Below are 121,896 nucleotides of genomic sequence, written 5' to 3'. Positions count from 1 at the left end.
AACTCAGAATAAGAGAAAATCCTGTCACAGGGGATTTGAATATTTGTATGCAAAAACAAAACTGCAAATATTTGTTGCAGGTTGAAGAAAATACAAAGAAAAATTCTATGTAACAAGCAACAAAACTAAATATTTTATTGATAAATATAACAAAAACAAAAGCAAGTCATAATGAATAACAATACTGTTAAACTTAAACAATGGGAAACTTTTAAGGCTTTCTTTATTGTAAATAAAAATTGTTTCTTTCTGAAGTTGAGTGAATTACTATAAAAGAGAAACTGAAAGGATAATATATGATTTGCAAAACTAAACTCAAAGGGTGAAAAATTACAGCATTGCAACAAAAATTTGAACTGCTCCAGAATAAAAACTAATTAGTTAAAGAAAGCCACTCTCTCTATGGATGATCAATCAACCACTGGATTACAGAAGTACAAAAATATAATTCATACAAGTAATAATTGTAAAACAGCTTCACTCCTAGGATAATGTTAGATACCAACATCCAATGATGCAACAGATAACATCCTTCATCAATTCATGCTATAGAACAAGATCCATGTCTATATTAGCTCAAATTTTCCTAAATCTGCATTACAACTCCCACAAATGCTTGCAACTTTCGTCACTAGTACATGGCTTCCTTTTACAAGAAATTGTACCAATCCAATATCAAAATATATCACATTAAACTTGAAAAAGCATTGCATTTCAAAACTTTCAATGCATTTCATTGCATTGGAATGTGAAAAACTGTTTTATATCAAAAATATATATTGATGCAATATCCATATGTAAGTATATATTCTAAGAAACCTATTAGGTCTTCATGTTTATTCACATAATTTATTTATTTTTTATTATGTTAATGTTTAATATTGTTGTCCAGTTATTAGATTTCTGTCTGTGGTGCATATGTTGTCTACTACTCAGATCATTGAACTATGAACAATTTTATAATAGCATGTATATTTTTCTGAATTAATATGTACTATTTACTTTTTAATAGTCACTGAAAATGTTTATTTATAAGGCATAAAATACAGGTAACAACAATGTTTTTATTAACACAATATCTATACAACATTAAGCATTCAGTGCAACAAAAGCAAGTACAACAATAAGGAAGCACAGATTCCTTTAAAACCAGGTTTAATTTAACTATCACTGCAGAACATTCAGAGTACTGTTGAAAAATAATGGTACAAAGATAGTAATAAGTGTCAACTATTTAATACCTTGTTATGTATTAAAGTTATAAATTTAACTTTAGAAATCAGATATTTTATTCAATAGTATTTTCATAATTACCACACCAAAAATACAATTATATTTTAGCTGTTTGCTTTCCATTACAAGAAACTGGCAGAAAGAGTTATTGTATCTGTTATTACGCTTTCTGGTAAGTATTTTTCTATAATGTCAACTGCAGTTGGTGTCCCTTTATATTATTAAACTTCCTGTAAAAGAAATTATTATAACAGGGGTAACTTAACACAATAAAATGAATCTAAAAAATGTTTAACAGATTCTAAAATGTATATATAAGAACATATAATGAATTTATCAACAGCTATAGTTTCATTCCTTAATAAGCAACAAAAATACCCATGAAATGTATTGTACTACACCAGAGTAATGTCAAGATGATATTCTAGACTATGCATTTTAATATGGTTAAAGGTACAGATTTAAATACACATTTAAGTTGCAAATTAGTCTTTCTTCCACTGGAATAAATTATTCTCATTCTTAAAACACTTTCTATTTCAAGTGTAATGGAAAAAATATTGCAATGAGACTTGCCAACATAAAAATATCTGTGTCAAATATAATAAAACAAAGCAGTGACTGAGTTTATTAAATAATGTAAAGCAATAAAAAGTAACTTAAATAATTTCACTGTTACAATTCAAAACGAATTTCGTATTTCAAAATAGTACTGGTGCATGCATTTAATTAGTTAATACTAAAAATATAAGATGAACTATACTACATATGAATATTAAGATCCTTTAGAGGAAACCCTGCTCTATTGCACTCAAACACATGCATTTTCATACAAGTTAATGTATCATAAATACATTTCATAACAACATAAAACATGTTTAAGACAAAAATAAGTGTTTAAGAATCATAATTTTAGTTATATGGCAAAACATTTCAAATATAATATCTTCACAGTTACAAAAAAAAGTAATATTGTAATAAAGTAATAGGTAATATTGTGCATTGTGTCTTCTTAAGCAAAGACAGGTTTTGCCATTATTCTTTAATAAACTTTGTCTTATCTATTTAAAAAATCTTTTGTGAGTTAACTATTAAATCCAGCAATGAACCAAGTATGAGAAAGACAGCTCCAAAACTTCAATCTCTTTTTTACTCAAGAGATTCTTTCTTTCACAAGTAAGAAATAGTTTAATTCTTCTGACCTAGATATGTGTATTTATAACACCAAAGCTTCCTGTCAGTACTAAGCAGTCTATACTTTAATTATGAAACCAAACAAGCAGAAGAATCTAGAACCCATTCTTTCAACTTGAATTAAGTAACATTATACTAGTGCATTCTACACAATAAAGAAATCTAAATATGAGAAAGATATTTTATTCTACACTCAGTTTACAAACCATTTGAAAAACATCTAAACATTCAAACATACTTAAGTAACCCAATATTTCAAAAGTTAGAATGCACATACTAAGCAGTTGTACAAATTCTTAGATGGGGTATGTCCAGCATGAGCCCCATCTGTACAACAGTCCACAATATCTACAACACTGCATAGCACACACTCATGATCTATCAACAATACAATAGAAACAAGAAAATTAATTACAATGCATTCTATTTATAATCACAGTACAGTTACAGATGGGACTACAAAACTTCATACTGTAGTACTGCTGTTAACTTTTAATACACTCACATATTAAGATTGAAAAAATATTTTTTCTTCAGTTAGTAATAATAGTACAGCAAGTAACAATAATTTTAAACACAGGAAACACAAATCTAGCTCTAGTGAAGATATTTTAAAACATGTTACTTAAATAAATTAAAAAAAATTCAATATTTCACCAACAAAAGGGATATTCCTTCTGTACTATTTATACTACTTTAATTTTCAGATGCTTTCTTAAAGCATATAAAACTCTCCATGGTAGCACACACCATCTTCAAATTAACGTATACCAAACAACTTAAAGACTAGCCTAAAAGAGTAAAATTTGGAAGAAATTTTAGAAGTTTGTGTTTGTACCAGTACATACAATACTGATTCTACTTCCTTCCTTCTACGTGAAACAGTTACTTGTTGCGAAGAAAAAAAACCAAAACAAAACACTACGTTCTGAGACAAAATCATAAATATAGCATCAAGGTTGTTAAGGAAGAGCCCAAATCTACAAGAATAAAAGTTTTTCATTCCAAAAGTCTCAAAATTCAAATTCTTTCCAGACAACTGATAAAGGAAAAGTTCACAATAACCAAGCATACAAAAATATTTGTAGAATCACAAGTTGAATTTTAAAGTTTAGAATATTTAAAGATCCAAATAACTGAAAAAGATATTGGTAATTCTACTTTGCTACCTTAAAAATTCCATTTAAGACTGAGACCAGTAGGATCATTTAATAAACCTGAATTTTTAGAAGTATGAACTAGCATAGTTTCTGTGACACATCTATTCCAATGATAAAAATATGTCTGTAAAATGTCAAGGTTAAAAAGACCTGGAATCATCATACCCATATTTAATATATAAAACTGACCTCACTGTTCCATGCGTAAAATCCATTTTAGCAACTTTCAATCTAATTCAGCTGAAGACCTTCCAAATACACGAGATGGTGAGTGTCTGAAATACTATAAACTCTTAATCAGACTTTAAAAGGACAACACTAGAATGCAGATATTTGTGTGGATGATAAAATAAATACATAAATACTTATTACCAGTTCAAAAATAACAACGAGTGTACAGACTACAAGATTTAATAGAGTGATAAGGGTCTTGGACCAAACCAAAAAGAATATGCTTTTCTAAAAGTAAAGGAACTATCAACAGCATCAGGTTTCACTTGTGACACATACTTATTTACCAAACATTCTGTACAGGGCACTTCTCTGTACAAACAATCTCAAATATACACAATCTGTGTACATATTTTACAATAACTATGTACAGTGCTTTTATCTATTAAGTAGGACACCAGTGTGAACTTTTGTTGTGACTGACTCCCACCATAGAAATGCAATTCTTTTCTATGTGGCCAAGATACTACTTTTGAAAACTACTTTATTATATTCCGTATACAAATGTATAAAAAAATTACTCACCTCTTAAAGAGTTGAGAAGCTACAGATATGACTGTAAAATGTGTTTTAAGTCATTCAATTAACTGAAAAATTATACTGTTATAAATGCTTAATTTTGTTAAATGATAGAAATCCATAGCCACAGTATGTTCAAAATAAACACATTCTCTAAATCCTCATGTTCTTAACATGAAAATACCAAATTAATACCTTTTACCATTACAAAATTTCTTTTAACAGAAGCACTAACTCTGTTGCAGAAAGACCATAATAATATTTTTACTTGGTTTTACACAACTTGTTCTCATCACCTTCTTCCAAGTCTACACTTCCTGATGGTCTCCTATGTTATATCAAAAGGGATGTCTAGAATTTTTTTTTTTTTTTTCAGTAGGGAAGAACGTATTTCATGATAAGCAGTGTTACTTTACACTCTTATCACAAATGACTTGCAACATATAGCATCATTTTTCACATTTACCTCAAGTGACTTGTAACATGAAACAATTCATCACACTCTCCAGAAATGACTTGGATATCGCTGCTTTTCAGCTCTTAAAGCATGGATGATTGAATCCTAAAAAGAAATTTTAACAGTCTATAACTAATAAAATATATATATATATATAAATATGAGCACAAAATGTAAAGAATGATTTTTAGACTAAGCTTTTGAAAAGATGTAAAACCACAATATAAACAAAATACAAGATAAATATTTAAGTTCATCCTGTTCAGAAAGAGAACGAATTGAAAGGTGTAAAAGACCACTGTAAAAAAGAGGGTCAGGCAGTGACGATACATTTGGCTGAAACAATGCTGAATATAAAAGTGAGCAAGTCACATAATAAATGCAGCTGGTATAGTGATAATGGAATAGTGTGAATCAGAACTATACTTGGGCACTGTTCAGGATCAGATAGGTTACACAACACCAGAAATCGATTATTCTTGGAAAAGATGTGTAACAACCATTTCCAAAGCAAAATATTCATGAGCTCAGATCATAAAGGCATGTTCACAATGACATTTCTAAATTATCTAGACAAAAATGAGAAAGAGTCCTGCAACAAGTCATACCTCAGATATGGTAGTCAGTGTGCAACATCTTGTAACAAGTCAGAATTCATAAACACAAAAGTCAGTGGTAGAAGCTGTTTAATTGTTTAAACAACAGTGAGTAATCAAAACATATCTTCATCTGAAAGAAAAAATAAATCACACAATTACATGTATACAAGTTGTTTTCATGACATAAATCTGCATGAAAGGTACAAAGTAGTGACAAAATTGTAGTACATCATGAAACTCAATGAAGCATTTTCTACAGGTCAACAGAGGGATGTCCAAAAGTGATGTGAGAAGTTCTTTTTCATTTTTCTACTAGTCAATATGGCACAAAGCATACTGCAATACTTTTCTGACAAAATCCATGATTACCTCTGGATACCACACCTGAGGTCAGTTAGCAGAAAGTGGATACAAACAAGAGGATGAATTCTGTTTATTACAACACCAATATTGTAAATTTTGTGTACCAAGAAAAACAGAGTGTGGGTTCACCAAGATGTGGTATGCAGTCATAACTAACATTTAACTATTACTTATCCAAAGTAGCAGGATTGGTTGGTTGGTTCAGTGTTTTATGGCACAAAGCAGCTTGGCTATTTGTGCCAAACATCTAGTAAAACGTTAAAAGTAAATTTAGTAAAATTCATAAAAGAAAATTAAGATAAAACAAAACAATGTTTAAAAAAAACAACACATAAATAGCATAAAACCCGTTTACATCTAGTCTACAACGTTAAGAGAAAAACTACAGTAATTCAACTTGTAAAGGACTTTCTGAAGCATAACTATAATTATCATAACTCACTAGGAAGACTAACAGGTAAGTACAAAACCCACCGTCAGTCACCTGAAGTTGGCCTTTCCAGTCCTGGTTCCAAGTTATTTGATGTTATGACCACTTTCAAAAAGTTGAACTGGAAAAACTGTGATTTTTAAAAGAGCCACATTAAAAAGGTGTAATGGCATTTAAAAAAACTAAAAACATTACCAAGGTGGACAGTGTCACCATCACCAATAACACTGTCTAACATTATGGACAAACCATGGGATAGAACATGTTTAAAATAGTGCCATCGTTGAGTAATAATGACAACAAGAAAGTAAAATGTAACTTATTGTGACCTGAGTGTTACACAAACTAAACACTAGAGCATCAGTTCCAAATAAAAGAAAATGATGAGTTAAAAAACTTGACCAATGCATAGTCTAGTTAGAACAGCTTTCTCTTTCTGATCTTTATGGAAGCAAGACAGCCAAAGTCCAATATGGGGTTTTATTTGGAAAAGCTTGTTTTCGCATTGCTCACTCCAAGTCGACTGCCAGCTGGCACGGAGCTGAGCCTTGAATACAGGACCATAGTCCATGTATGGATAGGCAGATCGTCTACTCTGAAAAAAAAAAAAAGTATAGCCCACCTAGGAATGTAAATACAACCCCAGGAAAGATCCTTTGGTAAGGAATGAAGTTTTGAAGCATACAGTAAAGACAATTGCAAATGGCAGAGATGCAAAGAAGGTTCATGAGCCTCTAAGTATAAGCTCTGAACTAGGGAAGAGTGGAAAAACCCCATTGGAGAGCCACAGTCCTTGATGACGAATGGGATCCAGCATCTTTAAAGCCAAGGTTCTGGCAAAGCCATAGACCAGTGATCCATAGTCAAGTTTCGGTTAAATAAGAGCACAATATATCTTTAGCATAGAACATCAATCCACTCCCCAAGACGTGAAGGAGAGGAAACGGAGGATGTTCAGTACTCTTTTATATTTGACTGGTAGCTGCTGGATCTGTGGTATAAAGGTCAGCTTACAGTCAAAGATAAGCCCCAAGAACTTTGTCTCTGGAACCACAGGCAGCACAACTTCACTGATGAATACCCTGTTGGAGGCAAAAGTGCATGCAAATGGTTTTAAAGAGAGAGAAAAGTTAAAGCCATTTGCTGTGGTCCACTTCAGTAAACAACTGAGGGCAGTCTGTAGCTGCCACTCAACATACATGACAACTAACATGAGATGGAAAAGTCGTCAACAGAGAGCCCATTTGCAACAGTGAAAGGGAATTGTTCAGTGATGGCATTAATTTTTATACCAAAAAGTATAACACTCAGAACACAGCTCTGAGGGACTCCAAGTTCCTGCAGAAAAGAAAAGTGTCGAAACCAAAAATAAACTTGGAATATCTTGTCCATTAAAAAGTTAATAAAAATGGGCAAATGGCCAAGTAACTCATATATACAATACCTCCATGTTGTATCCTAAGCCTTCTCAATGTCGAAGAATATTGATACAAGATGTTGTCATTTGAGAAAGGCTTCTCTGATTGACGTTTCAAGTCAAATCAGGTGGTCCATGGTGGAATGCTGTTATTGAAACCCACACTGGGTGGGCGAGAGGAGGTTGTTTGATTCGAGGAACCAAACAAGTCGAGCATTAACCAACCTTTCTAAGGTCTTACAGAGACAGCTCGTCAAAGCAATTGGATGGTAGTTTGAAGGAATCTTGGGATCTTTCCCAGGCTTAGAGAAAGGTAGGATAATAGCCTGGTGCCAGGCAACAAGAAAAACATTCTTCTGCCAGATCCAGTTAAAGACAATCAGAAGAATAGCAAGAAAAACAGGAGACAGATGGCGCAGCATGTCATAGTGTACATCATCAGGTCTGACCGATGTACTGCCAGACCAATGAAGAGCCAGTGTAAAGGGACAATTATAATCATAGAGACAATCACCTCAAAAGGAAAGAGGTGATTGCTCTGCCTGAGGTTTGATGGCTAAGAAGGTAAAGGAAGAAGCAGAAGTGCTAGATACCCAGCAAAATCTTTCACCTAGAATATTGGCTATGCTCCAGGTATCAGCTACTTCCTGGCCATAAGAGAGCAAGATTGAGAAGGGGACAAAATTATATTTCCCACTGACCTTTCAAATTGTGCCCCATATGACTTTGGAACTGCTGGTTAAAGATATACTGGCTGTGAACTTAATCCAAGATTCCTTCTGGCTTTGACGTTATCCACACAGCATGTGCAGGCCCTCTGGAAAGTGATGCGGTTTGAGAGTGTGGGACATCTATGGAAAGTATCCCATGCCTGTTTTTGAACCTTCAGTGCCATGTGGTAGGCAGGATTCCACCATGGATGAGGATATAGTGGAAAGCGTGTCGATGTTTTAGGAAAACACTGAGCAATTGCTTGTATAATACAGTCAGTTACTGTTGCCACTGTTACTGATATTGATGGCAGGATCAAGTTCTGTGAGAGCGGTGAAAGAGTGCCAGTTTGCCTGATCCAGCTTCCACCGGGGCATGCGGGTCAGGTGGCATCGGCCCTGTCCAATCTCTCTCAAAATTATAGGAAAATGATCACTGCCTCATGGATTACTGTCAACCCTCCATGAAAAATGGGAGAATAATGAAGGTTAGCATGTTGAGAGATCATTAGCAGTAAAGGACTGACTAGGTGCATGAAAATAAGTCTAAGAACTAGTATTGAAAAGAGAAAGGTTGTGATCAGAGAGCACATGCTCTACAGAGCAACCCCTCCTATCAATATCAGCACTACCCCAGAGGGGATGATGTCCATTAAAGTTCCCCAGGATGAAAAAAGGAGATGGCAACTGTTCAATGAGAGCATCAAGATATGATTGATGACATATCTCTCCAGGTGACAGGTAGAGAGAACAAACAGTAATGGTATGACCCAAGAAAACACGGATAACTACGGCTTCCAAGGGTGTGTAGAGTGGCAAAGACAGAGTGGGCTCATGCTGATTAACCAACAGTGCCACCCTTCAATGCACTCGTCCATCACACAGCTTGTCATTTCTGTACAAAGAAAACTGCCGAAAGGTGACTGTATCGCCAGGTTTCAGAAATGTTTCCTGTATGGAAAAACATACAGGATGGTAGGAAGCAAGCAGTGTTTTGATGTCATCCAAATTAGAGCGTAAACCTCGACAGTTACATTGTATCAGGATGGCCATTTTTATTTACATTAGGAGAATTGGGTGGAGAACCCTTCTGTTTATGACAACGTCTTTTTCCTTATTGTCCTTATTCGAGGAAAAACTATCGACCTCGATGGATCTTGCCCTGGGTCGATTGGGCAGGTCTGACTGAGGACATGGACAAATGAAAGGAAAGGGTTTGGAATGTATGGCCATATTCTGCAATTAAGATAATCTGCCCTGATGGTGGCAGGCAGACGAGAGAATTAGGACATTGGTCAGCATCATAATTCTATCTTTGCGCGTGGATACACGCCTCACTGCAGAAACTCCTTGAATGGAGAAACCAGTGAGAACCTCTGACTCTGGGATGTTCTTCAAATCCCTCTCAACAATAACTTCTCATGATGAATTCAAAGTAACATGAGGTGTAACCTCAATAGATATATCCCCAATTGCCTTTGAATGCAAGGAGTTCACTGTGTTGAGATGTGGATGTTTCCACCAATATGTCACCAGACTGAAGCTTCTTTACTGACTTTGGAGAGCCAGCAAGTCCTTCTAGTCCCTTCTGAATGAAAAATGGAGACATTTGCCCTAAAGGTTTGTCTGAAAGTGAATGCAATATAAGAAAATGAGGTACAACAGGTGATACGGATGGTGACGATTGCTGCTCAAAATCTTCAAGACGTGGTAGTAGACTGTTTTTTCATGATTTTATTAAGATTTTTAATTGGAGTATCCATAATAAAGAAACAGAAATTTCGGTGCCCACTGACTCCACCCACCATGAAGCCCTATGAGGGGATGCACTACAATATCAAACAAGGACACTGCAGCAACACCAGGGTTTCGTGAGCACTATACCCAAACACCAGCATCAGATACAATGCCCACAAAACCTGTTGAGAACATCCGACACTGGTACTGAGTGAACCAGCTGATTGACCCAAGGGAGGCCACCCCTAGGCCACCCATCTACAAAAATTCAAGGTCAAAGTGGTGTGTTAGGATTGGACCCATCAACCACCAGGATCCTCTCCTCCCCTTCACGGGTTGCCACGCATGGCCAACATTTTCAAGGCCGAGGTCCTGGCAGAGCCATAGACTAGACACACATGGTCCAGTTTTGATCAAGTAAAGACACAATAGATTTTTAGCAAGAAACATTGATCTGCCCTCTAAAAGGTAGATAAGAGGACACAGAAGATGTTCTGGGCACTATCCTGTACAGAGTTCAGGATCAGGGTGAATATTCAAGACACAGCCCTGAGGGATTCCAAGTTCCTGTGGGAAAGAATGGGAAAGTTTCAAACCCACATGGACCTGGAACTGCCAGTTCAATAAAAAAAAGTTTAATAAAAAGTAGTAAATTGCCATGCAACCCATATAAGCGGAGGTCTCGTAAGATGCCATATGTCCTTGTTGTATCATTAGCTTTCTCAAGGTCGAAAATAGAGAAATAAGATGTTACTTGAAAAAGGCTTCCCCAATAGATGTTTCAAGTCAAATCAGGTGGTCTATGGTGGAGCACTGTCTTCAGAACCCACACTGAGTGGGTAAGAGGACGTTGTTTGATTAAAAGAACCAAATAAGATGAGCATTAACTATCCTCTCTAAGATCTTACAAGGGCAGCTTGTCAAAGCAATTGGGTGGTAGTTGAAAAGAAATCTTTAGATCCTTCCAGGTTTAGGAAAGAGGAATACAACAGCATGGCACCAAGCATTGGGAAAAATATTCTCTTGCCAGATCCAGTTAAAAACAACCAGAAGAATAACAGGTCCGACTGAAGAGCAAGTTTAAGTTCTATCAGTGTAAGGGGGTGATTCCAGTCATAGAAACAAGCAGCCCAAAAGGAAAGAGGTGATCATTCTGCCCATGTATTGATTACTAAGAAGGTGGGGGATGAAGCAGAAGTGCTAGATGTATGAGAAATATTTTTGCCAAGAGTAGTGGCAATGCTCTGGGCAATAGCAACTTCCTGGCCATCAGAGAACAAGACTGAAAAAGAAGTAGAAGTATACTAGCCACTAACCATTCTAATTTTATCCTATATGACTTTGGAACTAGTGATAGAAGAGACCCTAGAGGTATAGTAAATCCAAGATTTCTTCTAGCTTTCACATCTGACCTGCTGAGCATGTGCATGGGCTCACTGAAATGCAATGCAGTTTAAAAATGGAATACCTACGAAAGGTATCCCAAGCCCTTTTTTGAGCTTTTCTTGTCATGTGGCAGGCAGAATTCCATCAAGGATGGGGATACTGTGGGAAACATGTTGAGGTTTTAGGAATACATTGAGCAGCTGCTGCCACACAGTCATCTATCAATGGCTTACACATTTTGGTAGGATCAAGTTCTGAGAGCAGTGAAAGAAGGCCAGTTAACTTGGTACAGCTTCCATCAAAGCATGTGGGTTGGATGGCATTGACCACAGCCAGTCTCTCCCAGAATGACAGGAAAATGATCACTACCCCTTGGATTACTGTCGACCCTCCAAGGAAAGTGAAAAGTGAAGAGGAGCAGATAGAAAGATCTATAGCAGTAAAAACAGTGCATGAAAATAAGTATAAGAACCAGTATTGAAAAGAGATAGGTTGTGATACAAGAACATATGCTCTATAGCACAACCCATCCTATCAACACTAGAACCACCCCAGAGGATATTATGACCATTAAAATCCCCTAATAGTAAAAAGGGGGATAGTAGCTGCTCAATGAGGGCATCAAGGTCTGACTGACTGATTATAGATTTCTTCAGGAGACAGGTAGAAAGAACAAATAGTGATGGTATGACCCAAAAAAACACAAGGGTGTATCAAGTGACATAAAACATAGACACGGTGGACACAAGCTGATCAACCAGCAATGCCGCCACCCCACCATGCACTCATTTATCACACAACCTGTCATTTCTGTACAAGAAAAATTGCTGAAGGATGACTGTATCAGCATGGTTTCAGAAATATTTTGTGTAAGGAAAGAGACACAAAGTGATAAGAATCAATCAAATCCTGAATGACATCTATATCTGACCAAAAATCTCGACAGTTGTATTGAAAAAGAGTGGCCATTTTTATTTATGTGGAGAAGAATGTGGCAGGGAAACCTGTTTGTGACTACGTTTTTTCTTTATTGGACGAAGATTTATCAACCTCTATGGATCCTGCCCTGGGTCAAGTAGGCAGGTCTCTGTCTGTGGACAAAGATTCCAATAACTTAGGGTGTAAATGAATGATCAATTTACTTCTTGTGGCTGCACAAGAGGATGGGCCTGAGAAAACACTTGAACCTGAATGAAATGTAACTGGGCAGTCAATGGAAAGAGTGGTAGAGATGGAGATGGAAGTAGACATAGATGAGTCAACTTATTTATGGAAGGCACAAGATCTTAAGATGTTTTGCAAATGACTCCGTTGCAGGCACGGAGAGATCTGTCTGCGTTCCCACTGGCAGTGAAATGGAGTGCAGCAGCATATGTCCAAGAGGGAGTTGGGGACAATAATTTCTGAGCCTCTGGGTAGGTGATACTATTAACAGTCTTCAAGCAATGTACCTCTTCCTCTTCTACCCATTTAGGGCAAGAAATAGAGTAAGAGGGTTGCGGGCCACTACGATTAACATAGTATGGTTCCACGTTGCACTCATAAGTGTCATGATCTTTACCACCACAACAAGCACATATCAATGAACCTTAACATGAAAACATCTGGAAACATCTGACAGGGTTAGAAACATAAGGCTACATTTTGCAGTTCAGATAACCTCCTTTGACTGTGGTAGGAGAATGTGGTTATGTAAATGTTAATATCAGAACATTGTCAGGGTCCATTGTTCCATCCTTATTTATGAATGAAGATTCAGCACACCGCAGTAGCACCTTGGCTGGAGAAACCATTGAGGATCTCCAACTCAGGAATGTTCTTTAAATCCCTTTCAACTATAACTCCTCTGCAAGAATTCAAAATTGGATGGAGAGTAACCTCAATGGGTATATCCCCAATGGCCTTTGATTTCAAGAAGAGTTTGGTATGTTGTGTTGAAGATGTTACCATCAAAATGTCTTCAGAGTGCAACTTCTTCACTCACTTTGGGGAGCCAGCAAGTCCCTCTAATCCCTTCTGTATTAAAAATGGAGACATCTGCCCCAAGAATGTCTTAGGTAAGAAATGGATAATCAGAAATTGAGGTGTAGAATCTGGTTGTAATATTGACTGTACGACAGGGTTGTCCATGCACAGTCATTTCCCAAGCATCTGTTTTTTTTCAATTTTTTTCATTTTTATTTACTTTGTGAGAAAGAGAAGTATCCATAGTAAAGAGGCCATTGAGCCATTGAGTCAGTGCCCATTGACCCTTACAAGGGGATGCACTACAGTGCCAAAGACACTGCAGCAAAACCAGTGTTTTGTGAGCACTACACCCAAACACCAGCATCAGATACAATGTCTGCAACACCTGTTGAGAACATCCAACACTGGTACTTGGTTGACCCTAGCCCAAGTGGACCAGCCGACTGACCCAATGGAAGTCACCCCAAGGCTACCCATCTACAGGAATTCAAGGCCAAAGTGGTGTGTTAGGGTTGGACCCCTCAACTACCAAAATCCTCTTCTCCTCTTCATGGGTTGCCACACAGAGCAAACATGTAGGTGGATATTTAGATCTTAGAGGAGGTAAACTAAAGGAACAGAACCTTCTCTGGAAGTCCCCTAACCTTTTACAGGAATCCACACTGAGAGGAAAGTAGCAAGAAAATGAAGCAAATATTGTTGTTAATATTGCATATGAATACATACCAGTTATGTCACCAGACACAAAAGCCAAGTATTCCTGTGTGATTAAACTGTCAATACACATGCAAAACAAAACATCTTCATATTTCAATAAATTAATTATATAAAATATATAGGGATGAATGATATACTTTGGACACAATAACCTTATGATGGAGTCATTTTTAATGAATGCTATAATGCATGGCAACTAGCAATATGCATAGCCATTAGATACAACATGACCAGAATTTGCAACATAGACTAACTCTGTGATAAGGCTCTCCAAAAATAATTTTAATTACATATACATTCAATCCTCTGCACTTCATGTAAATGTATCAAGTGCTTTAAGCCCAAGTTAAACATCCACAGACAAGAAACAAATAACAGATAAACAAAATGTGTTCTATTTTCATATGTTAATGTGTTCCAAAATTATATGCCAAATAGTGTGCATAACTTGTATACTTTATCAAATTGCTGGTGAGCTACTTTTTATTTCTAGTATAATAAATTTCACACATTGTTTCAGAATTACCTCATTTTGTCATAAAATCACACATATTTGAACTTCCTCGCTGCAAAGATGCTTAAATTAACTCTTTCAGCATGGGGTTAGTGTATATAACGAAATACGAGACTGCTTTGTACTCATTTAGTCTTTTCAGATTTAATACTTCTAACTTTACATATAATGTGTATATCTTCACATTTGGCAGGATTTCATTTAATATTACAAGTTTTTAACATATACAAAAATCTTACTTTTAATGAAGTATCTCTTATAAAATAAAGATTTGATCACAAATATATTGAGCATTTATTCTGAATAGTCCATGTGAAAAGTAATTTTCATATTAAAATTAAAAACACTTTACCTTACCTCAAAAATCTCAAACTTCCTTTGTGTAATCCCTGAAGACCTCCTAAATACATTTTAAATGTTTTTTTCAGTAAAACTTGACAGCTTATATATTATTTTCTGTAATCTTTCTCCAAATAGAAATTGTGAATCTTATCAACCTTGTAACCACCAAAAAAAAAGAAAAGAAAAAATCTAAATTATTCCTTTTTCCTTTTATAATGACTTCATATTGTTATATAAAACATTTATTTATACTAACTAGCTCTACGTTTGTAACACCATACATCTATTTATAATTAAATTTTATTGTTTTATTGCCCTTTGAACATGACAAACTACTTACTGTCTGTGCACTTATAAATTGCAAATCACTTGGAGCATGTGCAGCTCACATTACACTATCAAATTACATTATGTACTGCTTGCATACATGCCTCGTTAATCCTTTTATTATATTTATTTTAGTTAATCTAATCTTAACTAACCTGAAAATATCCTTCTATTTACATTTTAGTTGCTTTTATAGTTATATATAAAGAATTAACACAAAAACAAGAAATAAAATATTTATCAAATTTTCTCTTCTCTTGCTTTTGGTTGTTGAAAAGTGTTATCCCTCAATTTTTATATTACTCATAGTATTACAATTAATTTTTTATTTAATTAAATAATGCTCCAAACAATATAAACTAATAACATGCAAAACAAAGATAAATCCCCTTATCTCTCAAACATTTTCTGGCTTCCTACTTCTAAAACAACAGTTGTGACAAAGTCATCCAACCTAGATGTTAACTTTCTCATGGGAACACTCTTCATACTTAGAATGAAACTGACATTTTACCATTCAGAACATAATGTTACATAACACATCACTTGATAGATAGAAAACTTGAATTTCTATTGGTTATAGGTAATATATAACCAAGCGTAAGAGTGAACTACTAATAAATTATGAAGGCAAAGATGTTACAAGTGGTTGTGGCAGGGAGTGATCTGATTTCTATTTGATAGCTCTGTAACCACACAAAGTTGAAGACTATAATAAATGTGGTTTACTTGAGCAATGACAATTTTATAGAGAGTAATTTACGTTTAATTTTGTACTTTTTCAAGGGGTAGTGGGTAAAATAGGAATAATGACATGTTAACAAAACATGTGTCATGTCACACTAAGAGAAATTGAGGATTTTTTCAAATATTGCTTTGTATAATGAAGAATTTAAAACATACTATTAAGATATGGATTACTACCTAAGATTTTATGCTGTTCTATTTTATATAACATAATCAAAAAATAAAACTTTGAATGTATGATACTAAAACTTTGCATCATGCACATTAAAAAACATCAGGGTGAATGGAGTTAAAGACATACTCTTGGAATTTAGTAAAGGTTCTAGCAAACAAAAATAAACAAATACTAAATTATATAATAAGTCTTAGCATGACATACTTTTAGAAACGCTAGTAAGCACCCCATGAAATAAGGTTATTTAACTAAATGATTTCAAAATTATAATACTGCCCTTTGTAGGCCTGAAACAATAAAACACACAAAGTGACCCTTAAAACAACTGAACTAGTATGAAAAATACACTCTTAAGTAATAAAGCCTAAATCTAATACTTGAATGATAGTTAATAAATTTTCACCACAAAATATTTATTGCCAAGTTAAAAATCATAGCCTATTGTTATATGACTCACTATATAATAATAAATTCATCACAAAATGATTTTTTCTTGTCATACATCTTATCTCAATGCTAATAGCAATTCATTTTTTTAGGTACACTTGTTCATCACAAAAACTATGGGTTTAATTCCTCCAAAAATAACAAGTTTAATTTCACAGTGATTATAATATTTCTAAAAACTGTAATTCAACCATCAAAATTACACAAATTTACAATTATGACATCAGTTATAAATCTTACTACAATACAGCAAATCTAATTAAATGGTTAAAAAGAATTTATGTAATGTTTAAAATAACTTAACATAAATTAACCTTTGCCATATTTTACAATCTTATAAAACTAAGATAAATTAAATACATTCTAATCAAAAAGTAATATCTTGAAAGAATAATATATCAATACAATAAGCATAAAAAGACTGAAAGCAATTTCTTTGTAAATTCAAGACCATAAAGGAAAAAAATTTCTTTTATAAGATTCCTATTGGTATATTTCATACCTTGTTAGATAACCTTGAGTCAAGCTCTTCCATTTGTTCGTCAAGACTTTTCTTCGAATCAGCAGAGTCGCTCGAAGTTGGCAAACCACTGTTTGCTGAAGACGTAGTCAAACATTCGCTAGACTTAACTTTCGTAACAGAAGAAGCACCTGAAAATAATAATTAACTTTTTTTATATATTTAACTGACTGTTTACAGATAAAAACTTATTCAAAGCTTTATACTCAAGGGCAAAGTTACTGATGTCATACAAGTATGAAACATTAACAATGAAAGTAAAGATAGTTGAGGTATTGAACAAAAGGTAAACAAGTCCCAGAATCATGGTAAATAAACATGGTCTCATGTCACAAATGTTATAAAATGATGTGGTATATCATTAATGGTATCTTTTCACGTAAACTACTCATTTCTAGCAAACCACACTTGAAAGAAAATGTTTATTAAAGAAATGAAATAAGTAACAGAAACTAGAAAGTAAGATGAAGTGTATAAACTTAATACAGTCAAAATGTTTTGGATAATATATGAACACTTTTGTTTGAAATGCTTCTCTGCAAAATTACAACTTTAATTTTGGTTTTTACTTAAAGTTGAAAAATCTAAGGTGTTAAAATAACATCTACAAAAACTATTCTTGCCGAGTTCATCTTTGCTCCCTGTTCGACGGTGAAGAATGCAAGAGGAAGAAGAGACTTTGCCCAACGATGAACCAACAGTTGTTGTTGTATGTGATGTGTTCGTAGATAGCCCAACAGTGCTGGCTGCACGGGTATGACAGGAAGGTCGACCAAGAACTGCATTTTGAAATACTTCATCTTTCTCTTGGGAGTGATGTTGAAGAACTTTAATCATGGCATCTCGCTCAGCTAGTTTTGACTCAAGGTCTTTAATTCTGAAACAAATTTATTATTATAAAGCTCAATCTTTATCTAATTTTTGCAGTATTACATCTAGATTTATACTCTAAGGGATATTTTTACTTAATAAAATATTTAACAATTTTTTTTTATATTAAATGTATTAATTAAAATATAGGGTATTTGGTATGTTCAATTTGAATAGGCTAAAGAGCCAGGTTAGAGAATCCTAAGTGTCCTAAGATACATATAACTATCATTATTAATAATAGAAATAGCACAGGTAAAATCCCAAAACAAATTCTCCAAACATCATGATGGATATCCCAGCATGTTCTTTGTAAGACTGACAATGAATGAGTAAAGATGGTGAAGATGTTGCCAATGGCCATACTGCAAATCAGCAGCAAGTGTAATTTTGAGAGAAGTAACATAAACATTAAGATAAAGGAGATGTAGCTACTTGAAAACTGCTGTAAAAATTGCCTAACTGTGTGTGTGTACATGCGTATTTCAATGTAACACCAAACCAAAAACAAAACGAGGAGCAAAGTAGAAGTGCTGATTATAGACTACACCAAGTTCACACTGGCAACACAGTTTATTTGATAGCAACGAGGAGAACTGAATCATACTGAAAGTACAACATTTGCAGTGAGGGATCAAGTTGGTGACTTACAAAAAAAACACTAAAAGCACACAGACTGTTGATAAGACAGATTCTGATCCATAATATAATTCCCTCAGAAATATGATTCATAAGCCAGGGATTTATCTTCCAGAAAAACAGCAACCCCAAGCACAGAGAACATGGGGTTAAATATCTTGATGGAATATAGAAATGACTTACATACAAAATACTATTACATTGTACAGCTTTTTAAATTTCCTTCCACATTTTTAATGACATTGTTTTGTACCATGAATAACTTCACCATCCATTTCACATTAATCACTGTTTGTGAACTGTGTATGTGTGCTGCTTGTGTATTTCCATAATTATTTCCATTTCTGTATCAATGAAAAATAAAAACCATCTACAGAATTTGTATATATGAAACCTGTTACAATTATATTCAAAATTAACCAGGCTTTATTCTACATTTCAAATGGAATACAAGTAAACTCTGAGTGAAATTAATTCAATATTTCCAACTATTACTATTTACCTTCCCTCCAACTCTGCAGTTTTCCTATGTGCAGCATACAACTCATCCATCTGCTTAAGTTTTTCTGTCCTGACTAGAGCAATCAGCTTCTCACTCTCTTGAGAGGTCCTCTCAAGGGCTGCTATTTTAGCATCTCTTTGGGTAAGAAAAGCAAAAATAGTAAATAAAATGAAATATTGTTAGAAAAAATAAATATAAATAATAGCACATTATGTAATGTTAATGAAATGTATACCACACATCTGAAGAATTGCACAAAATATATATACAATCTGATTATTTTCAGCCAACTATCTTGCTCATATACATTTCTCAAGAATCATTTTACCATTCCAACAACCTTCATGCAAAGCCTGTAGGTCTTGTTTTCTACTATATATATATATATATATGTTTCTTCTTACCTGAGCATTATGACATTTTCTGTTTAAGTACAATTATCAATTACCAGTTCCCTTACAGTATACTATCACATGATATTAAAATAAACCACCAATGATATTAATTCAAAGTTATTGAGATTCACAAAAACATGTTAAAAACTATAGGAAAAAGTCACAATTATCTTCAAATGTACACCATTTTATTATATCACTTTAACACAGTACCAGTATTCCTTAAGGTATAAAGCAAAAAATAAACAAATGAATTTCAGATACAGCATTTTTGCACAACTATGTGAATATCTAAAATTTACACTTGGAAAACAAACTCAATTTTCAGGATCTTAAACTATTTAACATTATTTATAATTAGCAGAAGCAGAAAATAAATCAAAAAGCAATAAAAATGTATCTCGTAGCTAGCATGAAATACTTAGCTACAAACTATTATAACTCATCTGAAAAACTTTCATGTAACCAAACAGACAAGGTAACAATGATTTTTACTTAATATACACGTTATGTATTGTATTTCAGATGCATAATACACAGTAAACAGTATGCAGACCAATTAAGAAGAACTTAAGCTCAACCTGTATTCTCATACATCAATACAATCTAATACAACTGCACTTTGCAATAAAGAATAGTTAACATTAATATTTTGTAAATTTAAAGTTCTTAACTTCATAAGAAAATATTTTAAAAATATTCAAGCTTTTTCAGTATGACAACTGACATTTGTGTCTCAGGTCTCAGTCTTTCCTATTTTCTCATTTATTTACCTCTCTTCTGAAAAATATGGAATTTAAGGTCACTTATTATGGTTCTTCATGATGAGAAACCCACTTGAAAACAAAAAATACAAGAAAACATTTATTCTTACCTACCAAAGACCGATTCATGCACACCACAACTATATGGTACCCTCAAACTTCACAAACCCTATCGTTCACTACAACCCATAATGTTTACCTATTAATCATTTAACTACAACATAGCACAGGCATTTTCTAAATATACAACATCAACCGGGTCCTTTTTCTAAGACTTCTTAAACTTTAAATATATTCTTAATCAACTAAATCATACAGCCTTAATGGACAGTTGTGATGTACTCTCCCTCTTAACATAAGTACCCACAACTGAAGCCTGCAAGATAGCCTTAGAACTTTATATCCAAGACCCCAACCCATTGATACAGAACACCCAGTAACCAATTAGCAATGCTTCCAGAATTCACTACCACCAAAACTAACTTTATGTTCAATAAACAAAACTACCTACAAATAAATAGCCTAAGTATGGGGAACCCTGTGTCACCAGTTCTAGTCACATTTTTATGACACCAATTGAATCTCAAGTGATCAATTCAGCCTTACATTCAGTATAGTGGTACAGGTATGCTGATGAGACAATTGCTGGATTCACATCTACAAAACACACATCTAGTTTTTCAGTCACATTATCTCAATAGAACCCAACATTAAGTTCATCTGTGAACAAGAAAAAAACTAACCAAATAGTATTTCTTAACCTCAAAATCATTAGAACTGATACACAATTCAAAACAGAAATCCACAGAAAAATCACCCAAACTGGATTATACATTCCCTGGGACTCAGCACATGAAACTAAACAAAAACTCAACATACTAAGAAACCAAATAAACACAGCCATAAAACTATGCTCACCATATAAAATTAACGATGACATCAACAAAATAAAGCAACACTTCATCAACATCAACAAATTTCCTCAAAAAACCATGGGAAAAAATTAAATGTACACACCTAAACCAACAACAAACAATAAATCCCAAGATACATTAAACTACAAAACCTTATATTGCTGCATATGTTCCCGACATCAGCAAAAAAATAACCAACAGTTGGAAAAAACTTGGCAAAAAAAATAATCAACAGTTGGTAAAAACTTAAAACAAAACAAAACATTTTAGTAAATGCCAAATTTATTAAAAAACCAGGTACAAACTAAAGTCCATACTATGTAAAAACTACACTGACAAACAATGCCAACATAATTTATAAAATACAATGCAACAACTGCCATGAAGAAACAAGCAGAAAATAGGAAACTAGATTCAAAGAGCACAAAAAAACACTTTCACACATTTTTGGACACTATAAATCAAGTAAACACAACATTACCATAGAAAACTCACAAATACTAAGTACGGAAACAAATATGAACAAACACAAGATCAAAGAAGTCCTACTTATACAGCAACTGAAACCAAAATTAGACCAACATAAAGGAACACCTTTATACCTATACTAATTAATAACCTAACATCCAATTGCAATGCCCCCTACAATCCTGTACCCTTTTATACTTTCATTCCAAATACATGTCCAGCAACAGTCAGTTCCAAACTCTTTGCTAACCTGAAGATGACCTAGGAAGGTCAAAATGTTATTTGCTCATCATTAAAGGTGTTAATACCCATACCAGCCACACTGAAATACACTCATTATGGTAGATATTGCTAAAGCAAAGCATAATTTTTAGTCTTCAATATTATTTGTTTGCAGAGTAATAAAGTAGAAAATCAGACCAACTTGCCATGCACACCTCTCACATCCACTTTTTCACAAATTTCCAATTAATAAATACTATAGTATTTATACTCACTAGAATGCCACCTCAATACATCAAATGATATATTATGTTATAGTGCTTTCTGTATAAAGTACTGTCTATTTCAGCTCTAGATTGAAAACTTCTCTTGCATTACAAACATGTAAAACTTAGCTAAATTTTTAAAGATTCCCATTATATAGCATAAAAGCCAAATAAACTGTGATAGTTACAGGACATTGTTTAGTGTGTACTGTTATTTTGTGTGCTTAGATGCATTACTTAATTAAATTAAAATTATTTAATACAGTAATACCATTAATATAAAAAAGTAGGCTTAACTTTTATTGACAGTAAATGGCTAAAAACCAGGAGGACATAAGTAAGCACCATGTTTCTTGTTTTTCATATATTCTTTATTACAAAAGTAATTAAAATGTAAAAATTAGAAATTGATTAGGGTAGATAATATTAGATGAGGTAAAATAATGAAAATTTCTTTATGAGGTATGCTTGCTAACAGCTTGTGCTCACGTAATTCACATAAACATGGGTCAAACAACAATAAAATTCAAGTATACAGATGTAAACTCTAACAACCTTTATAGACAACAACTCTAACAAGCTATTTAGGATAAACCATTGTAGTTTCATGTTAAAGTATGCAGTTACTATACAAATAAAAGGGGGTAAGTTAGATTATGTTTGTACTTTTTTACAGTTGTTACAAGGTTGATCAAATTGACCAAATGTGAATAAAATTAAGGTGGAGAAGAAACTGACAGAATTTAGATTTAGTGAGAAAAAGCGACATTTGTTTGGGATTTTTTTTAGAGATTACACAAATGAAATTTCACAAATTTTAGGATAGCAAATGTATTTTTAATCTTAACATACAAACAAACTTTTGCTAAAACAATTAAAAATGTTATAATGTGGAAACTGAAGATTACTTTGGGGACACAAGGTTGATTTAATCTTAAGCCTGATATGACAGAGCTAATAGTTTATTTGATAAGTATATGAAGAATTAACATAAACTGAAATATGTTTTGGTAATTTCAGTGTCAAATTGTTATACTGTTGCACAGAAAAACATAATTATGATTCACTTTTAAATTATTATTTTATTTGAAATGATTATACTTTTATTTCTATAATTGCAAATAATTAGCAAACAATTTTATTAAGGCAAGCTAATGTCAATCTGAATATAAGAAATAAAGACCTTTAATTATTACATAAACTCCATTTTGTCTGAATAAAATATTCATAAGTACATAATGAAAAAACTTACTTTGGTAATGAAGCTGCATCTACAGCAATTTGTCGCATTGTAGATTCTTCTAGATATCGCTGTTGCCACTGAAAAAAAAAATCTTAAACTATTCTACAACTATATGAATTAAGATTTGAATTAGATATTCTGAAAAAAATATTAAATTGTATTTTTTTTGTGAACTAAAACTTCAGAAGGTTTAGTATGATATTCTTCAAAAAGAAAAATGTGTTAATTGCATTTCAACTTAAAAATTTTGGGTTCACTCAGACATTACATTTTGCTATAAAATTGTATTAACCTAAATAAATACATTCACTACTTTTCAATGCTCAAACACAATGAAATTTAATGTTTAGAACTTTCAAAACATAAGAGACATTATTAACATGCATAATTATTTTATAAATTATTTTAAATTACTGTTTCATACAAACCTCATTAACTTCCGATTCCAGCTTTATGATCTTTTCTTCGTACTCTGTAACAGTTTTTTTCAGATCCTCTAATTCAACATTACTTCCATTTGACTGAGGTGCTGTTTTTCCATCCTTTTATGTAAAATAAATTTTCAAAATCTTCCTTTCAGAAAAACTTTCTTACTACAAATAAATGTAAATCTTAATAAAACTATAAAAAAGACAAAATTTTACAAACAATATAGTAGAAAACTTTTAAGACTGTATCTTTTCTCTTATTCTAAATGTTAAAGTTAACAAAGGAATATTAGTGTAAAGATGAAATCTAGGATTTAGTGAAGACAAAAATAACAAATGCATGTACTGTTTTGGTAAATAAAAGAATTTACATAAAAAAATAACTAGTAAATCAACTGAATAATTAGCTTTTTTAAACATGATCAGATACTATTATTTTTCTAGCCAAAAATCCTGATTTACCCATCAGGCAGTGACAGTGAGATAACATTTATGCCCCTTTGGCTAAAAAGTAATCAAAACCATGTTATTTTACACGTTTTGTAAATAGACCAGATATTTTGTGAAACACTGTCATTTGTTTTGAAACAAATTTCAGGTCAACAAGTTGTGTTTGGAACCATTTTCTCTAGTACTTTCTGAAACACTATACTGCTAATGGGGATTCTGGTCTTGAATACAACTTTTACAGAGATTCTAGTGACAAAAGTTCTAATATTTTCAATCAGCTGATCAGAGGAAGGCATCACCCCAACTAGGATCTAGTGGTAGAGATCCCAAAAGTAAGCCAGAACTGGAGCTGATCCACCTCCTAGATCTACATCTACTACTGGAGCTAGATATAATGAATGGCCTGAAGTAAATCTATAAGATAGGTCAACAACAAGTAATGACTGAGTTTTTTGCCAAAGAACAGGTGTCCCACTGAGATTAATGACAACCCAAAGCTACTTGACTGTTTCAGAACTCTAAGTAATGTTCTCATCACTTATCAAGTCGCAGAGAAAAGGCCACATATGTGAACTGAATTCATTTTATCATTACTCAAGTTTCTTGCACTGATTACAGCAGGCACTGACAAATGATTTAGTATTCAAGGAAACTTTGCCAACCAACACTCTCTCTACATACACCCTTTTATCACCAAATGTTCAGCAGCAAGAGGTTTGAGGCTATTTACTCAATGTTTCACATGAGTACATCTGATGCTGAAGATAAAAACAAATTAAGAAAACTAACACTTTATAAGGTATGGTAATAATTATTAGAATATCATGAAAATAATTCTGGCAAAATGAAAGAGCATACAATTAGATTTAAAGAATTAACCACAGTGATATGTCATATTATACAAATAACTAAAATAACTGATAACTGACTAACAGCATGTCATAAAAGTTTTTATATATATATATATATACACACACACACACAACTGAATCAAAAATCCTGAATTCAGCTCCTACATATTTATATATTGAAAACCTCACATTTCAAAAATTCCAAAACTAACATTAGCAATTGCAATACAAACAGTTACCTAAAACAAAATTACAATACAAAAATATAACCTTATGTTTAAGACTTGCAATTTGTTCTTCCAACTGTTCTCTGACTTTTTTCTCCATCTGCAGTCGACGGTCACTTGCAACCTGCAAGTTGGCTAAGGCTTTCTGCAGCTGTGCTGCTCTTTCCACATATACTTGCTTTTTGCGACACTAATATTACAAAAGTTTATTAACATTTTAGTTATGCTACAGCTTTGTAACTGTTGTAGAATATACACTGATAAAAATCTACTTTCAGAATAAGTTTCTAAACAACAAGATTTTAGGGAATTATGTTTCTCAGTATTATAATTTAAAAATTAGTTCACTTTATAATAAAATTACTTTTCTTTTATCTGAAAAGAAGTAAATACAATTTTTGTTTATTTCTTTTAAGAAAGTACCACAGCTAAAGCTATAATATAAAGACTAAAAGAGTTTATGTTAAAGTTAACAGTAAAACACAATGAAAAGGCTTTTCAGATGCTCACAGTAACTAAAAGGTACAAGTATATGTAATAATTATGTGTTTGATTAAACAAAAAAAGTAACTGCTAATTTAATAAATAGCATCAAATAAAAACTGTTAATACTTTGAGGTCCACTACTTTAACATGATAAACCATAGGTGTTTGAACATCTTAATCACATAATACTTGTCTCCGTAAAAATGCACATTCAATAAAAATTAAGATGATTCTCTTCTCATACATATCATTTCACACTTAATTTCATGTCTAGCAAAAAAGTCAGAAAATAGCATCTCATTTTCATAGTAAACATTCTAAACATTGGTATATGGATTAGAGAAAAAAAAATACAGCTGTTGGCTTCTTAAAACTTTAGCATAAGATATTGTAGAATAATATTAATAAGTTGGTACTAAACCAATTTCAAAGCTAAAAATATTTGAAAATAAATAGTGAAATACAGTAATTGATATTTTACAGAAAGACTCAAAACCATAAACATTTAAGCTAATAACTTTTGTGGCTGTGATCTCCAAAATTTGGGGATACATGTCGATAAAAATATCAAGTTATTATACTATTGTATATTAATATATGGTCAGATTTTCCCTTAACATTGTGTTTTGACAAATTAGTATCAAAATAACCAAAGTGTTTTTTATGGTAATTATTACCAAGTCTAAAAATTTAAAAATAAAAACAACGCTTTTTCTTTTTAATAAAATTAAAGAATAACTCATAGAATACCAACCTCCTCTTCCAATTTCATAACATTAGCTTGGGCATTTGTTAAAGCATTATCTAAGATGTCTATATGGTTCCTTTGTTCTTGTAAAGTTGCTCTTTGGGCCTGGAGTTCAATTTCTTGTCTTTCTTTCTCAGCCATCAACTCTTTGTCTAAAACATCAAAATTTGGAAAAAATCATTTTGCACAAGAGATTCAAGCTCTACAAAGTTTATCCTTCTCTACTCAATACTTCATTTGAAAATAAATGTATGCAACACAAGCTAATTTTACATATCACCAATGCTATACGTTGTACAGCTAAGTAGGCTAAAATTAACTATTAAATTTACAAATAACTAAATGCTTACTTCTTTACACATATATAAACCTGAGAAAGTTTACTCCTAAAATTCACAAAAAAACAAAGGTTCCCAAATAATAAACACTTAAAAAATTGGAGAATAAATTTTTTTTATTCTGTAAGAAAAAATTAAATGTAATTTTTTAAAAAAGTTCACGTGAGCATGTTCTAATAAATATTTTATAATTTTCAAATAAAAGCTTGAATTTTTATATAAGATAAAAATAAAACTTATACAATACAGTAAATAAAACTGTCTTTCAAGTAATTAAGAAATCTTCACATGCACTCTTTCAGATTTGAAGAAACTTCAACTATTTCTAGCACAAAGTCAATTGTGTTGTTTTTCAAGTAGACTTAAATGTGATACAGTTATTCTTTTTTAACAAAGTTATATTTTTTAAAGAAATTCACTGCTTGTCACATTGTTACTTTCTACAAAAATTTCTTTCAAATGTATCTATAGGGTTAATAATTCTTTTAATTTATTGTGTGTCATTACAAAATTTCAGTCTTTCAGTTAACCTTATAAGTTTTTTACATACAAAAATATTCTTAAATGAAGTATTTTTAACAAAGTAAAATAAAGATTTGTCCATAAATATGTTGAATATTTGTTTTGAATACTTCATGTGCTAAGTAATTTTCCTGTTAAAATTAAAAATACTTTTCCTTATCTCAAAAATCTCAAATTTCCTTTGTGTAATATCCCTTAAACATCCCATATACATTTAAAACGTTTTTTTTCAATAAAACTTTATATTTTATCTGTTATATCCTTTGCTATTTCAAAACAGGATGAGTCAATTTGATTGATTAGTGAAAAACATCAAACAAAATATAAAAGTTAAATTATTTCTTTCTTTCTAGGATTATTTCAATTTGTAACATGAAACTGCATTTGTTCATACAAAGTAGCTTTATCTCATATCAGTCTACATCTATATACAATGAAAATTTTTTTTATTTCCCTTTGAACTACATCTAACAACTAATTGTGTTGTCATAAGTTGTCAATCACTCATGCTACACTATCGATTTATACATTACCCACGAGCTACAGTAAGCATGTCACAATAATGCATGTATATATAATAATAAATAAAGAATAAATATGAAAACTAGATATAAAATACTTGCCCAAACTTTTTCTTGCTGTCAAATGTTGGTGAAACTTGATCCTGTTTTTAATACTAATTGTAATAATGAGCTAAAAATTTTTAATTAAATACTGCATCAAATAACATAGGCAAAATAACATGCAAAAAGCAAACAATTTCCTCTAACAATCACAATTTTTGTGATTTTCTAACTATGTGACAAAATCCTCTATAAAATCTTCCAAACCAGCCATTTTTTGGATTGCTGTAGGAACTGACTTATTTATTCACAAAACAATTCAATACATCATTTGTTATAAGAAAATCATGTGTAAAAAAAGACTATTAACAAATCCTGATAGACAGGATGTTACAGGTGAGTGTGGTATGAATGGTCTGATTTTCTATTCAATAATTCTGTAACCAAACATAACTGAAGGCAATAAAAATTATGGTTTGTCCGAGCAACATCGATTTTATAGTGAGTAATTTACAACTGATTTTGTACTTTCTGAAGGGGTGTTCGATAGAGAAAGGGGATGCCTAAAGAAAATGTGCCATATGTGTCACACAAGGGGAAATTCAGGTTTTCTTTTTTTAATACTGCCTTGTAGAATTAAGAACTCAAAACTTCTATACTATTTAAATATGGATTATTAACAAAGATTTTATGCTATACAAATTGGTATAATAACAAACAAAAAGTAGTTTAATGAAATTTTGAATGTAAAACACTAAACTTTTGTGTCATGCACAATAAAGGATACACGGGGTAAGAGTGTTAAATGGTAGTAGTACTGTAAAAATAAAGTATAAAGTGGTCATGTGGTTGGTCAAATCAGGGTCAGTTATTGTTACATAAGGTCAGTTGGGTAACCTGAAATAAAGCATTAATTTTTTAGGCCTTAAGAAAGTTTATTTCTAAAAATCTATCAACAGGTGTTTTGAATAATATTCATCCAAGAAATAAATTAATAACTGTATATCTAAACTGAAACAAAAATGTTTGAAAACAACATTTAGTGTATATATTTTTTGCTACAAACTTTCAACTTATCTTATAGATGGCCTTTTGTTTATCACACACACATACTAAGTCTCACCTATTTTATTGGGATATTGACAATTCTGAGTAATAGCAGTATACCAAGCCTGTTCAAAAAAAATATGTAGGAAATTTATTTTTGATGTGAATATTGTTTTTAATGTCACTACACCATGATAAGAATAATCCACTGCAAACAATTATTGTTCACTTAAAATCTGCATGTTCTTTTAAACAAAATCCAAAAAATGTTTGATACCATTGTCTCGAAGCAATATTTCTAGTACTTACAAAGAATTCTCGACTAAACCATAACCAAAACTACTTTGGAATGAGCAAGTATGTAATTTTACACCAAATGTTACATTTACTATCAATATGATGATCAGTTATTTAAAACCATAATCAACTGAAAAAAGTAAATGAAAAAACAAGTCATATGCAAAAGATTTTACATGTTATTTGGCCCTGTTCAATTAATTAATACCTAAAAATACAAACTTCATAACTTAGGTTTTGAAGTACAGTTTTCTACATTTGAGTATATTATTTTACAAATTCTATAAATTCAAAAGAGCATGTTACTAACTAGAAACCAGAACATGTCAGATTCTGACCTACAACGTAGCCAAAAAAAAATATATATATATATTTTGTACCTTAGAATGTGGGTAAAATGAAAACCAAACATCTATCATAATAGCTAAGGATGCAAATTGGTTTAAACAGGATATCTTAAGTAAAAACTTCAAACTACAAATCATTTAATTTCAGTTTTTATGTTTTGGCTTTTTCTTACACATGACTTTTTGACTTTTCTATAACATTATTTTTATATTTATATATTTTTAGTAGACATTCAATTGCTTCTTGGGCAATCACAAGACTGAAAATTATGTGGAACTGGTGGAGGCTGAAGTGAAGAACTATGGCAAAATGGGCTGCAGGATGTCCCTGAAAGTCCATATCCTTGAAACTCATCTTGATAATTTCAAGGAGAACATGGAAGCATACTCAGAGAAGCAAGGCGAGTGATTCCACCAAAATATACTGGACATTGAATGCCGCTACCAAGGAGCATATAACAAAAACATGATGGGAGCTTGTATTTGGGGCTGATATGTCAAAGTGATTTACGTTACAGTCTCAAATCTTGAAAAACTACTCACTTCTAAACATTTTTGTATAACTTTAGCATAAACACATGTAAATCTTGATTCATATGTTGTTTTATTCAGATCTTATGTAAATGAAAAGTGCAAATTTGCTGTTTTTACATAGGAAATAGATTAATTTCTAAATTTCATTATCCAGGTCACAAAAGCAAAGTTTGAAGGGAATAACGGCAATTTTATGTACTTTTACAACATAAGCAATTAAGAAATAACACATACTATCCAGGAACAAAATCTGTGTTACAAAGCGTAATTTAATGAAAACTTTAAACCCCATAGGAGGAGTTAGTGGGCATAGAGATGTTTCACTCTCCTGTTGGTAGAGGAGTTTTGCTGCCTTATCATCATTGGCAGATACAAATTTACATTAAATTATTTAGGAGTTTTCACAAGGCTAGTGGCATGCAAATCTCTTTGGCAGAACATGTTAAAGAGCTGAGAAAGATGGCTGAAGTGTGTGAGAGGTGAATACTTCTTTATGAAATATGCAATTTTTCAGTGCTTAGGTTTCATGTTCCCTATTGCTATTCGAAAGAGTAAAGTACTCAATACATCAAAAGTTTAAGTGGGGTACTTCCATCCAATATTATAACATACGGTAGGCCAATTTATTTGGAGTAACTTATAACTAACTTTCCAATAACAGTTACTGCAGGCCACAATCAAGTAAACAAAGACGTAAGAAAGTACATCTATCACATTTCCTTTTTAAGCAACACAACACAATATCTTAAAACTCAACTGTCTAATAAATAATCATACATTAAAATAAGTTATTTCTGAATAAAACAAATGAAATATACAATTACTCACTCTGACCAAGAAGTTGGGCTACAATCATATCTTTCCTTCCAAGTTCCTTCTGTAATTCTGAGTCATCAAGTTCTGTCAGCTATAAAACCAAAAAAAATTTAAAACTTTTATCTTGAATATCTACAAAAACTTACAGAAACCTTTTAAAGGGTTATATATTTCAAAAGCATCTTACTCTACACAAAAAATAATTAAAGAACAGTGCACAACAGGTAACAGTAGTTTAACTGTTTCTAAATAAAAACAAAATTATGTGAAAACTAAAGATCTGAATGAAATAAACATATGTTTAGAAACAAATCATAACTGGGTTAATAAAATAAACACTTACTGGTCTTTTTGCTAACTGAGATGTGGCAGCTTCTAATTGCTCTGAAGAAAAATTGGGATAAAAGCAAATAAAACTTCAAACATACAAAAATTTAAGGAAGGAAAAATTTTAAAATATGATACACTAATAAACATTGAATGAACAAACTATTATCAAACAAAATGAAGTAACAACTATAAAAAATGAGATCTGTAAAATACGAAATTTACATAACAGAAATTAAGTATTGAACAAGAGAGCTACTTAATACAATATGAGCACACAAACACTTCACAAGTAACATTCCAATATTCTATGTCTGTTCAAAACATAAGTATAAATTAATAACCATTTATCTCTACATTATCTTCACATTTCACATGTTGTGTTTAAGTCTATTTTGAACAAATATACACTTAACAAGTATTTACTTTTACTTTTTCCAGCACTGGAGTTGTGTTATATGAACAAAAGTTATTAATAAACATAAATGTGTAGTATATATTAAATGAATGCATGCTTTTGTTTTTCTATAATTTTTGTTATTTTCTTTTTTTAAAAAAGTTGTGTGTTACTGAGAGAAAAACATATGAAAATAAGTTTCCTTAACCTATGCTGATATATATGTAATGTTGCTGCTGAGGAGTTCTTACCCACTAGTTGTAGGCAAGAAATTTCTGTAAGTACTATATCTATTATACTGATGCAGAGACATAACACTGTGTCACTACTTATTCTTATGAATGCAATTTCAAGATTATTATAATAAAGCAGTGATGAAAATAGCAATTAAAATTCTTGGCTTCTCATGAGTCCCAGTCAACAGGCTAGAAATCCAGAAGCATCATGTGCTATGACACATTTTAGGCAATTTTGGGGCACTAAATATTTGTTATTTACTCTGGCTTGATCAGTGGATAGTGGATTTTTGTGAATTTAAATTATCTTCTAATTACAAAAATGACACCAGTTTTAAACAAAATTATCATTACATTAAATGTATAAAACAAGTATTTATAACTATAATAATCAGCTCTGCTTAAGTTAGTCACTTCACATTAAACTGAAGCAATACTAGGGCAAATTACTGAACAATACTTTACAAACTAATCTTTTAAATAACAAATATGGATTATATATATATATTTTTAGAGGAAATTAATAGTGACAGAGTTTACTAAACATATTCAAAAGGAAGGGCTGCATTAAAAACAGCAAATTCAAACCTGTGACTAATTATATTACTTTGTTATAACTAAAAACAAGTTGAAATAAAAATAAGAAAAAATAAATAATGCTGCACTAATTGAAAGGATCCCATGGTACAATCTATAATGTGGGATATAAAATGTACCCTAGGTTTTGGAGGTGACTGTGGAAGTAGGATTTGTACTGCAGTGGGAACACACCATCTATTAGTCTTAACACAAAATTTCCAGTCCCACATAACAAATTAAAATAAAGGAATAAAAATTAATAAAATACAAATAGAAATTAGGAGAGCAAGATGTGGGTGCTCAAACCCACAATGTACCATATCTATATCACCCTTCAATGCCTGCAGACAGTTGTGGGAAGGTGACTGCTCTCCAAAGTAAAGAAAAAATTAATTGAAAAATAAAAATAAGAAAAATAAAATACTTCCAATTCGGGATAGTTAACATTCCAGCTCTCATTATGGTGGAAAGGCACTAATTTGTAGCCCAGTAAATGAATTATACTGGTATGAAGGGTCCCATCCACTTGTTTCAATAAACTAGTATAGCTACCAACCACCACCCATTAATTAAGTCTACTGTAATTATTATGTTCTAAACAAGCCTTTATATGCAGCAAAGTATACATCTGCATAAAGTAGTGCCAAGTTATTAAATCACCTTATCATAGCTAAAAATAATTATTAGAAATGTTTAGTAAAAAATTTCTTTATATTTACTTAATACATTCTTATATTTGTTACAGAATAGTTTAATAATTTTATTTAAAGTTTTTATATTAGTATTTTAACACTATTGATAAAATATTGCAATGTATTATAAATTTTACAATATATCAACAATTACAAAGTTATAATGCTTATAACAGAAAAGTATGGTAAATGACTATTAAAAGAAGGCAAACTATTTTCTTTTATCAAAAATCTTTACATTGATATTCTTATCAATTATTTTAATTTCTATGTCTGTTGGATAAATATTGTTAAGAGCATTATTTATTTCAAGATTGTTTATACTAATTAAATCTTTATATCTGTAAGTTAAGATAAAAATATCTGGATTTATGTAGTTTTCAATAAATATTTTCTCATAATAATAAAGATATAAATTAGCTATACAAGTAGAATAGTTATCTCCCATTGGAACTCCTATTACTTGTTTAAAAACCTGGTTATTGAAACGTGATTACTGTAAATACAGAAACTAAATACATCTTTTATGCCTTTGAAGCAACATTTTCTGTCTTCCAGTTCTATAAAAGGATAACAGAACTGTTCTATTAATGAATTTAAAACAAAGATTAAATCTTTTCATGAAATTGCAGTGTACAATGTGGTGAAATAAAATGTCTGAAATATCTAGTTTCTACACCACATGATTTTACTCTCCTATGTATATAATACAGAAAATAATTCATGTATGTGTGACATTTAACACATTGTTTATTTGTTAGATATCCTTAAATTCTGAAAAAATATTTTCAGACTTTTGTTGAGTGCTTGTTCACCCAAACATTCATTAGATCATGTCTATCTTAGCTCTAATTTAGGCTCAATTTAAATGACTTCCCACTAAAAATAATTTGATTAAAGCAAAATATCTATTTGGTGTAAGTCTAAGGAAATAGGTGAAAACTACACACAGTTAAAGATGGTTAAAGACATAGAAATCTTGAAATGAGCAAACTAGAACTAGTATTTCATCTCTGGCCCTACATTTTTCTCACCAAATTTAAATGACTTGGGTGGGTGGCCAATATGAAACAGAAATGACAGAACTCTGCCAAGTGGCAGCCAATTATCATCCTTGATACAATATAAAGTTAAAAGACACTCAAGAAATTTAAATAAAAAATGTCTATGTACCAAAATCAGATTAACAAGTACTTCTCTTCAATGTATGTTGATGCACATGATATTTCTGATATATTCTCACTCACTTGTTATAAGTAGTTGCTTACAAACAAGCAATAGAAATTTTGTAGAAATGCAATATCTATTTTCCTGTAACAAAGGCTTTAACTTTTTCATCAGGCTTGTACAGGGTGTTTGGAAAGTTACTGTGCAGTTTTGTAATCATATTTTATTCAGTCTATTTCAAGCCTGCAACTGATAGCGATGTTTAGAAAGAAAATAAGAAGGATTCAGGCCTGTATTGATGCCAACGGAGGTCACTTTCAACATTGTTTATAATTGTCATTCATATTTAATATTTACCTCCTGTATTCTATATTGAAACATGTCTGTTAATAAACATATAAGTGCACAGTGACTTTCCGAACATCCTGTTGTATAAAAGTGGTCAAAAAATAAAGTTAAAATTACAAAAAACACTTAAAAATTTAGATAGAAGTAGGCAAGAAGTTTCTTTAATAGACTGTTTGAAATATCACTATTTGAACTGTGCCACTATATACATAACAAAATTTCTCCTAGCAGAAATTAAGAGAATATAAATGTAACAATTACATATATATTTAATAAGAAAGATACAATATTTCTTGTTCATATACTTAGATAAAAAAATTTACCTTTTATTTCTTTATTATTCTCTCGCTGACGTCGAATTTCCATTTCCAGTCGAGTTCTAATTGCACGTTCTAATTTCTCTCTCTTTTCAGATGAACGCACTAGCTCTTCATGAGATTGATGGACTTTCTGAATCTCCAGTTCAAACTACATAAAAAATAATCATATATTAACCATGTAAACAGAGTGGTTAACTTTCAATTTATACAAATATTCCAAAGTACCTATGTGTCTGCAGTTTTAAATTCAATTAAAGTTTGTTCACCATTTTTATACTGAGACAAAAGACTTTGCTGAAAAGCATTTTAGGAGTTAAGCAACTGGACTGTTTCTAATTTAACTCAGATCATGTTTATGAATACATTAGAATATATCTTTTATTGAAATAATATATATGTTTAGTTTCAGTAACAAATTTCAAATTAGGCATCAATGAATTAAGAGTGCTAGATACTATATGGAATAAAAGATAGTAAGATTACTAAAGTTCTTTAACCACAAAAATAACTGCTATTTTTATATGTATCTGTGAGACAAACAAATGGATTGGGACTTATGGTATTTAAATTCTTACATGAAGTAAAAGTACTTCGGCACAACTAATAATTATTTGTAAGCTTCTTTACTTTTGACTAATCACAAAATCTCTCATTAAAGACATTCACAGTCAGTGAAGTTTATTGGTAAGATAATCCTAATAATAATAACCCCTTTATACAGAAATACCGTAACTGCACTAACTAACACCCCCAAAAATAATTGTTCCTACTTTTTGCAGTTTGGAGACCTTCTTATAATACATGTCCAATTCACTTTTTAATGCATCATTTTCATGAGAGAGTAAGTCAATCAACTGAGCTGCCTGAAGAGGGAACTGTTCTGAATCAACTTCCACTGCAACTCGGCCTCTTGTTCTAGGTCTGTTTGGGAAAAATTTGTTATGCTGGAGAACTTGTATGTTATAATAAGATACAAAGGTCAATATTATTAAATGTAAATGATTTGTGCATTTAAACTTGTATATACAGTACTGAATTTTCAAATATCAAAGAGAATGGATAATAAGTTTTTGCTCATATAAATTCTAAGTAACAAGTATTTTGGGAACAAATTTTTATCATTCTGCTAAGATCACAGGTTTTGGCTATTAACAACTTAATATCAGTATACTTCTTTAAAATAAAGTGGTTTAAATCAGTTCTTTATTAAATAACCCAAAACATTATTTGAATAAAATTACAACTTTACATTGTGACAATTACTAATCACACTTTTATACATTCTTCTGTCATCATTTCCATAATAACAACACGATTATAATTCACATTACAAAATCCTAAACACTAAGATTAAAAGTTAATCTTATTATTTACATAATTCAAATTATATTTTTTTCCAATATCTCATTCACAAGATTTCATAATATTTATAAACTGCTTATAATTCTTTAATTAGATATTCTCACATATAAATGCATTTAAGTCAGTGCTAATATCCACTGGTTCCCTAACAAGAGAATAATTACAATTAAAGTTTTATTTGATCAGCAATGAATAATTTTGAAAATTTAGCAAGCTACATTTGGAGCAATGTTTCAATACTACTGCCACATCATTGCTGGTTGGTTGATTTCGTGTTTTATGGCACAAAGCAGCTTCACTATCTGTGCCAAACATCAAGTAAAAAACATTAAAATTAAAGTAAATTTAGCACAATTCATGAAAGGAAATTAAGGTAAACCAAAACAAAGCTTAAAAAGAACATCAATAGCATTATAACCAATGTTTACATCCAGTCTACAGCAGTAAGAGAAAAACTACAGTAATACAAGTTTTAAAGGACTTTCTGTAACATAATTGTAATTATCATAAATCACCAGGAAGACTAACAGGTAAGTTAAAAAACCACTGTCACTCCCCTGACATTGGCCTTTCCAGTCCTGGTTCTAAGTTATGACATTATGGCCATTTTCAGAAAGTAAAGTAGTAAAAGTTTCAAAATGCAGCAAAATTTTAATTATAACTCACCACAATGACTGACAAGTAGTTCAAACGGGTAATTCAAACAGCAGCGTTAGTCACCTGAAGTTGGCCTTTCAGTTCTGGTTTCAAGTTATTTGATGTTACAGCCATTTTCTAATATCAAATCGAACTAGATGGACTTTGATTCTTAAAAGGGAATCAAATTAAAAAATGTCTAATGTATAAATTAAAAAACTTAAATAGCATTAAAAAGATTAATGGCCTTTAAAAAACTAAAAACATTTCCAAGGTGGACAGTGTCACATCACCAATAACACTGTCTAACATTATGGATAAACCTTGGGACAGAACATATTTAAATTTGTGCTATCATTGAGAGCCATAACGATGGCAAGACAGTAAAATGTGGCTTATGGTGGCATGAGTGTTACACAGACAACACACTGGTGCATCAGTCCCAGATAAAAGAAAATGACGAGTTAAAAAACTGTAACCAATGTTTAGTCTAGTTAGAACAACTTCCTATTTCCAATCCTTATTGAAACAAATGGCCTAAGTCCAATATAGGGTTTTATTTGAAAAGCTTTTTCTCATGTTGCTCACTTCAAGTCAACTGCCAACTGGCATAGAGCCAAGCCTCGAATACAGGACCATAGTCCATGTATGGAACAGGCGCAGCAGTGATAGTGCTAAAGGAGAGAGATTAAGCTGCCATGTCGGTAAACTCGTTCCCGAGAATACCAACATGGCCCAGTATCCAGAGAAACTGGATAGAAGCAGATGTTTAAGAGAAATGGGCCAGTCAGTTTTGAATATCGGCAAGAACAGGGTGTGAACTAATGTGAAACAATTCCAGGGCCAGTAGAAAACTGAGTCAGTACAAATAGTGCAGTTTGAGTACTGCTTAGCTTCTATGTGATCCAGGGCAAAAGAAATGGTGTACAGTTCAGTAGTAAACACAGAAGCTATAGAGGAGATTCTGCATGCAACCACCGAACCACAACAAATCACGGCAGAGCCCACACAGTCACTTGATTTCGAACCATCTGTATACATAGGAATGGAAGGATGGATCGAAAGATGTTCAGCAAATAACATACAGTATTTCCAATCAGGACTATCTACTTTTCTCAGATGATTTAAAGATAGGTCACATTTGGAGACTGTAAGAAGCCATGGTGGGATAGGCTTACCAGTGGGTACAGCAATGTTATCCAACAACAGACCCAATTCATTCAATTGCACCTGGATACGGGGGCCAAAAGGAGCAATGGCAGATTGTTTGTTCTGAAAAAGTATGGCCCACCTAGGAAAGAAAACACAACCCTAGGCAGGATCCTTTGGTAAGGAACAAAGTTTTGAAGCATACAGTAAAGACAGATGCAAACAGTAGAAATTTAAAGAAGGTTCATGAGACTTTAAGTATAAGCTCTGAACCAGGGAAGTGTGGAAACACCCCAGTGGAGAGCTGAAGTCCTTGATGATGAATTGGATCCACCATCTTTAAAACTGAGGTTCTGGCAGAGCCATAGACCAGTGATCCACAGTCAAACACCAGCATCAGATACAATGTCCACAACACCTGTTGAAAACATCCAACACTGGTACTTTGTTGACCCTAGCCCAAGTGGACCAGCTGACTGACCCATGGAGGGCCACCCCAAGGCCACCCATCTTCAGGAATTAGAGGCCAAAGTGATGTCTTAGGGTTGGATCCCTCAACCATCAGGATCCTCTCCTCCCCTTCATGGGACACCATGCATGGAAAGCACGTGAGTAGATGTTTAGATCCTAGAGGAGATAAACTGAACCAACAGAACATTTCCTGGGAGGTTCCCCCCTCACCATGTACAGGAATCTACACCGAGGGGACATATCATTGTAGAATGTGAAAGAAAGCTAGAAAGTGAGGAATTACAAAAGATATAGAAATGTGTTAAATTAAAAATGATGTAAGAGTTATGAAAGCAGCTAGAAAAGATGGACATAGTGGAAGTATTGTTTATTGGTAGCATGCATCAGCAGAACAAAAGCATCCACAGTTTACCAATTTCAGTTATTTGTCTACAGAGTTTAATTTTTGAATAAGTTTTCTTACTATGAAAGTCTTCCTTTAATTTACAGATTTACAAAATTGTAGCTTAATTCCAAGTAAAATACAGAATTCCAGTATTTAATGACCCAAACTTATGGCATTATATTTCACAAGTATGCTTTAGTTTTTGTTTCCTGACTTCAGTTTGTAGGTGTATGTTTCATTACCATATAATTCCCTACAAGATCATTTGAATTTTTTTAAATAAGATCCTTCATTGTTTTGATGTCAATGAAAGTATACATAAAGTTGGCATTAGAAAAAAAGTATAAGTTGAGTTTGAAACAATTACTTAATGTCTCTTCTGATATTAGGAATGTAGGAAAGTTTAAAAGTGGAAGTGGAGCAGTTACTGCATTTTCCTGATTTTGGCATGGTCGCTACAACTTGTACACATTAAAAGAAGAAATCAGAAGTTGCTGGGTTAGCAAGATCTTGGTATGTTTTCCCCATTTTAAAACATGGGAAGAAATTGTTTCTGCTCATTTACATCTGTATTGTTTGTCAAATAAAGTTGGAAAGGTATAGATTACAACACTGCTAGATGTAACTGATATTTTATGTTAAAGCAATCTTTGTCTTTGGATGCTAAGCTGTAAAATATACTGTGTATGACACCCAATCTAATCAGGAATTCTTAAAACACTTTAATGTGCTTACACTTGTCAGAGCATGATTTTAACAGTTGTCTGAGATAACTAAAAATATTCCTCAGATAACAACTTAAGGCCTGTATTGTTCAACAGACAACTAGCAATCTGAAATAAGCCACAATTTAAACAGCATCACAATCTAATGTTCACATGTAGAAGATTGCAAGGTAGGTCTTGGGCCAAAACTCTTGAGAAACTTTTCAGACACACTTCACTGTATGCAAATGACAACTTTTAAAACCATGCCTAAATGGGTTAAAATTGCAAAAATTTATCAGAGCTCTGTTGGAGAACTTAACCCTTATTTAATCAACTGCTGATCACCCTTTCTATAATACCCTCCATTGAATTTGAGGTGTGCTGAAAGTTTGTGAGCTTTGACTTACAAGAGACTTTGTAAACAAATTCTTCATCCTTATTATCTTTTTACCATGCTATATTCTCAACTTCATCACACTGGCATGTTTTTTTTTAGTAACAACAATATCCACTGAGAAAAAAATGAGACTGCTCCAAATAACAAAATGACAGTAAGATTACAGACAGGGTCGAATGTTATGATAACTGGACTTTTTTCTTTTCTAAGCACATAAGAATTAGAAAAAGCAATGATAAATGTTGAAAAAAATATAAAATTTTTATATTCATCCTACAACTGATCTGATTTAATGATGGAATGAAATGCTTTAAAATATGAACTTGAACAATATGAGAAATAGCACTGAAAACATAAATATAGACAATCCTTCATAAAATAATTCTTTCTTGGAATTTCAAGACTACTGAACAATGTATGTTATGTATTTGTTTAACAACTATTAGGAAGTATGTAAATTTGATAAACTATATTTCATTTCAGTGTGATGTTTTTGGTTCCTATTCTTATGCATAAAGGATAGCTGTGATAAATCCAACAATCTTTTGCATGGCAAGTAATCATGAAGTGTCTATTTAGGTTTAAAATTAAACATTTTTATTGTTTAATAAAAATTACCTTTATTAATGTAATAGTTTTGGTTAAATATTGTTATAAACATGTCTTATTTACATTTATCATTGCTTATGAGAAAGAAATCAAATTCATCTTTACTATTCATGATAAAAAGAAAGACAACTACATACCTTTCATTAACTGATGGTATCTTAACTCCAGGGTCTTCTAACTTACTTCCCATTTCTAAGCGGCTTAAGTCGGGATGAGATCGAGATATTGACATTCTGGCACCTGGCTTTTCACTAATTGCTCCACCTCTCATGGGAAGTAGACCAATAGGGGATATCTTACAAAAGTCAGAATCATTAATTTCTTGCATAGTCACCATATTCCATTTGGGATAATGTGGAGGTGGAGGAAAATTATATGAATCATTCGGTACCTGTTGATAATGCACTTCTTTAGCCAAATGTTTTAAAACTTCTGATTGATCTAGATAATGTTTGGGAATTTCAGTCAGATCTTGAACAGGGAGTTCATAGCACGAGTGACCTCCCTGAGGTGATGAGTAGGTATAAGTATGTGTAGTTGTCGCAGCTGAAGAAGATGCTTGAAAAATGCCAGGAGAAAACTGATGAAGCTGTTTTGGAGACCCTGGTAACTGGGTATTACTAACATGTGAAGGATAAAATATATGATGAGATGAGATTTTGGGAGAACAAGGAACATTGTTTTCACTGGTCTTTAGAATTGGAGAAACATCAGCACGGTTCATATTTTCCTTTAACTGGTGATTTGTTTGTAAAGCCTCACTTTGATTTACAGCTGCAAAGTGAGCAGATCCTTCAATCCACAGATTCTGTTTTGCAGTACAACTGACACTGTTATTACCCCAGTTGGATTTAGCATAAAATGGAGATGTGTATCCATCAATAGAACTATTATTTCTTATGACAAGTGTGTTGGACAAGGCAGCATCCATATCATCAGTTAGAGTCTCTTCTCCTTGTGGTTCTTGTCGAACACCACTGCGAAGAACATTCTTCTCTTCAGCTGTAAGATTTTCGTTAGAAGTTGACACGTCAGTCTCGCTTCCAGAAAAACTCTGTCCAAAGCCTAATAACAAAATAAAAATTACAGTTGTAAACAAACATGGCAAGTGTGTCACAATAGCTTGTCTCATTTTTATAAGATGATACATTTTGTAACACTCGTACATCCTGTAGCACATTTAACAATCAAATGATTAAAACACTCAAAGTTTTCAAGTACGTAATTTAAACACTTTATTCTGAGACTAGCAATCATCTTAAAACAGGCACTCTACTTGTTTCTATGTCCAATTGTATCATCTTCAAGAGTGTAAAATCAAAATCTGTGATGCTAATAGGAAGGAGTATACACACACATCTGACTACTTAATTTACATATTGAACTTAAATTAATGATTATACCATTTGCATTTTTGTTGACTTCCCAACCCTTTATCCTTATTTAAGATATGATATATTTTTAGCATGTTTCATTATATCTATATTTTTTCTGATATTTCCAGTCATTGTACCATTTGGTTGAGCCAAAATAATTTTTCCTACTGAATGACACAATCTATACATATGACTTGTATATCCAGCTAGTACAAAATTTTTTACTTTTACTTTTTTAACATTTAAGTTGATTTAATCTACATTATAAACCTTTCAGTTTCACCAATGTGTATACAGCCACATTCACATTCAATTTTGTAAGTACTCATTATATTAACATCTTCAGTTTTATTTAATATTTGACTAAATTTATTCAAAGGTCTATAAAATAAAATTTTTGTTTTAGATTTTAGTTTTCAAAAATTTTGCATAAGGAACTTTGAACTTATGAAAGAAATAACATTTATTTCTTTACCTGTTTTATCAAATGTTAATTTTAGCTTATTTTTAAATTAGGTACTTAAAAAATAATTATATGAGTGCTTTATTTATGTTTACTCCGATACCTTGAGTTTGAACACTAACATCAAACAATCATTTTTAAAGCAATTTGTTCAATTATTCATGTGACAAACATGTCTGAACATTTTCATATGCAGACAAAATTTTAGCCTGAAAACTAAAGACAACTAAATGATATTACTGCACACCATAGGCTCTTTTCATAATGTTATACAATAGTTACATACATACCTGTCTGGCAAAGAATCCTTTTAGTACTATTTATATAAGGAACAACTGAACTGTTCACTGCTTTCATATTTCTTGTCTTCAAGACAAGGATGATGAAATTTTTACATGCACATTCCTGGAAGTGAAAAATACAGAATATATAAAACTATTGTTTTTGAATAAAATATTGTAGGTTACTATGTCTGTTCTTAATCAACAGGTTCAAAAGTGCAAATTACCTGTGTCTATACTATAGGCTACTTGTCATTATAATGTAGTTATTTTTTGTTTTCATATTATATTTTATGGCTAAATTTATGTTTAAAGATTGAAGGTTTCCAGGATGCAAATAAATCTTCAAAAATTTATGTTATGCTTCAAAAACTCAGATTACCTTGGTCCAACTAGCAATCTGTAGCCAATATCTTGTCCCTAGACATATTTTACACAAATTGTTTGAGAAATACTTTTACAGAATACAATTTGAAAAACATAGTTTTTAATGAATGTTTAAATTTTTCTGCAATTCATAATAAAATAAACATATTTAAACAGCTCTTATACTTAAGAGAACAGCAGAAAATTAATTACCTAATTAATTTTGTTGGCAAGGAAATCACTTTCAGACTAATAAAGCTTCCATGTAGCTTGGAGGGGTAACAAAACTTTCTTACATGTTTAATGAAATAACAACTGCACATTTTTACAAAGTTTTGTTATCATTGAATACCTGAGCATAAGTTTTTTGAAATATATATATATATATATATAATCTGCTACTTTATTAGATTTGCAATAAACTCTAAGTAGGCTGCTCAAACCATCTCTAAAGATTATTATTAAATGACTTATCTGGTGCTGCTTTGTCAGTTTAGATTGTTTAATCAATAACTATATTTAAAATTTGCAAACTCAGAAAGTTGAAATAGCAAAATTAATTCAAATCAATATTTGTTCGACAGGCATTACAGGTGAAGATTAATTGAAAAATAACAGTACATTTAAGCCTTTTTGTAAGACCATGACAACAACTTGTCCCTTAAGTTGTTTGACATCAAGACAGAAGGCTGAAAATCAGGTTGTGTGTCAACTGTACCATAGAATTAAAGATAAAAATTGTTATTGATAGTTTTGTCACACCTTACAACTTTTTATACCCTTTGCTTCACAGAATAAAAAAATCATGGCTAAGATATTTTAACAGGCATAATTTTCTAATTTTGGTAAATTTGTAAGTGTAGATATTGAGAATTTATTAGCTGCTTTAAGTTATGCTGGGCATAATCACTGTTGAACAATTTCATTATCTTTAAGTATGATCTAAAATCATTGATAAAGAACACCTTGAGAAGAGGTACTCTTTTTTCACTGCGCTTCTATCTTAGAGAATGAACTGAATTAGACTTGCTACTGTTGTGATTCTCTTTCCTATGCCAACAAGGATGTTGGTTCCCAGTGGCCAGTTTTAGTATTGTATATGACTTACTGACTGATGATCCTCATCCTACCCCCTCATTGATATTTATTCCTCACAGCATGAGCTTGGGATGTAATTGACTTGTCATGTACAGTCTGTCATGCCCAAACCACTCTACAACTGGAAGTATATCCTTTTACTCTCACCCACACTTATGTAATATGGGATTGAGATTCATGTATACTGTGATACAGATCACTATCCATAGTTCTCTCACTATTGAATGTACTATTCCCTATTTCTGCCCATATCTGCAACACATTTTTCATACTGGGCAAAGTACAGAAGTAATGCAGTCTTCCACATACAATATTCAACTCCAAATATCTCTTTGGAAACGTCATTTGGATACCTTCATAGGATGCTTATCTTTTGACTTAACATTATCCTTCTATATGTTCAATGTGTAATTATAGCTATTTATGTTAGTGGAAGTAATGTATTGCATTGGAAGTTATAATTTTCCTATACTGAAAATGTACTTCCAACAAGTACCTACCTCCATTCACACTTACCACCCTTTCCCACCACTGAAAACCAGTGCTTTCATTTTCTGCCTAAATTCAAAGTGACAGCATCAATAATAAAAGTTAAATATAGTTAAATAAATGCCAAATAGTATTCATAAAAATTACCTTCATTCAGGTTTACACAAAAATCACTAAAAATGATCTTGCCATTATGTACCTTTCATAATAGATACATCAGATCATACTACAGCACTACTGGAAGCACTGAACTCCAGTGAAGCCAACATTTGTATTTATTTAAATTTAGCATTGTTAGCTTCTTCATTCACAAATCTAACAAAAATAAAATGTTCTAACATGCATTGTGTCAAACAAATCTTTATCATTAACATAGCCTGAACTATTTTACCTAAAAAGTTTTTCATCCAATTGCAACTTCTCATAGTTCATTATACTTAACATGCTCATAATAAATTCTTAAAGAAACTGATCTGAATTCAATCACTGTATAAAGCATCATGTCTAATATTTCATACATACTGTAGTAAATACTGAACTTCAGCTTTACTGATTAAGTTGCTGTTTAATATTAATATGACTGATAAAAACACAGATATGTATTCCTACTTTATTGCTGAAGAAATTTGCTTGTGATTTGCATTAAAGAATCAAAGTGTTGCTCAAGCTTTAACAAAAATCAAGTAATCAAAATTACTGTATCTGTTTATTATAACAATCAAGTTAATAAAAACTATGATTATAGTAATTGTCACAAAAATTACCAACTAACTGTTATTAGAATTTGTTAAATTTGTTATTGTTACTCAAATAGTTGGAATAATAAAAAATAATAACAAAAGTACTGCAACCAAACTTGCTGACCCAATCTTTGTGAAGAAAATCTACTAAAGCTATAAAGTGCTGTCATTTTCAACCTGCTGACTATAGGAAATCCAGCTCTCCAGCTGCATACACCCCAAACTTTCATGCTTTTTGTTATTGAAATACTGACTTGTTCAACCGTCTGACAGTACCTGCCACCAACCTTTATTTTTTTTTTTTTGATAATGTTGTCAAACTGCCGACTAGAGTTTCAGTTTTAGTTTTTGCTTGCAAGTACCATGATTTAAGGAACATTGTACTAATTAAGTAATTGAATCTAATCAATTACTGGAGTTGTTGATTAACTGATTAATAAATACCACTAACTACCCTGCTCTACCACAATCATGTAACTGTAAAAGGATATCACTCATTATTTGTTTCAACTGAGTATATACTAAGATGAAGACAACTTAGAAATCACTGAATATAACCATGAAAAATGGTGGATGATACTGTAAGCAGATTATAACTGATCTGGACTTCCAATGATAATATTGAATAAATTCCTGAATATAATATTACAGACAAAGTTGCACTGTCTTTGTTGATAGAATTTAGGAAAGAGGCACAAAATGAATATATGTTATGCAATATATAACTGTCACGTGTGACAAATAATGTCCAAGACTTATTTTATCAAACCTCATAACCCCACTTCAGGCATTTCCAACTGGTACTTAACTACTATTGCATAAAAAAGTTATTATTCAGTGCTGCCCCTATATTCAAAAATACATTCTGAGCATGCCCATACATCTGGAATTGAGCAATTCCAATATGTTTCACATCTACACCATCATGCAACATCCCTTCTTCAATAAGAATGCAGCATACTCTCTTGACACACGTGACTCCCTCTACTCTATTCTACTAAGCCATCACTTATTTAGACAGAAAATGGAAGCACTATTCCTTGCTTGGAGCGGGGGTGGAAAGTATGAACATAGGTAAGTACCTATTAGAAATACATTTTCAGCATAGGAAAATTATAACTTCCAATACAGTACATTACCTCTTTCCACATAAACAGCTAGAACCTAACACTTGACAGGTAGAGGAACTGGAACAAGGGAAAGAAAGAAGCATTTTTCAAAAGTATCCAAAGAACACTTCCAATGAGATCTTTGGAGTTAGAATATAATATATAAGAAACTGCACCACTTCTCCACCAGGTATACTCTTTCTCCAGTGTGGAAAAACTGTTACAGATATAGGCAGAAATAGAGAGCATCACATTCAACAGAAAGAGAATTATGATTGGATAGTGACTCTAAACCACATCAGAGATGAATATCAATCCCACAGTACATAAATGTGAATGAAAGTAGAAGGATGTACCTCTTTATGTAGTGGTTAGAGCAAACGAACCACACACCAAAGTCATCATAAACCTGGAACCTGACATCAGTTAGTCAACTATAATCCAAAACTTAGCCATCAAGAACTAACATCTATGTAGGAGTAGGAAAGAGGGTCCTACTGCCAATAAGTCAACTATAATCTAAAACCTAGGTCACAGGGAACCAACATCCATGCGGATGTAAAAAAACAGAATCACACTAACAACAATGGTATCCAAGTACCATTCTAGTGGCAGTAGAAAATACTGTCATACTGTCTTCGCCCCACGTTTATGAGACCAAAAGGAATACCATATCCTCTGGTCTATAAATGGTACACGTGATAGCAAAGTGAGAAATAATGATTTGATTTAATTGAACAAACGAGGTTACATGCATCAAGATAATATGTCATTCTCTTATTGGTGTAGGGATGTTCCATGATTATTTGAATGAGATACATTGGAATCAGCCAATTCCAGGTGGGTGGGACTGTTAAGGCTTGTAGTATTGGTGTTCTGTACCAATAATTTTAAGTCACACATAAAGATGAAATTGTTCAATAGTTACGTTTTCCAATATAACATAAAGCAGATAATAAATTCTAAATATTTTGCACTTACAGAATCTTCCAAAATCAGAAAATAATGTCTATTATTGCAAAAAAAAATTCTTAGCCATAATTTGTTTTAAGCAAAGGGTATAAAAGTTATAAGAAGGTGTGTGATAAGCTGTCAATAACAACTATTACCTTTATTTTTATGGTAAAGTTACCATATAATCTGATAATATGTAATAAAGTTTTCTTTGTTGCCCATGCAAGCCAGCTCTACATTTTATTGGTTTAAATTGGTTAACTCATTGACAAAATTACTTAGGTAATTCATTTTCTGCTTTTTAAGTATAAAAACTGCTTAAATGCTTATTTCAATATGAACTGGAGAAAAATGTTCAATAATAATGAAAAATGAATTTTTCAATTAGTATCGTGTAAACATATTTCTTAAAAAATTGCCTTTATTTCACAGTAAAGTATCTTTCAGAACCCCCTTCATACCTTGTACTGAATTGAAGTGTCCTTTATTATGGTTAAAAAAATCTGACCAACCTATTCCAAGAATTTTAATAGCATTTATCTGTGTTAGGTGTTCAATATTCAGTATATTATATACAGTTATATACAGAAAGATTTACCCTGTTTTAAGGGCTTTCTATACATTAAAGGAAACCTTATTATATTCTTTTAATAACAGGTAAGGCAGATTTAGTTTATAATTTCACTAGAATTGGTACTAGAAGGTTGTTATATATCACATATTTTCTGTGGATGTGCTCAACTGGAATCCAATTCTATTTTTTTTTCCTTTTTGTTATGCACCAAAAGTACAGAAACATTATCTAATGAAAAAAAATGTACTCAAGTTCCCTGGTCTTTTTCAAATTTGGTACACTAACAGAACTTTACAAACTAACAATTACATATCATATTTGGTCTAAATATAAAGCACATGTGTAAAGTTATTTCACAAAAACACTCAATTCTAACCAAAATTTATCACATCTACACAAAGATTCACGAGCTATAGGTCTGATGCTTTTACTACAGCTTCACCCAAGAGTAGACAACTTTCAGTTTTTGTCATTCTGATTAAAGATTACCGATTTAGAGCAGCAAAACTCTAGTGAAAGCACATGCACATACATAACTTAAAAATATTGGTTAAGTCAAGCAAACTAAATTAGTAGTTTCTAACTCAAGTTTTCAAAATAATAATATGGATGGACAATTAATATTTATTACTTTTAAGCACGAATTAATTAAAGTTTATAACATTTTCCTAATGAAACAGTGTTTAGCATCACATAATTCTTACGGCTGCTCTAAGTGCATGTTGGTGAGAATAAACTGGTAATCTAGTTTCCATGGCGCTATTATAAACGAACTTATTAACTGTTTTTGAAATGAAAAACTACCATATATTTTATAGAGAATCTAGCTGGTTTCGTAAAGTATAGGGGCGTTCAAATAAAAGCTCTCTATGTTAAACCTGATGTTGTTTACTATTGAGTGTCAACAGTATTGCTACTAGCACAAGTAAACAATCGTAGTAACTGCTACTACAATTTGTATTTAATATTCAGTAAGCAAGTAACTAGGCCTAATGATAAAACTAAAGCCTAGGTGCATTGTTATACACTTATATATTTTAATTACAGCAAAAGAAACAATACTACAAATGAATAAAATATATCGATAAATTACACAGACTAACTCACTTTTCCTCACAATATCACGACACAAATTCTTTAAGAGGATCTCTCACAATTAAATTTATTAAGAGCAAAGATTTCAAAGGTGCTTTTCGGTCACAAAAGTCGTATGAATGAAAAAAATGTTAGGAATTTTCGCTTAATGTACTGACGTCAAAAGCTATCTTTGCGCCCTCTCTAAAAGAAAATGTATCAGATTTCACTTATACAAGAAACACGTTTAAGGCGAGTGTTTTAAGTAAACGCACACATATTATGATCACTCTTTTTTTTTTGTTTAGGCTATCATACATGGAATATGATAGATAGATTTAAATACTGAATATGTATAAAAATTATATCGATAACTAACTGACATTCCATAAGTAAGTGTAGTGTGCTAATAAATTAAATTAAATTGAAATAAACTAATTACGAACATCGTGTTTGTAAAGAATTATTTCCAAACAATTTTAAATTGGGATGTCATCACTCAAATTCTGACAATTCAGACTTTTACTATAATGAGAAAATAGTTTAATATTCAATAAGATGCTCATTTGCAAGGAGTGTATTAGGGCATAGTGCCGTTTAAGGGAGATTACTTTTGCCACCTCTATCTCCACGTGATCGCCTTTGCGTAAATGCGACCATGCTCATTTTTACAATTTATATTTTATAGCGCATCAAGACTAATAACTATATAGAATAGAAAAAACAAAGTATTTTTAAAACTCAAAATGTTTATTTGGATGATTACATTCGATATGTTTACCATTTTCTACGGTTTAAAAAACGATTAACACTAAAGATATGGATGTAATATAAATGTTTAACCAAAATTATCACATATTTCAAGCTATTCACATATCTAATGAGTAGTAAATAAAGACTCATAATACAAAAATATTATAGATTAACACACAAACACAATTTGCATTGTAATCAATATATGTTATAAACTAAATTTGTCTATATTACGGAACATAAATATATTTTATAAGTGTATTTTTGAATAATTTTAATAGAGATTTTTGTACAATGTTAAAGTTTCTGATTGACTTCAAGTTAGGCCAGGCATGGCCAACCGTGATAAAGCGTTCGACTCGTAATCCGAGGGTCGCGTGTTCGAATCCCGGTCGCACCAAACATGCTCGCCCTTTCAGCCGTGGGGGCGTTATAATGTGACGGTCAATCCCACTATTCGTTGGTAAAAGAGTAGCCCAAGAGTTGGCAGTGAGTGGTGATGACTAGCTGCCTTCCCTCTAGTCTTACACTGCTAAATTAGGGACGGCTAGCGCATATAGCCCTCGAGTAGCTTTGCGCGAAATTCAAAACAAACAAATAGACTTTAAGTATGAAAAGATGTGGGTTTTTATATCAATAAATGCAGACAGAAACTTTGGAGAAGGACAGTAATTCAGAACATTACCTATCAATTAATTAAGTTATTTTAGCAGTATCTTTCATCTTTCTTGTGTCTCTTGATTGTCTAAACGGTCATTTTATACTCATTTTCTGTTATCAGCTGTCTGGCTTTGAGTATGTCTCTAAATGCTTTTACATTCACTACAAGTAAAATTCAAAGAAAAGCCTATTTTTTACACTTGGTTGTTAATTCTCTAATCTGATCTTAGGAAGTTACTGATTTATTGTCACGTAAGAATGCAGAAATATTGAAATGTAACTTCGACTGTATTGGATTACATAAGCAAAACAGATAGAAAGACGTCCTGGAAAAGTAACCAGAATTTTAGATTGTATTAAAGTGTAGTCAAAATAAAACTTTAAAATTCACCTTTTTTTTTTCGTTGATTCTTGTAAGTACTTTAGTACATTTAAGTACTTTAGTTACATTACAGAAAGATGACTTATAAAGGAAGAGATTTGTGTTGTTGATTCATGATTGTGCTATACAAGTAATTTTTGTCATTACATGTTGTTTGTTCATTCATCGTTGATTTGTTTCAATGAAATTCTGTTATTAATAAACATTTTCATCTCTTTTTTTACTTTGTAAGATATTCTTAATTACATTTCTGTTATACTAACTACATAACTATTTTCTAATTTTTGATAAATCACTTAACTGTTGGTTTCAAGTTTTCAGTTTAGGATACCACAGTTATTATAAAGAATTTTTATGTCTACAATCAGGATTTGAAACAGTTAAGGGATCTTTAAGGGATAATGATCTTGTCCCCAAAACAAAGAGTTAAACCAGATCTTGGTTTCTTGAATTGTTTTCTAGTTTAGCTGATCTCGTGTGATTAGTAGGTGATTGAGAATAGCCATTATAATACTGGAATTGGCTGTTTTGAGATTTCAAAGCAAAATCTGTGCAAAAGAGGTTAATCATCATCCAGCATCTCTGATGCTCGTTGCTGGATGAACTCACTAGTGAAAATGAGAGTAAAGTTGTGAGTAAATACAATCAGCTAACCGTCGAAAGACCAGCAAGCGAAGTAGAAGCACGCTGATGAGGCAAGAAACTAATTGATGTCTCAAGACTTAGCAAAACTACCCAGCAACGTATCGCTCCGTCTCTTAAGATAAGAAAAATCACACTCTATCAAATGATGGAATCTCGAAGTACTGAGAAAAGCCAATTCTTTTAATTATATTTATATCACAACTGCAAGAGGAACGAACCACACTCTCTAATTTCATAGCTATAGAAGAAACACTTTAACCATACTCATAGAAAAAGATGTGTTCTGCAAACGTTAATTACTACAGAAATGCTTGTGCAACCCAACATAAATTAATGGGCTTCAGCTATCTTTGTTATTGTGTTGCATTTAAAGTTTGACAGTGTTGTACGTAGTTTATAAAAGTAAAAGCATTTTCTCTTTCGTGTATAAATACGTTTTAAATGCACTGTTTAGCATGTAAAAGTAAACAGTTATTCATTATTAGCAAAACATATGTACGTGTGAAAATTGTTGAGTATTTTTGGTGAACAATAATTGTTCACATTACTAAATAAAGGTGTGTGTCTTTATAGCAAAGCCTTATCGAGCTATCTGCTTATGTGTGTGCTTATATGCTTATAGAATCCCTGGTTTTAGCGTTGTAAATCCGTAGGCTTACCGCTGTACCAGCGGAAGACACTAAATAAAGGAGATAGAAAACACTCAGTGTGTTAACATACTAAAATTTTAATTGTCAAGGAGGGTTATAGTAAATGTTTCTATTCATTCTTTTTAGCGTGTGTTTTATGTGTGTTTTTCTTTTAGCAAAGCCACAAAGGCTATCTGCTCAGCCCACCGAGGGGAATCGAACCCCTGATTTTAGCGTTGTAAATCCGGAGACATACCGCTGTACTAGCGGGGTGCTCTTTTTAGCATCTTCTCTATTACAAATCTTGTTTATTATAACAACGAGGCAGTTTTTGACATCTGTATTCCTACTGTTGATGTGGTTTGATCAGTAGTCGAGAAATTTACTAGTAATTGACAATTTCTTGTAAATTCCCATAGTATATTATTTGTGCACCCTTGTGACTATCATAACTGGGAATGGGAACTGATTATCTTCTTATATCGGTTTCTTTAATTGCATTGTTAGATGTTATCTGATTAGGTGGTTTGTTAATTCTGAAACCTTGTTTGTAATGTGGTTCATATTTAACGTAAGTGTGTGTTTTTAATATGCCTGAGACAAATGCTGAGTTTTGAATAGTTCTTATGAGGATTCTACGTAGATGATGCTGAGTACGTGTATTTGTGATCTAGTCCTTGGCTAAGATTTCCTTTTATTGATAGTATTTTTCTTCGTATTAAAAGTAAGTTGTGTTGATACAAAAAATTGTGAACTCCATTATTGTGGAGACTCCAATTATTTTCAAGCTGTTAAGAAATTCTTTGTATTGTTGCATTTTATGGTACACTAGTAAATAGATTAAATAAGTTGAAATGGAGCATTGTTCCTGTGAGGTTGTTATAGCTGCTTGATTGTTTGTGTTTGAATTTCGTGTAAAGTTACATGAAGGCTATCTGCGCTAGCCGTTTTTAATGCAGTAGTGTAAGACTACTAGAACGAAGGCAACTAGTCGTCACCATCCACCGCCAACACTTGGGCTACTCTTTTATCAACGAATAGTTGGATTGACCGTCACATTTATAAATCCTCCACGACTGAAAAGGCGAGCATGTTTGGTGTAACGGGGATTCGATCCCGCGACCTATAGATTGCGATTCAAGCGACCTAACCACCTGGCTATGCCGGGCCTAATTGTTTGAACCATCTCTATAAAGTAGGATGAGTTCTCAATATGTAACGATATTTTACTGGTTTATGATGACAACAAGACATCTAAATAAGAGATAATCTGGATATGTGCAGTTAATTATTTAATGGAGAAGGTAGCCTTATCTGTGGATCTTAGAGAGATCATGATGGGTAATGTATGGTTATGTCGGGCTGTTAACTATTTAACTTTTTTTCCCATGTTCCTTTAGATGTTGTTTCCTGTTATTATTTAACTAACCTTTTCCACATATTTACTGTTTGACTGTGGTTTTGCTCTTTTTGACGATCATGAGGATAGTTTAAATGTTGCAGTGAATTTTTTATAACTTTTTAAAATGCTGTTTGGTTCTGATTTTTTCTGGTTGGCCGAAAGTTGCATCTTCTGTGGCTGTATCTATGTCTAATATGGGTACACCTTATCATTTACTTAACACAATTACTTGCTTGGTTATTAATTATTGTTTACGTAAGTTTGTTATTGTGCGTTTGGATGCCTCTGAAGAATTAGAAGGCTTTTCTTTTGGAGAACAGATAGTAAGTAAGATACAAATTTACTGTTAATTATACTTAAATGATATAGGAGCATGAGCTATTAAACACAGCATCAATCGATAACTGATTACAGCAACCTTACTTTAAATACAAAAATTTACTTGAGAATTTCATCTGTTCTTTTATATATTTATTTGAAATTATATTATTTTTACAAGTGTATTTCCACTTTCATGTTTCCTTTGTATTTAAAGCTTCAGTGCTTCACGTTTTCACTCTCAATTTCTTTTCTATCAACTGCTAAGCTTGACTTAACAAAGCTGTACTGAATGAAGACTAGAGTCAGTTTTAAATCATAAGATGCATAACATCAATCACCTACTTTTAAGGAAACGCCATTTTTCGTACCCCCTATACTGTAACTTGTCTTTAACAGTTGTTTTTGAAGGCAGTAATTTTGCTATGTTACCTCAGCGTTGGATAATATATATAATCCACTCATAGTTTTGTGTATGAGCCTTTAACCCTAACTAGAACTAAACTTACTTGAACAACGAGCGGAACAAGATTTATATTATTTAGATTATAGCAAGAAGGGAAAATTCAGAACAAAATACACAAGCGCTGGAAAGAATGAATAATGCTCTCATAGTGTTACCAGCTATATGAAAGACAATAAAATGTCCGCTTCATATTACTATTGGAAAGTTCAGCCAATAATCCTAGAAAGATCAACCTGCAATGAACTGTAGCCAAACAATACTATGTGAATGCAAAGATATTCTAGAAAACTGTAAGTTTTAACTGTAAGTTAAAAGGTGTAAATAGTCAAGAATGAGCTTCTGAAGCAAACTATGCAATAAATGTACCAGAATTTAGCTACTTTAAGCGGGGTTTAATATCACAGAAGTGTAAATTCTAGTATTTAACACTAATTCTCCAGTTATCGCACAATTAATGCACTCGTTGACATCTTTGTCAAGGATCTTAGCAAGAAAATATTTTTACATCACGAAAATCGGAAGAATGTGAACAATAACGACGATGATTTATTCAAGATATAAAGATTCTTTTATTCTAAACAGTGATACCAGTCATTCGACGGTAGAAACTGCACTATTATAATTACAGGATGTAAATAAAAAGTTACATTAACTCAGAAGGTTTATACAAAAAATACAATACATGATGCGTAAAGAGTGTTTAGGCACTATTGAGCTGAGCCATTTCTGCTAGTGAAGCATTTAGAAAGATAATAAATTTTGGAAATCCTGATTGTAGATAAAAGACTACAAACTTTGAAGACTGTGGATGTTATATTGTCTCATGTTGAATGTAAACATAGAGATTTCGATGTATGTAGAAAGAAACCCTACCAATATTATTAAGAGTCCTATAATAGACTATAATGTAATGTGACGAAATTCTCAAGATGTTTTATAAGTTAACATTGAAACTGCATTTATGTTCTAAAAACTTAAAAGAAACAGAAGCAATAAAATATCAAGATTTAATGCTTGGTCTGTTTGAATTAAAACACATACATTTTTTGTTGGTGTTTTTTTTAAATACATAATTTATCATATTTGGCAGGAAACTGTAGAAGTAATTGTAGTTTTGCTATGGCTGTTCCGCAGCGAAAGGGAAGTTACAGCAAACCTTATTTCACCATGTCATTCATGGAATGTAGACCATGGCTCTATGTTACAATTCTGTAATTCACGAAAGTGATTGAAAGATTTTACTTTCACATCTTATACTATTCGTTTCCTGTGACCAGTAGTTCATAACTAGAGACATTTATCTTGACTCTGATATGGCCGTTTATTCTAGTGCGAATAAGATACCATCCAGTTTTAAAACTCCAAATTCTCTTTCATATTTTTGAATTTTAATGTCAGCTTTTAATTTATCAGATATCTATCTTCCGAATCACAGACTGGTTTGTTTCAGATTGTTCCCTCGATATTAAGCTCATTTCTTATCGTTCTTTATTCCTTTCTACACACAAGACATCGATGATTACACGTACAAGACCAGAATTTCGCCATAAAACAAGCATAAATTACAAGTTTGTATTAGTCATTTATTTTGTAAAAAGTCTTTTATTTAATGTTTTTATGATTAAACAATATTTATTTATTAACTAGTTCACCGAAAGACAGAAAAAATGCATAATTGTAATTTTAAAGTGTACAAAGGTTCCTTTGCTAAAGTTATGAGGAAGAGATAAATAAAGTTTTTGTAGTTTTAGGAAAAACAAACCAAGTGAATACGATAAGCATTATCTTCTTTGAAAAGTCATTTCAAATATGTTTATAAACATGTACAATAGATGGCAGTTCTAGTGCACTTTTTTGTTTTTCATTTAATATCGTTTTAGTTATTGAATCGTCTGTAAAAACTGTTATTATTTTTAGGTCAGTAAGATAGAAGATCAGTGGTAGATGATGGATGTAGTAATATACGTAACGGAGTAACGAGTTTCATAGTGACTATCCCACAGCCTGTCTTATTCATTCTTCACCACCATCGTTATATCTTTACGAGTTAAAGTGCATATTAATTTCTGAACATTATTACTGAGTTGAGGCCATCAAATTAATTTTCTGTTGTCATGGATAAAACAGCCAATATGAAGGCCTGTTGAAATGTTGACGAATGAGTATGCACTTATTCGTAGATGATGTAAAAAAATTTGAAATATTCTCACCATATCTACTAAGGTCAAATAAATTGATGAAATTATTAAAAATAAAAAATACTAGCTCAATTTTGAAACACTACAGTCATTTTTGTATAGCTTAATGAGTTTTGTCTGTTGAACCTTCGAAGATCTTTAAGTCTGTAAGAAGATTTATCTGTCAGCTGCTATATAAAAGGCAGTTTCTAAATTATATTCTAGGAAGTGATATCCATGATGTAATAAGTGCGTTCTCGATTGTTAACTCAAAATTCAATCAGCCTCTTCAATGTGTAACATAATCACTTGAAATGATGTATATAGGTGCAGCTGTGTTATGTAATATCAAACACGTACATTTTTTAAATCAAAAAACAACAAAGCACTCATCATAAAATATGAATAATAGTAGCTTAAAGCAAGATCCAAAAACGTTTCATTGGCAATGAGTGTAACGAATGCAGTGTGACTGAAATACTGTTCAGCTTCAGATTTCTAAATTTTGAAAATCCCTAACGAACTAGGTAAAGAATATACTATAAAAAGATATAGTAGGTCTAATAGTGTTGTCTTATTACAAGTATAATGAATTACAACAACGCTTCGCAAGCTTGGGAGAGGCATTCATACCACGATAGTTTTGGTAGTAAGCAACACAATCAAGAAGGATCTTTATTTGGAAAAAAAAAGACGCAAATCACTTGTAAACAAATAGTTTCCACGACATATCAGTTTAACTGTTCCATATCTCAATATGGCCCGGCATGACCAGGTGGGTTAAGGCGCGTGACTTGTACTCTGAGGGTCGCGGGTTCGCATCCCCGTCGCACCAACCATGCTCGCCCTTTCACCACTCTTCGTTGGTAAAAGAGTAGCCCAAGAGTTGGCGGTGGATGGTGATGACTAGCTGCCTTTCTTCTAATCTTACATTGCAATATTAGGGACGGCTAGTGCTATCGGCTAGCCCTCGAGTAACTTTGCGCGAAATTCAAAAACAAACACCTATACCTCAAGCAGCTACACAATGAAGCGGGTGTTGCTATCTCATTTGAATACATAACGATCAAATCACCTGCTGCAGCGCCTGTGCATTTCTGAACAACTGTATTGTTGAAACAGGTGCTTGGAAATCGTTGTCTTCGTACACCAGACCAATTATAGAAATCATGCAGAAAGGAACTATTTGGACCTATTAAGTTTAAGACGGAGCCTTTTGCAACGAAACTAACACTACAGATAATTTTCTTGCACATGGAATTCAAACAGAACATGATCAGACTTAGTGACATGAGTTGTAACGATATAATGACGCTCCGAAATAATTTTGATATGGTGTAGTCTATCTCTGTACATAACAAAATGTGTGTATATTCAATAATAGTAAAAAAAATGTTATATTTGTAACAAATGAACTGTATGTACATTAAATATGAGAAAGTTATGTACTTACATATAAATATATAAAAAATATGGTAATTACGTCACTTGAACAATGTATATTTATTTTATAAAGCGTAATTATGTATTCCTTCGAGTTTATTTTTACGCATTGTATATTTGAATGTTTGTCTCAAACTGACTAATTTTTACAAGTCTTTGGACCTCTATAAAAATGTCGCTCAGCGGAAAAGAGATATGTCTGCGGACTTACGAAGTTATGAAGGGAGGTTTACATAAATGATGGTCGAAGCACAGATACCCCATTTTATAGCTTTGTAGTTGATTTCGAACAAACGCTATACAAATGAACAATACGTAATTACTGATCCAAATAACAAGAACGTTATGCGTCTAACAAAAACTTAAAGCAAACAATATAGTGTTTTTAACTCGAATTGTATTTGTTTTACTTAGTGGTTAGAATATTTCAAGTTACTGAAAATGAAGTAAAATCATAAACATTTATTATTACTTTACGTAATAAGGGTTTTATATATTCAAATAAAGCATAAAAATACCTTTATACATTGTATGTATCTGTAAAATTAATAATTTTAAAAGACGGTTAATAATATATATATAAAATACAAATGTGAGTTTTATGAAAAACGTACTTTTACTACAAATACTTCGTAAGCTTCACTATGTATATACAGCCTATTCGAATAGACCTTTTCAATTTCGGTTATAATACACTTTATAGTTTCTCAAAACGTATATATTCTCTAATGATTTTAGAAGGTATAACAATATTTAAATAAAAGCTAGTTACTATATTTGAAATTAATTATAAACAAACTAATTGAAGTAAAACGAGAGTTAATTTATTTTTCTTTTGATGAAATACAAATCAGTGTGTTGAAACTATTTCTATGATATATATATATATAATAATATGATGAAAAATATTTCCACTGTACATTTGTCCTGCGATGGAATAGTGGGACAAACAAACATAAAGTATCTTTTTTCCTTTTACGATTAAATACGTTACACTTTAATATAATGATTTTTGGATTTCAATATTATGTTTTTACATTTATTGACTTTAAGACCTCAGTATATGTCATATATTTTTAACTCTTTTGGAACAAGTCAGTTTGAAAATCCGAAGCAGTACATATATGAAGCTGCACGTCACTGTATCAGTGCGAATTACAATCTGCCAATCTGAATGACTACCTACACATAGCTCATACCACCGTGCCAAAGAAAATTAAAATCTGACAATCTGTAGATATACATGTGTGTAACTTATACCCTTGTGTTAGTGAAAATTAATATCTGCAAATGTAAAGATGTACCTATATATATATAGCTTTTATATCTCTATAGGGAAAATTACAGTTTGGCAATTTGAATATCTATTTATATGTACCATATATCTCTGTATCAGTAAAAAACTGCAATCTCTCAATCTGTACATGTATTATATGTAGCTTATAACTCTGTGTCGTTAAAAATTAGAATTAGTCAATCTGAAGATGTATTAAACCTTTGTATCACTGGAAATTATTGTCTGCCAATTTGAAAATGTGCCTATACACAGCTTGTAGCACTGTATCAGTGTACAGTTACGACAGAAAGTGTTCGTACTCCTGCGTCGTGTGTAGTTTTTCCTCATAACTTAAAAAAGTATCGCGATTAGGATAATGAAAGTACAGTATATTATAAATATTATAGTTACACACATCTACATAATTTTTTATGTAAATTGAACGACAAATAAATTGTTTATAAACAAATAACCAAACATAGGAGGGGCAGAAAAAAAGTGTTCGTGCGTCTACTTTAATGGTCAGTTATGTAGCCTTTCAGGTGAATTACTTGGCGCAATCTCTCCCCATAGCCCTCCATGATCGTTTGACAGTACTCGACTGATATTTTCTTCCATTTTTCTTTACAGAAGGCCTCCAACTCTTGCAAGTGTTTCGGATGACGCTGATGAACCTTGGTCTTCAACTTATGCCAAACGTTTTCAATTGAGTTGATATCGCGTGACTGCAATAGCCACTCCAAACGCTTATATGGTTCCTCTGCAACCAGGATTGCACATATTTCGATTATATTCTTGATATAAGTGCCTAATATATCAACGTACTCTTTTTTTTTTTCATGATTCCGTTGACTTGGTGAAGGCTGTCTACACAAGAAGAGCTGGAGGAACCCCATAGCGTGATCGAGCCACCTCCGTGTTTAACTGTAGGGACGGTGTTCTTTGGAAGATTTCGTTCCCCCTCTTTTTACGAAAAATATAGCGAACGTCACTGTGGCCGAAAAGCTTGATTTTAGTCTCGTCTGACCAAAGAATACTTTTCCAATAAGTAAAGGGTTTACGTACATGCTTTCTTACATACCTCAATCGTGCTTCTAAATGAACAGGCTTTAAATATGGAGTTCTACGAGGACGGCATGCTTTGAACCCAGAAGAGCGTAACATGTTCGTAACTGTAGAGGTGATTACTTCAACCCCAGTTTCCCTTACCAGTTTCTGTATGTCATTACGTGTTAAACGAGGGTTCCTACCAACTTCTCTGAGAACCTTCCTCTCGGTTCTCTCTGGAATTTTGGTGAGGTGTCCGGAATGAGGGAGGTTAGCAGTTGATCCTGTAAGCTTAAACTTGGCAATTATGCTTTGAACAGTAGATTTAGGCGCATTAAGTTGTGTAGCAATACGGGAAATAGATACACAAGACTTGTATTTTACAATAATTCGGTTTCTTTTTTAATCACTGGACAATTGTTTCCTGTTCGCCATGATGACCAAGCAGATAATGACGGAGACGGCGCTAAATTGCCGGAAGTAAATTTTTTGCTGGTTAAATTCCAATAATTATGAACCCAGTGTTTAGTTCTGGAATGGTATAATGTAGTTGTATATCAGTTTTTTCACACGTTCTGAACTATACGAGCACTTTCTGCTCCTTCTATTTTTGGTTATTTGTTTATAAACAGTTTATTTGCCGTTCAATTTATATAAAAAAATTACGTGTGTTAGTATAATATCTACAACATATTTTACTTCTATTAGCCTACTCATTATACTTTTTAAATTATGAGCAAAAAACCACTCGGGACGAAGGGGTACGAACACTTTCTGTCATAACTGTAAATTACAATCTGCCCAACTGAAGATGTACTTATACATAGCTTATATCACTGTACTGATAAAAATTACAATCTGTCAACCTGAAGATGTTCTATATGTCGCTTATAACTTTTTTTGTGTGTGTTTTCGTATAGCAAAGCCACATTGGGCTATAACTTTGTATCAATGAAAATCTGTCAATGTGAAGACATATCAAAATGGAGCTTATACCTCTGTACCAGTGAAAATTACAATTTGAACTGAAAATTTACTTATACGTATCTTATACCGCTGCTTTCATAAGAATTTCAATGTGTTAATCTGCATATGTGCTATAATAACTTTTCCTCTGTGGCAGTGAAAATTGGAATCTGCCCATGTGCATATCTACTTATTCGTAGCCAATACTACTATATCGGTGAAAATTATAATATAAGAAACTGAAGATGTACCTGTACGTAGCTTATACTTCTGTATTAGTGAAATTACAATCTGCCAATCTGAAAATGTACGTATATGTAGCTTACATCATTGCATCACTGAAAATTGGATTCTGCAAATTTGAAAATGTATTTGCATGTAACTTATATCACTGTATTTGTGAATATTTCAATCAGCCAACCTGGAAATGTACCTATAGTTAGCTTATACCTTTGTATCAGTTAGAACTAAGATTTACCAATTTTGAGATACACTTATATGTAGTTTTTACATCTGTATCACGGAAAATAACAATCTGCCAATCGGAACATGTACGTATATGTAGCACATACACTGCTGGCCAAAATCTTAAGGCCAAGGAACATAAAGAAAAAATATGCAGTTTGCATTGTTAGACTCAACCACTTATTTGAGTAAAGCTTCAAAAGATGAAAATAAGAAAAGGGAAAATAAAAATAAAAAAAATTTTTTAGCATTTCATAGGGAAAATGTAAACACTATGAAATTAGCCTAGATACTAGCTGGTAAAAAGTTTAAGACCATACTAAAAAGAAGTCCCAAACAGGGTAGGAAATGCCCAACAAGAGGTCTCAGTAGTGAGTTGCACGGCCGTCATTGCAAATAACTTCAAACATTCACTTTGGCATGGTCGATATAAGCGTTTGCAGAAAGCTGGCTGGAATGTTATTCCAAGTGGTGAAGATGGCTTCACGAAGATTATGCACTGTTTGGAATTGACCACGTAAATCAGGGGTGTGCAACAGGCGGCCCGCGGGCCACAACCCGGCCCGCCAAGCCATTTAGTGTGGCCCTAGTTGTTGTAATCTAACCATGTGGCCTGATCTGTAATCCAACGCAAATGGAATATTTTAAAAGCATCGATCCTACGGGATTCCCAGGCTTCGACTCGACAAACTTCTAAAATTATCTTTGCTAGAGAAGAGCAGGCCGAATTCGATTGGTCGGCCTCCTTAGGGCATGAATAGGTGACGTGCACTAGCACTATTGTCTACGACTCAACGTCATGTCCTGAACCTCGCCTTCGCCCGCTGGCGACAATTTTCCCTAACCTCTGCTGTCCGTCATTCATTATTGGTGAAAATTTTATTACCTTTTACAGTTACTAGAAGAGATTGAAGGTAAATTGATTATTATTTAGCATATTGTTGTGACTTTACTGAATTTATTAAAATTTTTGCTTTCAGATGCATCTGATTCTATGTACAGTGTGACCTCGTTATTCGCGGGGGTTACGTTCTTTACCCTCCCGCGAATAGCGAAAACCGCGAATATTGGACGCAGTTTTAAAACGTATATGTATGCGATTATATACTATATGAAATGCTTCCCAAACACTAATGATACTTATACTCATTGATGCAGTAATAATGTAGCAATATTGCATACTGTTATGTATTTCACTAAATTGTACCGTGCGTTACCGGGCTGTGCTTTGCCGTTTGCGTTGTTGGGGAAGCTGAGGCAGTCAGCCAATAGCAGTCCAATCTTGTTTGGTGAAGACGACAATTGATAAAACGGCTTGATTGAGTAAATACAACAGAAATCTCCTCGAAAAGCCCTTTCAGTCTCTGTGACCTACAAAAACGAAGTTCGCGCATAACCCGCGAATATGCGAGGCCGCGAATGGCGAACCGCGAATAGGCGAGGTCACACTGTATTTTGCTATTCTCAATTAATTTAAGTACCGGAAGGCTATGATCGGGATGCCAATTTAGAAACATGTGTTTCTGTCCATAAGAGGTTCCACGTGTAAATAAATTCTATGTTTTTTCTACTTTGCTATTTTCGTGAGAATAATTTTGTTTTGATTTCAGGGCTAGTAAAATGTCAGCAGTTAAGAAACGAAAATTGATGATGAGGGAAGGTTATTCAACAGTGAATGGTGCACAAAATATCTTGTTGTCCCACATAATCAAGGTGTTGTCTGCCTCGTCTGTCAAACTACAATTGCAGTCATGAAAGAGTACAATATTAAGCGACATTACGCAACTAAGCACTCCTCCCAGTTTGATGAAATTGTTGGTCAGGCACGAAAGGACAAAATTGAACATTTAAAACAGCCATTGAAAAGCAACAATGTGTTTTACCACTTTCAAGAAAAATTCAGAACTGGTGACAAAACTGAGTTTTAAGCTTTGTGAATGTATGGCAGAAAAGGGAAAGCCTTTCAGTGATGGAGAATTTATTAAAATTGTTTAACAATATTCACAGAATATGCATGTCCAGAGAAAAAATATTTGGTGGAGCAAACTAGCCTTTCCCGCTTTACTGTCTCACGCAGGACAAAAGATCTTTCAGAGGACATCAAAGAAACTTTGAAAGAGAGATTGAATTCGTGTGAAGCTTTCAGTCTGGCTTTGGATGAAAGCACTGATATCAATGACACATCCCAACTTGTCATTTTCATCAGAGCTGTTACTGCAGGCTTTGATGTTTTCGAAGAGTTTTAGATATGGCAAGCCTTTCCTCCACAACCACAGGACAGGATATTTGTGAACAAGTGCTTAAGGTTGTAGAAAAGTTTGAACTGAATCCTTATAAATTATGTGGTGTTACAACAGATGGTGCTCCTTCCATGACAGGTAGGACAAATGGATTCACCAAGAAATTTCTAACTGCAATTGGAGCACAAGACGTAGTTGTAAGCCATTGCATTATTCACCAAGAGAGCTTGTGCACCAAAGTTCTGGATTTTGCAGAAGTCATGAAAAATGTCGTCCAATGCGTAAATTATATTCGAACACAAGGATTAAATCATCGACAATTTAAAACTTTTTTAGATGAGCTGGACAGTGAGTATTCAGATGTTTTGTACTTCTCTGCTGTACGTTGGCTTAGTAGAGCTGCTACTTTGAAGAGATTCTGGAATCTGCGAGAGGAGATTAAGTTCTTCATGGAGAGCAAACGTCAGAATGTGGACTTCTTGAGCAATGAGAACTGGCTGAATGACTTAGCATTCCTCACAGACATTACACAGCATCTGTCTGATTTAAACTTAAAACTACAAGGGAAAAGTCAACTTGTGAATAAGTTGTTTGAGCATATTTGTGCTTTTGAGAAGAAATTGGAACTTTTCCAGGTTCAGTTGAGAAGAGCCATATTGACCCATTTTACATGTCTTGCAACCAGGAAACTGGAATTTCCTAATCTGGATTGCACCAAATATGGAACCAGTGTACAAAAGCTGCGTGATGAGTTTGCAAACAGATTTCCAGATTTCAGACAAACTGAAATTAGATTGAAATTGTTCGCTCAACCTTTGATTTGGCAGTGGAAGACAGTCCTGATGATTGCCAAATGGAACTCATTGAACTGCAGGCTGACATGGACACTAAAAGGAAATTCTCTGAAAACAGTTTGCTAGACTTTTACAAACTCTGTGTACGTAAAAAGTTTCCCAATTTGTCCCGTCATGCACAAAGAATTGCCTCCCTTTTTGGTAGCACCTACTGCTGTGAGCAATTTTTCTCCAAAATGAAGCTCATCAAAACCAAATGTAGAAGTCAGCTGACTGATGAACATTTGACCAGTCAGTTAAGAGTGGCAACCACTTCTGTCAAAGCTGATATTGACAAGCTCTGCAAGGACTCTAAATTTCAAGTGTCGCACTAAAATGATCACTCATGCAAAAATATAAAATATTATTGCTTGCATTTTGAGAATTTTTTTTAATTTATTGTGCATGTACACGAATAAGCTTGTTTTTTAAGTGGCCCCGCTTGATTGATGAAGTTGGTTATATGGCCCACCGACGAAAAATGTTGCACACCCCTGACGTAAATAAACAAGTAAGATTCTTTAAATCCCTACTCAATAGTAAACGATTAAAAACAATTTTATAATAACCTTACTTTTGGAATTCGTTGATATGTTGATACGATATTTAAGAATTTAAGACATAAATGAACTGTAACATTTATTCTCTTTCTCTGCTATAAAAATATTGTATATTAATATTTAACGTAAGGGACTCGTAAAACGTCAAACAAGGTACGTAATTACTAAAAAACATCAACCTGATGCTAAAAAATAAATAACAAATAAGCATTTCGAATAACGAATTTTCTGTTAAAAATTAGATACTATTCTTAACTACTAAAAATTATGTTTGATTAAGCAACATGTAAGTACAATTTATTAAGCAACCAAATGTGTTTTAAGCACGAATTTTTCTATCAGATATCTGGTGTTTTAAAACATTTTATAAATGTACCTCTTTAAAAACTATATTACATCTCTACGACATTGCAGGTGAGGATTTCATAATTTTCATATTCGAGCTTCTTGGTGAATGTGGATTAAAATCATCGTTTTGAAGTCATAAATTGATTAGTTTGTGTTTAAAGTCAAAGTACATCATAATTCAGTTAAGACAGTGTTATTTCATCAAATATCATTAAAATGTTTTCTTTTTTTAGCAAATTTCAACTGTTTTTTATATTTTATTATGATTATAAATAACAAATTAGAATTAGGTACAAAGACTTTTTAAGGATTGAAGGCATGTAAGATTGAGATAATAACCCATTTTCGTAACATCTCGCCAGAGGGCAACACAATCACTGAAAAACGATAATAGTTTTAAAACTGATTTATTAGTAATATTTTGTAAATGCAAAATAATTTTTATGTAAAGTAAATATGCTATTATCTAAAAATATATAACACTTTTAGAATAGATTTACTGATTTATACTTCGGCTATAATTGAAATAGTATATATATTTTTTGTCTCCAATGTTGAAATCGCATTAAATTTCACGTTACCCATAATTGAAATGTCTGATTTATTTTTGAAGTTAGGATCCACAATCTTATTAAGCCGGTTAAGTAAAATAGATGGGAGGAATTTACAATGGTCACAGCATACGATTTGAAGACGGTTTCGTGAAGCAAATAAACTTTCACAAAAAAATTGTTGTATATTTACTTTATTTACTTTGAAACTACTAAGTCTATCCACTAACTTCCCTAATTTTGAAATGCCAAACACGAGAAAGACAACCGACCGACAGTTTACGTATTTCAATGAGATACCACTTGAATGCGAACTCTGAGAGTGATTTTTTGTTACTGATCTTGCCATTCCTTCATTAAAACTCATTTTTCTACTTGATAGTTTTTGTAAAGCTATCATTTAATTGATATTAATAGTGGAAGTTAGAAAGGAAATGAGCTAGAAATATTATATTTTTGTGAATGTATAAGATTCGTTAATTTTAATTAATTTATCTTGTACAATACAAATATATTTGTTTTATTTCTTCAGGTATGATAAAACTGAAAACAAAACACCTGGGGCTTCGAAGATGATGTTCTACACTTAGTTGTTGATACATAAACATAAATGCGCCAACTCTTGGACTATTTTTAATATCAAAAGGTATTGAATGGAAAGTAAGCATGTTTGGTGTGCGATTCCGATTCCACGATACATAGCTTGCAAGTCGAGTGTCTTAATCACGAGGCCAAACATTTCGTGGTGTGTTTACATAAGATTCAATGTTTTCAAAATATAATTTTTTTTCACCACAAATACGTATTGTAGTTACAGAAACTTCTCTGTTTATCACTATAGCTGGGTTATTCTAAAAGCACATCTACCATACATTAAATTAACTTTTAAACATAAATTTAATATATCATACATATCGCGCTGCTGAAGCAACTCGAAAAGCATGACTCTTTATATTAAAGATAGAAGATTAAACAGCAAGTGAAAACAACAGAGCGCTGTGCGTGCTTTTACACCCCGAATATTCAGGGATAATTGTTTATTTTATTTTTACAATGAACAACAGCAAGAAATAACAGAAAAAAATAAACATCTTACCAATATAAAATAATAATGTAGAAACATTTTACTGGTTTGTGGTAAACAATTTTGTAAGAAAACCGTTGCACATGAAGATGTTTTGTTTGTTTTTTGTTGTTGTTGTTTTTTTGTAGTGAGAGAGAAAACCTTGTGGCTTACACCTTACTCAGAAATGTACGTATCTTTGTCAACATTGATTTTTTATAATCCATAAGCTACCAAGTTATCTCGGTTAAATAAATAGTCTATATTAAATTTTTTTGAATTTTTTTTACCAGAAATTTCTTAAAATAAACATGTAGATATGACAGCTCTATAATTATAGACATCAGAAAAGTTATTCAAATATAAGTGAAGTGCATAAAAATATCTTGTTACTACTTTATGTTATTTGTTATCACACGTCTTTACATAATACAAGTCATAAACTGCGGGGCTGCAAGGAAAGATACTTAATATGGATCTCTGTAAAGAAGTCGTTTATTCTTTATCAAACTACCCTCTTAATGTTGTTGTACCTGTTTTAATGTGAAATTTAATAGAACGTTTTACCAGAAACTCTTAAAATCAACTAGTATAATGTCAATTTATTAGTTCGTTGCAACAATTTTTGTTTTATAAATGACTTTTATTAAATTACACAAATCTATGATTAATTCCTCAATAGTGTAGCTATTTCTTATATATGTAAAAATGTGGTCAGTTTCCGGTCAGTTACCTCTTTCTTTCTTTGTGACATGACGATGACCGAAGAAGGTCAAAATGTTGTTCGTTTCTCTACGTAAAAAAATTTTCTCAACCCAAACGAGCCGTTTTTACACACATATTTTTCTCTAAAGTGTGTTTTCTCGACATCATTGATTAGTAGCTATTTCTTGTTTTTCAAAAACGTTTCTGTATTTATTTATTTATCAAGACTTTCCAAGTAAGTGGATAAGAATTTTACGTATTTTGTTTTATGGATATCTATCTACGTACATGCCTTTTTGCTTTAATTTTTATGTGGTTGTAAGCTATTTAAAATCATGCCTTTTGTTTTTTAACTTAAAACCTGTTACAAAACTGAAAATAAAGGTTTCTTATTATTCAAATTTTTTATCAAATCTTAATTAAACATTTCTGATTTCGAAAGTATGTAAAGAGATTAACAAAAAATACAGTGAATGTTAATTACAAAATGAAGTACAGTTTTTATTTACAACCAGAAAAATAATAATTTTTCTATAAGTGAAACCCGTTTCTATGGGTGAGGTACAATTTGTTATTTGTTATTTTAACTTTCGCGCAAAGCTACTCAAGGGCTATCTGCGCTAGCCGTCCCTAATTTAGCAGTGTAAGACTAGAGGAACGGCAGCTAGTCATCACCACCCACCGCCAACTCTTGGGCTACTCTTTTTCCAACGAATAGTGGAATTGAGCGTACATTATAATGCCCCCACGGCTGAAATGGCGAGCATGTTTGGTGCGGCAGGGATTCGAACTCGCGACCCTCGGATCACGAGTCGAACGCTGGGTGAGGTACAATAAGAAATAATTTTAATAGTTAACACTTACTGTCAGTGGTGAAATCAGTGAAAAAACAGTTAAAAACTAATTCTTAAGAAAGTTATATGGTAACAATTGAAAATGTATAATGTAAACAATAGGTTAATTATACATGTTTCTTTATAACCTTATACGTCATGATAAGAGACGTGCTTGTCCACGTGGTTTAGCATGATATCTCATGCCAAGCTATGTCAATGTTGGATTTTCAAATAAATATTTTTAAGAGGTTTTTGTGTTAAATTATTATCAACAACTTCTTGTTAAAAATATTTCAAACACTAAAAATTTCTTGAACTAGAAGGCGTAGCTCGTTTGCTAAAACGCAAAATCGCATAACAGGTAATTTGCGATGTGCCCATCTCAAAGCTCAGTTCTGAATTTTTTTACCCAGAACTTACTGCTAAGCCACCGGTGACACAGGTTTAAGCATAAACTTTGAGGAGAAATGAAACCTGTAAGCTTATGAAAGTTACTATAGACAGATTATTTTGCATAAACATATTTTAATTCGATTATTTATTTATGATCAAAATTATGTCTGCATGTATGTGTGTGGGTATGGATCTAATTTTTCATAATTTAAAAAAAAATTAAATCCCTGGTCTTTATGAGGGTTATTATAGGCTCTAATACATTTCAGGCCCAAGGGAGTCTGTAGTATGAATGCTCGAAGTATCACGTGTTTAATAGTCACCAGCCATTTTCTGTTCTTGACCTGCTCACTGAATGAGCGTAAAAGGAAAAGAACTTACATTGAGAGGGCAACATTAATTTATTGTCAGCGTGCAACCCCTGCATTGTTACAAATAGTACACCAATTACGGCTTTTTGCCATATAATAAAGAATAATAGGCTTCTGCATGTTCTAGAAATGCAAGAACAGACATTCACGATTATTATATATATACTCAAAACGCAACCAACATTCCCAATAATTAGATACGTATGTAGTCAAAACACAGCCAAAACACAGCCAATTAGATATGTATTAGATACTCAAAACGCAAATAGAAAAGCAAACAATCATAGTTAGTCTGCCGATATATTTCCGGTTGAGATGATTCGGTTGTTCCGTGACACCACTGACTTATAAGTTACCAGACGTGGTTCTTTTGACCATAATACGTCATTAAAATGAAGAGAAAAATGTAACATAGAAGTCACACTAGCTGCACTAGGCTGATTTACATTGTTACTTGTTGAGAATATAAAATATGGTCTAAGTCAAGACGAAATGGTTGGGAAACGAAATACGTCTAGCGTGTTTCCACACTGTATATCGTAATCTCAAATAAAGAAAAATAATAATTACTACTTTAAACGATTGAATAAACAATCGTTACTTGTTTGTTTTGAATTTCGCGCGAAGCTACTCGAGGGCTATCTGCGCTAGCCGTCCCTAATTTAGCAATGTGAGACTAGAGGGAAAGTAGCTGGATATCACCACCAACCGTCAACTCTTGGGCTACTCTTTTACCAACGAATAGTGGGATTAACCCAGTAACATTATAATGCCTCCACGGCTGAAAGGGCGAGCATGTTTGGTGCGACCGGGATTCGAACCCGCGACCGTCGGATTACGAGTCAAACACCTTAACACGCTACAATCGTTACTCAACACAAGAGAAACAAATAATTAATGGACACATATAGCTATGATATAGTAACTTAATTATATCATCATATATAAAATTACAAAGGGTATTTACATTTAACACAATTGTCTGAGAAAGTATCAAAGGTTAGAAAAAGAAGAAACACATACCAGTAAGCTCGTCTAATAATATACTATAATGCTCTATTCCTGAAATGTAGATAGCAATTTTGTGTTCAAAAACAACTTTTTCCTTGGAATACGTAATGGTGTTTTGATGGAAACTTAATTTACTTGAAATTTACGTTCTCAATATCAGATATATATATATATATCTGTGTACGTATTGAAATTTTTATCTTGATTTTTATTTAAGGTACAGAAAAAGAAATAAAACTTAAAATGATTAAACTTAAAGTAATAGATTCTATAATACAAAACGAATATTATAATTTTTAGGCTAGTGAGATTCATTTATTTCCGAAGTTAATGAGTGAAATAATATAGCTTTTATTTTGTGAATATCTATGTAAAAAAGGAATGTTTTAAATTGTAGAATGGACGACAACTGCCTGTTGTGGAGACACAAGTGTAGAGGACGACGTTTCGAAAGTCCTCTACACTTGTGTCTTTACAACGGGCAGTTGCAGTCCATTCTATTAGGTTGAGGAATAATTCGTGAGCGTTTTTAAATAATTTCATTCAGGCATTACATGAAAGACTATACAATACTTCAATGCATGAACACATTACACCCAAAACATTTATTATGATACTTTATTTAACGTAATACCTAGGTATATAGTATGCATTGTTTTAAACGAAATTGCAAGAAATTAAATGCGAAAAGCAGATGGTGTCGAAAATGCCCGATTTTGTCCACTTGACATTTCATTTAATGAGCTGAAAATGAAAGCAAAAATTAAAGACATATGAAAATCAAACACACCATCTATTAGAGCAAAAAAGTATCTACCAAATGACATGAAATATTTTGCAAAAGCGTTTCATTTATGAATATATTTTTTTAACTTGAAAAAACGCTCACGAATTATTCCTCAACCCAATACAAAGTTTCATCATGAATGCTCTGCCTAAACAATCTATCAAAGAATAATTTATCTGTTCACAAGAACTCTTTCAATAGCGATAACATTTCATGAAATTGTAAAACTGATGCCATTTTTACACTTTCTTTCCTTAGTGGGAATAAAGGTCAAATAATTATATTGCATCTAACATATTCCAGTCTGCGTTATGTAACCAAGAAATATAAAATAATAACTCTCCTTCCTTCATTTGTCTTTTTCGCTTCCATTATCACATACACATGTGTCCACCTAAAGCACATCCTTTTGTGTTGGAAACGTTTTTAACACCAACGGAAATAAAGCATTTCACAAAAATACCAGGTTTGAATTTCAGAAAAGCGATGACACAACAAAACATGTGCCTTTTTTACTATATACACAAAATAAACGTGGGAGACTTCATCCGTGCACATAACATTGAGAATTAAAACCTGCTAAGCCTAACATATCATTCTTGAAAAGGTATGAATAAAACACTCTAGAAATAAGCACCTCATCAAAATTTCATAAATGTATTAGAAATAGTAAGCAACATGCTGTACTTTTATTTCTAAATTAATTTCAAAGATGGATGGAACTGATCCAAGATTGTCACACATATTTGTAGAGAATGTGTTTTTCTTCAAATAGTTTTTTTCGTGTACCATCTTAAAATCATCATATTTTGAATATCTAGATCAAGGAATTTTCCAAATAACTAATGTTTTCTGTTACTGCTACCACGTGTTCAACATTTCTGCAAAGTTTCTACAGATAGTTACGATCAAGTATCTTTCCTACATACCGTAAATTCCGGCGTATAAGTCGAAAATTTAACACCAAATTTCAAGTTTAAAAATCCATCCTCGACTTATATGGCGGTGACGTTTTTCATGACATGAATTCTAGTAAATTCAGATTCGAAAAAACCATCGCAAATCAAAATTATATGATATGACATATAGGTATTTATTTATAAAATAGTAAAATACTAGTAATCTACTCAACATGAGATCGATCAAACACAAAGTCCCATTCCTCACCATTCAAATGGTCATCGTAAGGATCCTCTTCTGGAATAATGTCATGCTCCACTGATGATGAGGGGATATCGTCATCCTCTTCCCATAACATATCATCCTCCGTACCGTCCATCGCATTGGTAATTGAGCATTTTTTGAATGAGTTGACAACGATTTTAGATCAATAGAGTCCCAGGAATCTTTTACCCACTGACACACTGTAGGCAAAAATGCAGCACGCATATTTCCGGCGGCAGTGTAAGTTTTTTGACCCGATGCCATCCACTCATTCCACTTGGTGCGCATAGAATCCTTAAATGGTTTATTTAACGATACATCCAGAGGTTGCAGTACAGATGTTAATCCACCTGGAATCACCGCCATATCTGTTTTTTCGATTTTAATGCTTTTTCGTAGTATCCGTTAAATGTGACTTGAACATGTCCCACACTAACAACGATTTGGGTTTAAGCATGGCGCCTGGCCGACGGGCCCACACTTCGTTAATCCATTTGACACATCCACTATCGTCCATCCATCCTTTTCCTTGTACATGAACCACGACTCCTGGCGGAAACTTGTCTTTTGGCATCGTTTTTCTTTTAAATATTATCATAGGCGGCAGTTTCGTTCCATCGGCGAGGAAGGCCAATACGACGGTGAAGTGTTGTTTTTCGTGCCCTGTGGTCTTCACCAGAACTGTCTTTTCTCCTGTTTTGTTAATTGTAGTGTTGCCGACGACATCAAAAAACATGGGCGTTTCGTCCATATTTCCAATGTGAGCCATATCGTATTCATTTCGTTTTCTTTCATTGATGACGAAGGTCTGGAATTGCGTGATCTTGTAGTCCAAATCTTTCGGTAGCTGTTGAGCAATTTTTGTCTTTTGACGAATGACCAGATCATGACGATGCATAAAACGAGAACACCAACTGACTGTTGCCTTAAAATCCATGCTGTCTTCTTTATTCTTAGCTGCCCATTGTAAAGCTTTCAGTCGGATAAGGGCTCTTGTTACGATTCTGCCACATTGACGTTCAGATAACACCCATGTCGCTATTTCCTTCTCTAATCTTGGCCATTTTTCTTGATTTTGACCACGATTCGCACATTTGGTTAAGGGCAATTCTTTGATAGTGCTTTCTCCTTTCTCCAATCTCTGACCAATTTTTCACTTATGCAATAGTGCCGAGCTGCTGCGCTGTTGCTACTGTCTTTGGCTGCTTGAACGACTTTTATCTTGAATGCTGCATCATATTTCATCCTTCTTCGTGGTTGACTGGACATCTTGCTTGTTTAACGATTTATAATTATTTAAAAATTTGTCACTGAAATTTGTAACTGACATTTTGAAACAGGAAATTGAAACTGGATAGACAGTTAAAAATTTATTCAGAGCCGATTGGTCAGCTAATTTCCTAGCTAAGCGTAGCAAGGTCAGACACACCAGATAAAAGAAAATCAATAAATTTGTCTAGACAGGAATACCGTAAGGTGCATAAAACGTAACACTTCTTCTTTTAGTGAAAGCCTTATTTGTCGAGCAAGTATATCATGTTGGCCAATCAACGCAGATTTCTCACTTTACTTTGGCAAACGAAACGTCACGTGAGTGAAAGCGCGGCGAAGCGCACGAATGAGTCAGCAAAAATGAATTCTCAGAACACGTAGTGACAGAACTTTTGCTCTCTATTGTAAAGTGCAAATCTGTCATTTTTATGCCGACCAGAGGCGAGGCGTAGCTAGTCACAGCGGATAATAAGAATTCTTGAAAATGGCGCCGTCTGACAAAGTCTGCTGATGACGCAGTTGATTATTGAATATTACTCCCTTAGCTACACCTCGCCGCTGATGCCGACTGAAATATTCCGACCAAGCGATTTGAGCCAGAGAAGGGGGTCGACTTATACGGCAGGTACATGTCAAAATCATGATTTTTAGGCCAAACTTATAGACCTCGACTTATACGCCACGTCGACTTATACGCCGGAATTTACGGTATTTTTTTTCGAATTTTCAAATGTTTCGTTTTTTGTAATTGTTTTTGAAATTCTGATAAAAGGTAGATCTTCAAATATTTGAAACTTTTTGTAGTTAATCGATGGAAAAATAAAAATGTGTTTGTGTTTTTAGTGCGAAACTACACAATAGGGCTTTCTTTGATAGATTGGCTATCTTCATTCTCTCCACGGATGGGAAAAGAAATTTAAATTTTTGAATTATAAGGCCGTTAGCTTACCACTAACCCTTTTGGGTACTAAATGAAAACAATTCAATACCTGCATCATTTGCATAATATAAGAATTTACCAATGAACTGCCGTATTGTTTTTATCCATTTGCATAGAAATATATTTAATCGATCACTTCAACATTCCACTTAATTTTAAAACACCGAGTCAAAAATAAGAAAGGACCACAATTATATGAAAACTATCTCTCTTTGTTTTATGCCTCCCCCTCCTTAAACTCACTGTGTAGATTTGTGCTAGGCCTTAAACAAACATTTTTTTTTAGGTAGTGTTCAAAAAAATATAGAATCATGACTTTTTAATTTTTTATAATTATTACCAATATTGAAAAGATATACCCCTCAAAGCAATTAAGAGATAATCGGCGTTTGCAATGTTATAACTTCGACAAAGCAAAAACAAATGCTATAAAATATGCCAACCACATCATATGCGTGATGTGCATGAGTATACTTAATGTTCTAGCAATAAACATTAATGACTAATTTAATCACTTGAGCTTCATGCAAAAAAGTTGTATAAAAAGTGCAAGTTACACAAGAAAGAAATCTTATAGAGGTCTGAAGTTGTAGCACAATGTAGAACTAAATATGTGTAGATTTGTGCTAGGCCTTAAACAAACATTTTTTTTAGGTAGTGTTCAAAAAAATATAGAATCATGACTTTTTAATTTTTTATAATTATTACCAATATTGAAAAGATATACCCCTCAAAGCAATTAAGAGATAATCGGCGTTTGCAATGTTATAACTTCGACAAAGCAAAAACAAATGCTATAAAATATGCCAACCACATCATATGCGATCCAAATTGTAAAACTTTGGTGTTTCAGTCGTATAGTGGTCTTAAACAACTTGCCTCAATCGTAATTTTGAAAGGAATGACAGAGTTCAGTACTCCAAACTATTTATATGCCATCGAGACTTTAAAGAAAATATTTGGATGTTTTTATCTTGTGAACAGACATCTGAGAAGTAAAAGCTAGCCATTCACAGCAAGGTCTTCTAAACTGGCCTTAAGTGTTTCAAACTGTGGGACGCCTCCTCTCAAATCAGTAATACCCTTGCATGGACACCTTAACTATATAGTCAATTATCCGTGACACGAACAGACGACTGTCATCTGTCTATCTGGTTTATTGTAACTGTAAAGTAAAAGGTCAAGATTTTTATATACAAAAACGACTCGTTTGGGTTGAGAAAATATTTTACATATAAATTTCTCAACAAGTGGGTTTCTCGACATCACTGAGGTCAAGATTTGTAGCCGCAGTGAGAAGACCCGTTAGCGCATAAACTGTTGGAAACAACGCCATAAGGCCAAGCTCAGCCTGTCTATAAGACACTCAATGAGATGAATTCAGATATTATAAAGACACGACAAAACTCTCTGCAATAGTATCAACAATACTTCTACTAGTTCAACACTAAGCAGAAGAACTTGATTTTAACAGAGAAGTCAGGCTTTACCATGGAACCAGGTAGCAAGTTTATAATTAGAAAGAGAAGCCTGAAATACATGGCTCCATTGTAAGTACTGTATGAACACAAATAAGCGGACTGTTAATCCACTAAAGCTACACATAATGAGAATCACATCCTATGACCATGTATGTTACTGCTGAGGAAAAACAAAGTTATCGAATCAAGTGACTTTCACTTCATTGACTTCTGATTCTAACGGTTATGTAAGGGGTGCTCTGGAAAGACTCTGCAAATTCCGTCAAGTAATTCCAAGCACTATAGATGCTCTAAAAACACCTCCTTGAAAGAGTTTGTTTGGTTTGAAATTTCGCAGAAAGCTACTCGAGGGCTATCTGTGCTAGCCGTCCCTAATTTAGCAGTGTAAGACTAGAGGGAAGGCAGCTAGTCATCACCACCCACCGCCAACTCTTGGGCTACTCTTTTACCAACGAATAGTGGGATTGACCGTCACATTATAACGCCCCCACGGCTGGGAGGGCGAGCATGTTTGGCGCGACTCGGGCGCGAACCTGCGACCCTCAGATTACGAAGCGCACGCCTTAACGCGCTAGGTCATGCCAGGCCCCCTTGAAAGAGTGGTCAACATTTTAACAGGGGTTCAGAAACTTAGGGTCGCTGACGTCCGAGAAGGGGAGGTTAGAAAACACATAATACTGTAAAGTAGACGATGTCTATGATTCATTAGGTTTATCTTGCTTTTGCTAGTTGTCATATTCTATTAAAATGGGAGTTTGTATTGAACTACAAATATGTAAAGCCATATTTGTCAGGTTTCCACGGCGTAGACTGTATGACCAAGCATATGAGTTAAGCGTATATATTTAATAAAGTAATAAAATCATTATTGATATTTTCACTTTGTGATTCTATACAGGTATTTATTTGTTTTGTAGCTTCCAGGATGCGCTAAGTATTTTTTAAACTAAAATTTATTCTTATTGTTTTCTCACAATAAGAACATAAGCACTTATCAATACTTTAAACAAGATAACGTTTAATGAGGTAACTATCACACTAGGTATTACGATACTAGCAAACGACTGCTATTCGTCTATTCTGGTTTGCTGCAATAGTATGAAGGATACTTGCTTTGAGACTGGATCAGATATTCGCTGTCACAACTGGATGCCATGTGATGTATAGACAGTGAAAAATTCACCTTAAGAACCTGAGTTAATAGTGTGATTAAGATAAACTTTACCGAAGTGACAATCACATTAGATATTATGGTGGGTTTTGTGGTGTCATAATTAGTGATATTATTAAATATTTCCGATTCAAGAGAGTTAATTATGATTCAGATCTAATTCGAACCTCCAGCAGGAAAGTAAAAACTTGGAAGTTCTAACCATAACTAAGGTTACTATCAGTGCTCGGTAACATATAAAGCCACAACAAGCAGTAGTCTTAGTGAAAGTCATTTTTATATCACGACCTATCACAATAACATAAATCATTATCGCGCAAGTAGGAAATACTTATTAGTATTATATTATATTATAGTGTATTTATATCGTATTTATTTACAAAATGATAAATAGACATTCTTTAATAATGAATTATTCACCTAATGATAAAATAATCTTGCAAAATTATTCATGGTATGTTCATGGAGAATATTAGCTTTGCGTTAAATAATTTTGTATCTGTTTTCAACTCACATACGGATCGCACTTGTTGAAATCTATTTCTTATGAAAGGCACTTCGAGTGGATGTTTTTTGCCCGGACTACTTGATCATATTAGCAGTAATTATATTGTTCCACAGAAATCAATTTCACTGCAGTCGGTGAACTTAATTTAAATATATATTCTCAAAGAGAAACTCCAATAAAGTAACATGTCGTTTCTTTGAAATTCACTACTTGCAAAGATTCTTAAAATTGTTAACACATAGTTCTTATAACCCTGCTTTAAAAATTGAGTTTATTTTGTATTGTCAAAACATGACTTTATTATTAAAAACAAACATAATAAGATTTTATGGTACGACAGGTTTCAGAATTTTTAATGAAAAAAGATTTACTTAGCTAATATTGCCCATCACTTTAAAGCACTCGATTAGAACCTGCCGGTCTTGGGTTAAAATCCTGTCATATGCTCGCCCTAGCAACCGCTATAATGCTATGATCAATTCTACTATTCATTGATAAAAGAATACCCCAAGAGTTAGAGATGGGTGTTGTTGACTGTCTGCCTTTGCTGTAGTTTATGATTTCAGCTTTAGGAATGGCTAGCGCAGGTAGTCTTCGAGAAGCTTTGCATGAAATCAACAAACAAACCATCATACAGTCTTAGCCAAAATGTTGTATACTGATCTATATTGATGTTGTTGTTTACATGCACAGAGTTGTTATCGAATAAATGTTTGAATAGTAACGGAGAATGTAGTGTATGATCGGAAAAACATGTATAGATTGTTATTGTGGTCTATGTTAGTGCTTTTGAGCATTTTTTTTGTCAAAACACACACATATACATAGTTAAAGGTGTGTTTCTGCTATAACCATTTTCGAAACAGACCAACGCTTTTTTCGCACAATTTCTCTGTACTTTGTGTGTAATACCTCTTCACATGCCAAAAGTTATAGGGCAGCATATTGGTCGATTGTTCAAAACTGGTATGAAACAAACATACATTACCAGAGCAGCAGAGCACCTTCTGTGTGCTGTATTCAGAATTCTGAAATGTAGCAGACTACAGAAAACACTGTCCCAGAAAAATGTAATGATAGAGACTAAAAAACAACTGCTCAAAATGGCCGTGTTTTGATAAGGTTAAGCCGTCAAGATCGAAAAAAGTCTTGCAATACCTTACGATGGGAATGACATAAACACATTCATTCCAGGACATCCAGAAGAACAGTGAATAAAAGACTTACCAAACAAGGTTATTTTAGAAGAAGAGTTACCGATATTAACCAGAATTAACTACCGCCATCCTGTTATTTGGGCAAGACAACATGTCAACTTGCAGTTAGAACACTGGCTACGTATCATTTTTTTTAGATGAGTCCTGTTTCCGGCTTTAGTTAAGGCTGATGGTATGATTTATGTTCGTTATTTGCGTGGAGAACAGATTAAGAAAGGCTGTGTTTCCCACAGGGAACGCAGTGGAAGTGGTACAGTATACGTTTGGGCATCTATTCATTATGTTGTAGAACTACTATTCATATCCCCAACGGAAACTTTGATATCGCTCCTATAGATATCACATATAGATGATGTTTCTGCTATAAGCTAGAGAAATGTTTGGTAATAAATTCGTACTCCAGTGTGCGTAATGCGCAGGATTATCTCGACCAGAAGACTGTTACAAGATTCTTATGGCTAGAAATGTATCGATATTATAATCCCAATGAGAGCTGTTTGGCAGAGCTGAGCCAGAAAATTGCTAAGCTTGGCCCTAAACCAACTACTGAGAGTATGCCACCTCGCCTTGCCGAGACTATCAGATTAGGATAGCGATCAATCAAGTTCTGAATGTTTACTATAAACTGATATAGAATCACGGATGCTATTTATAATAATTGGGTTCATATTTAATCATTTTACGTGTTTTAGTAAAGTTTTGTTGTGATAGGTGAGATGCTGAATTACGTACCTTTTTACAGTTGTCTGATAAAATTGCTGATCTAATAAATCGTTCATGATGTCTACAGAACATGTTTCATTACACAAATAACATATGTAGATGTCTAATATAACATACATTACAGTGTAACACATTTGTAGTTGATCTTAATAATAATGATCTTATTTGTTACAAAATATGCAAACGTATTGACCAAGATTGTATATACCGATGTTTTATCTATAACAAATGTGTGTATACGTATCCCATAACACAAAGTTTGTATTTAGAATTTCTTAAATCATCTATAAAGGTAAATTCTTCCTTGGAATTCGTCTGTTTGTTTGTTTGTTTTGAATTTCGCGCAAAGCTACACGAGGGCTATCTGCGCTAGCCGTTCCCAATTTAGCAGCATAAGGGTAGAGAGAAGGCAGCTAATCATAACCACCCACCACTCTTGGGCTACGAATAGTGAGATTGACCGTCACATTATAACGCCCCCACGGCTGAAAGGGCGAGCATGCTTGGTGTGACAGGGATTCGAACCCGCGACCGTCGGATTACGAGTCAAGTGCCTTAGCCACCTGGCCATGTTGGGCCTAATTCGTCTGTTAAGAAGGAAATCAAACCAGGGAAGATTCCAACGGTATATGCAAGATTTAATATATATAAAGGAGAATGACGACACAGGTAAATTAAACTTATAAAATATTTTAGGATGTTTGATTTGTGAGTGTTAAAAGTCCTTAAGATCTATATTTTTATGACCGTCTTTTTTTGTTTAAAGAAAGTTAAACTATCAAATATATTATACATTTATTAATATCAAATTGTATTTTCCTTCATTTAAGGAGCTTGGCTTGACTTAGTAATTAGTATAGTGAATTGCTGATCGAGATCGCTGAGGCGTGAGCCGTGAAATATTGCTGAACGTGCATTTTAGCTGCGTGGTGTTACAGATCTGACAGTCCATTTTATTATTCGTTATGATCAGCCACATAGGCAGCGTATGCTGCTATTTTTGTTTGTTTGTTTGTTTTTTACCACTAGTCAAAGTTTTGAATAAATCATAATGTCTATGTCTGAGCTTGAGTGATCTTTGATCTGGCCGTTTACCCCAACTGCAACATAAAATGCCGTTCGGGTTTGAAATGCCAAAAGACACCTAAAAAAAGGAAGGAAAACTTTTGAAACTTCAAAAACTAAAATTTTGATTTGAGCCCGGTTGTGTAGTGAGTCCAGTAAGTCGCAAACTGTCATATTGTTGTTATAAGGACACGTGGATATACTGTATACATGTATATATATAATAATCACTTGTTATCAATATATTTTGTAAAGGAAAACGTGCTTTTTAATTACAGCAGAGATAGCTTTCTAGTTACTGTGTGTTACTCTATGAGGAAAAGAAAAGGAATAAATCTCACGTTGTCAAATGATAAATCTTACGTATCTATTTTAGTTATAAACAGTTGTCGATATGGTAAAATATGTGTGGGATAACAGTCAGAAAAGTATTTTTTCTCTTTCTGGTAAGAATATGAAGAAAGCTTAATTATAATCAAAGTTCTACACGTTTTCGGAAAGAACACTGTTGTTATACGTGTATGGTGAAAAATTGTGTCTAATTGCATGTATTTACTACGTAAAAAGCCTGGTCTATCATATCTGTTTCATCCAAGGTTCCAAATGTGCAAACATCGACATAAGGAACAGCGAGTGATAAATACCATCTTTCTGAGTTTTGTTTTTCGGGAGTGATATATGTTTTGATATTCTTTCCACGGCTCATTACACAAAGACCCCTGCAGCGTTTACTTAATATTGAAAAGAAAAAGGCAGAAACACGGTTCCCGAGTCACTTGTGACAACAAAGGCTCATCATGCAGATAAGTTTCCATGGCAACATTGACGGAAGATGATGTCGCTTGGTTATGAAGTGTACCATTCAATGCTTCGCGCCGTCATTTAGTCCGCCTTGATCTTCTTGATCGCCGTATTGTTAACTTGAAAGGTGTGTGATCAAGTTGGCGACAGCGGCTTCTGTGGTTGATTATGATCTATGGTTTTAATTTTTCCTACGTTGTGTTGCAAGTCAGTCTTTCTCGAACTTGAATCTTTCAAGTTTATACATGATTTACTCTGAAGCTGTCCATGAGGCTTAGAAGAGGGAGTCAGTTTAGCTAACCGTAAAGCAACCACATTACATGCTCGACCGGCGTTTTACGAAAGGCCTATAGAACAGTATACTGCAGTTGTATTTTCAAACATAATAAAGCAAAAAAGATTATAAATAGCTGCTTTATGCCGCCAATGGAAGAAAAACTGGGGTGGGGGATGAATTTGGGTGTTCTTTCTTATAGAATATAACAGATCATGAGCTTTTATACAGCAGTCATTAATCTTTGCAAATAGAAAACTTGATGCTAAGAAAAAAATATCCCGTCATCAGTTATTTGAATTAGAGGTAAAGAGCGTGTATGTGTTTTCCTTATAGTAAAGCTGCATCGGACTGTATGCTGAATCTACCGAGGGAAATCGAACCCCTGATTTTAGCATTGTAAATCTATAGAATTACCGCTGTAGCAGCGGGGAACAGAGATGGAAAGAGACCTAGGAATGGGAACCTATTGGCTAAGCAGAGATATAGATTTTCTAGAATTTTATTTTTTTTATGTATATCTATATCTGATATAGCAACAAACATTTGTTTTGTGCCTCCGCAGACACGGCGGTCTGCCTACGGATTTATACTTGTAGAAATCGGATTTCAATATCCGTGGTGAGAAGAACAAAGCTTATTGTGTAGCTTTGCACTTAACTGCAAGTAAACAGATTTATTTTATACCTGAATTCAATTCAAAATCTGATGAAGAAAATAATTTTCAATTCTGTTGAAAATCATAATTATTCTAAAATTAATTATTCATTTAGTTTAGTTACAAAATTGAAGTCCTTGAATTTTCAAAGATGGTTTTCATAAATAAAAGTATTTTTCTTTTGCTTATTTGTTTCTTAGATTGTTTTAGCGCAAAGTCATACATTGAGCTATCTGCACTTTCTCGAATTGCGAATTTTAACTTTGAAAGTTCACAAAATTAGTGCTGAACCACCAATGCACTTTTATACTCAAACAATGTAACGATTATTACCTATTCGTAGGAGAATGAAGCTATTAAAAATTAATCTAATAAAATTCGCCTTTGACAGGACGTAATACATTCCCAGGTTTTATCTCACAATTACATAATTAATCGATTGTGAATTACAATACCAAAAAAAAATTTGTACTTTTCAGAAATATTACGGAAACTAATAGATACACCGCCCTAGGGGACACTATGTGTCTTAATCATAATGTTCATACTTCATTGAACAAATTTTGAAAAAGTGGACATTTTCTAAAAAAAAAAAACGAATTTTTTTTCTGGGAAGTGCTGCACGGAAAGAGGGTTTAAAGGATACTCTTCAGTCATACGCAATACATTGCATCAGAAAGATTCAAATGTGCAGAACTCAAAACTTGCAAAATGTTACTCATGTATGTTGTATGTTTTTGTTTATTTTGTTTGTTTGTTTGTTTTTAATTTCACGCATAATTACTCGAGGGCTACCTGCAATAGCCGTCCCTAATTTAGCAGTGTAAGACTAGAGGGAAGGCAGATAGCCATCACTACCCACCGCCAACTCTTGGGCTACTCTTTTACCAACGAATAGTGGGATTGATCGTCATATTATAACGTCCCCACGGCTGAAAGGGTGAGCATATTTGGTACGACCGAGATGCGAACCCGCGCTGTAATGTTTTTATGTATTGAAATTATTATTAAATAATAATTTTTCTAAGAACTCCTATTTTTAGAATAGTATTCAAAAATTACGTTAATAAAGATATAATAAAATCCTCACGTACAGTTTCAGTAAAGCTCGTGTTCTTTTTGTGAGTAGAGCACGATTATTTAAAATAATAACTGTTGTGAATAGCACTGTTATTTTGCTAGTTGTCTGAATCTTGGACACACTAAATATAAGTTTTTACAGACTTTTGTTTTTGGTGTCATTCAATACATGGCATGGGAGTTTTGATTACATACATAGATACTGACATACATGTTACGTCCATTATACAGTAAAACTTGTCTAAGCTGGAAACTGTATGGGCGAAAAGCTGTACAAGCCAGAAATATCAACATTTTGCAGCATTATCTTACGATTTCTTTTATAAAAGGCCCTCTATATGGTGAAATCTGCGTAACGCGGACGGAAATTCATCTTTCACCTACCTCATCTATCAACAAGTAGAATTAGAACCTGAGTAAGGCGGAAAAAAATGTTTTTGATTAAATATTAGTTTCTTATTTAGTTAATAATTTCTTTAAATATTAATAATTTTTTCTTTAATTAATAATATCTTTAAATATTAATAACTTTTCATTAATTAATAATTTCTTTAAATATTAATAATTTTTCTTTAATTAATAATATCTTTAAATATTAATAACTTTTCATTAATTAATAATTTCTTTAAATATTAATAATTTTTTCTTTAATTAATAATTTATTTAAATGTTATTAAATTCTCGGACATTTTGTTACAGTAAGTATTGGTTAAATATATTCTGTTATTTTCCTGCCGTCATTATTTGTGCAGTTAAATTAGATTAATAATTTGTAGAAATATATTTGTTTTTAAGTGCAAAATTCTACTCTTTAAATATTTCTCACGACAAAATAAATTCCTATCCTTCTTAATTTTAAAATTTATGGAAAATTTATTCAATACCCTCATATTTTAAAAAAGCTACTCAATGCCCTCATTTTTTAAAAAAAGTTGTTTTTATGACGATTTTAGTGAAATCCAAACTCTGATTGAGAAGATTGATGCAGATGATTCTGTAAAGGGGAAAAGTTTTATGAACGTTGACATGAATGATTTAACAGAAACTGGTAAAATTGATTTAAAATCTATAATAGAATCACAAGATGATAACAGTGTGAGAGATTCAGAACATGAACAAAATGGAAAAAATAGTGAGGAAATAGAAATTCCTTCTTCATCGCAAGTGTTAAGTTATATTAACGCTATCAAATTGTATGCAAAAATAAAGGGGGGAAAATGAACTTCATGAAAAGGCCGTGGAATTGACGTTTTCTTTTAACCGCATAATAAAATTTTTTATTTTGCATCTCACATTTGATAACACATCAAATATTCGAGCCCATTAAAAAAACAAAACAGTTGAAACTGGACACTTTCTTTAAATAAATTTAATTAATGTTGTTGTTTTGAATTAAGCACAAAGCTATTCAATGGGCTATCTGTGCTCTGCCCACTACGGGTATCGAAACCCGGTTTTTGGTGTTGTAAGTCCGCACACATACCGCTGAGCCACTGAGGGGCAATTTAATTAATATTTTGTGTACTTATGTATATTTTGAATGTCTATTTTTGTTATTATTCTAATAAATATAGCGTAACCAGTATAATAACTTTATTCACAAACGTCTTATTTCCCTTGAGTCAAGCAAGTATAACGTTCCGCTCAAAAATTATATATAATTGAGGAAATGCATGTTCACTATGTCTAAGCCGAAAAACCTGTTCAAGCCGGAAATTTTACTCGGCTCCGTGTGATTCCGCCTTAGACAGGATAACCGTCTAACACTACTTTTCACAGTGTATCAGTGAAAATAAAATATTATGAATAGAAAAACATTTTAAAATTCCACTAAATATCACTTGGCGGGATTACTATAAATCTACGTACATACAACACCAATATTCGTTCCCAGATTTCCCGCGATAAACACAGTAGATAACCCAATGTCCTTTTCCTCAAAAATAATTTTGAGTGTTTGTGTATTCCACTAAAGAAAATGGTAAATGTGTGTTATGTGTAGTAAAATGAAACTTCATTGTTATTACTGTTTAAAGATTACAGATACTGCCTATTTAATTTCGCACACTAATTATGTTCTGCTTTAAAACATTGATAAATTTTACCATTTATAAGAATCGTAAACAAATTTTATGAACGTAGGTTTTAATTAAACTAAAGCTTTTTCATGCTTGAATTAGTGTGAGTAGGTAAGTGAAACTTCAAAGTTTTGGGTTGATTTATTGATTTCTTTCATGTTGTATGAATCAGATATTTTTTTTTATCATAGAGTAGTAGATATAAGAATGAAGGCCAAGACAACTTCCAGTATTATTCCATTGACATTTTTATTTGTGCTCTTCAATGTTGCAAGTAGGCGAAGCATTCTTTATCCAAAACTAAACTAGTGCACTTGCACTAAACGAGATAGACATTTCGAAGAAATCCCTAAATTTTACTGTGAAGAAAAATAAGTTGTAATTTTGATTTCAAAGATCTTAATGCAAATTATAGATATATACAGACTCAAAAGGACACCTTTGTTCTTAAAGTGTGTGACGATTATTATTTACTTGTAGCAGAGAGAAAATATCAAATATTTAACGAGATTTGCTTGATTTTATAAAGCAACTATTCAAAACTATCTTCACTCTTCATTGCGAGATTCGAGCCCTGAATTCTAGCGTTTACATTCTTAAATTTAACACTAAAGCGTCGTCGGCCAGAATTGGAAAAAAAAAGAAAAAAACTCTTAACAAATTCCAATAAAATAAATTTAGATATAAAAACAAGGAGAAGAAAGACAAAACTTTTGTGAAATCTGTTAGGGTAGATTTAGGCATTGTGTTAAACATGTGAACTATAGTTTGTGGATTTATATTGACACTATTTTTAAATTTAACACACAATAGACTGTCTTAATAATAATAAATAACATAATTCTATAACAGTTTGTTTGTTTCTAGTTAAGCACAAAGCTACAGAATGGACTGCCTGTGACCCGGCATGACCAGTAGTTTAAGGCGCTCGACTGTTAATGTGAGGGTCGCGAGTTCGAATCTCCCTCACACCAAATATGCTCGCATTTTCAGCCTTGAGGGCGTTGTAATGTTACAGTCAATCCAACTATTCGTTGGTAAAAGAGTACCCCAATAGTTAGCTTTGAGTGATGATAACTAGCTGCCTTTCCTATAATATTATACTACGAAATTAGAGAAGGCTAACACAGATAGCTCTCGTATAGTTATGCGCGAAATCCTAAAACAAAGAAACTTGGACTACCTGTATCGTGCCAACCATCAGTATCAAACTCGATTTTTAATGTTATAAGTCCTCAGACTTACCGTTGTACCTCTAGAGGGCAGTCTCATAAAAACAAAACTAGTTTTAATGAAATGTTCATTGCATTATTTACTCATGCATTAAAGATGCTTCAAAAGACACTACTTTAGAGTTGATTCATCTGTTTTATCATAAAACGACACAAATCTGTATTGTTTTCACACGAGGATCGAGCCTTATGTATAAGTATTATATTAGAAAGGATTATCTAAGTGTATTATTATTAATATTTGTATCTCAAAACGGCTGGTATTGGTATTAAAACTTTATCAAAATATAAAAGAGAACAACGTTTCGACCTTCTTCGGTCAGCTTCAGGTTAACAAAAAGAGTTTGCAACTGACCGTTGCCAGGCACATTTTTTAGGTACAAGATTGTAGGAGGTGTTGCAATTAGATGTTAGGTTATTAATTAGTGTAGGTATAAAAGTGTTCTTTTATATTGGTTTAATTTTGGTTTTAGTTGTTGTATAAGTAGGGCTTCTTTGATTTTGAGTTTATTTGTATCTGTTTCCCTACTTAGTATCTGAATGTTTTCTATTGTTATGCTGTGTTTATTTGTTTTGCAGTGTTCAAAAATATCTGAAAATGTTTTTTTGTGTAAACTGAATCTGGATTTCATTTTTCTGCTTGTTTTTTCAATATAGAAGTCGTGGCAGTTATTACATTTTATTTTATAAATAATGTCGGTGCTGTGTTTGTAAGTGTAGTTTTTACATAATATGGATTTTAGTTTTGTACCAGGTTTTTGAATAAATTTGGTGTTTACTGGAATGTTTTTTTTTTCCAAATGTTGGTTATTTTTCGCTGATATCGGAGCGTATGGTATACAACAGTAAAAGGTTTTGTGGTTTGTTGTATCTTGGGATTTGTTGTTTGTTGTATCTTGGGATTTGTTGTTTGTTTATTGTTGGTCTAGGTGTGTGCGTATAATTTTTCCCAGGGTTTTTTGAGGAAATTTGTTGATGTTGATGAAGTGTTGTTTTATTTTGTTAATTTCATCGTTAATTTTATTGGGTGAGCATAATACTGTGGCTGTGTTTATTTGGTTTCTTAATATGTTGAGTTTTTTGTTTTGTTTTATGTACTGAGTCCCATTAATAAAAGTTTTAATACCCATACCAGCCGTCTCGAGAAACATTTTTACTTGAAGTGGGTTTCTCGTCATCACGAATATCAATGTTTGCTAAATTTTGATATTGCTGAAGCACCAATTTATATTATTGAAATTCAGCTGTTTTCAAAAGAACCTGATCACACATGATAATTGTTTTTCCTCTTTTCAGAAAAATCGGAAATATATGTAAAACACACTCTTAGGCTTCAATTATTACAAGAATGAACCTACTTTTCAACAGGCGCCAGCTCCTAGAAATTCCTGGAAGGATTAACGCTTCTAAGTATTTTAACCACAAAACAAGCAGGATGTTTCGCAGTGGGAGATTTTACAGGTCAAACAAATGTGGGGGGGGGCAGCAAGAGTTATTTGACTGACATTAAGTTTCAGAAAGAATTGAGTCATCGGTGAGAGGAGAAACAAAACATTTATTTGTTGAAAAACCTATAGGTATAAGGATAGATATGTAAAGCAAAATCAATCTAGGAGATAGATCAGAAACACGATAAAAATGTAACAAGTCCTGCCCTTCGTATTTTTCTAATACCTTATTAGATTTTGTTGAAAAAAATTAGCTTAAACGTCAATTTTTTATGTTCTATGTCATACAAAGTGACAAAAAGAAGGTAACAGAATATCTTGTTCCCACAACAGTGTTGGAAATATTTGGAAATCGTAAGAACAAAATGGTAACACTCGGACACATGTTATTACCGTTAGTAACTATGTAAAATATTAGTAAATCAAGCCAGTGGATTGGTATATTTTCTTATCTGCATTACAAAGTTGAATGAAACCTGTAAGCTAATTTTTGAATTTAAATTATCTAAACGGTGATTGGTAGATAGACTTGGGACACTGTGGAGTTAAAAACCAATTTCATACTCCAGCTTACCATTGTAATCTTCACAGTAATTTTTATAAGTCTTCTAGACATCAATAGGAGTAACATGATGACCTCAGCATTTAGGTGACATTTACTGCAAATTAACCTCTTCCAATATCATACCTTTTGCAATCTATATGCTTATGGTTTAAATTTTTTCTTTATTTTTGTAAAAAATTGATCTAAGCTTATTAGTTTTTTGTTACAATATATAGTGTTAATCTTTTTTTTCGAAGAATAAACATGGCACTGGTTTTTGCCAGTATTGTAAACTGTTTCATTTCCAGTCTACAGAAGATTTGTTTTTATTTGAATTTCGCGCAAAGCTACTCGAGGGCTATCTGCACTAGCCTTCCCTAATTTAGCAGTGTGAGACTAGAGGGAAGGCAGCTAGTCATCACCACCCATCGCCAACACTTGCGTTACTCTTTTTACCAAAGAATAGTAGGATTGACCGTTACATCATAATGTCCCCACGATTGAAAGAGCGAGCATATTTGGTGTGACGGGGATTCGAACCCACGACCCTCGGATTACGAGTCGATTGCTTTAACCATCTGGCGATGCCGGGCCGTTTACGAAAGAAGTGGGTAGAGAAATAGCTGAAAAATCTTTTACACATTATCAGTCAAAGTTTTTACAAAACTTTTAACTGTCTTCATTTTTAAAGTAATAGGATAAGTGAATGTACAATATAACTAAACTTTTTTTTCCCTCTAATAACCGCCCTCCAGTAGCAGACTTACAACGCTGGAAATCGTGTTTCGATACCCGTGGTGGACAGAGCACAGATAGTTCATTGTGCAGTTTGTGCTTAATTACAAACAAATAAAACCAGATATTTGTCTCCAGGAGTGGTTCGATATCCCGAAGTAGCTTTTCTCTGAGAAAACATACACTTCTAACAATTTTAACCAAACAACATAACCTTACCTGAAAAGGAAATATTTGTGGTAACATTTTCTTGAAGATAATTTTAACAGCTCGCGATTCTGATGGTCGAATCTATATAACAAAAATCACTGATTATGTGCAATATACGATGGACCTTGTTAAATCTTTTCTACTATATGCCAAGTTCATAAGCTTCCTATCAGTAAGCTCTATTTAAGTAGATACTGTCCTTATTACATAAAAGTTGCTTCAAAAACAGTTTTATGTGATAGTAGTAAGTATTTAAATTATAGTAAAAGAATTAACATTTTGACAGAAAAAGTCGAAATTATTGGAGAGATAGGACATTAAAATGGAAATCGAATCATACCTAAGCAAAGCTATACAATTATCGTAACTCACTTTGCTCATAATTTAGCATATATGTAAAAGGATTTGAAACTTTAAGAAATACGTAATAGTATTCTACTTTCCAGGCGGCTCCACATGATCTCAGATATTTTTCTAGTTCTTTAAAATGCAAATATTCAGTAAAAGGTTGAATTATGTACAAATTCCTATACCACAGCGTTCTGAAGTCAGGTGACAAATGAAGTTCATGTCACTTGAGAATCGTCTTCCTCAACAACAATTTGCAACTTGTAAAAGCACTCAAAGCCAGAGAAAACATTTTTCAATGAAACTGTTTTCGAGGCCAAGACCTTTCTCCATTAATCGTGTGAGAGTTCTCGAACTTATTCAGCTCCGTTCATTTCTACCCCTCCTGAGGATTGAATACCCTGTTCCCTAGCCCCTGGATAGAAAAGACAAATATTTCAAAATACCTGGTAGACCAACATAAAATGTGTCACTATTTCTACATATAAAATGTTAAGCTACATAGCTCAAGGCCATGTCATATAGACAATTAATACCGTAGAACTGTTGTTTGTAATTAAGCATGAAACTATACAAAAGGCCATCTGTGCTCTGCTGAGCACGGGTATCGAAACCCGGTTTTTAACGTTGTAAGTTCGCAGACATACCGCTGCGCCACTGGGGGTATATCATAGAATCAAATGTTTATTTGTCCTTGTTTATTTTTTTGGTGCGTTTAACTTGTTACCAAATATTTAGTGCATTTATACTCACTAGGAATATATATATATATATATATAACAGCATAGGGTAGTGATGAAAAGTGACTTTAAAATAACCTTAACTATTCCAGACAAGCAAAAAATTACGAACAAATACTTTCAAGTTAAGCACATTTTAAATTATTAAGCAGTTTATAAAATATTCTTTGAAATAGTAAACAATTGTGTAACAAAGTTTTCTAATGTACAGTCGTGTGGAAAGTTAGGACACCCTATGAAAGCCTATGTATATATGTAACAATTTTGAATATATAGATATTTAATCTCAATTTCAACAATACTGAGAGATTATAGAAATATAACTAAACAATTAAAACTGAAGAAAAGGGTGTCCTAACTTTTTCACATGACTGTGTGTTGAAGTAAAGATGTTTCTACTTTTCATTTCTATTTATTATCACTACTTGCTTCTTATAAGATGGTATAATGTGCAAGATTTTAAATAAGTATCTAGAAAGGAAAAGTTGATGTCGCTGTAACTAAATTAATACGCCCTTGTTTCAGGATGTAAATACCCCAGGTCTTAGATGTCTAAAAACTGAAATACACATTATATTTGAATTTAAAATTATATAATTGTATTTTAAGATTAGATGGTTGTAGAATTATACTTTATATACACATACAGAGTAATGAGCTATGAAACAGGATTTTTAAAATATTGTAATTATATTGTTTTATTTATGTTGCTAGAGTTACTCATGCATGACTATGAACATGCAACGGAAGTATCATAGTTCTATAACGATAATATGTGTATTAATAAGCCCAACTGATTTAAAAACAGAGAACTATAATGAGATATAATAAGTTAGGGTATGATTTTCCTTGTTAATAAGATTTATCGACCGAAAACCAAATTGGATGTATTTAGTTCCAAAGTAAATGATCATTGTTTGTAAGCAGCAACTAAATACATTGCTTCTTAGCATATAAAAACGTCTTGTAAGAAATGGCTTCAGATGGGCTACAGCCTGAATCAATTCTTATAATTTTACAAATAACCCCTGATAACTTTATTCTATAATTAAATTCAAATTTAAATTAATATTTTTACTATGATTGGGAAATAAGTCTTCTCTAAACTACATTAAGCCGTGATTAATAGTTCTCAAAGTTTTCTGGCAAAAATATTTGATAATTAAATTTTTGTGTATATTCTGGCCAACAGAGAGCTGTTATATTAACCTGTATTTATTACAGTCAGTTGGGTTGGATGGTATATAAAGACAATTAGAAGGATTTTGTTTAAATATGGGGAATAAACAGGCAGTATTTTATATTTTTTCCTCAGTTGACTGAAACTACAATCCACAATATAATTTTTAATCTGTGTTGATATGCTTACAAAAATACAAAAAATAATGTTGTTTAAACTCTATTGCCCTTCTGTAGTGTCTCAGTAACATTTTCCTTTTCTTTAATTTTACATTTAGAATATGATCTAATGATTAGTGCCATTAACTTTTTTTTTTTAATCTGGCACTTAGAATATGGCCTAATGGTTAGCGTGCTCAACTCACAATTTGAAAGTCACAATTTATTGAATTTCCGTCACTGAACAAACTCGACCTTTAGGGTTGCTGTAAGGGCTAGCTGACAAAGTGTAAAACTTCTTGGCTAGTACGGAATACCCTCAAGGATTAAGGTCAAATAAAGAAGAAGAGGTTCAGAATCTAAAAGGAGAAATATTAAATTAGTTTCTGTTTGTATATATGTGTGCGTATATACATACTCGTGTGCATGTAATATGATACGTGTCTAAGGTTTTTCAACTAAAAATAACATATATTTTTACTTCAGATAGTGGTTAAGATGTCCACTAAAATCTAAATATCAGTCTTATTAAATACTTTTAGCAAGTTGTAGCTATGAAACCCTTCAATTATAAAGGATACAAGTTATTTCAAAGTTAAACGTCATGACTGTTGAATTTCATAGGTCGAAATGATAGATTTGACACGTGATAGAAAATGGTAGAATGTAACATTCAAGTATTTCATACAGTATTACAATTAGATAAAAAAACTGATTTATTTATGATCTGTTCTGTGACACATTACTCTTATAATATGTTACACTGAGTTTTAAATAGTTATTTCCTGTTCGTTCCACAAAAAATTACAAAACCATAAAGTATTTGTTTAAATTAGTTTAATACATAACATGAACATAATGAGCGAGCGATATAAGAAAATGAAAATGAAGCTCTTTACTGTTTGTTTAATACGTAATCAATTTATAGAAATAACTGCAATTTGATAATATTTCTTTATTATTTGATATATTTCTATTCATACAAATCTATCAAATAAAGTCAATACCTTCAAACATAACATAATAATTAACTAATATGCAAATTCCTATGTTATTTTCTATTGAGCATGTTTCACTCTGAGAACACTCCAACATTTACTAAATATAAACACCTTCTTCAAGAAATGTTAAACAACATGAAGATAAATGATGTGAGAATGATATAAACAATTGAAATAGTTTGAATATAGTCTAATATAAAGTGAAGAGCATATTTTTAATACTGAGTTTATTTATGACGTATCTTACGTATCTAATACGCTTTCGGTTTAATTTCGTTTAACCAATATTGATTAATAAACAATTTGTACTTTGAATTTGTTATTTTACTTTTGAACATGTCTTTAACAAATTAATAATATTTTACATTTTTTAAAAATATTCTCATTTATTCGGAAATTTTTGCAATCCCAAGTAAAAATAATTGACGATTATTTTAAAGGAGCCTAAGAGACAATTGAAATGGCCACCTAACTCATAAAAATGAGCAAATGAGTAAAAGAGTTTTCGGATCCCTCTGCCCACACCGATACACATATGTTACTTCGTTGTATAGATTAAAATATCGTGTCTATACTAGCAGCTTAGGTCCAAGGTTTGAGGCAGTGATATACCACTGAATATGGGTAACAGCAATCTGGCTATTAAACTAAGAGCAGCTACGTAAGCAGCAATGCTACTGACTAGTTTCTTTCGCTTTAGTCAGCATTTGGAGTTAAAATATGTTTATCTTCAAAATGTCTTAAACATTTTAGAGCACTGATATATAGAAACCTATTTAAATTACAACTGAAATTCATATGAATTATAGAGTCTAACATTGTGTGTAATATACGAGTATCGTAATTCATTTTGGCGTTTAAATCGAATTTAGTTGTGTTATGCCTACATGGAAATAACAACATAAAGACAAAATACAGAGTCAAATTTTCTTTTAATTTGTTTTGAGTGAAGTAATGTCTTTGTTAAAAACTAACAAACGTGTTCCAGATTTTTACATGATAACATGAGATTGTTTTTAAGAGCAAAACTACACAGTAGGTTCAATAAGTTTTGTTCCACGCAAATTTTAGATTTGGAAGTCCGTAAAATCACTGCTTATCACCAGTAAATGATGAAAAGAGACACATACACATATATATTGTGGTTTAAAATAATTTATGACTTTAACATCCCTTACGACAACAAAACAATTATGAATGCATGCAAATTACCTCCCCCGTTATTATTGCTAACGTCACAGATCAATAACCTTATTGGTTGATTTCTGGTTAGATAAGCTCCAAGTAGCCATCTGCGGATAGTGACACATAAGGATCTCTCTAAATTAGACAGTGTGTCTTATCTAGTGTTGTATCTGGACTAGAAAGTATCCTTTGTGATACTTGAATTATGTCCATGCTGTCCTGAAGGCAAAAACAAGAAAAGAACAAGAGTAAATGTCAGTAACAGAAGAGAAACAAAGATTTCCGGTCAATACATCTGCCACATGCTTGTTTATTACTGAACTGATAAGATAACAGTATAAAACTACTCATGGTCATATGAATAGTTGTACCGAAAAACAAAAAGTGTTTCGCGGAATAAGTAACATCCATTCATACCACCAGATGCCGCTTAGCGATTGTTAGAATTTATTTATTTACTTTTGACAGCAGAGTGATTTTTATAATTACGTAAAGTTATCCATGGAAAACATCACTTCTTAAAGTCAATTAAGTTTTATAGTTGTTGTTTTTATAAGACAAAAACAAAGGCTATAGAAATGTTTAAATATAAATATTAAAAGTAAATAGATTTAAACTCGTAAAAATATTTTCATTTTTTTTAATATTTTGTGCAAACATTTTAATAAATATTATTATTTATCAATTTATGTCATTGTTGATTAACCTTGAAAAGTTTTTCTTATTTTATTTAAACGTTGCTATAAAAGGCTATCGTCTACACATGAACAACCTTAGGTAACCATCTGATGTAACAACGTAATATTTAATCATTAACAGAACATGTATTTCTTAGAAAGTTCAGCTCTAATACCTGGTTTATTGTTCTTTGTATGCAAATTACAGAGAGTACTGTTTGTTTCATCATACGCTATCCAGTCACCAAAAATTGACTCGACAATGTTAATCCCCAGTTCTGATTTAACGTGATCAATCACTGACGTAAAAGAGCTGCTACAGAGCCGTGACGCGCTTGTGGCTTATTGAAATAAACCTTGTCTCGAGCATGGGACGGATTGCTTTAGCTGGAGAAACTCTTACAATATGAGAAGAGTTTTCCCCATCCTTCTCCGCGTTGCTTCGGCCCAGTCAGCAAATATCAGATTGTCTATAACGACTTCGTAAAGGTTTTAATCACTTTGAAATGAAGACTGGTTTGACAGAGTATTACTGGCTATATTAAAAGACCTTAAACTGAATATTGTGGTAGAGCAAGTGAGGGTGATGTAGGAGTGACTAAAATACTAGCGGGGTCAGCATCACGAGCTGCACGTGGACTGCACGTAACCTAACGGAGTAAAGTAGTTGATGCCAAGAAAAATAGTGTATATAAATACTAATTCAGAAAGTGGTTTGACACACGTAGGGCTTAAGCATGATAAATAGCTGCCATCAAGCGAAACCTAAGCTTTAGTCTTTGTCACGGATTCCCCTTCGTCACCATGAATATATGCTTGGTAATTATACATTTGTAATCAAATTTTAAGAAGAGTAAATTTATAACTCACATTAAAAAGTATAAATTTTCATGCCCTTGATGTCACAAGTGGAGTTGTAACTGATAAGTTAAACTTCTTCAACATTATTTTTTATGGGCCGTAAACAAAAGCAATAAAAAAATAAATAAGATACCATGTGTATATACTCAAGAGCAATGGATAAATTAAATTTAGCATTTTTTTATATGAAGTTGTACAGTTCTGAAACCTTTATGATTAAATTTTACTTTTGTGTGGTGATGATAGGTATTCACCCAGTTTTCAAGTGATGTCTAAAAGATGGTTTGAAAACATACAGGTAAAATAGTGAATTATTAACGTGAAAGTTTGTAATCGTTGAGTGTTGTAATGTGAACTGTATTCTAAGAGTTGGGTATAGACCGTATATTTGACTTACCTGAATGTCTAAATATTCACAGATAAAAAGATATTTTAAATAAACATATTTCAAGGTAACGATGAAATTTGATCAATACACCTCATCGTAAAGTAACAGTATTAAAATTATGGAACAGCTTGTCCTAGGTACGGATTATAAATTGATTATTTTGCTTGTAGTAACATCGAAATGTTTGATTTCTCAAATTACTTTGTTACATTTTTCCAATTTTTAAAAGGCTGATGGGTATATATGTGTCAATCATATGAAGGTAGTTTTGATTCTTCATTGTAATGTAAGCGTTACTAATTTAATTCGCAGAGTGGTCATAGTTTTGTCCTAAGCACGCCTTGTAATTCTTTAGAATCTATCTGTGGGACAGTTTGGAGGAGGTACTACAAAAGGTTAATTGAAAGCAATTATGTCATCACCAGCTGTCCGAGATTTTCAAAACACAACGGAGACAACCTGTGTCAGACAGTTATCTGTTACTGAGCACATCTTACATGTCTCCTTCCAGTATCACAGTAGTGGCATGTCTACGGAATTATACCACTAGTAACTGGGTTACGATACTCGTGGGGGACGGAATACTGATAGCCCTTCAATTATTCAGGCTAAGGATAGATAGTATTTTATTGTTTCAATATGTTACAGTATGGACATTGTATACATGTATGTTTTTTCTGCAAAAAAAGGAATCTATTTTTATGATGGACATCCAATCACAACGTTTCGTTTCTAGTAAAACCTATTAATTCTATTTAACAAAGGTCTTATATAGCATTTTTTATCAGCGTGATGAGAGTCAACGCTGTTCGCGTTTGACATTTTTAGAAAACTGGCCTATATAAAGATAAGAGAGGGTAATTTAGATAAAATTTAGGTGTATTTTAAACATTTAGTCCAAGTTAAATATTTTGAAATTTTACACAAAATATCAAAACGGTAGATATCTTTAAAATCAGGGGTTCGATTCCCCTTGGTTGATTCAGCAGATTGCCCAAGTGACTTTGCTATAAATACACACACACACAGATGTCACTAAAACCACATTTGTTTGTCCATTATAGGTGCCACCACTCTCACCCTCATCCCGGCATGGCCAAGCTTATTAAGGCGTGCGACTCGTAATCTGAAGGTCGCGGGTTCGCATCCCGGTCGCGCCAAACATGCTCGCCCTTTCAGCCGTGGGGGCGTTATAATGTGACGGTCAATTCCACTATTTGTTGGTAAAAGAGTAGCTCAAGAGTTGGCGGTGGGTGGTGATGACTAGCTGCCTTCCCTCTAGTCTTACACTGCTAAATTAGGGACGGCTAACACAGATAGCCCTCGAGTAGCTTTGTGCGAAATTCAAAAACAAACAAACAAACAATCCCCCACCCTTAGTGGCACAGTCTGCGGACTTACAACACTAGAAACCAGGCTTCGATACCCGTGGTGGGAAAGACAGCCATAGCCCTTTGTGTAGGTTTATGCTTAACCAAACCCAAACAAAGCATTTTAAGCAGGATTGAGTTTGTTATAGTATTTGATAAATATCAAACGATGTTAGCAAAAAATTTGGTATTCATGTTTATATTTTTATACTACTTGTTGCTACCCAATTATTTTATATCCCAAATGTGAAGCTATTTTGAAAGAATAACTTATTCGTTTTATTATTTAAATGAAGCCTGACTTAGCAGATTATTTTAATATGGATGTTTGAAGACATTTAATGCAAGTTACTTCCATCGCTCAAAATGTTGTCTCAAATACAAAAGTCTTATTTTGTGGACAAAAGTACGAAGAAGTAAAAATATACATTATTCATTTAGTATCGGTTAAAGTCAAATTCATTTAGCAAAAGCAAAATATTTCTTATATTTTAGTTAGTACTATTGATTTTGCTAAAATTGTATACGTTACATAATTAACAATCTCAACTTTTCTTTTTCTAGTGTTTATTCTTGAAGTTGAGTAGCAAACGAAGTTTTATTTTACTTGTGATTAAAAGACTTTAAAATGCCGATGTGTACGTATGTGCCAATCACATTAGTGGTTTTCATACTTCATTGTTATGTAAACATTATTAGTCTATTTCCATTTTTGATTATTTTTATTCTGTTTAGGCCTTCACTATCCACTGTTGCTTGTGTGCTGCAAAACCTCTCTTCACACACGGGAATGGCTTAATCAGACGCTTATAGTTGAAAGCAGTAACAAACAGCTTAATTTCATTAGGAACCAGCGTCGTTAGATTAAGCGCCACCTGGAGAGAAAGCTCGCACCTTGGCCTTTCTGCTGATCTATCACGTTCGGACATGTCGTCACGACACAGCACGTGGTCTCATGTTAGAAAAGCGCAAACGGTGACATTCGCTCCAAGAACTCCATATACTGCATTAACAATTCCCGCCCGCCTACTACAAAGATACTTTTTCGTCCGTAGAGTTTGAAGTTGGAGTTACATTATATTCTTGCTGTGACACAGCGGAATTCAGCTTTTCCTAGTCCTTCTAAAGTTTTCTAATATAGTGCCCCTATTGTTAAAGCTGGCAACCTCACTAGAAGGACTTCATTGAAACACACGAGAGTAATGCAAACATACCAGAGAATCAGGCGTAATAGCTTTAAACTTATACATACAAACGCACACATTAGTAATAATCTTCAGGAATTTATTGTACAGGGCGAATGTATTAGCATTGTCATTTCTGTACTGTTTCTACACTGTAACGCTCAAACTAAATAAAATTATATTTTCACAGTCAATGTACCATCTCATTAAGAAGTATTCGATATTTGGGCACAGTCGAATATTGTAAGAAAAGAAATTACTTTGGTCTGTTTATAAAATGAATCCAGAAAAAAAATCTCACTACTATTACACAAAAATTAAGATATATGGCACTGTTTCTTCATAGACACAAATAAAGCATTGTTGTGTGTTAATAATTGCATGTAATAATATTTTCTATAAAAAATAACAACTAGAAAATTCGGAATCTGTGATTAATTTTAATGATTATACAACACAGTCTCTATTTAAACATTTAAATTCTAATAGTAATATTTTTCCCATTTGGTGTATGCTATGTCAGGTACCATTATTACCTAGCACAGCATGTACAACATAGATGCAAATAGTTACTTTTGTAAAATGTAAAAGTTGTACTTTAATAAATTAAGAACAATTTTACTCAGGTTATATCGTTGGCTTTTATCTCTTATTTGAGCTAGAGTGATAACAAGAATTAAATCGTCCTATGATAATCAATGTATGATAAACTACTATAGTAGTAATTTAGAAATTATAGTGCTTTTGTATTTTCCGTTATGCTTTAATAATAATAATAATAATAAATTTATTAAGCAATAAATTAGACACAAAAAATCAAATATCAATATAAAACCATCAACAAAGAGTTAACTCGTCCTGTGATGGTTAAACACATAATAAAGTAAAATCAAAACTTACAAAATCAATATAAAGTTCCCAGAATATTATCATCAGTATTTAAGATCCATTGTTTTAAGTATTTCTTTTGATTAACACGATTAATAGAAGATCTTATACTATAAGGAATAAAATTATGAATACGAGGTGCCAAATAAAGATATTGATGAAGTGTAACTGTTTTACGTGGTGTGGGTACATTAATTGGAAAAAAAGATTGAAGTCGTGTAAAATATGAAGTGACTTTAAAAGGCCTATTAAAAGAAACATGCAATGTAGATAAAGCTAAAAAATATAAATAAAGTTTATCATATGAAAGAGGGGAGTTAAATTTACTGAAATCGGTATCAAGCCTATGAGTAAAAATAAGAGAGAAAACACTTTTTTGCAACTTGTGAATAGGAATTAAAAAAGTCTTATATGTGCCACCCCAAATTGAAATACAATATTGTAAGAAAGATTGAAAGAGAGCATAATATACACTTAACAAAATATGATAAGGAGCACAATGACTAAGTTCAAAATTAGCATAGAACTATATTTTAATTTATTAACTAAAGAATTAATATGAAATTGCCAATTTAATTTTCGATCTAAAATAATTCCTAAATATTTAACAGAGGAAACTTGAGTCAATTTGGGACACTTACAATTAGGGTAAGTATAACAATCACTAGAATGATAAAAAATAGAAGGAAAAGCTGGAATGACACCATAAAGGTTAAACTGAAGAAGAAAAGATTTAGATATATTTAAGGATAAGTCATTACAGAAAAGCCAATTTTAATTTTATTAAGATCACTAGAAATAATGGCTTCATTAATTAGATTTGGCTTACTATAAACAACAGCAATATCATCGGCATAGGCTTGGATATCTCCAAAAACTGTTGGTAAAGAATATCATTTATATAAATGAGAAATAATAAAGGGCCCAGAACAGAACCTTGTGGTACTCCAACATTAATTGTAAGCCAATCACTATAATTATTATGGATACAAACCGATTGCTTTCTATTGTGAAAGTAAGAAAAAACCAATCAAAAACAATGCCTCTAAAACCATAATAAGATAATTTATTTAACAATATTTTATGATTAACAGAATCAAAAGCTTTGGCTAAGTCAAGAAAAACAGCAATTGGATGAAGATCAGAATCCAAAGCTTCTGTAATACTTCCCACAAGTTTAGCAACAGCAACCTCCGTTCCAAGCCCAGGCCGAAAGCCAAATTGAGAAGGAGACAAAACTGAATGTCTATCAAGAAATGATAAAATTCTAATCTTCATAGATTTTTCAAATAGTTTAGAGAAATGTATTAATAAGGAAATAGGTCTATAGTTCGTAAAATCAGAAATATTACCAGATTTATAAATAGGAATGACCAATGATAACTTTAAAGCATTAGGAAACTTCCCTTGAGTAAAAGATAAATTAATTAAAAAGTCAAAATTGGTGCAAAAGATTAGCATTAGCTTTCAAAATCTTAACCGAAACACCATCTACACCATTAGAAGCTGAATTTGATAAGGAGAAAATATTATTCATAGTTTCAGATACAGTAACAGGATATAGATAACAAGAAGAAGAAGGAGCAGGAGGCATGCCCTGAGAACAAAATTTAGGATTGGAGCAAGTAGATTTAGCAACATTAACAAAAAAATAATTCAAATCAGATAAATCAGTAGTACCAAAATTACAAAATTTCTTTTTTTTTTTTAACATCAATAATAGAGTTAACAATATTCCAATTCTGTTTAATAGTTTTAGCATTCTTAAACAGGTTATGATAATAAGTCCATTTAGTCTTACGGGTCAAGCTAACAACATAATTCCTTAAACACTTAAATCTAATCTTTAGATAAATATCATCAGGAAATTGATGTACTTTCTTTTAACTTATCTCTTTAATCATTAACAAAACCAATTCACTGGTAATCCATGGCTTAATTTTTCTAAACTTTCGTGACACAGAAACAGTAGTAGTACAACTTTGAATACAATCAGTTAACACTTCAGCAAAATTATCATAAGCAACATTAACATCAGAACAATTCATAACACAGGACCAATCTGAAAAATTCAAACAAGAACTCAATTCATTAAACTTAATCTTTTGAACATTTGAGACATGTTCTAGATCCGATAAAATGTCTATACATAAAACAATTGGAAAATGATCGGTCAAAAACTCTCAACAATATAAGAATAACAATTTTAACAGTATTTCCACTAATTAAAAATGACCAATACAAGAATTAGTAACATTGGTTATCCGTGTAGGAGAAGAAATAATAATACTGAAGATTGTTCTCAGACAAAAACTTAAAATATGCATTCTTATAACAAACATCATCAAATGCCAAAACATCTATATTAAAATCACCAACAAGTATATTAATATCATATTTGTATAAATTCAATTCTAATGAAAGCTCATCAATAAATTTCAATACAGGCAATCTAGGAGATCGATAAACAACAAAGAGATTAAATTTCTTATTTTGAATCATACAAAATAAAATTAAAGCATCAGACTTAATGTACTGTACTTCTTTTATCATAGTCAGTATCTCAAATTTAACAAAACTGCCACTCCACTAGCCTTATTTAGACTAGAAGATGAAGAATAAAAGGAGTAACCTGGAATCGAAAAGGAAACAAATCCATCCTCAACAAACCAAGTTTCAGAAAAAGCTATTATATGAAATTTAACAACGCTTGATTGTAAAAAAACAAGAAATTGGTCAAAATTTTGAGTAAGACTTCGAATATTAACATGTATTAAATTTAAATGACCAACAGAAAAACATTTGGTAAATCAGAAAGAGAAGACAAAGTTGGTGTAACACCAACAATATCATCAAAATCATCAGCCATTGCAGTATTTATAAATTATTAAGATCAATCAAGCAACGTAAAACAATGGGCTGAGTAGTTTCTGATTTCCTAATAAGAATATTACCATTCGATACCCAAAGAAATTTATAGCCAAGATCTTTCTGTTTTCGTTTTGCTTGCATGAAAATATCATGATAATATGGGGAGAGATGTTCGTTAACATAAACTGGATAAGATTCATTACAGACCTTAATATCATTAGTATTAAGAGAGCGAAATTTAGTTTTCTTAAGTTTAAGCAGATCAAATTTAATTTGCTTACGACAAAACTTAACAACAATCTGTCTCGGACTCTTATTTTCAGTTGTTTTCTTTCCTATACGATGAACAGTGTCAATATCTGTAGGAGCACAGTCAACCCCAAAAGTAGTTGTAATCTTCTCAACAACTTCTTGCAAATTCTCATTAGGCTTCTCTGGAATACCTCCAATCAAAACATTATAGTTATAAGAATATTGTTCCGCTTCACACATCTTCCTCCGAAAACTTGCCATCTCCTTCCACAATTCTTCATTTTCATGCTTTAATGTTTTATTTTCCTGTTTACACTCCTTAACTTCAGCTCTCAAAGTTGTGATATCCTCACTCATAGTTTCTACCTTCTCTGAATAATATTGAAAGGAAGTCACTAATTCTTCGACCTTTACTTTAATTAAGTGAAAGTCATCAAGTCTTGACAAAATTTCAGTAACTTTTGTCTTAAGCCACTTCATATCTGCCTCCCCCATATTTAAATCAAGCTCACTATTCTCAACAAGATTCACTGTCTCCCCCTCTAACGAAATGGACACAGTCCTTCTTAATGGAGTTTCACTATTTAGGCTTAACTTTCTTTTTCTCATACAAAAATCACATTCATAACTTTTCCCAATTTCATTTAAATATTCCAAATCCTGTTCAGTTAAGTTCTTACATCTTAAATGATACCATTTTTGACACTCACCAGAGCAATGAAGGGCTTTATCACCAACTTTAATATAAACTTTACATTGAGCACAAAATCTACGTGGCATACTAGTCAGCCATTTGTAACCTGACAAAAAACTTTATTGAAACTTTTAATAAATATATTAAAATTAGTTGTGAACTTAAAAGAATAATAAGATGAAGATGACAAAACGACTTTCATGAAAACCCTATCTGTAACAGTAAGATAAAGATGACACAACGAATTTCATGAAAATCCAATCTGTGACAGTAAGATAAAGATGACACAACGAATTTCATGAAAATTCAATCTGTGACAGTAAGATAAAGATGACACAACGAATTTCATGAAAATCCAATCTGTGACAGTAAGATAAATATGATTCACAACGACTTTTACGAAAACCTTTTCTGGGACAGTAAAATAAAAATGACTCACAACGACTTTCATGAAAATCCTATTGTGACAGTAAGATGAAGATGACTTACTATGATTTTAACGAAAGAGATGTTTCACTGCCTCTAAGAAAAGGTTTTCACAAAGTTATTTCCCTGCGATTTTAAAATAAGGCCATTATAAAGACTTATCAAATGACAACAATATTTTATTATGTGGTTAGAGAGATAACATGTAAGGGTAATCAGTTATTTTCTTACTTAAAGACTATCAGTTAAATATATGTATATTATATAATGCATTGTAATTACATATCACTTTTAGATATTAAGTTTATTCTGGTTTGTCGTTTTTTTACATGTGTAAAATATATGTGCTTTATAAATAACCTAGTGACTTAGTACCACAACCTCAACTCATCCAAACATTGTAGAGCTTGAGCATTGCTACTTTACTTTTATCAAACACAATTAGAATTTTTAAAATAAATTACATATTATGTGCGCGTGGAATAAATGGTTAAGTTAGAGACATCCCAGAATTCAGGTGTAGCAGTTCCTAATTTTGAACTTTTGACCACTAAAACCTAAACGTATACAGAGTTGACTGTCACTTTTATAAAGCGTCTATACCTATAGTATGAAATATCTTTTTAGCAACATCGTGTCTCGAATCCCAGACATTTCAAGTCACACTTCACAAGGGAACAACTAAATCAAGTGAGCCATCTTTATTAATACAAATATAAAACCAAGAACTGTTTATTGTTCAGCTTTACTCTCTTGATAAAATTATAGTTTACAAACAATTAAAACTATTATATAAGTATTTTGAGACAATAAACAAGTTCAATCAATCAGAACCTAAATTTTGTAATTCTACAGATGGATGTTAAAACGATTTTTTATATGCAAATCAACAAATCACGTAACAACCGAAGCCCATATATAATAGCAGTGGAACTGTATGTATCACTCTCACATTTTGACATTGCTTGCTTTCGTTACGTAAGTACAGTTGTTGTATTTTGTAAAAGTACGTAGTCCTTTCTAACGAAAAACATTTACACACTCAAATTATAAAGATTTGTTCAGATGAGGGATTATAAAATTCCCTTATTGGAAAATAACTGAATATGGATCATTCTTGGACATCAGGAACATCCGAAAAGAGACCTGACACAAGTCGTATCCTTGCGTAATAAGCAAAATTTGGTGTCTTTTAACATAAGAAAATCTTCGAACATTAAACCCAGTGGTAAAAGACGTTCTCATAATCGAGGCACAGTAAACAACATATTCAAGAAGAAACTGTCTAGAAAAAAGACAAAAGTACAAATCACGTGTACACAAACTACCACCAAGACATATCAGTTCAATGGTCGCCAACTTGAAGCAGATGAAAAATAAAACTGGCGTTCATATCATTCGATAAGAAGGCGTACCTCTCAAGTAACGTGGCGCAACTCCTAGGGATTTCTTTGTTTGTTTTTTAATTTCGCGCAAAGCTTCATGAGGGCTATCTGCGCTAGCCGTCCCTAATTTAGCAGCGTAAGACAAGTCAGGGTTTCTTTGTGACGGAACTATTGAAACGGGCGCTAGAAAGACGTCTTAGTTGTACAATAAATGGACTATGCAAAGCCATTGGGGAAGCATGTACACTTTAGACATGACAGCCTTACACATGGCTCAAAACGGGGATCGTATTTTTACTGCATGACGGTCATCAGATAGAGCAAGTCCGGATGTTGCGACATGAATTATAACACAAATAAAACTCCAAAATAATTTTAGATATAAGGTATTCAACCTCTATATTTTTCTAAGTTTATACTTTCTTTCAATGACAAAAATCATATACAGCTTAAATATACGTCGCTATTTTCATGTAATGTTACATTGATTAAAAGGCTTTAATGAAACGGATTATTCAATCCTAACAAAAGGCTTGGTTCTCTAGTTATTCGTCCCCTGGTGGGACAGCGTTAAGTTTAAGGAGTTACAGCACTAAAATTTGGGATTGATTTCCCCACGATATACACAGCAGATAACCCAAAGTGGATGTGTTCTAAAACAGACTGTAGCTGTTATTTAAAGTTAGTTGAACACTTAATAAAACTGGGATAAAGTTAATATTATAGATGTGTGTATTTTATTTCTAAAACTGCTCATTAAAATGAAAGAAATTAGAATTTGTTTTAATCGGTCGAAAAAAAGTAGGAACAATGTAGTTTGTTTGTTTTTGATAACCTTATATTATGGCACTTTGTTATTATTGAACCTGTAAAAACGTTTAATATCTAGGTAAATATGTTTCTCATGCATGTCTATTGAGCGATATTGTATTAAAAACTTTAACATCTGCTATTGATAATTTATACTCAACAGAGCAGCTGGAGATTGATTTTTAATTTAGATTCTACTGTATATTCTTCACGCGAAGTCGTGACCTGTCAACATTTGCGTGTGATTGGGCAGGCTTACTGTTTCCTAGATCAAGAGTGACGCCATTCTAAATCTCTTTCACGAGCACTTGAACTACCCTTAGCACCACTTAGTCATATGTCTAGGGCACGTGTTCACGTATGCAGATGCTGTAAAGAGAGAAAAAACGAGTAGCGCTTCGTTCGAAAAAGTGTGATGAAAAGCATGAATATTAGAAAGAAGGTTTCTTTACATTTTTGTTTGACAACTAAACAGATGTTAACTCGGCGCAAACAACCCCTCCATCATTTCAATAACCATTATTGAGCCAAAATCATACAGAAAATAATTGTCTTTCTCTCTGTATAATCACTTAGCTGCAAGTTTGACTCTGAATTTTATTCTTGAGGATTACTTCATTGAGTTACAGTCGTGTTTTAATGTTTCTTTGTTCGCTTTTGACCAGATAGCTTAGTTGCTTTGCGCCATAAAACACCAAACCAAATGTTTGCTTTAGTCAAAATTGGGCAATAAACCGTATGTGAGGTGTTTGTCGCCAGGATCGAAAGCCGAATTCTAACGTTATAAGTTTTCTAGATTAACGAGGGATAATGTTTTATTATAAAATTTTGAGATATTACATAACTGTCTTGAGATGGCTATCTGACAATACATGGGAGTTAAATGACATATCTGTTTGTGATCATAGCACAAAAGTATATAAATTCTAACAGTGAACAAAAATTATCAAGATAACTTTGTAAACACTGAACAAAAGCATGTTTTACAATTTTAGATAAAGTGTTTAAAACTTACCTTTGACACTCTCCACGTCTTTTTATAAAAATGTATCTTCTAAATAATAAGTTCATCTGGCGACTAGAATGTAAACTTTCTAGCTAGTTGCGAAAAACTTAAGTTTATCAGTTGGTAAATTAATAACGCATGTTTTTATTGTTAATTGTTTGTACCTATGTGCGAAAAGGGCGCTGGTACATACAGTCATTGACAAATTCCTATTTCGCTAACAATCCTTAATAACAAGCTAACGACTAGAATGTGTACATTCTCAATCATCTTACAAATGTTCTATTAATGTTGTTATAGAACTTCTTCCAGGGAGTATTTGAAAACGGAAAAAACACCTCGTACATAGTTGATAGTAAAAATAGTATAGTAAAATAGCATATCAAATTTCGTGATGAAGCAGATTCAGTTGCAAATTAATCTGGGCTGAGGACTGAGAGATGATGTTCCTGAATGCAATGTGCACTGTAACGCGTTAGGAGAAAAATGTCCTATTTGTTTTTTTTAACTTTCGCGCAAAGCTACACGACGGTTATCTGCGCTAGCTGGCCATAATTTAGCAGTGTAAGGCTAGAGGGAAGACACCTGGTCATCATTATTTACCACCGACTCTTGGAATACTCTTTTATCAACAACTAGTGGGATTGACTGTTACTTATAGCGTCCCCATGGCAGAAAGGGCGAGCATGTTTGGTGTGACAGATATTCAAACCCACAACCCTTAAATTAGGAGTTTGGCGCCCTAACCATCTGGCCATGCCGGGTCCAAAATAACTAACTATAAATAACTATAACTAGTAATAAATACATTACTAGTTCAAGAAAACAGAAAAGTCCTTTGTAGTGGTGAGTGCTGATAACTAGCTGTATAATCAGTGATGACGAGAAACCCACTTGTTGAGAAATTTATATGCAAAAACGGCTCGTTTGGGCTGAGAAAACACTTTACATAGAAGAGCGAACAACGTTTCGACCTTCTTCGGTCATCGTCAGGTTCAACGTTGTTCGCTCTTCTATGTAAAGTGTTTTCTCAGCCCAAACGAGCCGTTTTTGCATATAAAACTAGCTGTATAATTCTGTAGTTCGTAGTTTAAATTTAGGGGTGGCTACACCTGATATCTAGTGAATTCCTTACGTGGCAGTTTAGCTTGTATTCGTAGAAAGTACCATTCTGATTTACAATTCCAATTTAGTCGATTTATAATAGACTCCATTTAAGAAAGCTATTGTTTGTTTATTTTTCATTTTAAGAAATTGAATAAAACCTTTATTTATTATATTTAATGATATTGTTCTGAAATTATTTAACATGTTTGTTTATGTCTTACAAATGTTTTCTAAGATAATAAGTGATGATGACAACAATTTTTAATTAAAAATCGAGTGATGAATCTATACGAATTATTGATAATTCAGTAATTATTCATATATTACCTAAAGTAATAATTATGAGAGTAAGCTGGTGCAAAGACAATGTGTACACGATCTTATTGTCGTGTTTATTTCAACTCCTTTTGAGTTCACAAATTAAATGGAGAATTTTATGATAACAAAGGTTAAAGAAAAACAACAAGAAATAAAAAATACAAGTGCGTATGATTTAAAACTCTGATTTCTACGTCTTTTAGTTTTATCAGCTAGCTGTACCTGTTTTGAATTGTTTGCTGTTTGCAACGATTTTTAATAAATTAAGACACAAGACATATGCAAAGAATTATCTTCTACATTTCTGCATATCTATGGTGGTTCCTATTGCATGGTTCTTTGTCATGTATGTCTGTTTAAATTGAAATTTATTGAAACTCTAAAAATAATAGCATTAAAATATTTATTTATATTATCCACATTTTTCTCTATGTCAGCATGTTTCAAACAAGAGCTTTAAATTGTAATTAAATGTTGGTCTAATGGAACAGATAATTAAATTATCTAAAAAATATCCATTTTGATTTAAAATTGAATAGTTTATATGATTTTGCAAATCCTAAGAAAGATAAACTTGGTTTGAGACCATTTTTGAATTCTGTAAGATTAATTCAGTCAGTGTAGCAAATTTCAGCCTTCTACCACCATTACTCTTATAGCTTTAAGCAACCAAAGTTGCCCGAAAATGTATTCGCCATAAATAAAAAATAATTAACTAAATTTTACAGAGCTGTAAATCAGAAACTATTAGAGATATTGATTTAATCTTTGGCAATTTTTCATTATATGGATAGATGAGCACGTGAATTGTTTCAAGGCATTCTGCGGGGGTCACCTGCAGCCCCCTGGATGATTTGATATAGAATGACCCGTAAGTAATAGAGAGAAGTGTTTTTTTATCAGGAAATCTAAAATTGGTTTAAACAAATTAGCACTGAAGAACACAATATTTTTTAGAAGGAAAAGATCTTAACTCTCTCTTAACTTGAAACTTTTCAAAGTTTACTGGTTTCAGATGAGCAATGAAATATTGAAAACACATGTCTTCTTTCCTTTTTAATTTGTGTATCTAAAATAAACTTAGTACTGGTTCTTCGAATATAAATGTGGCAATGGAAAAAGTTAAATAGTTGAAAACTAGACCAATTTAAATTAGTATAAATACTAAATATATAGCTTTATTTCTAATTTACATTTTAGTAAAACTTCTATTATAGGTCAAATATACTAATTTTTCTATAATCTTCTCTGTTTTTATTGTCACATTTTCATCATAGAACTCGAATACTTCAGGGATGTTGTGAGTTGAAAGCTTCGTTGTGTCAAGAAAGCAAATATATTCTTCTTAAACCAAAAAACGGTGGGTTCTGGCGTGTCATATTCGTGAGCTACCATGCCTGTGAAATAAATTTTGTGAACCTTATGTTTCATGCCTTTTTGTAGTAAAGGTTAATGTGATATCTAAAAGATGAGAAAAGTGATGAGATTGGTTCTCGTGACTCTTCTTACACTCACTAGAGATTCTTTCTAAATTATTTTTGTGACGTGTGTCATTTCCTGCGATGATGTTTTGAGAAAGTCGCAGAAACAAGACAAATATTCGTGTAGAAAGTACGTATTTTACCTCACTATACATAAGCGGACGAGAATATTTGTGCTTGACATAATAAAATGCTAAATTTGTATGTAACGGTGAAGAATCAGAATATATTCATGAGATAAAACAAATCTAGGTACACTATGTAGTGCAATATTAAACAAATATGTCTTCTTCAAAAAACATATTTATGATATGTATAAATATCTTAATACAGAGGGTATTTATAAAGGTCCCCCGCTGGTACAGCAGTAAGTTTACAGATTTTCAACGCTATAATCAGAGGTTCGATTCCCCTCGGTGGACTTAGTTGATGTGGCTTTCTTGTATAAAAAAAAAATACGCACGCGCATTTATAAAGATAAAGGATCATATAAGATAAATCTTTCTGTATGTCCTAAGCTTGAATGAAAAGATATTCCTTTTATATATCTGAACCAGGGTGCTAGTGCAAGAGTATTTGGCGTCCTGAGCAAACGTTTATGTTGTGTTCCCCCACACACACATGTACAGCAAAATATACAATTATCAGAAAAAAAATTTAAAAATCCAGATTTATTGATTTCACTTGACATGAATCACAACAATAACAGTTTAAGTACCCTTTGTTCTACAGCTTTCATTAGCTCTGAATAGATAGTGTAGCGAATGCATTTTTATTAAACTATGTAATAAGGGCCGTAGGGTAATGATACTAAGAGAAAACTGAGAATCAACATATTTACTTTTCGTGCTTTCCAAAGAATTGTGAATAATGCGATGATATTCGATATGTTTATTAAAATAGCTTAACTGAAATAGAGTATTTGTAAAATCTGGAACGGCAAATATGACTCGTTGAAACTGTCTGTCTAGACAGTTTTATTATTATTGATTGAGCAGTATCATTTTTACCGCCTTAGGTTTGCCTTGAGCTTTGCATGCACTGGACCTCATCTGAACGTATTATGTAACAACTCATAAAGTGTAATATTATTTAGCAACATGTACGATACGGTATTACTTAATACTGCAGGTAGTTTTAATACAATACATGTAATATTATTTAGGGTAGTTTGAAATATAAAATATTTTTTTAGTAATCATTCAAGACATTTGTGAATAGTTTGGCATTTAATATGTTACGAACTAATTTATACAACAATATATAGAGTAGTATGAAATGTGACAAGTTCTATAGTAATTCATACGACAAAATAAAGTGGGCAGTTTTGTAAGGTTTTGGGACGGAACACAGCCGACTCGTTCACCTACCAAACTGTGAAGCTGAGTATCGGCGGTTCGCAACCTGTGCCACTAAGTGTGCGTGTGTGTGTTTCTTATAGTAAAGTCACATTGAGCTAACTGCTGTGTCCACCGAGGGGAATCGAACTCCTGATTTTAGTGTTATAAATTTGTAGAGTTACCGCTGTGTCAGAGAAGGATAGTGCTGCTAAAAGAGGAAATTAAAAAAAAAAAGTCGCATTCCGCATGTTGCACCCGTGCATTCCACTTGTCAGTCTGACAAGAGCCGGTAATATTCCAAAAGATATTATTAACGTAAAAAAAAAAAATGAAGAGGTTGACTGAAAGAGCATAAACCACTTTCCGTGTGTTTGCTATGATAATAGTTTGTTTAGTTAGCTCTTTATATAATCATTCCTGTTTACTGTACTTGTCACAGGTGAATGACATCGGTGACATTCTCTTTGCTTGTACAGTAGACATTATGGATCATTCATTTGTTCACTCAGATTCAGGTTGCGTCCTCTTGTTTATAATCAACGATCTTCATACAAACTGGTTGTGTTTCTTCTAGATGTATGCTAAAGTTGTGAGAAAAAAGCAATAGGTTTTCTAACTTTATATCTACAAATAATGATAATTCAACTTGCTAGTTAGTATTAAATGCTAGATAAGATCACCTTGTAAAAGACTGAACAATGTAGTATAATCGAATATAAATCCAATTTCACTAGTTTCCTATTATTAAATCATATACGCACATACACATATAGTATGGCACTCATCGTTGGGGCCTTCTAAAACACAAGTTCCTTAGTTTTGAAGTATTTCTCTCAATACCGCATTACAATGGTAACAGTTTTACCATTTACATGTTGATTATGCCAATAATTTCATGACGTACATTTTTGTTCTCTTTCTATATGTATATATACTAAACAATTTGGAATATTATGTCTCTGAACATCGAAACACACCTCTGAGATAAAAGGTATTAACGTTGGTATATCGTATGCAACGTGTATGTTTCCACACGTATATCTGGACGCTGGTTCAACACGTATATTTATTATTTGTATAAAGTTGTTTGAGATGTTAACCTCTTTACAAACATTAATTTTAACAATAATAAAAACTATTTTCAATGACATATTTAATGCTTTTAAGAAATGTTTATGTCCACTCCCGAAAAAAAAACCAGAAAAAGAAGAGTCGAAGAAATGGAAAAGAGATACAGGGAACGAAGTAAAAGAAAAGACACATTTATTCTCTGAAGCTAATAGATCGGAGACAAAGGTGGGGCTATTTTTCCTCTGGTTTCTATAGTCATCACTCATCCCCCTGCTGCCACTGGTAAGTAACTTGAGTCACGCGTTCACCATTCGATGGGCCTCCACAACGGGAGATCCGCGAATCATTCCGGGGAGCCCGGCTCGCTATCAGCATCAATCGACGGCTCCGCCACTTTTTTCAGTATTTTTCTAAGCCTAATTGTTGCCAGAGGTAAAGGAACCACCTTCGTAGTTCTCCTGACGCTAATATGTGACCCAAAGATTATAAACAACAGAAGATGGTTAAAGTCATCAATATGAATGAGGCATTCAGGGACATATTTCGATTGTTTTATGTTAATGGACAATTCGTTCGTTTGCGCGACATAAAATGGGAAGATATATTAACCGATTTCCAAACGTGAACGTCTATTTTGTATTTTACATCTTACTAGTGGCTAAAACTATTTGCGCATAAATATACGTGTGCGAAGAGAACACAATACTCTTATCTGTTCATAAACAGTACAGAAATGTATATTATTTTGTTTTGTCTTTACTACAAAATAAAGTATGTATTTTCTTAATATTATGTTGAAATGCAATTTCAGATCAATTTTACGATATGTTTTAGAACAGATATTCAAGACCAAATACCCTTGCATTTATTCCTTCATCACATATATAATTTAACGTAGTTAAAATGAGAAAACATGCAAATGTATCTAATTGTTAGAACTCTAAAACAGTAAGATTAAATAACATACGCCATTACACCTTTTCTGGAAACCAGGTAGATCATGAAACCAGTACATGTTGATACCACTAATACCTTTAGTTAATTGAAAAGTAATAAAATATTCTTATATTCTTAAAAAATCTGTAATGTGTAATATTAAGCAAGAAATTACGGGTTTAGAATCTTAAGAAAGAAACTGTTATTGTGTAACCTTCAACAAAAACTCATATGTGAAAATTTAGTAGTGTAATTTTACACGTTCTTCTTGCTATAAGGATAACTGCAAACATTTTTTACACAATATTTTTAGAACTTTTGGGTTTGCAATGTTTCACAGACCTTCGACGTTTGATCCATTACAAATCCTCTTTGTACATCTTTCAATAATGCTTTCTTAATATAGCATTCTAGTTAAGAAGGAAGTTTTTACAGTGTAAACTTATAAAGAAACCCTTCATATGTAAGCCTACGAAAAAGACTGTTACTGCGTAGACCTATGTTTGTTTGTTTTTTTAAGTTCACCCAAAGCTACGTGAGGGCTATCTGCGCCAGTCATCCCTACTTTAGCACTGTAAGACTAGAAGGAAGGCAGCTAGTCACCACCGCCCACTCGTGGGCTACTCTTTTAGCAACGAATAGTGGGATTGACCGTAACATTATAACGCTCTCACAGCTGAAAAGGCAAGCATGTTTGGTGCGACGGGGATGCGAACCCGCAACTCTGATATTACGAGTCGCACGCCTTAATCCACTTGGCCATTCCGGGCCGCGTAAACTTATGAAAAAAACAATTCTTGTGTAAACTTACGAAGAAATTGTTACAATGTAAACTCAATAAGAAATCGTTCGTGGGTAAATGTACAAAGAAGTTCTTACTGTGTAAACATAAGAAAAACATATTGTTACATTTTGTTAGAGACGTATGTTTTAATATTTTTAATCATTTTTAATTTTTTTTTCCACCGCAAAAAAGATAAATTTTTACATATAAAAATTACACAATAATTAATTGTTTTCAACCTTCTTCCGAGATAAGGCGTAAATAATTATTAACGACCAAACCAAGATAACAAAACAACCATGTTCTGCACAAATTTTCTTAGTCAATCTACTTGTGCATTATAACAATATTTAATCAGAATAATAATTTAAAAGTTTATGCGTGGTGCTTATAAGTGATAAAAACAAAGGAAATGCATGATACCAGCATTATACTAACTAATTCTTTAATAAAGTAAAACAAAATGCAAATTGTTTCCTCATAATAGAGTTAAGAATATCACCTTAAGTCTCCCTTTATCAAAAAGTAGAACTAAGAATGTCACCAGCCATCATAAGGTAACGTTAATAGTTCATTTTTATAATGTTCCCAGATTAACTTTTGTTCAAGTTTATCGATGGCTAAAATCTCTTTAATTCTTATACCTTGTTCATATTATTTAAAACTTCTTTTCCTTAAATGATTAATGCACTACTAACATTAGTTTTCAGATACCCTGTCACATACTACTCTAATGACACATGGTTAACTTCTCATAAACTCGTTTACATCGAGGACAAACATATCGATAAGCAAGTTGGGAATGTTGAATAAACATTCTCTGTTTTTAACATTGATGCTAAAGCTACACCCACTGAAATTCAAGGATAGTTTATCTTTAAGATATATTTGCTTTTATTCTTCAGAACATAAATGTTTTTACATAAATGAGAGACTGATATAGAATGGCAATTTCGGAACCCAATAACTCACTTTAAACAGAGTGTACACAACACTCTAAAAAAATTAAAGCATTGTATAAATGAAAACCATTTTTAATAACATATTTTCCACACTTTCTATTTCTTTGTTAAAATAATTATAGTGACTTACAATATGATAAGCTCTATAAAATAAGATATGTATCATATTGTATTTGTGTTAACTTCCTATTCCGAAATTATACTCAAAGTTGTTTATATTAAGACAAAAAAAAACATTCTCATCACTTCTTCTTTAGCTGTAAATTAAACACAAGAATATTCTTTATTTAAAAATATAACAGCAATTCACATGTTGTTTTTCTTTAATATATCAAATATATAATCAACGTACCTATTATATCTAACTAGTTAAAAACACTTTTTCATGTTAACTTATAAAATAAAAGATTTAATTGACTAGGTGCTAATTTTGAGTCCATAGCAGCACAATCTATTTAATCATATATACTACTGTCAATATGGAAATTGACGTTTTTGGTAGCAAAATAAAGTCAATAAACATATCCTGTTAACCCTTGTACAATTATAACATGATGCTATTTCGACTGCGTTCTGCATAGGAATAACAGTGTACAAAAACATAGTTTCAAAACTCATAAAATAAATTTCTTCATCAAATATTAAATGTTGCCGGTAGTTTGGAGACTTCAATGCTATTCCTAATCTTATCTTCATTCTTTTCAAATTTTTTAAGAAATGTTTTTTTAAGAAAAATTTGAAAAAACGAACAAAGAAACTGCAAGAATCTTGCTATAAGAGCTTATATTATAAATTATTAGCTTAATGGAACAGTTGATTTTCATGAATTTTAGTAAACTGTATAAAGTATCATAACTACAGAGATAACCTGCTTATCGAACATCTCTGTACACTTCATTACAAAAGGTCTTACCTTTCTTTAATGCTAACAAATATCTTTACAATTAACTTTTTTTTTAGAGGGATCAACATTTAGTTTCATTATATATTACAGCAAGTACTTTACACAAATTAACTATATCAGTCTATTTATATGGTTTACTTATAACATCTTTATTTGTAATTAAATGATTAATCGCTTCACCTTACTCCTCATTTGTATTAACTTTTCTTTGATACAAGTAAAAACAAGTTAAAATAATATTAATTTTTTTCCGATAAATCGAACGGACTATTCTTTAATTTCCTCACAAGTTTTTCAACATACCATAAATAATTATGATAATCAAGTACTTCTGGTATTACTGAAAACTTTAATAATCTAGATAATACTTTCTTTTCGCTTCTGTAAGTTTAATTCTTCCAATAACTACAGATATCTGGACCAAGCATGTTCTTGGACAACGTTTGAATTTTCTTTGAAATAAAAGATGGCTTTGAAAATGAGAAAGATGAGACATTAAATAAGCTTGAGCCATCAAGAAACTCATACTAATTTAAATTAAGTTCTTCAAAAAATGTAAGTCAAGTCTGTTTTATGAAATAATTGTAACTGTTCTGATACATATTTCCAACGCCCCCCAATGGCTCAGCGGTGTGTCTGCGGATTTACAACGCTAAAAACCGCGTTTCGATACCCATGGTGGGCAGATCACAGATAGTCCATTATGTAGGTTTGTGCTTGATTCAAAACAACAACATATTTCCACCTGGCGATCGTAAACTGTGTGTGAAGCTGTCTTGTTAGCGTTAAATGTATTGGAGAAAAATTCTTTCATATTTTGATTTTGTGATATATGAACTGTTTTAAAAATATCCTAAGTATTCTTTTTTAATTATCACAATTGAGGGAAAATTCTTTAGAAAGTTTTATTAGTTGAATTCGTAACAGAGAAAGTTAAAAAAAATACTACTTTATCTGTCAAACTAATCTTTTACGTTATTATGAAAAATAGTGTAAAAATAACTGTCCAGAGAGTTTTAAACTTTTTAATAATGTTTGTATATGTATGATTTTTCTGTTATGTTTCAGAAAAAAGAGCATGTGAGTTTGTTCTTATTATATTTAAACGAATAATATCTTTGTGTGAAGTTAAAGAAAAAGTGCCTCAAATCTTTTTTTTTAAACTATAGTACTAGCAACTTTAGTGATAATTTCAAAAGAGAAATGTATCGTAAACCAACGTAAACAATATCATACAGATATGTTGATAGTTATATGATGTCAGTTTGATAGATATTTTATAGTGCTCACATAATTATCTTGAAAAAAAATAAAGTGTAAAACATGTGTTATTAAATATGATTTTCTCTTATCATTACTCTCTTAATGTTATGATGTTTCAAAATCACCATTCTACGTAAGTTCCTCATTTATTGGTAAAAACGGTTATGTTTTGAAGAATAAAATATCCTGAAATATAACTATCCACAAATTTAGTAATTGTACAGGCTTAAAATTAGTGTTAAGAATAGAGAAAGTTTTCAAGACAAATACAGAATCAATAAGCTACAATACTCCTAACTTGTTTGTTCTCGATGTAGACGATTTTATGTCGAATCAACTACGTGCTATTAGAGCAACGTTACAAAAGGGTATATTAAGACTAGAACTGGTAATTCTTTAAACAACTAAAGAGATTTAAACCATAAATTTAATATGGTAAGAACTATGGAGAGATATGTAGTTCGAACAATGCTTGATATGGCGTGATGTTTAGGTCGCAATCAGCCGTTACGGGTTTGATTTCTCTCACAAACATGTTCATTCTTTCAGTTTTGGTAGTTTTGGTGAGCTTCATGATATAACAGTAAATCCCAATTTTCGAAAGTAAAGAGTTGGGTGGTGTTGAACAGCTGCCTTCCGTCTAGTCTATTACTTCTAGATTAGTTGGCAGCTTGCACAAATATTTCTCGAATAACTTTGTGTGTCACTCAATGAAGAAATTTAACAATGAACTAATTGTATGAATTAAACTTTAGCCACCAGGAAAACTCAAACCAACGTTTAATTCTAATTCATCAGCAATTGTAAGATTAAGTTATAAGAAACAAGGTTGCTCAAAATTTTAGTAAACCAATATCGTATCTGTATAACAGAGTTAAGATGCTTTGAAACTTCACACTATTCATAAAAAAATCTTCTCTGATATTCGGTATTTTCAAAACGAATGTCATTTTTGAAACAAATGAGCTGAATGTCCCTGTCCTAGAAATTCTAACCAGGAGGAGAACAACTAGTTAGAAGGATTCGCTGCCTACACCGTTTCTTATAACCAAATAACGGAATTGAATGATTATTACAACGAATCCACGACTGAAAATGTTCAGTGATATATCGCGACATGAATCTTTCAATACGTAGTTTGGCACGACTCGTCATCTTCGGTATTTATAATATTATTAGATATTAGAAATAAACTGAAATTATCCGCACATGATTAACGTAATCCAACATAGGTAATGTTTATCAGTGTTCTAGTGAATGTTCAAAATGGGTTCAAAAATGTTTTATAACGATAGCTTTAATACTTACAGCGGTTTAGTAATGTTATTTTACACTAGAGGGCAAGGTACACCAGACATTATTAGTAATAAATCTGTTCAGTAAAGTTATCATAAAATAATACAGTAAATTAGTAGTTTAAAATAATATCTTAAACTTATTAGAATATTTTTCTAAAATTTTAGAAAAAATAAACAAATTAAGTGCCAATAAACTCATAGCTAATATGCATTTTATACTTTAAGGGCGCCACTCAAAAGTGCAGAGACTTTGATTATTTAAAATTGGAAACAAGCCAAGAATAATATTTGCCAAACAAATACGAAACTTTTAAAATGTAGGAGTTATGTTTCGATTTGTTGTTGTGAGGTGGTAATGATTTCGTTTCAATGTGGTAAGTTGAATTTTTGTTAAATATAATTTTCTATGATGTTAGAAAATAAAGACAATCAGATAACGTTAAATGTGTCTGAAAGAACCAATAAGATGATTAAAACACATTGCTAAGATTTAGGCTCTAGAAACCGCTGTTAGCTTTCCCAACGAATATCTTCTGTAGTTGCGGAAAATGTCTGCGATCTGAATGAACAGAGTTCTGAGAATCAATAATATTATCTGAGTAGGTGTTATATAAACTAAATAAAACTGTCATCTGTTTTATCAAGAAGACTAAATTTTATAGACTTCTGTATCTTGAAGAAATATACAACGTAAAAACATGTCAAAGTTAAAGTAAAAATTGAATTGAAAACGAACTCTTTCGTATACTTTTACATACAGTAAATAACTATCTGTTTTCATAAATAACTCTATGTAACACAGATTTTGTTCCTGGATAGTATGTGTTATTTTATAATTGCTTATGTTGTTAAAGTACAAAAATGGCCACTATTCCCTTCAAACTTTGCTTTTGTGACCTAGATAATGAAATTTAGAAATTAATTTATTTTCTTTGTAAAAACGGGCAAATCTGCACATTTTCGTTTACATAAGGTCTGAATAAAACAACATATGAATGAAGATTTACATGTATTTATACTAAAATTCTACAACAATGTTTACAAGTGAGTAGTTTTTCGAGATTTGCGACTGTAATGTAAATTACTTTGACGTATCAGCCCCCAAATATAGTCTTCCATTATGTTTTTGTTATACGCTCCCGGGTCACAAAAGCAAAGTTTGAAGAGAAAAATAGGTCTTTTCCATTTACTTCAGGCATAAGCAATTGGGAAATAACACTTTCTGCCCAGGAAAAAAAAAAAAAGTAAAAATTTTGTTACATAGCGTAATTGAAAGTGGAATAAAACTGTGAATTCATCATTAACTAGTCGTTTCTCCGTTTCTAATTATCAGAAAATGTCCCTAAATAATGTCTGTAAATGGTTACAAGTGAAATGTATAAAATATATATGAACAATTCATATTCTACATCCCAGTAATTTTTTTCTGAATGTTGACTAAATTTTAGGTTACTTTGAAAGATTATTCTGTCTTCAAATGTATAAAAACTCGAATAAAACGTGCTGTGTTTAACACAACAGATTTAATTCTCAGAAATATGGATCGATATAGACCTTTAATATATCAATTACTATTTCAAGATAACTTGGCGATAAATATTTACTTTTTAGAAAGTAAGAAGAGATCACAGCTTGATATCACATTCTAGACTGGATTTATGAATCCTATTTCTAAAAGTCGTTGAGTTTCCATAAAACATAGTGCAATAATTTTTCAACATTTAGATTCACATTATTGGTTTTTAAACCTCCATTAAAGTTTAGTGTTACAGACATTTAATTGCACGTTATAAGAATAACGTTCCAGGCCTTGTGCTGTACTTGTAGCTACTTCCTTCATTATCGGCCATATTCATTCTAATTACGAAGCTGATATTACTCAACACTATTATTTTTATTATAATAAATCTTGGCTAAAGACTGCGACATCAGTCATAGGCATAAAATCACTAGAAACTTTCTCTAAACTTTATAGTGTAAGTAAGCGTAGATTTCCCAGATCACGTTTAAATCGTTTTTATCATTTTGTTAAAGTATTCATGCACCGCTACACAAGGATATACTTTGCTAATCTTACTAATTTTGTTTGACAGCTCAGAGGGAAGGAAACTAGTCAAAGCACTCTCCGCCATATCATGCGCTACGGTAACAGAATACTTGAATTTTATCAATACTTCTGTAATACACACGGTTTCAAAGTGTGGAGCAAAATATTATTGGTTTCTTTTCCGACAAAGTTGGACGAACCACAGATCCTTAAATCCACATCCCGGCACTTCGCTTCTAGGACACGTGACCTTATCTGAACAGATAAAATTCTCGTGTAGTTGCATCAAGAGGCTTCACAGATATACGGTAAAAAAGGATTGTTGTGATCCAAGTTTCTTCAGCTATTCATTGCATGGAAACACACTTTAATTTCGAGATGTGTTTGTCTGTTTTCGAATTTTGAGCAAAACTACATTAGGATTATCTGCTCTAGCCGTCCCTAATTTAGCAGTGTAATACTACAAGGAAGGCAGGTGATCATCACCAACCACCACCAACTCTTGGGCTACTCTTTTACCAACGGATAGTGGGGGTTGACTGTAAGTTTTTAACGCCCCCACGGGTGAAAGAGCGAGCATGTTTGGTGTGACGGTGA

General features: G+C 32.4%; 2 protein-coding genes across 7 annotated transcripts; both read right to left on the bottom strand.

Annotated features, from left to right (window-relative positions):
- Window positions 1-1,044: 1,044 nt before the first annotated feature.
- On the bottom strand, window positions 1,045-49,642 carry LOC143225475 (uncharacterized). 6 transcript variants are annotated; one of them, XR_013013871.1, is made up of 17 exons: window positions 49,470-49,642; window positions 43,042-43,156; window positions 41,050-41,977; window positions 35,967-36,117; window positions 35,200-35,344; window positions 31,474-31,514; window positions 31,143-31,221; window positions 26,673-26,818; window positions 25,476-25,622; window positions 23,905-24,018; window positions 23,486-23,553; window positions 19,205-19,339; window positions 17,817-18,070; window positions 17,176-17,324; window positions 4,804-4,899; window positions 3,777-3,870; window positions 1,045-2,805 (listed from the first exon to the last, which is right to left on the bottom strand). XR_013013871.1 is itself a non-coding variant. In XM_076454946.1 (16 exons), exons 2-15 carry the CDS (start codon window positions 43,106-43,108, stop codon window positions 4,834-4,836), a joined length of 2,490 nt encoding a protein of 829 aa, XP_076311061.1. In that variant the 5' UTR covers window positions 43,109-43,156; window positions 49,470-49,642; the 3' UTR covers window positions 1,045-3,870; window positions 4,804-4,833. The 6 variants fall into 6 exon arrangements, 4 of the variants coding, with proteins under 4 accessions (XP_076311061.1, XP_076311060.1, XP_076311063.1 ...); XR_013013872.1 differs by having other exon boundaries at window positions 1,045-1,463; XM_076454946.1 differs by having other exon boundaries at window positions 1,045-3,870.
- Window positions 49,643-86,436: 36,794 nt separating this feature from the next.
- LOC143225474 (uncharacterized) lies at window positions 86,437-104,261 on the bottom strand. Its single transcript, XM_076454944.1, has 3 exons — window positions 103,497-104,261; window positions 92,997-93,149; window positions 86,437-91,127 (listed from the first exon to the last, which is right to left on the bottom strand). Exons 1-2 carry the CDS (start codon window positions 104,245-104,247, stop codon window positions 93,094-93,096), a joined length of 807 nt encoding a protein of 268 aa, XP_076311059.1. The 5' UTR covers window positions 104,248-104,261; the 3' UTR covers window positions 86,437-91,127; window positions 92,997-93,093.
- Between the last annotated feature and the right edge of the window lie 17,635 nt (window positions 104,262-121,896).

This window comes from Tachypleus tridentatus, chromosome 9, assembly GCF_004210375.1.
Source record: "Tachypleus tridentatus isolate NWPU-2018 chromosome 9, ASM421037v1, whole genome shotgun sequence".
Taxonomy (NCBI): Eukaryota; Metazoa; Arthropoda; class Merostomata; order Xiphosura; family Limulidae; genus Tachypleus; species Tachypleus tridentatus.
This window is presented reverse-complemented; position numbering and strand designations above follow the sequence as displayed.

What these genes read in the sequence shown, in the direction of transcription:
- LOC143225475 (XM_076454945.1), bottom strand. Translation starts at nt 43,108, where the DNA reads ATGAAAGCAGTGAACAGTTCAGTTGTTCCTTATATAAATAGTACTAAA. An exon ending in TTGCAAGTCTTAAACATAAG is followed by an intron (nt 24,019 to 25,475) that starts GTTATATTTTTG and finishes TTTACATAAAAG; the next exon opens with GATGGAAAAACAGCACCTCA. An exon ending in ACTGCAGAGTTGGAGGGAAG is followed by an intron (nt 18,071 to 19,204) that starts GTAAATAGTAAT and finishes AATTTGTTTCAG; the next exon opens with AATTAAAGACCTTGAGTCAA.
- LOC143225474 (XM_076454944.1), bottom strand. Translation starts at nt 104,247, where the DNA reads ATGCCACGTAGATTTTGTGCTCAATGTAAAGTTTATATTAAAGTTGGT. An exon ending in GATTGTTGTTAAGTTTTGTC is followed by an intron (nt 93,150 to 103,496) that starts GTAAGCAAATTA and finishes TTCTCCTTTTAG; the next exon opens with ATTCTGAACCTCTTCTTCTT.